Raw genomic sequence first — 144,179 nt, 5'->3', positions numbered from 1 at the left:
GTCCTCGAAAGGGCACCGCCAGTTTTAATTCCCGCCAGTTCCTGGGTGGTAGATGTGGTGGGACATCAGCACACTCCTCGGACAAAGAAAGTCCTACAAAATTTCGAAATTACCCCCAAAATTCAAGATTCCCAACAAAATTCGAAATTCCCACCAATAGGGTAGGTTGTGGGAGGTGTAGGGTTGGGGGTGGGTCGGTGACTGGGGCACACATGCTGGCTGAGACAAGAAACACATGATGTCATCTGGGGATGGGTGTGGGCGTGGACGAGGGTGGGGGTTAGGCTTTGTTGGGGTGGGGGTGGGCGTGTTTGCGGGGCATTAATTTATCAATTTAATTAGTTTGCGTATCAATTTGATATCAAAATTGGAGTCGTAACCTCATTACCCTACTACTGCCTGTCACTATTTCGTCTCTTATGAAAACCTTCTCATATCATAGCAACAATTGCACTCAATGTCATCAAATACGTTCTTTACGTTTTCTCGTTTTTCTCTTCCCCCAAATAGTTTTGACTGCTTACAGCTTCGCAAGTGGTGGGCAAGTGATTCCTAGATGTCTTAGCACATTTCCTATCATCCTGCGAAGGAATTCTGCAGATTTGAAGGCAACATAACACCTGTTGGAAAAAGCAAAGGCTCGCATCTCGTGGTCGTGCGGTAGCGTTCTCGCTTCCCACGCCCGGGTTCCCGGGTTCGATTCCCGGCGGGGTCTGGGATTTTCTCTGCCTCGTGATGGCTGGGTGTTGTGTGATATCCTTAAGTTAGTTAGGATTAAGGAGTTATAAGTTCTAGGGTGATGACCATAGATGTTGAGTCCCATAGTGCTCAGAGCCATTTTATCCATTTTTGAAGAAGCAAGGACGACATTAAGAACTACATAACGACTTACGTTATCAAGGAAGTGTACAGTCTTTTGGCAATCCAGTGCCATTACTTTGTATGCCTATAGTTTTTTACTTCAGAACGGTGTGTAACTGTATCGAACGTGTCTCGAAAATCGAGATCGAGAGCGTCAATCTAGGCTTCGTTATGTACAGCCCTCTGGAATTTCTAAATGATGAGAGGAAACTTGAGTTCCAGGCGAGCTAGTTTGCACAAGCCCCACTGTCCGCAACAGAGATTTTATTGTGTACCAATAAGGATACCAAAACATATTTTGCAAGGCAACTACAGATTTTCTTGCTTCAAATGGGACTGCACATCTTCAAAGCCACCCTTCGACTCTTCTAAAAGACTGGTACGACCTGAGTATTTATCTATCGCCCATGACGCGTGTATCTCTCACCGACCAATAGCAAACGGTAGGTTGCAGAGAGACTAGGTATTCGCAATCAGTACGGCAGTTTTCCTAATTAGGTACTCTGACGATAACCTTATCGATCATTTTTACTTGGTTATCATTCAATTGCCCCTCACTCCTTTTAACATTATTGTCTTTATGCGACGATCTGATTCTAAAACTGTGTTGTGATGTCGTTCAGCGAGCCAATAACTGAAATTAAAATTTAATTTTTGAACCTTAAACATGATTATTTTCAGGGCAATAGCTGTCTCCTCGGAGTGACGCCTAAGTGTATTTTTAAAAAGGATGCAGGTGTGGCTTCTAGAACTACTTTTTGGCTTCGGTTGCCACCACATTCTTCACAGCTAAAACATGTTGCTTTGATCCGGACCTGTAAATAATGTCCACTCCATTCTTGAATTTACGACTGACAAATGCCCAATAGTTATGCAGGTACAGAACACACATACATACACACACACACACACACACACACACACACACACACACACACACACACACACACACGCACAGGCACACATATGCACGAAAAAACAAACCTCGACCTCGCATTGTAAGGCATTTGTTGATGAAGACAGAACCACGTGATACGCGCTGTTCTCGTGGTTATTTTCTGTACGGCCAATGCAGGTCAGAGGTATTTAATCAGCAGCATTACATTCATTCCATAATTGCTAACATTCGTAAGTAATATTGTTTAACTGGCTCTGAAATTAAGCTTATGTATCAGTGACTGCCTTGGCTGGGTATATTTTGTGGCTTTCTGCTTACTGCAAAGTGTTGTGTTATATCGGCTGATTGTGTAAAGGAGACAGGAGAAATACGGCTTTGGAAACAGTTAGGGCAGTTACGTTTCCCGCATCTATGGGCAGCATGTGACATGTAATGTTGTGTGTCACAGATGTGGGCGCGTCTGAGGAATCGTTTGTTCTCCTGTGAACAAACCTGTTGCCTTTGGGCGTTCTGTAGGCGAAGGCGTAGAGACGAGGACGCTGATGAAGAACTGATGTGGGTCCAGGAAAAGAGCGACGGCGAGTCGGAGGTAAGCAGGCCTAGTTACCAGACAAGGATGTCGTAACACTAGTATATTGGGGCACGTACGTAGTAGTCACCATTAGACATTATTCATTGGATCAGGCTGATGTTTTCTGTACGTTACAGGAACTTACACAACAGTCGAAGTGAAATGCACCAATTATAGCCCTTCTTTCACACTCCTCACAGCTAATGAGAAGAGTGTGGCTAAAATACCGACTGTCTCCAGGAAACAAACGTTAGGGCTCTTAATTTAAGAAAGTCTACTTCAGTAACATAATTGTTTCATTTTCTTTTACTTTATTCATTACAAATGGTCAATGAGACCCCACGACTGTTAAAACAACGGGTTTGTTTATAAAATAATTTTTTATGGTGATAGTCACTGCTAGGAGAAGGAGATGCCAATAACGTAGTGGATGTTTTTAATTGCTTCAATAGGCTACATGAGAAAACTACATTTTACAGGGGAGCAAAAACAAAACAAAATACCAGTTATCTGGACGTATATATCACTTGACACAACAATCGTGATCAAGTTTTATGGGAATGCTACAATGACTAATACCACAATCCCTGCAAACGAATGCCACCAAAACGTATTTAAGCAGTCAGCAAGGACGTCAATGATGCACTGGGCACAAAAAATACATTTGAATCATGAAAACAAGGAAGAGCAAATTAACATAGTGAAACAAACTGCAGTTGCCAATGCCTGAATTGATTCCATGTCTGACTCAGTACTGAGTATAATAAAGGAAGATCCAAATACAAGACGCACTAAGAAAAAGATAACAACAAATTTATATCTAGCAGTTTGCACATACCAAAGGCTCCAAATATCTTAATAATAAACAACGCAGGAACTGAATTGTCTATATTTATATCAGACAGTGTAATCATAACATATATTCAGATTCCGAAATATATAAAATAACTTGGCAGGAATGCCCCATTTTCTGTCTAAGATAAACAGGGATAGAATTTCACACTAAGTTTACAGAGAGCATTGTGGCCTACACACACCGCAGACATACAACATCCGTAATAGTCCCACACGTACAAAGTACGGGTCACCCAATTGTTAACGTAGAACAAAATGTCACTGAGCTCCGCCGGCTAAGTAAAAAAGTAAAATAAGAAGACAAAATATTCAACGAAAAACTGGAAAGTGATTCAGTGAATTGCTTCAGTTGCTTAATTAGAATCCTTGAAGAAGTTAATGAGATAGTGCTACGTAACAACTAGTATCTTTGTAAACAATATATATGTAAATAGTGATTCAGATAACAGATGAAAAATACCCTGTGCACGCAAGTGTAATATACACACTCCGTGGACAATCTATAGCGTAATCTCTGCTCACTACACGTAAAAACATCTTTGCCACTGTTTGTTATTGTATGTTTGCTTTTTTGAGCGTGTACTACGCCGTGTAAATTGTGTGACTGCTGTTTAATATGTGTGAGCTTCAGCCTAAATGAACCAGAAGAAAGCAGTGAGAAGAAGCTAGCTTCCTCCAAATTCACCATAACCTTTACGCAAAGATCCAGCATTAATTAGAAAACTTCGCATGTTTATATATTACGGTAAAGCCATTAGGAAAATGCAGCACAACATACATCGTGAACATATAAACAAAACTGGTAACTGTAGACGGTGTTTTATAAAAGGGTGCAGCTCTTTTTTTAAACGTGGTTAGCATTCCAAGTTGACAAACCGTACACAAGAGCTAATCGCTCGCGGGTGACTTCATTAATGTGTTAATTTCTGTTCTTTAGGTTTCTTCTAAGCAATATGGGTCTGGAATATGTCTTGATAAAGTATACAGTTCTATTGACGTCCCACATTGAATCACTCTGGACAGAAATTTATAGATAGTTGATGACTGTGACTCCTTAAACTGCAGTTTAGGCTGCTGAACCTGTGCAACACATCCCGGTCTGTAGCGCCATTCTACATTCACAGTTTACATATTATATTTAACTCTGACACCATAGTTATCGAACCAGAGATTTTCGGCTACGAGTGTTTGATTTTATAATTTAATTTTCTCAGCATCACGTGATTTTCAAAACACGATCGATTCTGTTTAGTTGCTCTTCCAAGTCCTGTGCCATCACTGACAGAATATCATAAGCAAACCTCAAAGTTTTTGTTTTTCAAGACCCCATTCATACTTCTCAAATTATCTTTCAAGCCACTTTCTGTGTACTAGAGGAATTGCAAGGTCACTGCCTTACCTTAAAAGGTTTTGTTTCTTTTTTCTGAACTTAAATTTTTCTCAGGACTGTCATTCGTTTCTTTAACTACCGTCTTGATGTGCTTATTGAATTACATCGATGAAAGGCTACAATCTGCTTCGGCTCATACTTTTTTATAGTTGATAACTATTTCAAATACTGCATTCTAATTAGAATAATCAAAATCTGTAATGTGGGTTATCATCAGTCCATTTTCTAAGATGTGTTGTAGAGTCCGTATTGCGTATTGTGTTCCCAGTTAATTTCTCCAGTTCCACTTCTATCAGTCCTACCATTCTTCAGTAGACAGTGTTTTGCAACCATGTGGAACTATGGAATTAAACCGTGGAACTATGGAACTTCTAATTATATAAAACAGTTTATTTAGGAGATGTACGCCTCAGTATGTAGTAAATGAACGAAGATAACGAAAAGTCTGCTGAGCTAAACTGTGGACTAATTTCATACGTGAAGTGGAAATTGCGACAGATCCATTGTAATTATTGAACTACTAAGTATCTAAACAATTGTTCACAAATATCCTACTACGTGACTGATGTTGTTTCAAAACTCAAATAATAATCAAGCAGTTATTTCTTGTAGAATAACATAAGACAGAAAATGTTGAAAATAACAAGAAAGGAAAATAGAAATTGAGTACAACGACATTCAGAACTCTTTGCAAACATTTTGTAGTTGCTTTCAAAGCAAACACCGTATCTTCGGTGCCACAGTGTGTCGTGTCTTTGCTAAGTGTATCCGAGAGTTTCAGGGTTCTAGAAACATAATGTTCTGTAACCTACATGATTGTTATAATAGCCATTTGCTTTCACATACCGAGATAATTTTTTTTTGAGGTCATAATTGAAGCGTGTTAAAACAATAAGAGTGTTGACATTTTATAGTTTTCCTGTGTTTTTTTTTTTGAAGTCATAATAGTGTGTTGAAATTTTGTAGTATTCCTGTGTTGGTTCCTACATTGGTTCTTTTTCCTCTTCAGACTGCTCTGGAGCACACTCCGACAACAGAGGAATCAGATGTGTGTGACAGAGCGCAGTGCTGGAAGAGGGAGACAACTCCAACAATATTTCGTCAATACTTCGAAGATCGTTTCGTCTCCCTCTTGAGTATATTGTCAGCAGAAGAGTCAATTAAGTCTAGAATTTTAGCACGCACGCTGCTGTGTAAGTGCTATGCAGGACTTTCACAGGCTGGAAAAGGTAATTCGCCCTGTCAGACTAACTGTACTCTTATTGCTTATCGAGAATGCAGTAGGAAATATTTTTCTTTTACTTCTCGAAATTTTTTTATTTCTGTGTAGAAATGCTGTTTCTTTTTCGACATAGGATTAACCAGCGTACGATGGGGTGACAGAGGGAATGTTCGTTTGATGTCGAGTAGGGTTTGAGTGTTTTTTGCAAAAATAGAGACTATGTCCCTACTTCTAACTGTGATAATAAAAATGAGATACTGCTTTCAACTGAGATCAATTGAAGATGCCGGGATTAAATTTTTTTAAAGTTACAGCACACGTATTTCATAAAGAACGTGCTGTAAGGTAAAGGGTTATTTCATATTACATGATACGTTTATGAAACTTTAGTTGTACTCTTCGCAGTAAAGGAAGTGCTTACCAGAATATCTGTAATCCCCCACCAAATTATCTACCACACAAAAGTATATACTTATAAATGGAGCATGTAATACTTGTCGAAAATTCCTCCTCTCCAAAAGTGGCACATACTGTTCGAGCGGTGTTAAGTGGTAAACTCCTTAGGAAGCTAGTTTGCTAATTATTCGTATTTTGCATCGAAGTCAGCAAATCAGGCCATCGAGAGTGAATCAAGCAGCATGTCGGTGACATTATCGCCAAACTTGGTTTCCTCAAACCAACGAAACAAAGCCTTTGCTCACCTACCATAAATTGATTTCTTCCGATAAAGGCACATTTTATGTAACTGGTAATGAGAGTTCGAACAACTGTTACGCCATGGACCCACGGATGCCTATTACCTCATTTTAAAGCGTGCAGGTGCTTTTTATTTGTTCGTGCAATGACATGATTGTTTAACTTCATTCCTCAGTAACTCAGAAGCCGTACAACGTATCTAACTTTTTTTTAACTGTTACTTCCCAGCACAGCATCCCCTGCAACACCAATACAAGTTTTTAAGACTGTTTATGATCACCTTGTATATTATCTTCTGACAAACGTGCTTCCGATTGTGAGTCTGTGAAAAAAAATCTGACTTTCCCGTTTCTTTTCTTTGCAGCCTTCGTGCGCCAAATATATCATCGTCTGTGTATCGATGAAAGTGTTGCCGTGAGGGAAAATGCAGCCAGAAAACTGGACGAGTTTGCGAAAGTGGTGGAGTTAAGCCACTTTGGAGTCGATATTATTCCCCTATTTCATATGCTGCAGAAGGACGAAGAGGTACGTCAATTTAACATGTCTATTATGAATTGATTGTTTTTGTATAGAAACACTCATTATTTATTTTCGCACAATTTAGAGACGTTCTGAAATAACACTTGACGACACATACGCTTCCGATAGGGCTCTGTACCAGGGAGGAATTACCGAAGACTTCAGCTCTATCTTGTTTACCTGTGTGAAGTGAAAGAAGGGATGAGGAAGCCAGACAGAAAGAGAAATGACAAGTTTTTGTTGTTGAATGGATGTAGGCGCGGTTTTTAAATACTGTTAGCATTCCAACAGTATTACGATCAATTGTCGTTATAAGGAAACAATATGAAACAAGATTAATTACGTGTTAACAGACACTATACCTACACTACCGAGTGCCTCTGAAGCATTTGGTACTGATTTCAGTTATATGAAGCTATCCGCTCAGTAACTCTTTCTTAGGGATAAAAAGTTATAAATGTGTTATTTTGATGCATCTAGGAGGCAAGCAAACAGTGACGGAAGATAAAGTATTGTCACAGTTTGAGGTACAACACATTTGCTCATTGATTGTTCGGAGATACTACAATCGCTGCTCACGTCTTGTCGATGAGGCACTTTGGAACTATTACGAACCATTCAGAAGAGCTCTACTTTCATCCAAGCACTACATATATTGTTAGACAGATGAAGGTGTTCTCATTCTCTGATGTTCTAATGAGTCTTGCTGGGTGCAGACATCCTAAATACATAAGATGAGACTCGCTGCGGTGCAAAGCTCTTAGCTGTTGCCAAACGCCCTTTATCACTACAGGAAATGTTATTCGGTTACGCAGTACCATAATTTTAATGTCCATTTCTGCAAAGTGTTTCATGTACGTATAACGGTGAATGTATACTCGGATCACGAAAATATTAGGAATGAAGTATTAAGAATGAAATAGTGTCATTTTTGGAAATCAGTTTTCTCTTCGTGAATACTCAACACGAGGCTTGAGTACACTTGAAGAAGAAAAATAGCAGTACATCAGGTTCGGTATTGGTAACAAAAAACAACAGAATTAGAGCCATTATGATATAAACTATTCCTTTCAACTGTCTTTATGATTGTTGATCATTAACCTCATAACCGGCTGCTATTTAGATCTTCACATCAGAATTTCACTTGATGTTATAACTGTGAAAGTGTCTCTTGATCTGAGGTATTTATCATATCTTACGTTTGCTTCCTCAGGAGATAATACGTCTGGGAGCTGCCGAATCGTTGATGAATATTTTGGTATACCGGCGCCTTTCTGAAGAAGTCTGCAAGGAGCTCCTTTCAGAGTTGGAAAAGTATATTGACGATCCATCACCGAATGTACGTTACCTGGTCGTCAGCAAAATTATCGAGGTATGCATGTCAAGAAATTACATTACAGTGAAGGATATGTCCACACTGTTTCTAAATATTAGATTGTAATGCGAAATTCATTGTAAAATCCTAGGTGGTGTGCTGGAATATTTAATGCAATGTGATTATCGCTGAGAAACTCTGAACAATTTTTTTCTTCTACTAGGAAATATGTTTCTCAGTATATTATTCCTGAGGTCTAATAATTATATGGGAACAAGGAACTGGTAGACAATTTGTTTAGTAGGAGTTCTGTGATAGACGAGGGTGAAAGACACCATCAACTTAAAAAGACTCTCTTTCCGTATATATCATCATTTAGTATACAGTTCGTAGGTTACCATCTTGATGTACATGAAGTATTTCGGTAGGAGATTAATACATAATTTAAGTTACTGAAATTAGTATAACTAATACGATTTTTTCCTCTTTTATAGGTTCTGAGGGGTCCACAGAAAGGCTGGTTGAAGTGAGATCTCCTCCAAATACGTGATGATTTAGTGAAGACTCTGACGTAGATAGATGAACAGCAGCAACACATCAATATCAAGCTTTTCAGTGTGATCATCTCAAAATTACTGAAGATATGTTGAAGGACTCTGGGAATTATGTACGGGTAGCCGCAGTTCATCAGTTAAAGCCTTTTAGGTGCGTTTTTTTCTCAACATTGTTCAAGATTTGTGTAAAGAGGGGAGCCCAAGCACATCATCTACAAGTCTTTTAAGTGTGATATTCCGAAATACTAGTTGAAGGACTGTGAGAATAAGAGACGCGCAACCGCAGCATATCAATTGCCCGGTTTCTGCAGTGATCTTGGCATGGAAGACGTACTCAATCTATATACAATGGTACTTTGATTGACCAAAATTATATTAGTATTATGAAGAATGTGCCTCGTCTTCTAAATCTGAAGCAATAAAGTACAGTGTTGCTGTTTCATTCTGTATTTTTTTTCTTAGTTTTATTTCCATGAAATGGAACATGTTGAACTGATTTCAAACCTGTTTCGTACAGAGCGATAGCTCAACACAAAATATCAGCAGAATAAGCAGAAAATTATTCTGTGATGCAATTAGTTAATGGCAGTTGTAGTATAAGCTGAAGTACTACACATTAATGCATACAGATAATGCATCATAAATTCCACCTACATGAACTGTATGTCCCAAATTCTGTCCTCTCTCCCACACTACCAGTTAATCCCACTTACATTTACATACACTCCCCCCCCCCCTCCACTCTATCTCTCTCTCTCTTCCTCTGTCTACAGCGCAATGCAGATACACAAACACACATACGCACGCACACACACAAACACACACACACACACACACACACACACACACACACACACACACACACACATACACACAACACACACTTTGTGTAATGAGTTTTCATATGGAATCGATGTTTCTTGCCTTAACTGCTGCTGCAGAAAAATAAGAAAATAAAACCAGTTAACTTTCCTCCTTTATATATACAAACATTATAGCATAACGTAATGAAGTCGATGTACGTTTTCCAGGTTTCCTGATTATTTTATAACTTAATTTACCGTGTTGTTATTGGAGAAAGAGATGCAGTAGATGCGTCTTCTTTACAGTCCATTGATTTGTAGCAAATGTCAAACAATATACGCAAATACCATGTCGTAATTCTGAATTCTGCACATAAACGGAATAAACTTCTAAGAGGTCACTGTGGGTCCACAAGCCCCGTAAAGAATTTTAATAACAGCATGAAAGTGTACATGACTAAGAAAAGTTTTGCTTCGTTAGTGTCAATTTTTTATTTTCATTTATTAACATGAAAAAATTAAATGTCTACCTTGAAGATGCCAGGGTATCAAAGAAGGTACCTGACTAACTACACTTTGGTAAAACAAAGATTCAGGAATCCGGTTGAAGAGTAAAACAAAGGTTCGGTAATATAGTTGGAGACTGCAAGAGTTATTAATGAGTTGACATTGCTAATGACAAAGTTGTGATCTTGCAAAAGTTAAGGAGAATGCGAAAGAATTGTCGGCACGTAGAGAATTCGAAGAATTTTTTTAGTATCAGGCAAATTAGAAACAATAGAGCTACCACGACATAAGGGGAACTTTAATTGAGGTAAGATTATTTTACTGAAAATGCACTGTATTGCGCAAAAAAAAATTCCCTGCTTAGCAGGACAATTTACCCTACTAACTCCCGCATCTTCATTTTTATCTGTAGACCTGCATGGTATTAAGCAGACGTCTGTGTTCGGAAACGTGATACTATCAGACCCGCACAGCTTTAATTGAAAAATATTGCAAACAGCCGAGAAATGATCGGAGTGAATATCTCGTTCGCTTAAATGAAAAGCAATTAACGAAAGGACACTAATTATATCCGATGGTTCATGTCGAAATGTCCGCCGCCAGTCTCTACTGTTTCGCAGGTAACATGCGAAGAAACCAGCATAAATGATTAAAAGACAAGTTAATGGCTTGATTTAAGAACGTAGCCTACACAACACAGTATAATATCCTTCATCATACACACATGCTCAGCTCAAGTCCAATGCCAAAAAACTGATTGTTCAAGCAGAAGGTAAAAGAGCATCACCTTTTCCATTTTAGTCAGTGCCTTTACATTGACTATGTTTACAACCTCTGGAAGTCTCGGGACACTAAATATGATCTTTGAACATATAGAAAAGTCATAGTTCTTCTTGTATGTAAATTATGAGACGAAAATGTAGGATAAAAAATAATGATACATTTTATCGCCATCCATGAACGCTTGTCAACATCGGACGCCACAAGCATCCAACAGCAGTTTGGCGTGGACGTTATCTCTCAGCAAATTATTTTCCTGTTACCTTTAGAAAAGAAAGACAGAACGTAGGATAAAAAATAGAAAACAAATTTTCTGATGGATGAATTGTTAAGGAAACTTTACAAATACAGCAATTTCTTACAAAATGCTGAAAATATTTGTTTCATTGGTAAGTATCAGCCCCGGATCTAAGATATTTCATCAGATATGTATGCCGGACGGTGGAAATTAAAATGTTCTGTGGTGCATTCTTAATGCCTCTTAGCTAATAACTTTAACTTTTGTGTGACAAACTAACTATAGTAAACGTAAAATCAGTAAATACAAGAGACAAGCAAGACAGTACATATTTGTTCACTCCTTGGTCTCCAGCAGTTTTTTCTCTCTAATCTTGCTACAGCATTCCGCGGCGTGATTTCTTTTATGCGAAAGAATCTATTACCTCATCGAAGTTCGTCAAAGCTCTTACTACATGAAAAATGAAAATTTCGTCGTCTAACACTGAATAAGCTGTTAGTGCAAATAGTATCCAGGTCTGGTGTGATTTCGCTATTTGATTACGTCAATTTTGTCCTTGTCTGCTGCATAATAGGAAATAGGTCTTTCGAGTATTGTAGTAACTTTAGGACATGCCAAGTAAGCGGGACCGGTTTGGCAAAAATAGTCAGTTTTACGTACCTCATTTGCATAAATAACACAACAGAATATAATCCACGAAATTCCAGAGTCAGTTGCTAATTAGGCCTGCTAAAAGCAAATGGTTTTATGTTAGATAATAGTTTCACATTTGCTTCATATGCACAAGTTTCTCAAGCATGGGATCAAAAATAGTAGTACGAAATTTTGGTATAAATTTGGCATAGTCATATACTTCTATATAATTTGTGTAGTGTCCTCGTTTCTTCTCCTTCCACATTCCAACAATCGTATCATTACTAATTTCGTTAACTATTCCTGCCGTTTTCAAAACATATTCTCTGGTTGACTTCACTAGCCCCACCAGAATCACTGGTTTAGTTACCCCGCGTTTATTGTCCAATTAGGTGTCATTAGATGTTTGTACAAGGCATTTTCCGCGCCATTCCGAGAATAGAACTTAAGCGGCAGCTAACCAGGGATTGTAGAACTGGCCCTTGGGCGTGTAGCGTCTGGCAAAAAATTTCTGCCGAAACTTTATTTTCTCGGATACACAGAGAAGATAATGTGTAATCTTGCGTACCTATTATTCCTGTTAGCCTTTTTTCCTACTCTGCTAGACTGAGTAGCTGGATTTCACTAATAAATATGATATCGCTGATCGTTCGCACATCCAATGAACCACATAAATAAAGAGCTATCGGCATTCACCCTTTCGGGTTTAGTAGGCTCAGCTCGTAAAGCCGCGTCATGCACACACATTCAAAAATCAAACAATGATTCGTTCAGAAATCATCTTGGAATGTGTTCAAAAATGTTCAAAAACAATCTAGGGTGCGTTTCTACGTCATATGAATAATAGATAGACCAACGTGCTCAGAACACTACACACTTTGTGAAACAAGATTTTTTTTTAAGACTTTGATATTGGCGCCTCTGAAGTTGTCTCAGATATTTCGATTTTCCACCCCCACACAGAATTATTTCTTATGTTTCAGTACTTGATGAGAACTCAATAGTTATTCTAATAATCTTGGGTCATTTCGCTTTTTGACTTTCCAGTTCCCAACTGGGAGTAAAGAGCCAAGGAGAAAAAAACCAGCCAAGCGAGGAACATCACCATATGTTCTATACATTCGGTACTCTTACTCAAAACTGTGCATTTAGTAATGTGTTCATGGGTCACTGTCATGCTTAATACATACACGGAATCTCATATAATACACGGTTCTTATTATTTAGACACATGAAAAAGATCTGTGTGTAGAGTTTCAAAATTATTTTGTCGACAGATAATTGCCAAATAAAGTGCTGAAATCTCTCTGTTTGTTTTACGTCCATGTTGTCTGCAGAGTTTAAGTCTCGATAAACATTTTGTGCATAACAAGGAAATGATGTCGAAGTCTCAAGCATGGTTGCTGCATCATTGAGCTGCAGCGAGTGAATAAAGTTGGCATCGAGTTTTGCCTGTCTACATCAGGTCGGTGGCGTCTTGTCAGCTAGGGCGAGGCGGCATAACAAGCACAGCCGCCACGGAAGACAGCTGCCAGCCGCAGCACAGGTCGGATGGCGCGTAATTCTTCAAACCGCTCGCCACGGCATATATGTAACATTGACAAGGACTGTTTTCATTAAGATTTGCCAGGCAGCGCTGCCCTCTGGTAAAATTCACGGTACAAATGAATTATGATTTAGACACACACACACACACACACACACACACGCACACACACACACACATACACACACACACACACATTATAATTGTGTCACCAGAATCCGTAGGGCATATAGTTTTTTACTGGCTGTACGTTAGTAATACTGTCAGCTGAAAGCAACACGTAACATGTTTACAAATAGGATTGTAATGCTGAGATATTTAACACATGAATCATTTTGTTGCTTAGGCTTACTTAGGAGTCACTTACGAGTTCATCACTAGCAACATGCAAATGTCACTGTAGTGCAACTGTCTGTGAGTTGCATTTAATACAGTCAGATGCAATTTAGTTTATAAGATATACGTCGACGGTTGGGTTTTACATTGCGTTATTCATACCCACTGCTTGGGCAGGAAATTAGTTCGAGACCGCGGCTTGCACCGAACCTACGAATTCTTGCTAGTGCGAGTGTTTTATCACCAACTGCAGGATATACAGATGACGCCGAGTGTTATGTGATTCATCATTCAATTCCAAGCATCTCCCAGTTCTTCATAGGTGAATATACCGGCACTGTGCACATTCAAATGCCATTTCCAGACGTCTGCCTACGCGCACCACGTAGCATCTTCGGTTACATTAACATCCCACATACTACTTTGATACAAGTCCGACTCCAGTAACTATACACAGGAACATATCCCAAGTCTCTTTCTTTGGGAGAATCAAAGATTTTTAAACTTTCTTTTCAGTACTTTGGTCAACGAATAAATATAATTGTTGCTCCGTATTACACAGGATGCAGTGTCAGGCGTAATGGTCTTGTGGAACTCAGTGGCCTGATAAAAATAATTTTAGTATTTCTTTACTTTCTCATTGAACAATGCAGATATAAATGCCAATTCCTGGGATACCATAGTTTCAAGCTCACTGGCCATAAATCGTGACAGATTGGAATGAAAAACTAGCCAAAAAAAGCAAAAGGAAAGGAAACCGTGATGGCGAAAGAATAGACATGTTGTCTGGTACGAGTAGGGGGGCTAGGCCGCTCCGAGCACATTCTGTTAGTGTGGGAAGCCTACATCAGGGTTAGGTACGCGCTCAGGGGCAAACCTATTGTTTTTCTTTGATTGACAGGTACTTAACCAATTGTTCTGAAAAGTGCTCTTCCAAGTCACCACCGTTTCCTATTGTCCACCTACCACCTCCTCCTCCCCAAATCCCCTCACCCCTTTTGCTACTACTGGTAGACTTTTAGGTCTGAGTTACTGGAATAGTTCTTCTCACTCTTAGCAATTTAACTGTCTACTTAAATAAATTGATAAATTGGTTAACCTCTCACCCAATGGTAAATACCCCTCCCTCCTCCCCCTGCCACGCCCCACTGGTGGAAAGTTCAGTTTCCTTCAGGAGAATTCAAACACTGCTAACCTAAGAAAATGGCGGGATAAAAGAGCGCTTGAGCTACCTCCACTAACCTAAAAAATGGCGGGAAAAAAGAGCACTTGGGGTACCTCCACTAACCTAAATCATCTGACCGCTGCCTCTTCCTAAGAACTGGCAGGAAGTTTGAATTTTGGAGGGAAAGATAAGTCAATTGGACTATCTCTACTAACCTAAGAAAATGACAGGAAAGAAAGGCCACTTAGGCTACCTCCACTAACCTAAGTCATCCGACCACCACCTCTTCCTAGGAAATGATGGGAAGGGGACTCAACCTGTGCTGAACAGAAGTCTTTTTTGCTTGCACTATTTATTTAAACAATTACAGGCAGTAACTCCATCCAGTGTGTTAACCACAAGGGCCAGGGTCCAACTGACCTAGTACACAATGCTGCCACCAAAGAACGCTGTCGGCCCTTAAGTGACATAATCCAAGGTAGCAGGGAAAGTGGTGGGAAAAGGACTCAGTTGATCGGTGGTTTGGAGGGAATCGATTGCTCTGTATGGATTATTGTTTAAGCAATTTAGACAATGTATGGAATATATGGAAAGGGTATATTGTTTATTTATAAACAAACCAGTTTTGGGGGGTTGGATTTCTCTTGCTCATCACTCTCTGGTGTTTGGAAACATATAGAAGCAATTACATGGAGCAAACATATTGCATAACCAAATGTTCGGCACTCTACTCTGGGTGTCTGAATCTAATGTCTGGGCCTTTTTTCAGCATGTAACTTATTGTTATGCTAAGTGGTTTTCCATGTCACCCACATTTCCTTACACTATTGTACCGCCTTTGACACCAAATTAAGTAATTAGTTATGTCCTCCCACCATTTTCAGAATCACTTTTCGAATTTCACATGCTTTTGAACAATTCTCGCACAGACTTCTCTGTCATCCACAAACTTCCTATTGTACGGCATTTTACATTAACTATTGAACCACTAACACCATGTTGATATAAAAAAAAATATCTAAATTAATCAAATCGACAATTTTCACATGTATAGGGTAGCTTTCTTTTTTAATTTGCGGCACCCTATTGCTATGTGAAACGATGGAATACAGTTTAAACAAAAGATTGCTAATAAAAAACTCATCGCGTCACTCGACACCTGACACCACTGCCGCCCCCACCGCAGCCGTCACCACTGAGGCCGCCGCCGGCTCCGACCCCAGCCTCTTAGCCGCAGCTGCCACAGCATCGCTTTGGCGTCCATGGGCCACCCTCCTTCAGGCAAGCGGGTTAGGGCTGCAGCAACCAGGCTGCTCACAGTGGCCCGATTCCGCAGCGTCTCCTCCTCCACTGTTACGTCCTCGCCGATTACGTGAGGTACAGAGTACAACCCTGTCCATCTCGCCATAGAACTCCAAGGCGCGCTCACACCGATACTATATGGTGCAGCATGTATGTTTACCATTGCTGACGCTATACCTATGGATACTGAAGTCACAGACTGCACTATAGAAATCTGTTCCAGAATAGCACAGGCTGCTTCTTCCATAGCGATCCTAACACAACATATGAGCTGTGTCCAGCAGTGTGTACCTGCCCCAACATGACTGACACCTCGCCACGAAACATCTGTGTGGCAACTCACCACCTAAAGGTAATCAATGTTATTCTGACGTCACATGGCTATGTGAAATAAGAGCCAAGTCGACCTCTCGGAAATTGTATAGTCCCCCAGAAATAGTTAACGCTCCCTTTCTTGATGTATCATCTTGTATGCATGGAAATTCTTGCCCTAACAGAACCTGTTTACGAAAATAGCGTGGAATAACGCTGAATGCATTCTTCCTTGCTGTCCTAACATGGCACTCCACCCTTTAGTTGCTACCCTTCCTGTTTTCAAGATACACAAATGTCCTCACATGTATGTAGAGACTCCTGTATCCCAGCACAAAAGATGTCTTGTGAATGAATGGGGATTATGATTGGCTCTTATCGAATTTACCTACCAAATTCCTGATGCCGCCAGTGTAGAAACACCGTCTGCCTTTTCTTTCTTTCTGCAGACGAGACTTTCAGTGAAAAAAAAAACTATTTTGCACTGATCGCCATATTGCACCGGTAACTAAACCCTGCCAAGATACCCTACATATCGTCAAATAGGGAAAGACTCTTACTCAATTACATTCCTCCCCCCACTGATGACAGGAGCTTGAATATTAGAGTGTGAAACCGATCTCCAACCCAGCAATATATCACCAGGTACTGTGTCCATGTAGAAAACATACAAGTCGTATCCTGCGCCATATAAAATCACCCACTTTTACATCATTTGTACATATATTTTGCAAAGATGGCCAACACTGTATGTACTCCTCACAGCGCTAGTAGATATTTTCTTGCAGGTGATGGTCACAAGTCATCCATTACCAATGCGCGACCACTGCACCCTCAGCAGACTGAAGTCATTCTACGAACTGTTCTACAAATTCGGGCCTGTTACCCCTAAGCACAAACGCGTTATTGTTTCTTGTCTGAATCTGCTTCCTTGCTTGCTCGCTTTTCTACAACCAATTCCAATCTCTGGGATTACAAGAACACATGTATTTTCGCGTGGCTTGCTAGAATATCACACCATTTTCGCAATACTTCTCGACATCAAGCACACTGCAGCATCCCACCGTTCTCTTGCACAACATACTTCCCAAAAAATAGACTGGAAATTACTTCCCTACAAATCTCAACCTTTAGTGAGGTGGTGCATGCTCTAGACTACTGAGTAACGATAGACATGCTCATAAATTAAGGATAATGCTGATACATGGTGAAACAAAGCTCTTGTGGACGGTTTGCGGGTTTAAATCACCTCGAGTTATGACCATGAGGTGCAATTGACCTGCGGTCGTTGCACGATGGCGCTGGCAACAGTTAACATACGCAAAGGTGTGTTGTTGCATGTCAGAGAACGGTGCAGTGAGTTAGTGTGCAGACCTTTTTAGACGTGCTAATGGTGACTGTCCGATGAAAATGGCTCAAAGAACACATGCTGATGACATTATGACGGGTAGAATACTGGGGTGACTGGAGGCTGGACAAACAGGTCGTAGCATGGGCCCTCCGTGTGCCACAAACTGTGATCTCAAGATTATGGCAACAATTCCAACAGACAGGAAACCTGCCCTGGGGCTACAGTATGGGACATCCACAGTGTACAACACCAGACGACTACTGATATCTCACACATCAGTGACCACAGACGATCTTGCTCAGGACCTTACCGCAGCCACTGGAGCAGTTGTCTCCAGACACACAGTGTACAGATGACAGAACTAGCATGGTTTATTGGCCCAGAGACCTGCAAGGTGCATTACACAGTCGCTGGTCACAGTAGAGCCAGTAAAGCCTGGTGTCAAAAACACAGTACATGGTCATTGGAACAGTGGTCCCAGGCTATGTTCACGGACGAGTGAACCAGGAACCAGACTCCAACCACTTTATGTCATTGATGGGGGCCTGTATGGAGGTCGTGGTCTGATGGTGTGGGGTGGAATTATGATTGGTGCACACACACCCATGAATGTCTTTAACAGAGGAACTGTAACAGGTAAGACGTATTGGGACCTAATTTTGCATCACTATGTTTGCCTTTTCAGGGGTGCAGGGGGTCCCACCTTCCTCTTCAAGAATGATAATGCACAACCCCACCGAGCTGCTATCATGGAGTTGTTCCATGAAAGAGAAGATATCAGGCGACTGGAGTGGCCTGCCTGTCCTCCAGACCGAAACCCAATTGAGCATTTCTGGGAAGCTCTCAGTGGACATATCGCTGCATGTCTTCAAACGCCTACGACATTTCAGGAGCTCCCACAGGCACTGGTGCAAGAATGGGAGGCTATACCTCAACAGCTGCTCAACCATCTCATCCAGAGTATGTGATCCCTTTGTGCCACCTGTGTACGTGTGCATGGCGATCGTATCCCATATTGTTGTCGAGGTACATGCGCAGGAAACAGTGGCGTTTTGTAGCATATGTGTTTCGGTACGGTTTTCTCAACTCATCACCAATATCTTGGACATACGGATCTGTGTCCTGTGTGTCCCCTATGTGCCAAGGCTGTTAGCCCTAGTTTTGTGTAGTGCCACGTTGCGTGGCACCATATTCTGCAATTATCCTTAATTTATGAACATGAGTGTAGAAACCTGCAAAGACTTTTATGTGAGAACTCGCAAATACCGATGTCGGTGAAGTAACAGATTCCATATCATCCCTATAATTTTACAAAGTCAACTAAGATGTTTCTCATGTCTAGAGAACCGACAAACGTCTCTTTCACCTGCTAGATGTACACACCACAATCTATGTTCCGTCAACTAAATAAGGGCGTGAAATGTGCAGAAGCAGTCAACAAAACAATCTACATGGAAGGGAATAACGGTCCAGTATAAACACACGAGGTAGAGAAGATCCAACGGAGAGCAACGCGCTCCGTTACAGGATCATTTAGGAATCGCTAAAGCGTTATGGAGATGATAGATAAACTCCAGTGAAAGACTCTGCAAGAGAGACGCTCAATAGCTCGGTACGGGCTTCTGTTGAAGTTTCGAGAACATACCTTCACCGAGGAGTCAAGCAGTATATTGCCCCCTCCTACGTATATCTCGCGAAGAGACCGCGGGGATAAAATCAGAGAGATTAGAGCCCACACAGAGGGATACCGACAATCTTTCTTTCCACAAACAATACGAGACTGGAATAGAAAGGAGAACCGATAGAGGTACTCAAGGTACCCTCCGCCACAAACTGTCAGCTGGTTTGCGGAGTATGGATGTAAATGTAGATATAGATGTACCCTGAAGACAAACATAATGAAATACGAACAAGATGAAATATCAACAAATGTCCGGTAAAATACTACGAATTATGATTAATAGCTACATCTACATGAATACTCTGCAAATTACATTTGAGTGCCTGGCAGAAGGTTTATCGAACCACCTTCATAATTCTCTGTTATTCCAATCTCGTATAGCGCGAGAAAAAAACAAACACCTATATCTTTCCGTACGCGCTCTGATTTTCCTTATTTTATCATGGTGATAGTGCTTACCTATGTAGGTCGGTGTCAACAGGTGTCAACAAAATATTTTCGCATTCGGAGGAGAAAGTTGCAGATTGGAATTTCGTGAGAAGATTTCACCGCAACGAAAAATATATTAGTTTTAATGAAGTCCACCCCAGATTCTGTATCATTTCTGTTACACACTCACACCTACTTCTCGGTAATACAAACCTACTGCCCTTCTTTGAACTTTTGGGTTGTACTCCGTCAGTCCTATCTGGTAACGATACCACTAATGTAAAAAACTTCTAATAATCACTTTGATAGGGTGAGGTCTATAATATTTTTCACACAGTAGCAGACACGCTCCGTAAGCATCGGATTGTAACGGTTTCATCGACTACAGGCCCCTGAAATGTCGTCAGCTGAAGACGCGACGGTTTCGTCCAGAGTGCGTTACTGCTTCTCTTGGGTTACAAACTGTTGCCATTCACTGAATCTGGAATCCTGCTTCCCTCCCTATGTTGTATTTTGCAGAGGCAGCTGTCACCTCACTTCAGGACTCAGTTTCTAAATTAAAATTTCTTGTCCATTACTGAAGTTGAAATCGGGTATCTTCTGTATTACGTGTAATCCGTTTAATAAATGATGTTTTTTTTAAAAAATATTTTACACAAAAATAACAAACATAAAGAACCGCATAGTATCTCATCGCAAGACTATGGTCAGCATGTTGAGCACATCACACGTGCATTTAGGGGTAATGCCAAGACATGATACGAAATGCGATTATAATGTAAATCACTAATATGGAGGACGAATGAAGATCTTAGTTTTATCGGAAGAGTTCTGAGAAAATGCAATACATCTTAAAAGAAATCGCAAACAAGAAGCTACCGATACCATTTCTAAAATATCTGAGTCCTTATCAAGTGGGCTTGGTAACAGACAGTGAACTGGTGGTAGAATTATTACAGGTAGGTGTAACCTGTACGAAATTACACCAGAAATTCCCAGAGAACTTATAAGGGGATCCTTGGAAGGAGGATGAAGCGAAAGCGTATTGGATAAATTTCGAAACCCTTGGGCAGTGCATAAGAAACTCTATACAGCACATAAGATTTAATTCTGTCGTCTTGTTAAAGAGGAGATCCACTTCCTCTCTCCATCCGTACTACACTTAGCACGCACACATCGCCAGTTGTTCAAGTAGGAGATGCTGAAGGCTTTTGGTTCGTTCTCCATCCGGATAAGAACATCTGATCTCAAAGACAGCACTACGTAAGCTACACTAAGGGCTTCTGCTACAGCCGTCGTACAGAGGTTTGAGGCAAATTACCTATTTCACTGCCGCCCTTAACCACAACAGCAGTCATTTATGTGAGACATGCAAGAAAGCTGTCATCTCTTGTAATGGATGCGTCCCGTATCCTCCACTAAGCTTCGGGGCGAGGCGAAGTCTTCAACAATCAGAGATGACGGGAAGCGAGGTGTATGGTTGCCTGGCGACAGTCTGAGGCAAATACTGAACGGATCGTGAGCTTACTGACGAATCCCGTTTGCGTTGCCAGTGAAGGCTCTTGTTATCTGTCGAGGTAAGCACTGAATATCTTTCGTTTCATTGTCTGCATGAGATGTCAATAATTTCTGATACTCTGATTTATGAAATAGTGCATGAAAAGATACAGTCTGCCCCGATATAGGTGGCGCACGTTTGTAATTTTTGCCTGATACAGCTTTATTTCGGATATCGGTAGTCCTAGAGCCGAGTGTAAGTTATTAATGTGAAAACTGGAAAGAAACATACGTGACACGTAGAATAATGAATGATTATAATATCTTTTGACACAGCCACAGAAGGGCAGCTTAGGTTCAGGCCCACGCTGGATTCTAGTCAGCGATATGAAGTAGTACATTTTTAGTTTAGGTGAGTTTAGAATTTATTAACCGGAAAGAAGGGAATTATGGCCACTATCTCGCTGCGTACTGCTAGCGCATCCATGGGAAATCTATGATTTTACACATCTCGTTATGAGACACACTGTATGTGTTATGACGCCGCGTAAAAATGTGATTTATGTAAATGTAGTTGTTACGTTGAGAAATCCTATTTAGCTATTTGCCACCCTCTCTGATGAACATGTTATTTATGTGGAGCGTCTCGTTAGGATGTAGTTAAGATGAAATTCCGTAGATCAGCTTGAGTTACTGCGATCGCCAACTACCATATCTTTCAAATGGCGGATTTATTGAACATGTGGAGTATCTGGAAGTCAGAAAGATGAAACTGTAAATTCACGCGCGTGTTTTAAGTCCTGTTGTTTTATGGTCATCCATCCCCGTATCTTTTGTTCACACCTGACTTTTCATTTCGAATTTTCACATAGTTAGGTGTCAGGGGGAGCGCAGTATCATCGGCATTGCTCTGTATATGACTCCAACTTTTTAAATTAAATGTAGATTCTGTCACTTTTAATATTTTCTCGTACATTTAATTGTCAAACTAGTTACATTAATATAAACCTAAGATTCAAGTTTCGTTTTGCACTACTTTACCGACGCTCTGGAAATTAGGGTATCATGTAACGTGTGTCACACATCTACAGTGAACCTCTTGCTTCTAGAAAACAATAGCTTAATATTTTACGTTTATGCTTTGTTAAAAGTGAATATTTAAGATAAACTGGATTTTAGAACGTTATATATGATTTCTCGCAATGAGGGGGAACTGAGACAAACGATAAAGTAATACGTTATTAACACCGTTCAACAGAGTTCTCAAGTTTGAATGTATAGTTTCGGGAAAATTTCTGGAGCGCTGCTTTGATTCTACAATGTCGTCCAGAAAGCGTCTTTCAGCTGAAGACTTGAAGTGTGCTTGCGGGAAAGTGTAAACGTTTTTTGTGGTCCTGCATCTACTAAAATTACAGTACAATTTTAGTGCCCACTTCAAGTTTCTTCAGTCTTCTGACTTGTTTGATGCATCCTGTAGTGTTAGGGCTATGGTGTTGCACCTACAATTTTGGTATCAAATTGATGTGCAAATTAATTAAATTGATCAATTAAACCCCCAACCAAGCCCACTCTCACCCATATGAAGTCATGTTATTCTCAGCCTGCACGTGGACGCCAGCCACCTCCCACCCAACTCTCCCCCTCCCCAAGTTACTCTATTGGCGGAAATTTTGAATTTTTGGCGGGAATTTTGAATCTTCGGGGAATTTTGAATTTCGGGGGGAATTTCGAATTTTGGTAGGGACCACCAGGGAATTGACGGGAATGACGTGCATGTGTTGCTGATGCCTCTAGTAAACCCACTGGAGGATCCGCAATGCGGAACACCCGGGATAGGGTCTGAAGGTGTATTCACCGGCGGGAGTTCCGGGTTGAGGTTTATGGTCGCAGTTTGCAAAACACATGCGTAGACATAGACATACAGGAAAACAGACCAAATGCACTGTGTCATGTAGAATGTTTGGTTGTGAGTGACAGTGCATAACAGTAATACCCGGGAAGGACTGTCACCCTCCATCAGATGGACATCCAGCACACAAAACAGCGGATTGGGAATGACTGTTTTCCATCATCATGGATCTTTAAGAGTGTGAACGTAGGCGTGATAGGCAAAGCAGGATGTCGTGGTTTGTTGTTATAACTGGCGAATCTCGACATTATTGTTAAGAAATACCGGTAATATAACATTCGTCAAACATGTTATGCTGTTTATCAGGATGTTTAAATATGCTTACATCCCCTACAATATCACTTTGCGAGGAGTTTTTTGCTATTGGCGGGGCTGTAGCATTGTCGAAAATAACGTACAAGCGGTTGACATCGAGACTTCGCGACTGGAAATATGCATGCATAGTCCGTGTATGTATCTGGGTAATGCCGGTTGACGGTTGTGGTTGGAATGCATAATTTGCTAATTGTTCGTCTGCAAATTACGCTGCCGGGGGTGCACACTCTGAAGGTACGGGTAGCGGAAACTCTCACGCTGCAGGATTCTATGTGCAGTCAGCACACTGTCGACTAACAAATAACTTATTACTAGGATAAAAAAGTACCTGAAACGTAGAGTTTGCAGATGTCCTGACATGATTGTGGGGGCGTATCAGAGTTGGGCGATGTAAAGAAAAGTAGCGAAGCTCATTTGGTGAGCAATAAGAGTGTATACTTATAGGGATAAAGAATATCAGAGCAGTGCAGAAATCACCTCTATTCACATGTCAACTTCCTCTTGCAGATTCCAACACGGTAGAGTGAAAGTTAGACGAACGTGTAGAACTGTGTCAGACTTTGAGTTTCCATTAAGTGCGTCACTACATAAGCCTGGAAAAATGCTCTCTGATGTGCCATAACATACACGGATTTGTCTGTAGACGACGAGTTTCCATTTTACACCACACGCTGAGTCTCATCTAGGTATGTGGTGAGTTTTTCATGACCTTTCTATCCAAAATGGGTCCATGTAGATCATCAGGAAGAGGGAAATTTTCGGGTTTTTTTATATGGCAGGTGTATAGAACACGCAAATATACTCGTTTTAAATCAAACGACGCATGGGCGTGCCTGCAATATGACCATATACCAATTGTAAAATATAAAAAAATGTGAAAAAAGATATAAAATCCGTAACACTCGAATAAAAACGTGGTATAATTAGGACTAATCGATGGTAAATAAGTAAAATTGAGGGAAATACGACGAAATATGTAAACGTGCGAAGAAAACTTGCTAAATTACTTCAGTTAAGTGACAATACTAAAAAATCAGAGAAAAGTGCCACGAAATGCGGGGAACCGAGGAGGGTTGGGGGTACCTAGTCACTCAAGACTGGGAAAAGCTAAAAAATTATGCTGTGTCTGCATTCACTTTTAACCCCCCCTCCCTCTGTAAACTACGTGGGTTTTCGTAACACACACTCCAACAAAGGCGACGTATGTGTTACACAGAGGCGCCATATTAATCCAAGCAAAACATATATATCCCGGTCTAGATTGTGTTCTCACACAATATACATATTACCGAATTAGGACTGGTTATGACAAACTGTGTTAAAAGTATTAAAGAGAAAATCACTGCATTTATTAGAGTTACGCCATTCCCTAGAGTGTTCTGTACGAGAGTTGATCAGTGTCACATATATCACTTTTAATAGTGGGAGGGGTGTACTCGAGAGATGTGGTGTTAGGAGGAAACTGCTACATTATCCTACACGTGATGAAAACTATCTAACATGAGAAAAGGACTTCTCTGTGCAAGAAGAATGCTACCAGAGCTTTGGTGATGCTATTGTAAACAGTGATCTCCTTTGTCTACTGATCTTGTGCTTCGTCCCTCATAAGAAGTTGCTGCTTCTTTGTGTGCATTTTCCTGCACCGGAGTGTGTGTTGCACCTCAGTGTACCAGCTATCAAGAATATTCAAGTCGGTTTTTCTTTGCTTTGTTTCCTAGTGATACATAGCTGCATCAATCAATACCGATACTACTACTATTTCTAATTATATACACCACCGACATGGAAAGTGTGATTGAGGGTACGAAAGTTTCCGACCTAAAACGACAGAATAAAACCTGCAGATTTCGTTCTAGTTGGTTTATAAGCAGCTCGAGCGGTGGATACATACTCACGATGCCTTCCTAGGATACTGGAATAGTGCAGAAGGAAGCTGTTTTATCATTTTAAAATTTGTCACCATAGTCATTGGGGTAATATACTTGTGGGGTGGTTGTGTGAAAGATGTTGGACAAATGTATCCTCCATTAGAGTAATAAGAGCGTTCCATTGAGCACGAGTAATACTTCGGAAACCATATGAATTTAACAATATAGCATTTTTGGATGCAGCACCGTGTAATTATCAGAGTGAGTGTTTATGTTGTATGATCACTTCTCTCATGCCGGAACCTTCCTGGTACTGACTCCAGACAGTGGATTAATGCTTCCGAATTGACTGGGCAGTTTATTAACATGAAATGTTTCAAACCTCATACGTCTGGTCCTCCACCACGTATAAACCATACATTTCTTGTTAACCGTCTGTTATACCAACGCAACACTCTCATGTCTACTATATGTTCATAAGAGGTGTGACCCTCCTCAGCACGCATGCACCTGGGGAGATCTTGCGCTTTTGGATAGGAGCCGTGGGTAAGATTGGTGTTGCAGGAAGGATTGGTCAAGGACAATGTGGGAGAGTTCTATTAATCTCCGACTTTATCCTACGAATGCGACGATACTCTGTGACGCCCATCCACACAGCGAAAGATGGTCAGTCGTAATCGTAAATTCTGCACTATGATCGATGCGCTGGCAATATGTAGATAACCTCTTTGCATCTGTATAGGATGCTGTCTGGTATAGTTTGATGTTTATGGTGGAATGGATGTATCGCCTAATCATGTCGCTGCATTCACAATATAGTGTATGGTACTTGCAAAGTAGTGGAGGGGTAATTTAGCGATGACACAGAAATTGGGGAGCAGTCTACTGTGTCACTGACTGTCTTTGAAATTACGGAACAACAGGTAAAATTACTAAGACTGATCTCGCTATGAACAATGCTTTCGAAATGGAATACTGAAACAGCTGCTATCCTGTCTCTGGGGAAGATGAGATTAACTGTAAAGTCCGAATAGCTGTTCGAAGCGTTCTACAACACCGCAAACTTTTCCAGTTTCGATATTTTGAAATGTCTTCCACATTTTCGTCAATGAGAAACATGGCTTCTCTGTTTTGTTTCTACCAGCCAGTGTGTTGTGGTAGCTGTATAGTTTACACCATGTGAGAGCCAAAGGATCGAAACATGTTAATATTGGTTTAATAACAGCTGACACAGACCTCTAAGTCATGGTAGGAAAAACAAAAAGGTACGCTGGTGTACACTGACTGACTGGATGCGTAACAACCGATGAAACAATGTATTATGCTTATGAAGGAACAATACAAGAACCTTCTTGTGTGATTGATAGTCTGATGGAAATGGTCCTCCTACAGTACATGTGACAAAACTTTTCACTAGTCTCTGGAAGCGATTTCGATCATGGGCCACCTGCTCCAATGAACCAATACCTGAATATTTTATGGGATCGAAACTTATTCTAAATGGTGAAAAAGAGACTGTATTTGTTTCAGATGTGTCAGGAGACAGTGACGCAGTAATATAATGGATTATGTCAGCAAAGTTTTTATAGTTCGAAAATTTTCTCTGTTGGATGGTACAAAATACTGAGGTGGGAGAGAAAAAAATGTTCAAATGTTTGTGAAATCTTATGGGACTTAACTGCTAAGGTCATCAGTTCCTAAGCTTACACACTACTTAACCTATATTGTTCTAAGGACAAACACACACACCCATGCCCGAGGGAGGACTTGAACCTCCGCCGAGTGGGAGAGAATTTTTGGGTGATAGAGATGAATGCAGCCTGAGGGCTGCAGATCTCCTTCGGACTGTAGTACCTGTACGTAGTTTGGAGATGTATTGCAATGGAGTAGCAAAATCCTAGTCCTTCTTCCATGCCCTGTATGATGAGGGGTCTTTCTGATTTTCCCAAGAAGAAACACCACCATAAATGCTCGTACTATCTTTTCTTCTACCTCGTGTTGCAAGGGAAAGCTTCGTTTGGCGCTGGCCTTACACACTGTACACAGAGACAACAACATGTTCCTATTTCTACCGAGGGGTCAAAAGGCGGTCCTGTCGCATTAACTTAGCTCGTTCTGTAGCGCTTTCCGACTTCAGTTCAAGTGCGACTTAAATTGGGACGATCACATCTACGAAGCAGGAGGGAGGGCAGGACACAGACTGAGAAACACTTACAAGATGCAGAGAGACTGTCTAAAAAACAGCGCAGAAGTTTTTGCTGTATGGGATCCTTAGCAGACAGGTTCGAAAAAGGTGACTCGTTTCGAGAGATGAGAGTAACACAAATGTGCTTCACCATTGCTGTAATCATTTAAATAAATCTCTACAGGATCCAACGCAAGTACGTAGCTGAATGGATAGCTACTGCAGCTGGACAGTTTCCACATGTTGGTTGGAGTACATGGGCTTTCCATCCAAAAGGAATAGGGTTCGTGTCCTCGAAAGGGCACCGCCAGTTTTAATTCCCTCCAGTTCCTGAGTGGTGGGTGGGGTGGTACATCAGCACAGACCGGGGACAAAGAAAGTCCTACCAAAATTCGAAATTATCCCCAAAATACAAGATTACCAACAAAATTCGAAATTCCTGCCAATAGGGTAGGTTGTGGGAGGTGTAGGGTTAGGGAGGTACGTGACTGGGGCCCACATGCAGGCTGTGAAAAGAAACACATGACGTCATCTGGGGATGGGTGTGGGCGTGGTCGAGGGTGAAGGTGGGCTCTGTTGGGGTGGGGGTGGTCGTGATTGGGGTGCATTAATTGATCAATGTAACTAATTTGCATATCACTTTAATATCAAAATTGTAGTCGTAACCCCATTACCCTACTACTGCCTGTCACTATTTCGTCTCTTATGACAACCTTCTCATATCATAACAGCAACTGCACTCAGTGTCCTTAAATATTTGTTATACGTTTTCTCGTTTGTCTCTTCCCTCAAACAGTTTTGACTGCCTACAGGTACGCAAGTGGCGGGCAAGTAATTCCTAGATGCCTTAGCACATTTCCTATCATCCTGTGAAGGACTTTACATGCTTTGAAGGTAACATAACACCTGTTGGACGCAGCAGAGAGGACATTAAGAACTACATAACGACTTACATTATCAAGGAAGTTTACTGACTTTTGGCAATCCGGGGCCATTACTTTGTATGTCTATAGTTTTTTACTTCAGAATGGTGCGGGAAAAACGAACACCTAAACCTTTCTGGTCGAGCTCTGATTTCTCTTATTTTATTTTTATGGTCATTCCTACCTATGTAGGTTGGGCTGAACAAAATATTTTCGCATTCGGAAGAGAAAGTTGGTGACTGAAATTTCGTAAAAAGATCTCGCCGCGATGAAAAACGTCTTTGCTGTAGTGACTTCCATCACAATTCGCGTAACATATCTGCCACACTCTCTCCCCTATTACGTGATAATACAAAACGAGCTGCCCTTTTTTGCACCCTTTCGATGTCCTCCGTCAATCCCACCTGGTAAGGATCCCACACCGCGCAGCAATATTCTGACAGATATATTTCATTTGTTGAAATGTAGTGCAGACAAAGTCAGATCTACTTTCATGACAATGTTTTTCAAACTCCAGCTCACAAGGCACACATGGCTAGCTTCTGAATTCCCGTCGCGCGCATTATCCTCCGCTGCTGACAATACACTGACCATTGCGCTGTGCGACAGATCAATTGCTTTTTTTTCTGAATAAAAACTATTTTATTCTCGATCACACATAGTCCGTTTAGCAAGCCGTAGGTGAGTAACCAGTATTTGGCATGAGCCTATTATTCCGCCTGAAGGAACGCTCGTCATTATTTTAATACTGCTCAGATCAGGAGAATGAATAAAATCGTTTGTTAAGTACCCATTCCAGTCGCTCAGTGTTAAAAATACGATGGGTTACGGGGATTCCACCAAAACTGCGACAGAATTGGCAATCTACTTTTGTGTGAGTTGTTAATCTTTTCTCATTCGAAGAAGCATCACCGTTTATGAGTAACGGCCACATTTCTCTTGGTGACTGGTTTAATTGTAATTCCTTTATCACAGTGTAATTTGCCAAAGTCATCTCACAACAGCTATTGCGACAGAATTCCGAAACGGAATGCCTCATTAAACAAGTAATTGGCAATCACAGAGGTCTATAGCTTACGAAAAACCTAGTGTCGGTTTGTAGTAACTAAGGCTAGGCTCAAATTGAGACGCGTATAACACGTGTGACCTGATGCGACACTCGGGACCTTTGCCTCTGAGGACGGGGCTTGAGTCGTGCTTGGGTAGCTCAGTTGGTAGAGCACTTGCCTGCTAAATGCAAAGGTCCCGAGTTCGAGTCTCGGTCGGGCACACAGTTTTAATCTGCCAGGAAGTTTCATATCAGCGCACACTCCGCTGCAGAGTGAAAATATCATTCTGTATCGAACGTGTCTCGAAACTCGAGATCGAGAGCGTCAATCTAGGCTTCGTTGTGTAAAGCCCTCTGGAATTTCTAAATGATGAGAGGAAACTTGAGTTCCAGGCGAGCTAGTTTCCACACGCCCTGTTGTTCCCTACAGAGAACATATTTTGCAAGGCAACAACAGATATGACTGCACATCTTCAAAGCCATCCTTCGACTCTTCTAAAAGACTGGTACTACCGGCATATTTATCTGTCGCCACCGACCAATAGCAAACGGTAGGGTGAAGAGAGACTACGTGTTCGTACTCAGTACGGAAGTTTTCCCAATTAGGGCCGGTGACGTTAACCTTATCGAAAATTTCCACTTGGTTATCATTCCACTGCCCCTTACTCTTTTTAAACATTATTGTCTTCATGCGACGATCTGATTGTACAACTGTGTTGAGATGTCCTTCGGCAAGCCAATTACTGAAATTAAAATTTAAATTTTGAACCTTAAACATTATTATTTTCAGGGAATAGCTGTCTCCTCGGAGTGACGCCTAAGTGTATTTTCAAAAAGGATGCTGGTGTGGTTTCTAGAACTACGTTTGGCACCACATTGTTGACAGCTAAAACATGTTGCTTTGATCTGGACCTGTAAATAACGTCCACTCCATTCTTCATGCCCAATAGCTATGCAGGTACAGAACACCTATACATACACACACACACACACACACACACACACACACACACACACGCACACAGGCACACATATGCACGAAAAACCAAACCTCGCATTGTAAGGCATTTGATGGTATGAAGACAGAACCACGTGATACGCGCTGTTCTCGTGGTTATTTTCCGTACGGTCACTGCAGTGTCAGAGGTATTTGATCAGCATCATTTCATTCATTCCATAATTGCTAATATTCATGTGTAATATTGTTTAACTGACTCTGAAATTAGGCTTATGTATCAGTGATTGCCTTGGCTGGGTATATTTTGTGGCTTTCTACTTACTGCAAAGTGTTGTGTTATATCAGCTGATGTGTAGAGAAGACAGGAGGAATCCGGCTTTGGAATCACTTAGGTCAGTTATGTTTCCCGCACCAATGGGCAGCATGTGACATATACTGTTGTGTGTCACAGATGTGGGCGCGTCTGAGGAATCGTTTGTTCTCCTGTGAACAAACCTGTTGCCTTTGGGCGTTCTGTAGGCGAAGGCGTAGAGACGAGGACGCTGATGAAGAACTGATGTGGGTCCAGGAAGTGAGCGACGGCGAGTCGGAGGTAAGCAGGCCTTGCTACCAGACAAGGATGTCGTATCACTAGTATACAAGGGCTCGTACATAGTAGTCACCATCAGGCATTATTCACTGCATGAGGCTGATGTTTTCTGTACGTTACACGAACATACACAACAGTCGAAGTGAAATGCACCGATTCTAGCTCTCCTTTCACACTCCCTCACAGCTATTGAGATGAGTGTGGCTGAAATACCGTCTGTCTGCACAAAACCAAGCGTTAGGGCTCTTAATTTAATAAAGTCCATTTCAGTGACATAACTGTTTCTTCTTCTTTTGTTTTGTTCATTACAAATTGTTGGTGAGATCCCACCACTGTTAAAACAACGGGTTTGTTTATAAAATAATTTTTTATGCTGATAGTCACTGCTAGGGAAATGAGATCCCAAAAACGTAGTTGATGTTTTAAATTGTTTCAATAGCATACATCAGAAAACTACATTTTACAGGGGAGGAAAAACAAAACAAAATATCAATTATCTGGACGTAAACATTGTTGTGGTTGGCGGGAGAGCCAACACCGTGTTACTAGAGGAGGCCGAAAGGCAGCGTTTTAGCTCACGCAGGTTGGCGTGAGGTCTGGAACAGGACAAGGAAATTAGAATTTAGAAAAACGGACGTAGCTGGTGGAATACTTAACTTTAATCCATTAATGGTGAACGTCGCTCTTGACATTACATGATTCACAGTATCAATAGTGACTGATAATGATGCCTTGCTAGGTCGTAGCAAATGACGTATTTTGTGACTGAACCATCGCTAGCAAAGTCGGTTGTACTACTGGGGCGAGTGCTAGGAAGTCTCTCTAGATCTGCCGTGTGGTGGCGCTCTGTCTGCAATCACTGACAGTGGCGACACGCGGGTCCGACGTATACTAACGGACCGCGGCCGATTTAAAGGCTACCACCTAGCAATTGTGGTGTCTGGCGGTGACACCAGAAATATTAACTTGACACAACAATCGTAATCAAGTTTTATAGGAATGGTACAATGACTAATACAACAATCCCTGCAAACGGATGCCACCAAAACGTACATAAGCAAGCAGCAATGAGGTCAATGATACACTGGGCAAATAAAATACATTCGAATCACGAAAACATGAAACAGGAAATTAACATAGTGAAACAGATTGCAGTTGCCAATGCCTGTATTGATTCCATGACTGACTCAGTACTGAGTAGTAAAGGAAGATCCAAATACAAGACACACTAAGAAAAAAAGGTAACAACAAATTTGTATCTAGCAGTTTGCACACACAAAAGACTCTAAATATCTTAATAATAAACAAAGCAGAAACCGGATTGTCTAAACCGTACAGTGTAAACATAACATATATTTAGATTCCAGAATATATGAAACAACTTGCCAGAAATGCCCTATGTTCTGTCTAAGATAAAGAGGGATAGAATTTCACACTAGGTTTACAGAGCGCATTGTGGCCTACACACACCACAGACATACATCAGTAATAGTCCCACACCTACAAAGTAGATGTCATTGAGCTCCGCCAGCTAAGTAAAAGTCGCAAAATGGATCTGCCTGAAGAAGTGGAGATATGTTCACATCATAAAAAATAAGAATAAGATTCCGGAATATATGAAATAACTTGCCAGAAATGCCCCATGTCCTGTCTAAGATAAAGAGGGATCGAATTTCACACTAGGTTTACAGAGCGCATTGTGGCCTACACACACCACAGACATACATCAGTAATAGTCCCACACGTACAAAGTACGTGTCATTGAGCTCCGCCAGCTAAGTAAAAGTCGCAAAATGGACCTGCCTGAAGAACTGAAGATATGTTCACATCATAAAAAATAAGAAGACAAAATATTCAATGAAAAACTGGAAAGTGATTCAGTGAATTCCTTCAGTTGCTTAATTAGGATCCTTGAAGAAGTTAATGAGACAGTGCTACGTAACAACTAGTAGCTTTCTAAACAATGTATATGTAAATAGTGATTCAGATTACAGACGAAAAATACCCTGTGCAAGCAAGAGTAATATACATACTCCGTGAACAATCAATAGCGTAATCTCTGCTCACTACACGTAAAAATATCTTTGTGACTGTTTGTTTTTGTATGTTTCCTTTTTTGAACGTGTACTGTGCTGTTTAAATTGTGTGACTGATGTTTAATATGTGTGAGCTTCAGCCTAAATTAACCAGAAGAAAGCAGTGAGAAAAAGCTTCTTCCAAATTCACCATAACCTATACGCAAAGATCCAGCATTAATTAGAAAACTTCGCTTGTCTGTATATTAGGTAAAGCAATAGGAAAATACAGCACAACGCACATCGTAAACATACAAACAGATAAACAGAACTGGTAACGGAAGACGGTGTTTTATAAAAGCGTGCAGCTCTTTTTCCAAACGTATGAAAGTGTGCAGGTCTTCTTTCAGACGTGGTTAGCATTCCAAACTGACAAACCGTACACAAGAGCTAATCGCTCGCGGGTGACTTCATTAATATGATAATTTCTGTTCTGTAGGTTTCTTGTAAGCAATATGACTCTGGAATATGTCTTGATCAAGTCTACAGTTATATTTTGGTTCCATATTGAATCACACTCGACAGAAATTTCTAGATAGTTGATGGCTGTGACTGCTTAAAGTGCAGTTTAGGCTGCTGAACCTCTGCAAAACATCCCAGTCTGTAGTGCCATACGACTTCCACTGTTTACATATGACAACAAACGCTGGCACCATAGTTATCGAACCAGAAAAGTTTCGAAGACTAGTGATTCATTTTCTAAGCATCACGTGATTTTCTACAAACGATCCAATCTGTTCAGTTGCTCTTCCAAGTCCTTTAACATCGTTGACAGAATATCATCATCAAAGTTTTTGCTTTTCAAGACTCCATTCATTCTTCTCAAATTATCTTTCAAGCCTCTTTCTGTGTACGAGAGGAATTGCTAGGCCACAGCCTTGCCTTAAAAGGTATTGTTTCTTTTTTCTGAACTTAACTTTCTCTCAGGACTGTCATTCGTTAGCTTAACTACTCTAGATGTTCTTGTTGAATTACATCGATGAAAGGCTACAATCTGTTCTCGCTTTCTACTGCTTCTGTTTCGTATCCGCCGATTGTTAAATTGCAATTTTATTGTACACGCTGTAGATAGGCTTCGGCTCATAGTTTTTTTATAGTTGATAACTCTTTCAAATATTGCATTCAAATTAGAATAAACAAAATCTGCAATGTGGGTTATCATCAGTCCATTTTCTAAGATGAGTTGCAGAGTCAGTACTGCGTAGCGTGTTCCCATTTAACTTCTCCAGTTCGACTTCTATCATTTCTACCATTTTTCAGTAGACAGTGTTTTTGCAACCACGTGGAAGTATGGAATTAAACATGGAACTATGAAAACTTTTAATTATATAAAACAGTTTATTTTACGAGGTGTAGGCCTCAGTATGTAGTAAACGAATGAAGATAATGAAAGGTCTGCTGTGCGAAACAGTGGACCAATTTCGTACCTGAAGTGGAAATTCGCAGATCCACTGTAATTGTTGAACTGCTAAGCATCTCAACAATTACTCCCAAACATCCTACGTGACTGAAGCTGTTTCAGGACCCAAATAATAATAAAGCAGTTGTTATTTCTTGTGGAATAATGTAAGAAACAAAATGTTGCAAATTAACAAGAAAGAAAGTAGAAAATGAGTACAACGACATTCAGAACTCTTTACAAACATTTTGTCCCTACTTTTAAAGCAAACACCGTATCTTCGGTGCCACAGTGTGTCGTGTCTTTACTAAGTGTATCGGAGAGTTTCAGAGTTCTTGAAACATAATCTTCTGTAACCTACATGATTGTTATAATAGCCATTTGCTTTCACATACCGAGATATTTTTTTAACGTAATAATTGAAGTGTGTTAAAACAATAAGAGTGTTGACATTTTATAGTTTTCCTGTGTTTTTTTTTTTTGAAGTCATAATAGTGTGTTGAAATTTTGTAGTATTCCTGTGTTGGTTCCTACATTGGTTCTTTTTCCTCTTCAGACTGCTCTGGAGCACACTCCGACAACAGAGGAATCAGATGTGTGTGACAGAGCGCAGTGCTGGAAGAGGGAGACAACTCCAACAATATTTCGTCAATACTTCGAAGATCGTTTCGTCTCCCTCTTGAGTATATTGTCAGCAGAAGAGTCAATTAAGTCTAGAATTTTAGCACGCACGCTGCTGTGTAAGTGCTATGCAGGACTTTCACAGGCTGGAAAAGGTAATTCGACCTGTCAGACTAACTGTACTCTTATTGCTTATCGAGAATGCAGTAGGAAATATTTTTCTTTTACTTCTCGAAATTTTTTTATTTATGTGTAGAAATGCTGTTTCTTTTTCGACAAAGGATTAACCAGCGTACGATGAGGTGACAGAGGGAATGTTCGTTTGATGTCGAGTAGGGTTTGAGTGTTTTTTGCAAAAATAGAGACTATATCCCTACATCTAACTGTGATAATAAATGTGAGATACTGCTTTCAACTGAGATCAATTGACGATGCCGGGATTAAGTTTTTTTAAAGTTACAGCACACGTATTTCATAAAGAACGTGCTGTAAGGTAAAGGGTTATTTCATATTACATGATACGTTTATGAAACTTTAGTTGTACTCTTCGCAGTAAAGGAAGTGCTTACCACAATATCTGTAATGCCCCACGCTATTACCTACCACACAAAAGTATATACTTATAAATGGAGCATGTAATACTTGCCGAAAATTCCTCCTCTCCAAAAGTGGCACATACTGTTCGAGCGGTGTTAAGTGGTAAACTCCTTAGGAAGCTAGTTTGCTAATTATTCGTATTTTGCATCGAAGTCAGCCAATCAGGCCATCGCGAGTGAATCAAGCAGCATGTCGGAGACATTGTCGCCGAACTTGGTTTGCTCAAACTAATGAAACAAGCCTTTGCTCACGTACTATAAATTGATTTCTTCCGATAAAAGCACATTTTATGTAACTGGTAATCAGAGTTCGAACAACTGTTACGTCATGGACCCACGGATGCCTATTACCTCATTTTAAAGCGTGCAGGTGCTTTTTATTTGTTCGTGCAATGACATGATTGTTTAACTTCATTCCTCAGTAACTCAGAAGCCGTACAACGTATCTAACTTTTTTTTAACTGTTACTTCCCAGCACAGCATCCCCTGCAACACCAATACAAGTTTTTAAGACTGTTTATGATCACCTTGTATATTATCTTCTGACAAACGTGCTTCCGATTGTGAGTCTGTGAAAAAAATCTGACTTTCCCGTTTCTTTTCTTTGCAGCCTTCGTGCGCCAAATATATCATCGTCTGTGTATCGATGAAAGTGTTGCCGTGAGAGAAAATGCAGCCAGAAAACTGGACGAGTTTGCGAAAGTGGTGGAGTTAAGCCACTTTGGAGTCGATATTATTCCCATATTTCATATGCTGCAGAAGGACGAAGAGGTACGCCAATTTAACATGTCTATAATGAATTGATTGTTTTTGTTTAGAAACACTGAGTATTTACTTTCGCACAATTATAGACTTTCTGAAATAACACTTGACGACACATAAGCATCTGACAGGACTTATGTACAGGGGAGGAATTACGGTAGACTTCAACTATCTTATTTAACTGTGTGAAGTGAAAGAGGGGAAAGGGAAGCGTGACAGAAACAGAAATTTTTTGTTGTTGAATGGATGTAGGCACGGTTTTTAAATACTGTTAGCACTCTAACAGTATTATCATCTAGTGTCGTTATAAGGAAACAATATGAAACAAGATTAATTACGTGTTAACAGACACTATACCAACACTACCGAGTGCCCCCAAAGCATTTGGTACTGATTTCAGTTATATGAAGGTATCCGTTCAGTAACTCTTGCTTAGGGATAAAAAGTTATAAATGTGTTATTTTGATGCATGTAGGAGGCAAGCAAACAGTGATGGAAGATAATGTATTGTCACAGTCTGAGGTACAACACATTTGCTCATTGATTGTTCGGACATACTACAATCGCCGCTCACGTCTTGTCGGTGAGGCACTTTGGAACAGTTAAGAACCATTCAGAAGAGTTCTGTTCATCCAAGCACTACACAGGTTGTTAGACCGATGATGGTGTTCTCATTCTCTGCTGTTATAATGAGTCTTGCTGGGTGCAGATATCCTAAATATGTAAGATGAGACTCGCTGCAGTGCAAAGATCTTAGCTGTTGCCAAACGCCCTTTATCACTACAGGAAATGGTATTCGGTTACGCATTACCTTAATTCTAATTTACATTTATACAAAGTGTTTCATGTAAATATCACGGTAAATGTCTACTGAGCTCATAAAAATATTAGTAATGAAGTATTGAGAATGAAATAGTGTCATTTTTGGAAATTAGCTTTCTCTCCGTGAATATTCAATACGAGGCTTGAGTACTCTTGGAGAGGAAAAAAGTAGTAAATCATGTTCGGTTTGGTAACAGAATACACAAGAATTAGAGCAATTACGATTAAAACTATTCCTTTCAACTGTCTTTATGATTGTTAATCATTAACCTCATATTAGTCTGCTATTTCAATACTCCTAACAATATTGCACTACATGACGTCATAACTTTAAAAGGGTAACTTGATCTGTGGTATTTATCATATCTTACGTTTGTTCCTTCAGGAAATAATACGTTTGGCAGCTGCTGAATCGTTAGGGAACATTTTGGTGCACCAGCGCCTTTCTGACGAAGTCTGCAAGGAGCTCCTTTCAGAGTTGGAAAAGTATATTGACGATCCATCTCCGAATGTTCGTTACCTGGTAGTCAGCAAAATTATCGAGGTATGTATGTCAAGAAAATACATTTCAGTGAAAGATATGTCCACACTGTTTGTAAATATTATATAGTAATGCGAAATTCATTTAAAATCCTAGATGGTGTGCTGGAATATTTAATGCAATGTGATTATCGATGAGAAACTCTAAACAATTTTTTTCTACTACTAGGAAAATTGTTTCTCAGTATATTATTCCTGAGGTCTAATAATTACACGGGAACACGGAACTGGTAGACCCAGTTTGTTTAGTAGGAATTCTGTAGTAGACGAGGATGAAAGGCACCATCAGTTTAAAAACATTTTCCTTCCGTAGATATCAACATTCATTAAACAGTTCATAGTTTACCATCTTACTGTACATGAAGTTATTGGTTAGGAGATAAATACGTAATTTAAGTTACTGAAATTAGTATAACTAATACGATGTTTTCCTCTTTTATAGGTTCTGAGAGGTCCACAGAAAGGCTCGTTTAAGTGAGATCTCCTCCAAATACGTGATGATTTAGTGAAGACTCTGACATAGATAGATGAACAGCAGCAACACATCAATATCAAGCTTTTCAGTGTGATCATCTCAAAATTTCTGAAGATATGTTGAAGGACTCTGGGAATTATGTACGGGTAGCCGCAGTTAATCAGTTGCAAGCCTTTTAGGTGCGTTTTTTTCTCAAAATTGTTCAAGATTTGTTTTTGGACTCTTTAAGTGTAAAGAGGGGAGCCGAAGCACATCATCTTCAAGTCTTTTAAGTGTGTTATTCCGAAATACTAGTTGAAGGACTGTGAAAATAAGAGACGGGCAGCTGCAGCATTTCAATTGCCCGGTTTCTGCAGTGATCTTGGCATGGAAGACGCACTCAAGTTATATAGAATGGTACTTTGATTGACCAAAATTATATTAGTATTATGAAGAATGTGCCTGGTCTTCTAAATCTGAAGCAATAAAGCACAGTGTTGCTGTTTCATTCTGTATTTTTTTCTTAGTTTTATTTCCATGAAATGGAACATGTTGAATTGATTTCAAACCAGTTTCGTACAGAGCGATAGCTAAACACAAAATATCGGGAGAATAAGCCGAAAATTATTCTGTGATGCAATTAGTTAATGCCAGTTGTAGTATAATCTCAAGTACTACACATTAATGCATACAAATAATGCATAATGAATTCCACCTACATCTACAGTATGTCCCAAATTCTGTCCTCTCTCCCACACTACCAGTAAATCCCACTTACATTTACATACACCCCCACTCTCTCTCTCTTCCTCTGTCTACAGCACAATGCAGACAGACAAACACACATACGCGCGCATGCACGCACACACACACACACACACACACACACACACACACACACACACACACACAAAACACACTTTGTGTAATGAGTTTTCATATGGAAGCGATGTTTCTTGCCTTAACTACTGCTGCAGAAAAATAAGAAAATAAAACCAGTTAACTTTCCTCCTTTATATATCCAAACATTATAGCATAACGTAATGAAGTCGATATACGTTTTCCAGGTTTCCTGACTATTTTATAACTGTTAATATAACGTGTTGTTATTGGAGAAAGAGATGCAGTAGATGCGTCTTCTTTACAGTCCATTGATTTGTAGCAAATGTCAAACAATATACGCAAATACCATATCGTAATTCTGAATTCTCCACATAAACGGAATAAACTTCTAAGAGATCACTGTGGGTTCACAAGGCCCATAAAGAATTTTAATATCAACTTGAAAGTGTACATGACTAACTAAAGTTTTTACTCCGTTATTTTTATTTATTAACATGAAAAAATTAAATATCTACCTTCAAGATGCCAGTGTACCTAAGAAGGTACCTGACTAACTACACTTTGGTAAAACAAAGATTCAGGAATCCGGTTGAAGAGTAAAACAAAGGTTCGGTGATGTACTTGAAGACTGCGAAAGTTATTTAGGAGTTGACATTGCTAATAACAAAGTTGTGATCTTGCAGAAGTTATGGAGAATGCGAAAGAATTGTCGGCACGTAGAGAACCCGAAGGATTTTTTTAGTATCAGTCAAATTAGAAACAATAGAGCTACCACGACATAAGGGGTACTTTAATTGAGGCAAGATTATTTTACTGAAAATGCACACTGTATTGCGCGGAAAAAAATTCCCTGCTTAGCAGGACAATTTACCCTACTAAACTCCCGCATCTTCATTTTTATCTATAGTCCTGCATGGTATTAAGCAGACGTCTGTGTTCGGAAACGTGATTCTATCAGACCCGCGAAGCTTTAATTGAAAAGTGTTGCAAACAGCCGACAAATAATCGGAGTGAATATCTCGTGGGCATAACTGAAAAGCAATTAACGAAAGAACACTAATTATATACGATGGTTCATGTCGAAATGTCCGCCGCCAGTCTCTACTGTTTCAAAGATAACATGCGAAGAAACCAGCATAAATGATTAAAAGACAAGGTAATGGCTTGACTTAAGAACGTAGCCGACACAACACAGTATAATATCCTTCATCATACATACATTGATATACACTTACACATGCTCAGCTCAAGTCCAATGACAAAAAAACTGATTGTACAAGCAGAAGCTAAAAGAGCATCACCTTTTCCATTTTAGTCAGTGCCTTTACATTGACTATGTTTACAACCTCTGGAAGTCTCGGTACATTAAATATGATCTTTGAAAATATAGAAAAGTCATAGTTCTTCTTGTAAGTAAATTATGAGACGAAAATGTAGGATAAAAAATAATGATACATTTTATCGCCCTCCATGAACGCTTGTCAACTTCGTACGCCACAAGCATTCAACAGCAATTTGGCGTGGACGTTATCTCTCAGAAAATTATTTTCCTGTTACATTTAGAAAAGAAAGACAGAACGTAAGATAAAAAAATAGAAAACAAATTTTATGATGGATGAATTGTTAAGGAAACTTTACAAATACAGTAATTTCTTACAAAATACTGAAAATAATTGTTTCATTGATAAATACTAACCAAGGGTCTCATATAATTCCTAACCAGGGCAAAAAATTTTTAGTGGCGCCCCCCCCCCCCCACCCTCACCTCCCTCCACTCCTCATTTATTGTTTGAGACAGGACATCAAAATTAAAAAAATAATCGGTTTGTCAGAATTATGTTCATTTAGTGGCGCACATCTTTCTGTAAACTTTGATATACAAAACGTATACATTCAAGGAAATTTAAAACATGTTATTTGGTCTTAAGTGTGCAAAAGTGCAGTGCCATGCCTACACAGACAGGAAGTTTCTATCATACGAAACCGAACTTTGCTCTGTGGATTTCAGACGTGTGTATTTTGTAATTCAAGCCATCAGATATGTTTGCCGGAGAGTGGAAATTAAAATGGTCTGTGCCTCCTCTCCCGCTCGGAGTCGGCCGGATTGACATACTCCCCCCCCCCCCCACCCCCCCCCCACCCCCTTAAGAAAACTCACAATTAGTTCTGGGTGGGATTATTTGTCACGGGGAGAATAAGAATTCTTCAAAAAATTAGCATTCTTAATGCCTCATAGCTAATAAGTTTATCTTTTGTGTGACAAATTAACTATAGCAAACGTAAAATCAGTAAATACAAGAGACAAGCAAGACAGTACACATTTCTTCAGTCCTTGGGCTCCAGCAGTTTTTTCTCTATAATCTTGCAACAGCGTTACGCGGCATGATTTCCTTTCTGGGAAAGAATCTATTAACTCATCAAAGTTCGTCAAACCTTTGACTACATGAAAAATGAAAATTTCGTCGTTTAACACTGAAAAAGCTGTTAGTAGAAATAGTATCCAGGTCTGGCGTAGTTTCGCTATTTGATTACGTCAATTTGTCAACGTCTTCCAGATAATAGGAAATAGGTCTTTCGAATTCTGCAGGAACTGTAGGACATGCCAAATAAGCGAAACCGTTTTGGCACAAATGCTCAAGTTTACGTACCTCATTTACATAAATAACACAACAGAATATAATCCATGAAATACCAGGGTCAAATGCCTATTAGGCCTGCTGCAAGCAAAGGTTTTATTTTAGGACATAGTTTCACATTTCATTCACATGCAACAGTTTCTCAAGCATGAGATCGAAAAGTAGTAGTACGAAATTTTTTTATAAATTTGGAATAGTAATATTCTTCTATATAAATTGTGTAGAGTCCTCGTTTCTTCTCCTTCCTGATCATAACAATCTTATCATCACTAATTCCGGTAACTATTCGTGCCACTGTCAAAACGTATTCTCTGGTTGACTTCACTAACCTCACTAGAATCACTAGTTTAGTTACCCCACGTTTATTGTCCAACTAGTTGTCATTACATGTTTGTACAAGGCATTTTCCGCGATATTCCGAGAACAGAACTTAAGCGGCTGCTAACCATTAATTGGTAAGAGATTAAACTGATACCCCATGGTAAACAAAATAGGTCCGAAGGCTGTTGCAGACGCAACGGGAAAATCATGCGAGGTTCAGAAGAACGTGAAATCCCGAAGATTATCTAAAATTTACAGACGCGCGAAATTTGGCACGGACTTCAATGCGAGATGCCTTTAGTAGGTTCCACAACGAAATATTGTCTCGAAATTTGGTAGAAAATCCGAAGAAATTCTGGTCCTATGTAAAGTACACAAGCGGCAAGACGCAGTCAATACCTTCGCTGCGCAATGCCGATGGTACTATTACCGACGACTGTGCCGCTAAAGCGGAGTTATTGAACGCCGTTTTCCGAAATTCCTTCACCAGGGAAGACGAATGGAATATTCCAGGATTTGAAACACGAACAGCTGCTAGCATGAGTTTCTTAGAAGTAGATACCTTAGGGGTTTCGAAGCAACTCAAATCGCTTGATACAGGCAAGTCTTCAGGTCCAGATTGTATACCGATTAGGTTCCTTTCAGATTACGCTGATACAATAGCTCCCTACTTAGCAATCATATACAACCGCTGGCTCACCGATAGATCTGTACCTACAGATTGGAAAATAGCGCAGCTCGCACTAGTGTTTAAGAAGGGTAGTAGGAGTAATCCATCGTACTACAGACTATATCATTGACGTCGGTTTGCAGTAGGGTTTTGGAGCATATACTATATTGAAACATTGTGAATCACATCGAAGGGAACGAACTATTCATACGTAATCAGCATGGTTTCAGAAAACATCGTTACTGTGCAACGCAGCTAGCTCTTTATTCGCATGAAGCAATGGCCGCTATCGACAGGGGATCTCAGGTTGATTCCGTGTTTCTGGATTTCCGGAAGGCTTTTGACACCGTTCCTCACAAGCAACTTCTAATCAAGCTGCGGGCCTATGGGGTATCGTCTCAGTTGTGCGACTGGATTCATGATTTCCTGTCAGGAAGGTCGCAGTTCGTAGTAATAGACGGCAAATTATCGAGTAAAACTGAAGTGATATCAGGTGTTCCCCAGATAAGCGTCCTGGGACCTCTGCTGTTTCTGATATATATAAATGACCTGGGTGACAATCTGAGCAGTTCTCTTAGGTTGTTCGCAGATGATGCTGTAATTTACCTTCTAGTAAGGTCATCCGAAGACCAGTATCAGTAGCAAAGCGATTTAGAAAAGATTGGTGTATGGTATGGCAGGTGGCAATCGACGCTAAATAACGAAAAGTGGAAGGTGATCCACATGAGTTCCAAAAGAAATCCGTTGGAATTCGATTACTCGATAAATAGTACAGTTCTCAAGGGTATCAATTCAACGAAGTACCTGGGTGTAAAAATTACGAACAACTTCAGTTGGAAAGACCACACAGATAATATTGTGGGGAAGGCAAGACAAAGGTTGCGTTTCATTGGCAGGACACTTAGAAGATGCAACAAGTCCACTAAAGCAACAGCTTGCACTACACTCATTCGTCCTCTGTTAGAATATTGCTGGGCGGTATGGGATCCTTACCAGGTGGGATTGACGGAGGACATCGAAAGGGTGCAAAAAATGGCAGCTCGTTTTGTATTTCACGAAAGAGGGAAGAGAGTGCAGCAGATATGATACGCGAGTTGGGTGGAAGTCATTAAAGCAAAGACGTTTTTCGTCGGGGCGAGATCTATTTACGAAATTTCAGTCACCAACTTTCTCTTCCGAATGAGGAAATATTTTGTTGGGCCCAACCTACATAGGTAGGAATTATCATCAAAGTAAAATAAAAGAAATCAGAGCTCGAACAGAAAGGTTAAGGGTTCGTTTTTTCCGCGCGCTGTTCGGGAATGGAATGGTTGGGAGATAGTATTATTGTGGTTCGATGAACCCTCTGCCAAGCACTTAAATGTGAATTGCAGAGTAATAATGTAGATGTAGATGTAGAACTGGCCCTTAGGGTGTAGCGTCTGGCAAAAATTTTCTGCCAAATCTTTATTTTCTTGGATACACAGAAAAGATAATATGTAATCTTGCGTACCTGTTATTCCTGTTAGCCGTTTTTCCCACTCTGCTAGACTGAGTAGATGGATTTCACTAATAAATATGATATCGCTGATCGTTCGCACATCCAATGAACCGCATAAACAAATAGCTATCGGCATTCACCCTTTCGGGTTTAATAGGCTCAGCTGGTATAACCGCGTCCCCTTTTGCGTGCGGGATAATGTCTTATTTCGATATGGGATGGGGATACTCCTGGCGGGGACATCACGTGCGTCATGCACACATTCAAAACTCAAACAATGATTCGTTCAGAAATCAACTTAGAATGTGTTCAAAAATGTTCAAAAACAAACTAGGGTGTATTTGAACGTCATACGAATAATCGATAGATCAACGTGCGCTGAACACTACACACTTTGTGAAAGAAGATTTTTTTTCAAGAATTTGAATTTGGCGCCCCTTAAGTTGTCGCCCTGGGCAGATACTCCGATTGTCCACCCCCATACAGAATTATTTCTTACGTTTCAGTACTTGATGAGAACTCAACAGTTACTCTAATAATCTTGGCTCATTTCGCTTTTTGACTTTCCAGTTCCCAACTGGGAGTAAAGAGCCAAGGAGAAAAAAAAACCAGCCAAGCGAGGAACATCACCATCTATTCTATACATTCAGTGCTCTTACTCAAAATTGTGCATTTAGTAATGTGTTCATGGGTCACTGTCATGCTTAATACATACACAGAATCTCATATAATACACAGTTTTTATTATTTAAACACATGAAAAAGACCTGTGTGTAGAGTTTCAAAATAGTTTTGTCGACAGATAATTTCCAAAAAAAAAATGAAATCTCTCTGTTTAACGTCCATGTTGTATGGGGAGTTTAAGTCTCGATAAACATTTTGTTCAAAACAAGGAAATGATGTCAAAGTCTGAAGCATGGTTGCTGCATCATTGAGCTGCAGTGAATGACTAAAGTAGGCATCGAGTTTTGTCTGTCTACATCAGGTCAGCTGGGGCGAGGCGGCATAACAGGTACTGCCGCCACGGAAGACAGCTGCCAGCCTCAGAACAGGTCGGCTGGCGCGTTATTCTTCAAACTGCTCGCCACGGCATATATGTAACATTGACAGGGACAGTAACTGTTTTCTTTAAGACTTGCCAGGCAGCGCTGCTCTGTGATGAAATTCACGTTACAAATGAATTACAATTTAGCCACACACAAACTGTAAAGGAACTGAAAATATTGTGATTTAATCGCAGAGGTGCTGAAAAATTGTTCCAGTGACACACCAGAGAAATATCTGGTAAACTTTTTATCTTTGAGAGACATAGGAACAATTTCGCCCTTCGTTTTTTATTTCTTGTATGAACGACTACTTTTTGTTCTGATGGGCTGGTGGGATGTCGTACTGTCTAATTACTAGTGTGTGTGTGTGTGGTAAATGAATGAGTTAAAAGACGCAAGATGTGTTTTATATTATTTTCATCGCACAACAAGCCTTATTCCTATGCCTATGGAGTATTTATGTTAAGCAGAGAAGGCGAGTTTTAGATGGAACCGAAGATCTTCAAAACGGCGCTGCTCAACAATCGAGGTACGTGATTGTGCTCTCTACTTTCCTTTCGTGGCCGCTAAAATTACTTCCGATTCGTTTTGCCGAGACATTCAGAACCTGCAATCTTCTTTTTCTTATAAAAATACTAGTCCGATGGAAAAGAAATACTCTTAGATTTAAATAATTATCATTCTTTTACCCAGGCCACGGTGAATGATAGTACGTACGTTCCTCTACTCTGAATGTACGTTCGCAATCTCCGAGTGTGTTACGACGAAATTATTTCACAATGAAAATTTCTCATCAGACCGCAACCACTCGCACGCGAATGTACGTACCCTCTGAATATATCTAGTCAGTCACGCGCGTTGTTCAAAAGCTTTACTTTTAATATTCAGTGGATTACATTTCCGAAATTAATTTTTGTTTACGCTGCAAATCGTACTTCAGGCGAAGTATTTATTACGTAACTTTCAGGCTCAATTTAATAAAAAAAAAAGATTCCGAATAATAGAAATAAAGAATAACAATCAAACAAATCAAACCTAAATACACAGAAAGAGGGAACGTTACAAAACATATTATATTTTTGTCACCAGAATCGGTGCGGCATACAGTTTTTCACTGGCTGTAAGTTAGTAATACTGTCAGCTGAAAGCAACATATAACATGTTTACAAATAGGATTTTCATGCCGAGAGATATTTAACACATAAATCATTTTATTGCTTACCATAGCTTGTAAGTCACTTACGAGTTCATCACTAGCAACCTGCAAATGCTACTGTAGTACAACTTACATGAGTCGCGTTTAATACAATCACATGCAATTTAGTTTATAAGATATATGTCGACAGTTGGGTTTTACGTTGCGTTGTTGATACCCACTACTTGGCCAGGAAATTAGTTCGAGTCCGCATCTTGTACCGAACCCACGAATTCTTGCAAGTGCGAGTATTTATCACCAGCAGCAGGATATACAGAAGACGGCGAGTGTCCTGTGATTCATCATTCATTTCAAAGCATCTCCCAGTTCTTCAGACATGAGTATACCGGCACTGTGCACGTTCAAATGTCATTTCCAAACGTCTGCTTACGTGCACCACGTAGCATCTTCTGTTACATTTACATCCCTTATACTACTTTGATACAAGTCCGACTCGCCGGCCGGTGTGACCGAGCGGTTCTAGGCACTACAGTCTGGAACCGCGCGACCACTACGGTCGCAGGTTCGAATCCTGCCTCGGGCATGGATGTGTGTGATCTCCCTAGGTTAGTTAGGTTTAAGTAGTTCTAAGTTCTAGGGGACTGATGACCTCAGAAGTTAAGCCCCATAGTGCTCAGAGCCATTTGAACCATTTCTGAACTACACTCCTGGAAATGGAAAAAAGAACACATTGACACCGGTGTGTCAGACCCGCCATACTTGCTCCGGACACTGCGAGAGGGCTGTACAAGCAATGATCACACGCACGGCACAGCGGACACACCAGGAACCGCGGTGTTGACCGTCGAATGGCGCTAGCTGCGCAGCATTTGTGCACCACCACCGTCAGTGTCAGCCAGTTTGCCGTGGCATACGGAGCTCCATCGCAGTCTTTAACACTGGTAGCACGCCGCGACAGCGTGGACGTGAACCGTATGTGCAGTTGACGGAATTTGAGCGAGGGCGTATAGTGGGCATGCGGGAGTGGGGCGTGAGTTCTCCACAGTACATCGATGTTGTCGCCAGTGGTCGGTGGAAGGCGCACGTGCCCGTCGACCTGGGACCGGACCGCAGCGACGCACGGATGCACGCCAAGACCGTAGGATCCTACGCAGTGCCGTAGGGGACCGCACAGCCACTTCCCAGCAAATTAGGGACACTGTTGCTCCTGGGGTATCGGCGAGGACCATTCGCAACCGTCTCCATGAAGCTGGGCTACGGTCCCGCACACCGTTAGGCCGTCTTCCGCTCACGCCCCAACATCGTGCAGCCCGCCTCCAGTGGTGTCGCGACAGGCGTGAATGGAGGGACGAATGGAGACGTGTCGTCTTCAGCGATGAGAGTCGCTTCTGCCTTGGTGCCAATGATGGTCGTACGCGTGTTTGGCGCCGTGCAGGTGAGCGCCACAATCAGGACTGCATACGACCGAGGCACACAGGGCCAACACCCGGCATCATGGTGTGGGGAGCGATCTCCTAGACTGGCCGTACACCTCTGGTGATCGTCGAGGGGACTCTGAATAGTGCACGGTACATCCAAACCGTCATCGAACCCATCGTTCTACCATTCCTAGACCGGCAAGGGAACTTGCTGTTCCAACAGGACAATGGACGTCCGCATGTACCCCGTGCCACCCAACGTGCTCTAGAAGGTGTAAGTCAACTACCCTGGCCAGCAAGATCTCCGGATCTATCCCCCATTGAGCATGTTTGGGACTGGATGAAGCGTCATCTCACGCGGTCTGCACGTCCAGCACGCACGCTGGTCCAACTGAGGCGCCAGGTGGAAATGGCATGGCAAGCCGTTCCACAGGACTACATCCAACATGCTCTGTTGCCTGTGTCTATGTGCCTGTGGTTCTGTCAGTGTGATCATGTGATGTATCTGTCCCCAGGAATGTGTCAATAAAGTTTCCCCTTCCTGGGACAATGAATTCACGGTGTTCTTATTTCAATTTCCAGGAGTGTAAGTCCGACTCTAGTAACTATACACAGGAGAACATACGAGCTGTGTCCAGCTGTGCGTACCTGCCGCAGCATGACTGACACCACGCTAAGAAACATCCACATGGCGACTCACCCTATAAAAGGTTCTCAATGTTACTCTGTCACAAGGCTATGTAAAATAAGAGCCAAGTCGACCTCTCGGAAATTGTGTAGTGTCCCAGAAATTGGCAACGGTCGTTGTCTTGATGTCTCAGCTTGTATGCATGAAAATTCTTGCCTAACAGAACCTGTTTACGAAAATAGCGTGGAATAACGCCCAATGCATTCTTCCTTGCTGTACTAACATGGCACCCCATCCTTCACTTGTTACCCTTCCAGTTTTCAACGTACACAAATCTTCTCAGCGGCATGTAGAGATTACATGGTGGCATTACATGAACTGTTTCTATGCCCGAGACCTTAATCAATGTACTAGATGTTGCTGCTGGCGTTACCGGGTCAATGAGTCGTCTGTTCTTGAGATCTACTAAAAGATTATAATGGTGAATGAAGTCGGCTCCGATAATCGGCGACTGCACATCTGCAATTACGAAATTCCATGTCAAGTTGCGCCGTAAATCCAAAGTGAGTGATAATAGACGTTCTCCGTAAATATTAAAACCAGTGCCGTTTGCAGCATAATGTTTACGATCTGTTTGCTTTCGGAAATCACTATTCGAAGTCGGAATCACAGAGATGTGAGCTCCGGTGTAAATTAGGTAACGACTTCCGCTACATCTGTCTATGAGAAATAGACGAATTGAATGATGGCTCCAATCACCTTCCGCCGCTAGTGTGGAGCGTTTGAGTTTGAATGTTTGTTGGAATCTTGGATGGGAGGTGGTCGAAACGATCATGGGCACTGACATTTCCTTGCCCTGTGGCGATATTTAAAGTGAAACCAACATTGTGCTCCATTAGGATGGAAACGATGTGCTGACCGCAACCTGTCTCGTGATTTACTTGGTGAGGAGCGTTGTATTTGCGTCGCTGCTGTCGCCGATCATTTTTACACTTCACTAACCACAAATGCGTTCCGTTTCTTATTAATCACGTCGGTGTCACCAATATGGTTTATGGTTGAAGGTCCATAAAAGACAAGAAATGTTGTATTTATACGTTTAATGAACACTCAGAACATTGTACATGTGAACAAGATCAGAGATTATAACAGTTTTGAAGTAATAAGAATGTAAAAAAATTTCAGAGATATTATTTACAAATATTTACACTCTAGTCCGCAACAGGTTATTAGGCTACAGAAAAGTCGGCCAATTTTTACGAGTGAAAAGAGGTAAACAGAGAATTATAGTTCAGGTGACAGAAAAGTTGGTCAGTCATTACGAATAGTGAGGAACAAAAGGCAAAAGGCGATGTGAAAGTCAGCCGTTAAGTTGTATTTATGGGCGAAGTGGAATCCACCAATTATTTTATGAAATGCGCGGGAGTAGGTATATTGTCAACACAGGACACAACACTGACATGGAAATCTCATAGAAGACACAGGATAGCGAGTAAGGATTAAATAGAAGGCCAGATAAAATGAAGGGCAGAGAGTCAAAGACAAACTGGTTTTAAATATGACAGTAATGTGGAATAATGGTCTAGCTAAGAACAAGGTAATTACCCTCTACATATTACAAAATCATACAATGGTCGTATATTAAAGTCAGTAGCAAACAGACAGTAATTACAGGACACAGTTCCACTAGTATGGTTTATAGTAACAATACACTAGAGTAGAAGGAATGATATCTCATTCAGTGGAGTAAAGCAACTTTTTGGTAAATGAGTGTTTCTGCATTATGTTTGAAGCAAGATTCTGAAATGTTCATGTATCTATGTATCGAAGTTGTGAGCCTCCGTGGATAAGATTTAAAGAGCATAGTAGCCGACTGGCTCATTAGCGAAGCAGGTCGGTAGTAACGTATGGTGGGAGCGAGTAGAGAGCCCTTAAGAGTACGAAAGGCAATGACCCGGCTGTCACCGAAACAAAAACATTGATGTAAACATTGGCTTTGTTTAGAAACACCCTAAATCAAAACGAAACATTACACATTATCTATTTATATTGCAATAGTACATGCAAACTTGATTATTTAAAATTTGTTTAAAGTTACCTGTGGATTAATTGAAGGCATTTTTTATTGTTTCATGGAAATGTACTAGAGCTGTATGCTGAGGATGGAGTGCTCAAAATCAACACCACTTTCGCAAGTCTAGAGTTTCACAACGCAAGACCACATCACGGACAACAGTCATCAGTATGGGTTGCTGCCGAGGGTTGCTTGCGTATGTTCTGGTAAATGGTGTCAGTGCAAAGTTCTTCCGTCTCAATTGTATTTGTGAATTGTACAGGTGTTGTGTTTATTTTATTTGTGACCCTATGAGGTGGATGCCTTTGTGACGCATTCATATGAATAAGTGAAGAATGCCACGGTGCCCTCATAATACTGAAGATGTCTAAAGAATGTTTCATCGAACTGAAAGGACGGCAATACAACGATACTAATTCTGTAGCACTGTATTTTGTTGAATTTAATTGACGGCAGTGTGCCGAGAGTAGCCTAACAGCAACATAAAATGTTTTGAATGAAATTTTCCTAGGAAATAGTGGACTGCTATAGAGTATTATAGTAGAAGTGGTAGTTTGTAAGTTAACAAAACACTGTCAACAACATAAAGGTGCTGAGTGACACTACTCTGAAAATGTTCATTATTTAAAGAATGATGTAATTACTATAGAAAGTGTAATTAAAGGTTAATGATTTAGGATACAACACTATACACGAATTTATTGAGGTTAACAATTAGTTTTTTCTAATAACAAAATATTTAAGTCTATGAGTATATAAGTTGATTAGTAAACTGAGAATGAAAAATTGTAAAGTAGGTTCAACTTTTGAAAAACAAAACAAAACAAAAAATTACACTTGTAGCGAAATTGCTAGGTTCTTTAGAGATGATAGCTGAAATCTGTATAGAACTCAAATCAAAATTTGTTTATTTCAAAAATGTTTGTTGTCTGTGAGAACATCCCAACTTTTGGAAACCTCAGAATGAGGAGGATCTGTAATATTTCTGTCTTTGCTGCCATCATATTCGGCTACAAGAAGCTCTTAGAGCAACTGAAAAGGCAGCAGTGGCAACATGATGTAAAGTGGTATGAGGTACCAATGACATATGATTTGTTTAGTACGGTTACCATGAGAAAGACAACCTAAATTGTGGCCTTCTCCACGATGGCTGTTGCGCTCGGCAGTCGCGCGCCAAAATGGTTATCTTCTACTTATATTATTAATGACTGTTAAATTAAACAGCGTATTTTCTTGAATTTCAAAATTGAAGCATCTCTCAATAGCGTCCCATCATTACATCATTTCACAGTTATTAATAACTAGCAGAATAATAAACAACTGCGAAAAGAAAAGGCAAACGAAGCACTTTGGTGATCTTCGGATCGCGCTTAACTTGGATGGCGAGCGAAGTGGTTAGGCTGTAAGATCAGAGCTGGTTTGGCAGTGTCAGAGGACGGACGTTTTGTCCGCATAATCTATGGTTTCGAAATGTGAGAGCTCAATTGGCAGTTTCAAAGGACAGACATGTTGTCTTCTGCGGTCGGTGGTAGTTAATACTTTATTAGCAATGTGTGATTGTATAGATGTGTAGTTGAGAACAGTGTGATGGCAATTGCCAGAAATACGCAGTTCATTAATTTGTAGAAGAATAGTAATTATTAATGACCATAAAGTGGATTGTAATTGTGCACTTTCTCATGTTCTGCTAAAAAAAGCGAGTGGCAACCGGAATAAACAAACTAATTGGAAATTTAATCATTTCTAAGATATCAGTACCTTGCAAAGAGTTTCTTACAGCCTCAAGATTACGGATTCACGACCTACATGCTGTTTTCTGCGCAGGGGACAACAACTGTAGAAGGATGCAAATTGGTGAACTTTTATTACAACTATGTATTCCACTCAGGACTGTGGAAGCAAATAGGCACTTCGCATGTACTGCAGTCTTAGTAGAAATGAGATCAGTGACACGTCATCTGTGGTAATGCAGAGGAGGTATGATGGAGAGAGATTTTTTGAGGGAAGGGGCTTGTCATATGCACCTATATATCACTTCTCCCTAAATCTCTGTTTTTCGACTTGTCATAGAGGTACATGATGAATTAGGATTTTTGCTAGGCAAACATATTCAAACAGCAAACATGATGTGTCGTACTAAATCCACATAGATTATAAGACATACAACCACAATAAATAGAAACAAGTAATAATATTTACAAATAAGACTTCATGCGCTATGTACAAAACCCTTATTGTACATATTTCTTTAAATGTCTCTGGTGACTTTTCTTTTTAGTCATTTGTTTTCTGACCGGTTTGAAGAAGCCTGCAACGAATTCTTCTCCTGCGCCAACCTTTTCATCTCAGAGTAGCACTTGCAACTTGTATCTTCACTTAATTGCTGGATGTTTTCTAATCTTTGTCTTCCTCTATAGTTTTTACACTTTACAGCTCCCTCCAGTACCAAGGACGTCATACTCTGATGTCTTAACAGATGTCCTATTGTAAGGGTACTAGCGACCACCTTAAACATCAATCGATGCTAACGTTATACCTCTGCGAGGAATTTTTGAATGTTGTGAAAGTGAGATAATCTAATGTAAGAGGAACAAAGACACTGGGATTCGTTTCTAAGACACTCCAGCAAATTATAACCGACAAACAACGGTGGGGGTAGGAACAGACGTTGTTCCTGCACAAACGTAAGCTCTAACCAGCCTAATTAGGCGGTCTTGTGTCAAGTAAAATGATAAAGCAGAAAGTAGTGCTAAGGCTAACCTAACCTTCCTTGACATACACAGTAAACTCTTTCCTTACATCAGTTCCTACTACAACACAGTAATCTATCCTTGTAGATAAATATGCTATTAACAGGAAATGGGCAATGAGGTCGTCAACAGTAACATATGCCTCTCATCAACACGTACCTTAAATGAACTAGGCGTTACAGTTTATCAAAACCAATTACCGACACGCATGAAACTTGTAACAATACCGAACAATGAAAAGCTGGAAATTTAAATCGGGGGGGGGGGGGGGTCTCCTAACGATCATTATCTACAACTCCATTGCTTAGTACAGGGTCTGTATGTATATGCATTAACCAACTTGCATTAGAATAGATAACGCAGTAAATTGTTCTTTCTTAAACTCGGTTTGAAGCAACTAAACAGAATGCAAACCTAACAACACTGGCCCTGAAGGAGCCTTTGCATTGCTTCATTAACCAACTAGCTTAGGAAATGAGGACCCTTAAACTTTCATCATTTGAAGAAATATGCTTATTAAGAAATCTACAACCAGTCTGTATGAGAAACGGTAAGTATTCTTATCATTAATTATTAATTAAGTGTAGCACAACATACTGTAACTTTTTAAATAACTCCCATGAATCAGTAAAGGCCACCGGTCTTGCATCTTTCAGATCATCATTCACCCTTGCAGTAAAATCAGCTGGCTGATCCGAAAGTTCGACAACTCATTCCGACAATGCGCTGACTTTCTCGATGTGCCTTCTTGAAACAAGCTTCAGAGCATCTACATGTGACAAAATCGTATCGACTGTGTACCTTACGCCTTCCCCATTTTGCACAAGTTGCGCGACCACATCGGTAGATGCAACTGAGTCAATTACAGCCGGCAAGGTCTCGTGATTTTCGTGCACAGTGATATGCAGTTCTTTCTTGTGGGCTTCATGATTGTGTAATGGCTTCATGTCGGTAAATGATAGGCTGAAAATGTTCACAAATTTGTGTTTTTACATCTTCAAAAACTTTTTGATATTTCTATTCGATTTAGGGTGACTCAGTGGTTAAATCTTCACGAGTCTGTTTAAGTGATTGTTCAATTGCGTTAAATTTTTGAAGCTGATGCAGTGTTTGTTTCTCATTTTGTTCCATTTGTTGCATTAGATGTTGCTGTATTTGTTTCTCGTTTTGAATTAATTGTTTCATTTTTTGAATTAATACAAATAACAATTATTTAGTGTCAGAAACATGTTCCGTTGTGTCTTTCAACTGTGCGTTTGCACCGGCAACATTCATATTTTGAAAAGCAGAGAATGAATCTTGACTTGATTGAGAAAAGGGTGATGACTAGACCACGGATCTTTAGGTCGTAAAAAGTGTGTTTTAGGCACCTAAAATAGGCTCCTTCAGTAGTTCATTTAGGCTATATAAACCTAAAATAGGCTGTAATAAAAATGATGCAGATAAAATAAAAATAAATTAAAATACACAGTGTTGGCAGTATGAACATCTTGTTAGTCATTAAAACAAGGAGAACAAATATTAACACAGTTACGGAGCACAGCAATCTACAACATTAATGTTGAACATAACTTCAAATATTTTTGAGTTCCTGCAAGATAAAGACCTCTGTAAAAAAGATGTGGCAATTGTTTAATTAATACATTCGTAGTTTCAATATTCTGGCCATAGTTGGCTTCACAATAAATAACCAAAATCTTTTCTAGGTTTTCTAGTGAAAAGCTGTGGCGCTTCTAATTCAGAATCAATTTATACGCTGAAAAAAAAAAGTTCTACCTCAACAAATGTGACAGAGGTGTACTTCATCTTCGGCGCATGTTGGACAGGAATGCTGCAGTCAGGTGTGCTGGATTTTCCACTAAGTATGTCGCCAGCTGCACACAACTCCTTCAGGCCAGTGTTCTTCTGCAAAACCGTTGGCACTTTTGCCCGTACTTTTTCCCCTACTTCACCTGGCGCTTCATTAATTTTCATTTTGACTTCTTCAAGCAAAGAAATATTGTCGTAGATAGGTCTCCCTGAGCCTTCTATTTGAAAAATTATTCTTGCCATAAATGTGTAATGGGCCCTAATTTAAGATAAGTCCCGTTTTAAAGAAGAATCTTTGAGTAACTCCATTGCTGCAGTTACGGATGCAGCATCCTCCGGTATATTTTCAACCACCTTCTGGAGAGCTGAGAGATACGTACTATAGTATTCTGGTGCTATCAGCCACGTGCCCCAGCGGGTGACAACAGGTTCTGGCGGCAATGGGACATCTGGGAGCTGTTCTTTGAATTCTTGATGGTGCCTTAACAAAAATTTTCTTCACCCTAGATATTACTTTATTTACTTTAGGAAATGGTTGCCTTACTTACGTGCAACATCAATGGGTAGAGTACTTCTAATAGTTGAAACGCTGCTGTCATATATGCAGCAGCATCAGTGACGGCGAGAAGCACCTTATTCTCATCCACTCCGTTTGGGTATAGTACCTTAAGCCCATTGTTCACAAACTGTGCTATTGTTTGTTGGTTGGTTTTTGAAAGATGTTTTGAGTAAATCAAATGTTCCCTTGATGGAGCATCTGGATACAGCTTGCCAATAATCAGCTTTGCAATGTAACGGCCAAGACTGTCAGTAGTTTCATCCACAGAAATCCATATACAAGATTCTGCAACATCTTCTCGGATTCTGTGCACTGCAGCATTGTAAGCTGAATCCACATAATTCTTGCGTAAAGTTGACTCTGCAGGAATAGACTGATGGCAGTGCTTCTCAAGAAAACCTCTGAAAATAGGGTTTTCTAGTTTCCGAAAGGGGATGTTTGCTGCCACAAGTGCATGACACAAATCACTGCAGAACTTGTTTTTTCGGAGGATTCATCAGATTTATTGGTTAAAAGAGTTTGCTTCAATTTTGACTTTCGTTCAACATTAGCTTTATGTGCGATTCCATCAGCATGCTGCGTTAAGTGAGATTTCTTAACACTCGAAACCTAATACGAGAGGAAACGGAAATGCAGTTTAGAATCGCATATAAAATTTCGTATTACTAAAGGATAGCGATAAAAAAGAATCCTAAGTGACAGGAAAATAAGAAGTCTAAGGAAAACATCAACTAACCTCCTTGTTGCATGCTTGACAGAAAATAATTTTCCCATATGTTGTATAATGCGGAAAATCTTGCGGCCACTGCCTTATATCACTAGACTTTGAACTAACTGTTTGGCGTAACATTCTCACACAGAAATTAGAATTTATTTTGCACTTAGAACGTCACTAACCCTTAACACGTCGGTCGCTACACAATATACTGATTTGTTTTCGCTGGGAAAAAGAGAACAATGACCTGTTCTCTTTTTTTCCTTTATTGCGGTGCATGGGAGCGGTAGGAGAAGTACCGTACTCGTTGCTGGACATATGGCACCTGGCAGATGGCCGCCCCTTATGAACAAGCGAATGGAAATTACCGGTGCTTCAGATGAAAACGTCTCATTACTGGCAAATTATTTTTCGAACTGGAAAATTCACGAATAATACCTTTCACGAAACAGAGTAGTTTGATAGGGCTGCCTGTAGACAGCAGCGAGGAAATGCCCGAAGGGCAGTAATTTAGCTATAGAGGGCGTCTACGATTAACATAGTGTTTTTTCAATCCGTGCTCAGCTTAAGGCTTATGAAACCGTTTCCTTGCGAAAATACACAGCTGGCCAGAATCCTACGAACGAAATATTTTCAAATGTAACATGTAGTACTCCCACGTGCGATTCTAATGTGTAACTCAAATCTTTGAGAGGTTCCCATTCGCTCACCGAAGTGAAGCACTGTCGCGCTCGGCGCGTACTTGAATGGATGACCATTCAAGCGTGCCGAGTGCTGTTGGTAGTAAGGCAAGCAAAGGGATTGTAAACAGTCTCTAACGACCTTCGCCTTCGATGAGACGTAAAGCCCTAAGTTTAATCTTTGAAAACACAAGAACTCTGTCAGATTTACGAAATAAGTACTTTTCAGGATTTTGATGACGAAATAGCCAAAATTAGGCGTCAACGTCGAAATATGCAATTTTAGTTCCTATAGAACTAACGGTATTCAGTTTAGTTACTCATGAAACGCAGAAGTACCAACTTATATGCAAATTGGAGCTTAGATAAAAAATAGGTTTTAACCTAAAGGTCCGTGATGTTTTTTACATATGAATAATAAAACAACTATAAAGAGTATTTGGTATTAATAGGGATAAAGATATAAAAAATAGAAAAAAAGAACGAAGTGTTAGGCAAATACGAAGCATGAGAGCACATCAACTAGCCACCTTGGTGCACGCTGGGCAGAAAATATTTTTTTCCATTTGTCGTATAGCGTGGAAAAACTTGGAGCCACTGTCTTATATGATGAAATAGGCACTTTTTAGGATATTAAAGCCGAAATAGGAAAAAATAGGCACTAACGTCGAAATAGGCTTTCTTAGGTCCTATAGAATTAACGCTATTAAGTGTATCTAGTCATGAAACGCATTAATACAAATTTTTATGCAAGTAGGAACTCAGGAACAAAATAGGTTTTTACCTAAAATTCGCGGTCTAATGATGACAAAAAACCTGAATCTACAGTATCTGCAAGGTTTCGTTCAGTTATTCCTCATTCCTGAGGCGAAGAGTTACTGATCGATCGATCGACAATAGTTCTGAGTTCACTGATTGTTTCCATTTCTACACCGTCATTCATTGCCTGGTCCATGTCCGTATGCAAAATTACCAAATTACTGTCTTGAACATTTACCAGTTCGTTACATGGTGGTACTAACAAGCTATACTCGTCGTCACTGTTATTTCTCAATTTACTTTCAGCCTAGTACCACATTTTTCATGATCATCACGATACTTTACACGATAACACAGAAAAACACAATTTGAAAAGCAAAAAATAAGACACACTAAAATAGCACTAAAAATAATAAATATTTAATTAATTGCCAAAGTTGCTGCAATATATTTAGTGCACATCTGTATCTACATTTACATCCATACTCCGCAAGCCACCTGACGGTGTGTGGCGGAGGGTACCCTGAGTACCTCTATCGGTTCTCCCTTCTATTCCAGTCTCTTATTGTTCGTGGAAAGAAGGATTGTCGGTATGCTTCTGTGTGGACTCTAATCTCTCTGATTTTATCCTCATGGTCTCTTCGCGAGATATACGTAGGAGGGAGCAATATACTGCTTGACTCTTCGGTGTAGGTATGTTCTCGAAACTTTAACAAAAGCCCGTACCGAGCTACTGAGCGTCTCTCTTGCAGAGTCTTCCACTGGAGTTTATCTGTCATCTCCGTAACGCTTTCGCGATTACTAAATGATCCTGTAACGAAGCGCGCTGCTCTCCGTTGGATCTTCTCTATCTCTTCTATCAACCCTATCTGGTACGGATCCCACACTGGTGAGCAGTATTCAAGCAGTGGGCGAACAAGCGTAATGTAACATACTTCCTTTGTTTTCGGATTGCATTTCCTTAGGATTCTTCCAATGAATCTCAGTCTGGCATCTGCTTTACCGACGATCAACTTTATATGATCATTCCATTTTAAATCACTCCTAATGCGTACTCCCAGATAATTTATGGAATTAACTGCTTCCAGTTGCTGACCTATTTTGTAGCTAAATGATAAGCGATCTATCTTTCTATTATTCGCAGCACATTACACTTGTCTACCTTGAGATTCAATTGCCATTCCATGCGCTTTGCGTCAATTCGCTGCAGATCCTCCTGCGTTTCAGTACAATTTTTCCGCGGTGGTCTCGCGGTTCTAAGCGCGCAGTCCGGAACCGTGGGACTGCTACGGTCGCAGGTTCGAATCCTGCCTCGGGCATGGATGTGTGTGATGTCCTTAGGTTAGTTAGGTTTAAGTAGTTCTAAGTTCTAGGGGACTGATGACCACAGCAGTTTAGTCCCATAGTGCTCAGAGCCATTTGAGCCAGTACAATTTTTCGTTGTTGCAACCTCTCGATACACCACAGCATCATCTGCAAAAAGCCTCAGTGAACTTCCGATGTCATCCACCATATCATTTATGTATATTGTGAATAGCAACGGTCCTATGACACTCCCCTGCAGCACACCTGAAATCACTCTTACTTCGGAAGACTTCTCTCCATTGAGAATAACATGCTGCGTTCTGTTATCTAGGAACTCCTCAATCCAGTCACACAATTGGTCTGATAGTCCATATGGTCTTACTTTGTTCATTAAACGACTGTGGGGAGCTGTATCGAACACTGTGCGGAAGTCAAGAAACACGGCATCTACCTGGGAACCCGTGTCAATGGCCCTCTGAGTCTCGTGGACGAATAGCGCGAGCTGGGTTTCACACGACCGTCTTTTTCGAAATGCATGCTGATTGCTACAGACTAGATTTCTAGTCTCCAGAAAAGTCATTATACTCGAACGTAACACCTGTTCCAAAATTCTACAACTGATCGACGTTAGAGATATAGGTCTATAGTTCTGCACATCTGTTCGACGTCCCTTCTCGAAAACGGGAATGACCTGTGCCCTTTTCCAATCCTTTGGAACGCTTCGCTCTTCTATAGACCTACGGTACACCGCTGCAAGGAGGGGGCAAGTTTCTTCGCATACTCTGTGTAAAATCGAACTGGTATCCCATCAGGTCCAGCGGCCTTTCCTCTTTAGAGCGATTTTAATTGTTTCTTTACCCCTCTGTCGTCTATTTCGATATCTACCATTTTGTCATCTGTGCGACAATCTAGAGAAGGAACTACAGTGCAGTCTTCCTCTGTGAAACAGCTTTGGAAGAAGACATTTAGTATTTCGACCTTTAGTCTGTCATCCTCTGTTTCAGTACCATTATGGTCACAGAGTGTCTGGACATTTTGTTTTGTTCCACCTACCGCTTTGACATAAGACCAGAATTTCTTAGGATTTTCTGCGAAGTCAGTACATAGAACTTTACTTTCGAATTCATTGAACGCCTCTCGCATAGCCCTCCTCACACTGCATTTCGCTGCCACAACTGCTTTGCTCCTTAGAATACTGTACAACAATAAAACACTACAACTACAAATACTCTACACACTTATGTGTTAATAAACAATAACTAATTTCTAATCATGCATTAATCATTCAAACTACAAGAAAAATTAGAAGATTCCAGTTAGGTATTCTGGCCAGGTGAAACTTATTAATATATTTAAATTTATTTTTACTTAAACTGCTGAGTAAAATTGAATGCAAGTGTACCTTCGCTAGTCTTTATCATCTCAACACTGACCTACTGAATTTGCTGTGATTAACAGAACTCAAACTTTTCCCATACATTAATTACCCACAATATATAATGGTAATGCGATCTGACTGCTTAAAAAGGGTAACGTAAAATAATGGCCCTGAATGAATAGAAATCCTAACATAACTCATATTATTCCAGAATGAGATTTTCACTCTTCTGCGGTGTGTGCGCTGATATGAAACTTCCTGGCAGATTAAAACTGTGTGCCAGACCGAGACTCGAACTCGGGAACTTTGCCTATCGCGGGCAAGTGCTCTACCAACTGAGCTACCAAAGCACGACTCACGACCCGTCCTTACAGCTGGCAGAAGTAAAGCTAGACTGTCTTTAGAAGCTTACAAAACAGAGTACCTCTTAAAAGATAGCCTACAATAAAACTATACAATATCTCGGTTAAGAACAGGGAAGCAACTAGACATCTAGGAATACATCTGGACAATATATTAAACTTCAATGAACACTCGGGATTAATTACCGAAAAGCCGATGGCAACATTGCATACATTAGCTAGACTTAATACGCCCCAATTTAGAATTCCACTGCAGACTATGCGGGTAACACATGGCAGTCTTTGATTCAACTGTTTGTTTTGCTGTGAGCACCTTGGCAACCCCCTCAGACTGATCATCCATAAAAACATTGTAAGACGTGGACAAACCGAGCGTGCTCATCAGAATATGTACAGCTTTTAGTACAACATCCATAGCGGCACTGTCAGTGGTCACGAGTGGAGGCTCCGTTGTTATCACTACTCGCCACCAACGACATACAGGTTAAAGAAATGTAGACCAGACAAAATACAAGACATAAGTGGACGCAGCGCAACAGACTGGATACACCTTAACTTATGGCGGACTGAGAAATGGCAGGACGAATGGGGCCAGACAGACAAGGGACGACGTGACTACTCGGTTTTTGCCTCTATACGAGAACGCATAAGACTGAAATAGATTGACCCCACAAAAGGAAAGCTCCATTTCCAGACAGGGCAGGGCCCATATGCTGCTCATCTCCATCGTGTAGGTCTAAAAACATTGTGAATGTGCTGAATATCGCACTGCTGCACATGTAGTTCTCCACTGCAACACAGAAACACACCTAGGACTGAATACAGAATTACCAGACCTAGGAAATACAATAAGAGATCAGAACAAATGGCACATCGTGAACAGACTAGCAGATGACATTTATCAAACCCTTCATGAAGCTTAAAGACAAAATAAACCATACTTAAGATCACTACAAAACACAACACAAGCACGACAACAAAATACGTGGCACTAAACAGACGCAGACACTGACATTAAATGGAATGAAACAACAGTTACAGAAGGTGAACGTCACATTCAGACATTAATGTAATTATCCATACAAGATCAGAAGACGGATGTGATAAAACAGAGCCCAACAATACAATTAATAAAATAGTACGAAAAGTGTGTAATTAACATTAGATTACTAGTAATTCATAACACAGTTCAAATGGTTCAAATGGCTCTGAGCACTATGGGACTCAACTGCTGTGGTCATTAGTCCCCTAGAACTTAGAACTACTTAAACCTAACTAACCTAAGGACATCACACACATCCATGCCCGAGGCAGGATTCGAACCTGCGACCATAACACAGTTACTGAAAACTATTATGTATAGAAAATGATATCGGTTGTAACACCAAATACTTCAATGACGACAGGCTCGAAGTTTTCCTGAACCCTCATGAGTGACATATTTTCAGGGACAAATTTTCTTTTTCGCTAACTTCCCTCACAACTTTCTTTACTCTTTCTGTTCTTTTTAATAATTATTTATTTATGTTTTCCAAGCTTTTGTATTTTATTTTATAACCCTTCTTTATATCAAACAAGAACTAAAAATAAATTCCGATTGTTAACACACTGTCACAGTAGTAATGGTATTAGCAGAATTGTATTAGTAATAATACTGCCCACAAACAGTTAAATAGATTTTGGGCTAATTGTAGTGTTGTAGTGTCGTATCTTGAAGAGGTAGCTGTCACTATACTTCAGGACTCATTTCCTTAATTAAAATTTCTTGTGTGTTACTCAAACTGAAATCAGGTATCTTTTGATCTCTACAATCTCTACAATAAATGATTCTATTTTAGAAAAAAAGATCTTACACAAAAACAACAAACATAAAGACAGCATAATATCTCTTTTCAAGATTGCTGACCAACATGTCTAGCACATGATAGCAAATAAGCAGTTGCGGATGATGCCAAATCAAGATATGAAATGCGGTAGTAATCTAAGGTCACTTACATGGAGGGCAGTTAGAAAGCATAGTTTTACTGGGAGGATTCTGAGAAAACACAATACATCCCTAAAGAGTACCATATTCGATGTAAGACGTCATGGTCTCCAGACCTTCATTGCTTACATATTCCGCCCTCATAATTACATTCCGCACATCGAAGCCAAACTCGATAAGATAAAGTCAATGTTGTATGAATTCATGTGAACGATATGGAAATAACAAGTAAATCGCAGGTGCGCAGTGAGGGTGAAATACTCGAGGCTGGCGTACACACACACTTTCAAGATGCGACAGTCACAGGAGCTTTTAGTTCGGGAGAGGCAAACCGCACGCCAGGCGGCCGGTCCCTTCAGACGACGAGTCAGCTTATCTACGTCGGCCGGCGACCGCTCGTAGAGCAGACAGCGTTTGCCTGAGTGAAAGGAACAACGACCCCGTGTTTGGCTTAAAAGCAAATTCCGCTACATTTTGTGAGAGCGTCCAGCCTACTCATTCCTTACAAACAGAGCACGCAGTTTCAGAGGTTTTCACAGGGAGACAGCAAACGCCAAACGCCTATGCTACAGATTTCCGGATTGCTTGCCTTAAGCGAAACGTCATTCTCCCGTTTTAGAAGAGCAATGCTGATTGGCAGAAGATATTCCTGTCGCCTTGAGCTGAAGGAATAATGGAAGAGACCAAAAGATATACCCCTTCACCTCTGGCGTGGAGAGGGGCCCTTCCGTTGTCGCTCTTGGAGCAAGAACACGTAATGAGAGCGTGTGCGCTCGTGTGTGTACTCAAAGAGCGAGGAACAAGTCTCTCCTCAGTACTTCACTGGGAGAGCGCCTCTGTCGAGAGTGAATCGGAGTGCGACTCTATAGTGAGTCCTTGCGATTAAGTGTTGTTCACTGTGTTGGCCACCGCACTTATTGTGTGGTGTGAGTGGACAAGGTTATAGTTAGACGCCTGGGAGCGAATTTTTGAGTAGCATTGCGGTGGACTGTTTATCTGACCAGTGTACCACGCCAATAGTTAGACTAGGGGTGAGTAGGAGTCCTTTTCTTCATCAAGGCGTAGGGAGAGTTTGATTGGCGAAGGTCAATTCAGATAGAACGAGAGTTATCTTATTTGTCAGCAGCGAGAGGCACAGACAGCAGTCATTGCAGCTTACGGTACAGTGCGCTACAGCTCTTGCGAGCCCATATTTCCTCCACAACAGTACACTTTACTGCATTTCACACGCGACGGTCTCGACCATACCCAGCAAAATTCTAACGGATAATTATTCAAGTTGTGTAGGTCGGCTCTCAGCCATTCTGCCAAGTCAATAACAATTTTAATTTTTGTATAGAAATTTCATTAGAGAATCCTATCCTTAAGAGATAAGTTCACATTCCGAAAAGAACCCTGAGTAAACTTGTTCAGTTCATAACTAAAAGTGCCATTATGCAAAAAGTTATAGTTTTCGTTAGTTTCATGTTTTTCTTACATTACCTAGCATTACTCCAGTACCCAAGTATCCCACTAGTTACGTAAGAAATTTTGTGGATTTTTGTGTCATTTCCTTAACAGCGGACGACTCCAGAAGATATTTATTGCTGAAAGTTTTTCAGGAATTTTTCTTTAGAACTTTAGGAGCATCTGTCTGACTTCTATACTAGTGTGGGGGTGGAAATTGCATCTTGCTGGAGCCGCAGGTTAAAGGGTACATCTCAGATTAATCCGTTGCGCAGAATGACAGAATAGAACCCACATGCTCACAACGAGATGGTACCAAGACCATTTCTAGAATAACGTTCAAGTATTTTGCATCCTTATCAAGTAGGCTTGGCAACAGACAGTGACGTGGTGTTAGAATCATTACAGGTAGGTGTAGCCCGTACGAAATTACGCCAGAAATTCCTATGGAACTAAAATGAGTATCCCTTGAAGAAAGACGGCGTAGATCTCGCGAAAGTATGTTCGGTAAATTCGAAGAAGAATGTGCGACCATTACGTTACCAACAAAGGTACTCGGTAAGGAACATGAGAGTAAGGTACGAGAGATTAGGGAGTGTACCGTCGTTTTCCCCAGGCTCAATATGAAAATAACACAGGAAGGAAAGTCGATAATGTTGGTACGATGTACCAGAAAACAGGTTGGAGCAGTGCTTAAGAAATTCTATGTAACACATAAGATATAATTCTATTGTGGCACGAAAGAGCAGACAAGCTTCCTCTCTTATTCCATACCACACTTAGAACGTACACCTTTCCAGTTGGTCAAGCAGGAGAAGCTGAGGGCTTTTGGTTTGATTTCCATCCAGATAAGAACTTCCTTTCTCAAAGACAGAACCACTTTAGCTATACTGCGAATGTCTGCTATGGTCGTCGTACAGAGGTTGGTAGCAAATTAAATATTTCACGGTCGTTCTTAACCACAACAGCAGTCAGTTACGTTAGGCATGCAGGAAAGCTGTCATGTCTTGTGATGGAAGCGTCCTGTATCCTCCACTAAGCTTCAAGGCAGAGCGAATTCTTCAACAATGAGAGATGACGGGAGGCGAGGTGTATCGTTGTCTGGCGACAGTCTGAGGCAAATACTGAACGGATCGTGAGCTTACTGACGAATCCTGTTTGCGTTGCCGGTGAAGGCTCTTATTATCTGTCGAGGTAAGCACTGAACGTCTTTCGTTTCATTGTCTGTATAAACCGTCGGTAATTTTTGATATTCTGATTCACACAATAGTGCTGAAGAGATACAGCCTGCCCCGAGACATGTGGCGTACGATTGAAATTTTGCGTGATACAGCTTGATTTTGCATATCTGTAGTTCTAGGGCCAGTTGTAAGTTATTAATGTTGAAACAGGAAAGAAAGATACGTTACTTGTAAATCTACGTGTAATTATAATACCTTATGACACTCCACTGATGTGTGGAATAGGTTCAGGCTCTCGCTGGAGTCTAGTATCAGTGATTTGAAGAGTACATTTTTAATTTAGGTCCATTTAGTATGTATAAGCCAAAAAGGAGGGAATTGTAACCACTACCTCACTGGTTACTGCTAACGCATTATAGGTAATTTATGAGTGTAACATCTTGTTGTCAGATATACAGCGTGCCTCATGACACTGAAAAAAATCTGATTTATGCAAAGCCGGCCGTGCTGTTCTAGGCGCTAGAATCTGGAGCCGAGCGACCGCTACGGTCGCAGGTTAGAATACTGCCTCGGGCACGTGCGTGTGTTATGTGGAATGAAGGTGGAATTCCATAGTTCAGCTTGAGTTAGTGCGAGTGGCAACTGCCGTATCTTTCATACGGCGGATTTACTGAAAGTGTGGGATATCTGAAAGTTAGAAAGATTAAACTGTAAATTCACCATCAAGTTTTAAGTCGTGCAATTTATGTTCATCCATCCGCATATTTTTTTGATCGTGCCTGACCTTTCTAATTTTCTGACAGTTAGTGTCAGGGTGAATGCAGTATCAGAGACGCTGCTCAGTATGTGAGACCACCATTTTAAATTAAAGATAGTCTCTTTTTTTTTAAATATTTTACTCGTTTATTTCATTGGCAAATGACATACAACAAGATAAAAACTAAGACATAAATTTAGTTTTGTGCTAATGTTAGCGACGCTGCTCCAATTACGATACCATGTAACGTGTGTCACAGGTCCACAGCGAACGCAGTGCTTCTTGATAACAACAGTTGAAAATTTTACTACTAGGAAATCTTCCAGATGAAGTGAATGGTATAACGATGTACGCGATTTCTTGCAAACAGGAGCAGCTGAAGCAAATGATCAAGTGATACCGTATTAACATCATTCAACGCAGTTGTCAAGCTGAATGTGTAGTCTAAGGAAAGTTTTTGGAATATTACTTTGATCTCATAATTTCATCAAGAATATGTGCTTTCACTGAAGATTTCAAGTATGTTCGCGGGAAAGAGCAACATTTTATGAAATAAAGGATGTATTTAAATTGCAGAAATGTTTTAGTGCCCACTTTAAGTGGACGATATGTCTACAGTCTTCTGACCTATTTGATGCAGCTTGGTACTAATTTCTCTCCTATGAAAACCTCCTCATATAGACATATTAGTTGCACACAACGTCTTCAAATATTTGTTATATATTTCCCCATCTCTCTGCTCCTCCCCCACCCCACCCCACAATTTACAGCGCCTACAGCAGCGCCAAGTAGCGTAGAAGTGATCCCTTATAATTTTGCGAGATACAGCTTGATTTCGCATATTTGTAGTTCTGGAGCCAGGTGTAAGTTATTAATGTTAAAACTGGAAAGAAACATACGTTACATGTAAACCAACGTGTAATTCTAATATCTTATGATCCTCCACTAAAGTGTGGAATAGTTCCAGGATCTTGCTGCAGTCTAGTATCAGCGATCTGAATAGTACATTTTTAATTTAGGTCTATTTAGTATGTATAGACCAAAATGGAGGGAATTGTAACCACTACCTCACTGGTTACTGCTAACTCATTATCGGTTATTTATGAATTTAACAGCTTGTTGTCAGATATACTGCGTGCTTCATGACACTGAATCTGATTTATGCAAATGTAGTTGTTAAGTTGGGGAATTCAGTTTAGCTTTTTACCATTCTCTGTGATGACGGTGTTATTTATATGGAACATATCGTTAGGATGTAATTAAGGTGGAATTCCATAGTTCAGCTTGAGTTATTGTGAGTGGCAACTGCCATAGCTTTCATATGATTGATTTATTGAACATGTAGCATATCTGAAAGTTAGAAAGATTACATTGTAAATTCACGCTCGAATTTTAAGTCCTGCAATTTATGTTCATTCATCCGCATTTTTTTTGTTCATGCCTGACCTTTCATTTCTAATTTTTGCACAGTTAGTATCAGGGGGAATGCAGTATCAGAGACGCTGCTCAGTATGTGAGGCCACCATTTGAAATTAAAGACAGTCTCTTTTTTTTCAATAATTTACTCGTTTATTTAATTGGCAAATGACATACAACAAGATAAAACTAAGACATAAATTTGGTTTTGTGCTAACGTTACCGACGCTGCTCCAATTACGATACCATGTAACGTGTGTCACAGGTCCACAGTGAACGCCCTGCTTCTTGATAACAACAGTTGAAAATTTTATGTGTATGCTGTGTTACTTTACAAGTAAATCTTCCAGAGGAAATGAATAGTAGAACGTCGTATGCGATTTCTTGCAAACAGAAAGAACTGAATCAATTGATGAAGTAATTCCATATTAACATCTTTCAACAGAGTTATCAAGTTTGAATGAGTAGTATAAGGAAAGTTTTTGGTATATTACTTTGATCCCATAATTTCATCAAGAATATGTATTTCCGTTGAAGGTTTCAAGTACGTTCACGGGAAAGAGGAAACAATTTACGATATAAGGGATGTATTTAGATAACAGAAATGTTTTAGTGCCTACTTTAAGTGGGTGATATTTCTTCAGTCTTGTGACTTGTTTGATAGTAATTTCTCTCCTATCACAACCCCCTCTTATAAGTGTAGTACCTGCACACATTTCCCATCTCTCGGCCCCCCACAATTTTCAACCCCTTCAGCACTGCCAAGTAGCGTGGAAGTGATTCCTAGATGCGCAACACATTTCCTATCATCCTGCAGACGAATTCTGCTGCTTTGGAATAAACGCAACACCTGTTGGACAAAGCAAGAAGTACATTAAGGACTACGTAACGGCCTTATGTTATCTAGGAAGTCTACAGCCTTTTCGCAATCCAGAGCCACAGTTCTGCACGCCTATAGCTTGTTTACTTCAGAACGGTGTGTAACTGTATTGAAAGTTTCTCGAAAATAGAGATCCCCAGCGTCAGTCTAGGCTTTGTTACGTACAGCCTTTTGGAGTTTCTAAATGATGGGAAGAACCTGGCGATTCGTAAAATCCAGTTTTCAAAAGCCCAGTTGGTCCCTGTTGAGATTCTACTATGAAGAGTTGGATTTGTTTCGGTTGATTTGGTGGAATAGACCAAGCAGCGAGGTCATCGTTCTCATCCGTTTATGGATGGATGAGGAAGGAAGTCGGCCGTGTCCTTTCAAAGGAACCATGCCGGAATTTTAGGGAAATCACGGAAATTTGAAATCAGGATGGCCGGACGACGGATTGAACCTCAGTCCTCTCGAATGCGAGTCCAGTGTGCTAACCACTAACCAGCTCGCTCTGTCTACCAATCCACATATGCATGGCAAAACATCTTTAGCAAAGCAACAACATATTTTTCGTGTTTCAAATGTGTCTGTATATCTTCAAAGCCATCCCTCTTCTCTTATATATATATATATATATATATATATATATATATATATATATATATATATATATATATAACACTCAAATTTAGTTTTCAACTTTAACTATGATTACTTTCAGAGCACTAACTGTCTCCTCGGAGTGAGTCGTAGGTGTATCTGAAGAGAGAAGCTAGTGTGGCTTATAGAACTCCTTTGTACTTTTGTTTGCCAACATATTCCTGACAGCTGAAACATGTTGCTTTTATTCTGACCTGAAAATATTGTCCACTTCATTGTGCACTTCACGATTGACATATGCGCGATAGATTTGCAAGGACAGAATAAAGAGACACACATACACACACACAGGCTCTCTCTCTCTCTCTCTCTCTCTCTCTCTCTCTCTCTCTCTCTCTCTCTCTTTCTGACACACACACACACACACACACACACACACACAGACAAACAAAACCTCCCATTATAAGGAATATGCTGACATGAAGACATACCCACGTGATACATGCCGTGATCGTGGTTATTTTCCGTCCGGCCACTGCAGTGTTAAAGGTATTTAATCAGTAACGTTTTATTATTTCGATAATTGCTAATATTTGCTATAATATTGTATAACCAACTCTGAAATTACGCTTACGTGTCAGTGATTGCCTTCCCTGGGCATATTTTGTGGCTTTGTGCTTACTCCAAAGTGTTGTGTTATATCAGCTGATTGTGTAGAGGAGACAGGAGGAATCGGTCTTTGGAAACAGTTAGGGAAGCTATGTTTCACGTACCAATGGGCAGCATGTGACACAGACTGTTGTGTGTCACAGATGTGGGCGCGTCTCAGGAATCGTTTGTTCTCCTGTGAACAAACCTGTTGCCTTTGGGCGTTCTGCAGGCGTAGGCGTAGAGACGAGGACGCTGATGAAGAACTGATGTGGGTCCAGGAAGTGAGCGACAGCGAATCGGAGGTAAGCAGGCCTTGCTACCAGACGAGGATGTCATATCACTAGTATATTGGTGCACGTACCTAGTAATCACCGACAGACATTATTGGCTGCATCAGTCTGATGTTTTCCGTAAGTTACAGGAACTCACACAATTATCGAAGTGAAATGCACTAATTACAGCTCCCCTTTTACACTACTTCACAGCTAATGAGATGAGTTTGGCTAAAATACCGACAGTCTGCACAACACCAAACGATAGAAGAAACGCCACTGCAGTAACAAAACTGTTTCTTTTTCATTTGTTTTACTACTGACAGGGGAGCAGAAAGAAGACAAAGTATTAGTTACATGGACGTAAATATCACAGCAATCGTAATCAAGATATATAGGAATGGTACAATGACCAACATCACAATACCCTCAAACGCATGTCACCGAAACGTACATAAACAAGTATAAAGGATGTCAATGCTATCTGAATCAAGAAAACATGGAACAGCAAATTGCTTCAGTGGTTGACTCATTACTGAGTATAGTAAAGAAAGATTTAGATGCAACACACACTACAGAAAAAAGATAAAAACAAATTTGTATCCACCACTTTGTAGGTTAAAAAATAAACAATGTAGCAATTGGATTACGTACATCTATACCACAGAGTCAAATCATAATATACATTCAGATTCTTTAATATATAACATGACTTGAAAGGAATGCTCCATGTTCTGCCTAAGATAAACAGGAAAAGAATTTCACACTACGTTTACAGAGCGCATACTAGCCTATACACATAACAGACATACCACATCATCAGTAGGTCAACACATTCACAGTACAGGGCACCAATTCGTTAACGAAGATCAAAATGTCATTGGGTTCCACCGACTAATTGAAATGGATCTGACTGAAGCAGCGGAGATATGTTCACACCATAAAAATTAAGAAGACAAAATGAAAAACTGGAAAGTGCTTCAGTGAATTCCTTCAGCTTCTTAATTAGGATCATTAAAGACACAAATCATATAGTGCTAGGTAAGAACTACTAACTTTTGAAATGTGTAATTAAATAGTTATTCAGATTACAGACGAAAAATACCCTGTCCACGAAAGTTTAATATACATACTCCGTGAACGATCTATAGCTTAATCTATGCTCGCTATATGTAAAAATATCGTTGCTACTGTTTGTTATTGTATGTTTGTTGTTTTCAGCGCGTTCTGTGCCGTGTAAGTTGTGTGACTGATATTTAATATATGTGAGCTTCTGCATAAATGAAACAGATGAAAGCCGTAAGGAAAAGCTTCTTCCAGATTCAACATAACCTATAAGTAAAGATCGAGGTTTAATTAGAAAACTTCTCGTGTATGCGTATTACGGAAAAGGCAACAGAGAAGTGCATTACCACACACTTCGAAAACATCACTTATAAGTACTATAACAAACGATAAAATGCACTTGAGAACGGGTATCATTAGCACAAAAGGGTCGTGCAAGAAATAATTGACAGAGAAACAGAACTGGTAACGAAAGAAGGTGTTTTATAAAATCATGCGGCTCTTCGTTCAAACGTGGTAATCATTCCACACCGAAAAACTGTGCTCAAGATCTAATCGTTCTCTGGTGACTTCAATCGCGCGTTAATTTCTGTTTATTAGGATTGTTTTAAGCAATATGAGTCTAATATATGTCTTGACTAGAATATAGTTATGTTGCCGTCACAAGTTGAATCACTCCGAACAAAAACTTCTAGATAATTGATTGTTGTGACTGCTCCAACTAAGGCTTAGGCTGCTCAACCTATGCAAGACATCCGTCTGTAATGCCATAATACATTGACAGCTTAAAAGTTACAGTAAACGATAGCACCATATTTATCGTACCAGAAATGTTTCGGCGACTAGTGTTTAATTTTCTAATTTAATGTTCTCAACATAACCTGAATTTCAAGACATGGTCCATTCTGTTCAGTTGCTCTTCTAAGTACTTCACTGACAAAATTTCATCAACAAACCTCAAAGTTTTTGTTTTCAAGACTCCATTCATTCTTTTAAAATGGCCTTCTAAGCCACTTTCTGTGTGTTACAGAATTGCAATGCCAGTGGCAAACCTTAAAAAGTTTTCTTTCCGTTTCTGGAACTTAACTTCCTTTCAGAATTGATCCTTGGTTCCCTTAACTACTGTCGCAAAGTAGTTAATGACTAACATCAACGAAAGGTTAAAGCTGTTTTAATTTTTACTGCTTCTGTTTCGTCTTCGCCGATTCTTATAATTGCAGTTTTTTGTACAGGACGTAGATAGGCTTCCACTCACAGTTTTTTTATAGTTGATAACTATTTGAAATTTCAAATACTGTATAGTAATCAGAACAATCAAAGTCTTTTTAGAAATCTGCAATGTGGGTTGTCATCAGTCTTTTTTCTAAGATTAGTCGAATAGACAGTGTTGCGTATCGTGTTGCTAGTTAACTTCTCCAGTTCGACTTCTATCAGTAGCACCATTCTCCAGTAGAAAGAATTTTTTTAACCAGTTCGAACTATGAAATTAAAAAGTGGAACTACGAAACATTTAATTTTATAAAATATTTAATTTACGAGGTTAATGCCTCAGTATGTAGTAAATATCTGATTTTAATGAAAGCTTTGTTGTGCAAAACTGTGGACACTTCGTACCTGAAGTGGAAAGTGCAATAGATCGACTGTAATTACTGAGCTGCTAAGCATCTCAACTATTTATTCCCAGATATGCTGTGTGACTGATACTGTTTGAGTACCGAAATGGTATTCAACAAGTTGCTCCTTCTTTTAGGACAAAAATTTTACAAACTAATGATAAAGAATACAGAAAATAAGTAACGACATTCAGGACTCTTTGCAATCATTTAGTAGGTACTTTCAAAGAAAAAACCATACCCACGGTGACACATTGTGACATGCCTTTGATATGTGTATCAGAGAGTTCCTGGTTTCTAGAAACATGTGTTCTGTAGCCCACATGATGGTTATAATAGGCATTTGCCTTCACATACAGAGATACTTTTATCTGACCTTTTAATCCAATTGTTTTAATAGAATATTGACATTTTATATTTTTTCCGAGTTCGTTCCTGTATTTGTTCTATTTCCTCTTCAGACTGCTCTGGAGTACACCCCAACGACAGAGGAATCAGATGTGTGTGACAGAGCGCAGTGCTGGAAGAGGGAGACTACACCAACAATATTTCGTCAATACTTCGAAGATCGATTCGTCTCCCTCTTGAGTATATTGTCAGCAGAAGAGTCAATTAAGTCTAGAATTTTAGCACGCACGCTGCTGTGTAAGTGCTATGCAGGACTTTCACAGGCTGGAAAAGGTAATTCGCCCTGTCAGACTAACTGTACTCTTATTGCTTATCGAGAATGCAGTAGGAAATATTTGTCTTATACTTCTCGAAATTTTTTTTATTACTGTGTAGAGATGCTGTTGCTTTTTCGAAAAAGGATTAACCAGCGTACGATGAGCTGGAATGTTCGTTTGATGTCGAGTAGGCTTTGAGATTTTTTGCAAAAATAGAGACTATGTCTCTTATTCAAGCTGTGATACAACATTATACATTAGTATCAACATGTGGGATACTACTTTCAACTGAGAGCAATCGACGATGCCATGTTAAATTTTCTGAAATTGCACCACACGTATTTCATAAAGAACTTGCTGTCAGGCCAAGAATTGTTTCATATCACATGCTACTTTTATGAGGCGTTAGTTGTACTCTTCCCGCTAAAGGAAGTGCTTACCAGAATATCTGTAGTGCTCCACCCAAATATGTACTACACAAAAGTATACAGTTATGAATTGAGCAGGTAATATTTGTCGAAAATTGCTTCTCTCCGAAAGTAGCACGTACTGTTCAAGAGATGTTAATGGGCAAACACCTATGTTGCTCAGTGACCAATTACTGAATCCGAGTTTAATTTAATCTGAATTCCCGAAATGGGGAATTGTAAGTGCCCACATTAGAATAAATTCTTTATGTACTCAATGGGCTACCTCTGGGTGCACGATGGTATTTTCTGTGCTCCCTTAATGATGGAAGACGGTTAATCATTACTATCCAGAGACATTAGGCTTCAGGGTAAGGCTGAAATACTTTCCAATAAAGTTCATGAGTGCTGAGAACAAAGAATCAATAGTTGTCTGTCTCTGTGGGTCCTGCGATATCCCAGCTACCTCAAACTTCCCTTACCTGTAGAGCGCGCGCTGATTGGCTAACTTCAATGCTCAATAACTCGGAAAAGGAGCAATCTCTCGTATTTTGTTCGTACCAGATATTTTCTAGCACATATTCCCCTGCTACACCCTTACAAGCTTTTCAGACTCTTTTTGACCACCCTGTGTATTAATGTGTTTCCTATTGTCTGTCTGTTATTAAAAAATCTAACTTACCCGTTTCTTTTTTTTTTTTTTTTTTGCAGCCTTCGTGCGCCAGATATATTATCGTTTGTGCATCGATGTAAGTGTTGCCGTGAGGGAAAATGCAGCCAGAAAACTGGATGAGTTTGCAAAAGTGGTGGATTTAAGTCACTTTGAAGGCGATATTTTACCCCTATTTCATATGCTGCAGAAGGACGAAGAGGTATGACGATTTTTCATGTCTTTTTGTAATTGGTTGGTATTGTTTATAAACTCTGAATATTTAATTTCGCTTAATTTAGAGTAGATCATGGCTGAATTAGACTCATTATGAAAAAGAGCCTTTTCTTTCACCTGTCTTTATGATTGTTAATTACTAACCTCTTAATAGTCTGCTATTTCAATACTCTTATCAAAAATGCACTAGATGTTGTTATAACTCAGAAAGGGTATCTTGATCTGAGGTATTTATCAAATCTTATGTTTGCTTCTTTAGGTAATAATACGTCTGGGAGCTGCTGAATCGTTAGTGAATATTCTGATGTACCAGCGCGTTTCTGACGATCTCTACAAGGAGCTGCTTTCAGAGTTGCAGAAGTATATTAATGATCCGTCTTCAAGTGTTCGTTACCTGATCTTCATCAAAACTGTCGAGGTATGTATCTCAAGAAAATATGTTACAGTGCTGGATTTGTCCATACTGTCTCTAAATATTACATTGTAATCTGAAATTCGTTGTAAAATCCTAGATGATGTGCTAGAATATTTAATGCAGTGTGATTATCGATGAGGAACTCCCAACACTTATATTCTACTACCAGAAAATCTATTTCTCAGTATGTTAATCCTGAGGTCTAATTATTACACGGACACACGGAATTGGTATACACAATTTGTTTAGTAGGAGTTCGTTATAGACGAGGTCCAAAGGCACTATGAGTTTAAAAACATTTTCCTTGTGTATATATCATGATTTAGTATACATTTCGTAGCTTACCATCATACTGTACATGAAGGGTTTGGGGAGGAGATTAATTGAAGTTATTGAAATCGCTATAACTTATACGATTTTTTCCTCTTTTATAGGTTTTACGCGGTCTACAGAAAGGCACGTTGAAGTCGGCTCTTCTCCAAATACATGATGATTTACTGAAGACTCTGACATGGGAAGATGGACAGCATCAGTAAGATTTTTTTGTGTGATGATCTCAAAATTACTGAAGTTTTTTGAAGGATTCTGAAGATTAAAAACGGGTAGCCGCATACCATCAGTTACAAGACTTTTAAGAGTTACTTTCTTTTTTCAAAATTCTTCAAGATTGGTTGTAGGACTCTTGTGTATAAAGAGGGACAGTTGAAGCACATCATCTGCAAGTGTTTTAAGTGTGGTGTTCCCAAATACCGGAGTTGCTGAAGGAGTGTGAGAATAAGAGCTGGACAACTGCAGCATATCAATTGCAAGGCTTCTGCAGTGATCTTGAAACGGAAGACATATTCTTGGTATATAGAATGGTACATTTGGTTGTGTGACGAATGTGTCTGGTCTTCTAAATCTGAAGCAATAAAGTGCGATGTTAATTTTTTTCATTTTGTATTTTTTTCTTACTTTTATTTTCATGAAATGAAACATGTTAAATTGATTTCACACCAGTTTTGTACAGAGCAATAGCTAAACGCAAAATATCAGGAGAATAAGCCGAAGGTTAATCTGTAGTGCAATGAATTAATAAAAGCTGTAGTATGAGCTCATGTACTATACATCAATGCATACAGATAATGCATCATGAATTCCATCTACATGTATTGTATGTCCCAAAATTCTGTCCTCTCTCCCTCAGTACCATTTAATAGCACTTAACAATTATACATACCACCCACTTTCTCTCTCTCTCTTCCTCTGTCTGTCGTGCAGTGCAGACACACACACACACACACACAAACACTCACACACACACACATCACAGCACACACTATGTGTTAAGAGTTTTCATATGGAATCGATGTTACTTGTCCTTCTACTGCTGCAAAAAATAAGAAAATAAGACCAGTGCTTGCATGATGATGTGGTAATTCGGAGGGGGCGGGAGGCAATTTCAGTTGATCCAAGATGATTACAACTACCTATCCAAAGATTACAGTATAGTGTGATGATGTCGATGTATGTTTTCCAGGTTTCCTGACTGTTTTATAACTGCTAATTTCCCGTGTTGTACTGGAGAAAGGGATGCAGTAAGATGCGTCTTCTTTGTAATTCAATGATTTGTAGCATATGGGAATTAATATCAGCAAATACCATATCGTAATTCTGAATTCAGCACATAAACACAATAAACCTCTAGGAGGTGAATGTGGGTTCAAAGGCCCATAAAGAATTATTATAAAGGCATGGAAGTGTACATGACTAACAAAAGATTTTGTTCCGTTAATTTTATTTTATTAAGATGAAAGAACTAAATGTCTACCTTGAAGATGCCAGGGTATCAAAGAAGGAACCTGACCGACTATAGTTTAGTAAAACAAAGATTCTGGAATCTGTTTGAAGAGTAAAACATAGGTTCGGTAATCTGGTTGAACACTGCGAGAGTTATTGAGGTGTTGACGTCGATAAAGACAAACTAGTGATCTTGCAGAAGTTAAGGAAAATGCGTTAGAATCATCGGGACCTAGAAAATTTGAAGGTGCTAAACTATCAGGCAAATTAGAAAACTACCGCGACGTAAGGTGAACTTTAATTGAAGCCGGATGATATTATTGAAAAAGCACACTGTAGTGGGCCACAGAAAAATTCCCTGCTTTAACAGGCCAATTTACCCGATTAAACTCCAGCATCTTTATTTTTATCTATAGATCTGCATGGTATCAAGCAGACATCGGTGTCCGGAAACGTGATTCTATGAGATCCGCGTAGTTTTAATTGAAAAATATTGTAAACACCTGAGAAATGATCGGAATGAATATCTCTGGGGCATTCTGGCGCTGAACTGAATAGTAATTAACGAAACGACGCTAATTACGTCCGATCGTTCATGTTCGAACTGTCCGCAGAAAATCGGGTGTATTTCAGAGGTTTCATGCGAAGAAACCAGCATAAATGATTAAAAGACAAGGTAACAGATTGACTTAACAACGGAGTCGACACAACACAATTTACACTACAGGCCATTAAAATTGCTACACCACGAAGGTGACATGCTACAGAAGCGAAATTTAACCGACAGGAAGAAGATGCTGTGATATGCAAATGATTATCTTTTCAGAGCATTCACACAAGGTTGGCGTCGGTGGTGACACCTACAAAGTGCTGACAAGAGGAAAGTTTCCAAACGATTTCTCATACACAAACAGCAGTTGACCGGCCTTACCTGGTGAAACGTCGTAGTGATGCCTCGTGTTAGGAGGAGAAATGCGTGCCATCACGTTTCCAACTTTGATAAAGGTCGGATTGTAGCCTATCAAGATTGTGGTTTATCGTATCGTGACGTTGCTGCTCGCGTTGGTCGAGATCCAGTGACTGTTAGCAGAATATGGAATCGGTGGGTTCAGGAGGGAAATACGGAACGCCGTGCTGGATCCCAAAGGCCTCGTATCGCTAGCAGTCGAGATGACAGGCATCTCATCCGCATGGCTGTAACGCATCGTGCAGCCAAGTCTCGATCCCTGAGACAACAGATGGGGACGTTTGCAAGACAACAACCATCTGCACGAACAATTCGACGACGTTTGCAGCAGCATGGACTATCAGTTCGGAGACCATGGCTGCGGTTACCCTTGACGCTGCATCACAGACAGGAGCGCCTGCGATGGTCTACTCAGCAAACGAACCTGGGTGCACGAATGACAAAACGTCAGTATTTTGGATGAATCCAGGTTCTGTTGGCGACAACGCAGTGAACGCACATTGGAAGCGTGTATTCGTCATCGCCATACTGGTGTATCACTCGGCGTTATGGTATGGGGTGTCACCCGTTACACGTCTCGGTCACCTCTTGTTCGCATTGACGGACGTTACATTTCATATGTGTTACGACCCGTGGCTCCTTCATTCGATGCCTGCTAAACCCTACATTTCAGGAGGATAATGCAAGACCGCATGTTGCAGGTCCTGTCCGGGCCTCACTGGATACAGATAATGTTCGACTGCTGCCCTGGCCAGCACATTCTCCAGATCTCTCACCAATTGAAAACTTCTGGTCAATGGTGGCCGAGCAACTGGTTCGTCACAATACGCCAGTCACCATTACTCTTGATGATGTGTGATATCGTGTTGAAGCTGCATGGTCTGGTACGATTTTTTTTTTACGTAACTTAGTTGAAAGCTTTGTTGATTTGCTAAAAGTAAAATTGGTTCTTTTTGTCATGACAGAATAAATTACTATTAATCACACCAGATTTGTCGGAGAACAGGAGCAACATGTGTAATTGATCCAGCTTTAAGAAATTCTATATCCTTTTAGCGGAAAATTCGTGCGGTACTCTCCGACGTTAGAAAAGTCGTGGTGTTCCGTTCGGAGCAGGAGGCGGCTGTCTTTTCTCATTCGCGATATCGAAAATTACTAAAAAATGAACAGAAAATTTTTTCGGAGGAAGATCGCGCGGAGAAAACAGACGGAAGTTACATGAAAGAAACCTAAGGGACCAACTAATTGGATTTGTACGAGCATATAAACGGAACTGAAAGAACTTGGAATAAATACTATAACGATGTCGTCACGACAGCCTCCTGTTCCGACAGAACGCACGCTGGATCATAAGCTGCATAAATCTTTTAAACAGAAAAGATTATCACAAGTATAGTTAATGAAAATAAGGTTGAGAGATTTTCTTTGAAATTAAATAAACTTCAAGGCTTCAAGTATTATATTATGAAACGGAAACTTACATTAACATGGCCACCCATTGTGTCGGTGGAGAGAAATTTCATGATACACATTCTCGCTTGTTTGTGGCTACATATATTTTTAATCACTTAAACTCTTAAAGTTACAATAAAATGATTATATCAGTATGGAGCACAATACTTTTGCGTCCGACTCGCAACACATTCACAGAACAGCTAGAGAGCGGCGCGGCTCCCTGCAGAAGTAAAAATTGGCAATTGTTATTATTTGAAACATAGGTGCGTCGTTTTTTTACTGATCGATAGCAGCGTATAATAGTTTATAGCTATCGTGATATTGTGCGCTTTTCAGGAGCGCGGCAAAGATATCTGGTTACAACATTCATTGGTATATGTTAAAAGTTCGCACATACTGACGCGAATACAAAAAAAAAAAAAACTTTTACATGTTAAAAATCGCAGTGATAAAGTCTGTAATGTCCTAATGCCTCCCATGTGAGGCATGATGATTCCGGAAGGATCATCAGGACTCATATGTAGTTTCAAGACATTACTGCGTTTTATCATCTATTTACTTTCGTTCTAACATAAAATTGGAGTGAGTTTGTCATCTAGTTATATTATGCTTCCAGTTCAGTTATGAAAACAAAGAAAGTCTTTCAGTGTCTTTTGTGCACTTTGGCACTTCTCTCAGTTCATTGTAAGGTGTCCTTGCACTGTTATCTTAATTGCTGTTACTGAGAAACAAAATGCGACAAAAATAATCTTAAGTCCAACACAAACAAAGGTAAATAAATAATACTCTATATAGAAAACAAAACATGTCAGTAGACAAACATACACAGATACATTGAAATAATTACTTAAACAGTCCTCTAAAATTGTCTGTGACCTGTTTGGTGTCGTAGTGTGTTTTATCCGTTTCATTAGATTCTTTTAGAATGTCGTTGTTAATCAGGATGTTGCACTTGACCCTACACTGTACACTTTTATTTGCCACGCGCTCACTTAACCGGAGTCTGGAACGTCTATTCTCGTTCGGTGAGCGGCGTCGTCCGAGAGGTCACAACCCTGGGTAGCGTCTTTTTTGTATTCGCTCGTGTTGCCTCTCTAGTGTCTGGCATCAAGTGTCATGTCGTTTACATGCAAATAAACAGAAAGAAACCTGTGTGAGGTTCGTGCTATAATCTAGACTTACAGGTAAAGGTTTTATAGGATTCTGGACAGGATTGATAACGTTCCCCTCCAGTTAACGTTTCAGTGCTCAGTTAATGCCTTGACTTTATTTAATTATCTATCGCAAAATATCCGACGTGACTGATTAAATGAAAATTAATTTGAAGCTAAGACTTCTCTTTTTACAGAATAAATAAAGTTCATAATTAAGTTTCAACGTGATAGCTTTAGCAATGTCTCTTGCGTAGTTGTGAGACGGAAAACATTCTAAGGTCAATGACACGCCTCCACAGCGCGCGCGTCGGTTGTGTTTCAAATGTTAATTGTTGAGTCCAACTGCAAGCAGCTCCGCGCTGTTGCCGGCTACTAGTCCAGTGCAACACGCGCTCGTGTATGCTCGTATGAAGTTTAACGTGTGTCACTCGCGCTGTGCTAAGATGAGAACACGTGGAAAACACACGTCTAGTGTTCTTTCTCCATCGTCGATCAGTGTATCGAAAACTTGGGTAGAAAATACCACCGTCTGTTTCGAGGATTTCACACGACAGTCCCTGCGACCTGCCATGCTGCTTACACACAGGTAAGTGAAGCCAACGTTTTACATATAGTCTGCAAAATGTTTTGCTGTGATCGCTGTCACTACCTGCACTTGCGTGTACACACGTGACTGCACACGTATTTTGTACACTTTATCACTCGCATTTTGTTTAGAACGTCTTAGGGTGTCTGCAAATTCACATCTCCCATCTCACATTGCGATTTCAAAGTTCACAGTTCAAGTTACTCACAGGTAAATACATTACAAGATTAAACAATGTCCATAAATTACATACATACATACATACATTTCTTAAGTTTGCTTACAGTCACAAAATTCTGTTAACATTTTCAGTCACGCCACGCCGGATTAGCGTATTGAATACCACTACTTGTGCATCAGGGCACGATTATTTCGGTTATTCTCTCTCCCTTTTACAAAGGTAAAATTTTTCTTAAAACAAATCATTTAAGCAGCTTGTTATTTCGTTTCTCTTCAAAATTTAGTGTCACTGTTTATGTAGAGCACAGATTGAACAAATTCTGTCTCTACTGGCCGCGCATACTCATGCATTTCTCTCCGGAAGATTCATGATTCATAAAGTTACTGGCTGCAAGTACTACTCGCGGAATGTATTATAATCTCTCAACATTGCTACTCGCGATACGCGATTAGAACAAAACTTTCGCTAACGAGATCCTCCCACAAATTTCGTTTCCACTTCAACCGTCTAAAGAGCACTCAGATGAGCCTGTCAAATTCTAATCCTCACTTTTTTTTAATGGGATAAGATGGGGAAGTGGAAGAGGAGAGGATCAAATATGAACATAAATACACTATATACATATACAAATTCTAGCACAACTACACTAGGATATTTTTGTGACCTTAGATGCATGACATGCGTCACGTGTGCCTTCAAGTGGCTATTCTTTAATCTAATATCAGATCTTAGTTTTATTATAATGTGAGTCATATCTGGTGACAGCTTTCTAGTTTCTCACGCTTCCTTCTGGGCGATTGTCGGGCCTGGCTGTGATATAGCTAATTACTTTAGTGCATCTTACATGTTTAAAGAAGAAACGTTTACCATCAGGAATACTTCAGACTTGTCAGTATGACGTATATGTTTCCATGTAGTGGCACTCTCGACTACATGACCTAACAGCTGTTGTAAAACAGAATAAAGTAAATGCTTTGTTGCTTAACTATTAAATCTTTATGAGGCTCACTGTTCGTAGATGATACTTTGAAACTGAGATTGAATCTCCTGAAAACTATCAAATACTACGTGATTCTGTCTGTTATTTACTGCTTTTGACAGTTCAAACACTTGGCTACACAAATCTGTTTAATTCTGAAGATCGAGCTAACAAAAGGTATAGTTCATGGCGGTGTTACAATAACGCACAGTTTACACGCAATAGGCTGTACTCTGTACACTTAAAGACTAACATTCCACCTTGAGGGCTGAAAAAGAAATTGCTTAACCTAATATTTCACATATATATATATATATATATATATATATATATATATATATATATATATATATATTCATTGGAGTTGGAAGCTGGCAATCTGCTACTTCCTTCCGTATCTCCTTTCACCAATAACGGCATTCCTCAATGCCAACAGCCTACTTGGACTGCTTACACCTATGACTAACTTAAAACTAACTGAGAATCTGTCCTCTCAAATGGAATGTGCTTTCTTTTTCGTACGCCATAATAAATCAAATCTTCAATTACCTCCATAGTTTTTCGCCACAGTGAAAGTACTTGTATTGGTGTGTTTGAATACCGAAGTGTTTCACAGGTTAAACCTTAGGCTAATGTTCCTTTGCTTGTTACTTTGCCTCGTTATACTTCTTGAGATCCTGGTGGTGATACAATCCTTTAATTCTGCCAGATGCTGGATCCGCTATTAGATAACATCCTGTATGTGGTTTTCTAATTACTACAAATGGTCCGTCGTACAATAGCCTCCATTTCCAATTTCCTTTCAACAACTTCGATGGCTTAAAATGTGTCCGTAAAAGTACCTTTTCATTAATATCATATGTAAGAGCCTTAGATACCTTCTTGTCATGACTTCCTTCGTAGATTCGCCTGTACAGCTAAGGATACCAATGCTTGCCTAAGTTTTGCATCTAAATCTAATTCTGGTTCTACAATTTTAGGTATGGGATCTAACCATTCATTTCTTTCCCGATGACTCGTCATTAATTCTGCAGGTGTAAATCCAGTTGAGAAGTGTGGAAGATTGTTGACAATCTGCTCGAATGAAGATACAAAGTCAATCCAACGGGTTTGTCGATTAGGTATGTAGGTTCGAACGAATCTATTGAACTCTTTGAAGATACGTTCGGTGGGATTAGATTGCGGTCTGAAACGAGATATAAGTATTTGTTTGATGCCATGTCTGGCAAGAAAATTGCGCCATTGTCTGCCAGTGAAATTCGATGCATTATCTGATAGAATGGCCTCCGGCTTGCCAAATCGAGGAAAATAGTCTTGTTCGATTCGACGGATGATCGGAAGTGCACTGGATGATCTCACTGCATAAAGTCTCACATGTTTTGTGAAAAGATCCATCAATGCGACTAGGTATTTCACCCCTCCCCTCCCGTGCGGCAGGGGGCCGGCGAGATCAAGGGCCAGAACTTGATTCGGTCTCTCAGTAATAATTGGATTCAGAGGAATTAGGTTCGAATGGTTGAAGGGTTTTGCCTTCTGGCAGATAAGACATGTACTTAACAACTTGTGGATTCGATGGTGCAAGTTTGGTACATAGCAATACGCAGAAATCTTTCGTTTGCATTTTTCAGGTCCATAATGACCCCAGGAAAGATGTGTGTACCAGATAAGGTGTTCAACGTATGCGTGTGGTATACACACACACCGCCTACCAGAGAGGAGAGAAGTTTGATGGAATAAAACATCGTGGCGTAGTTTATAAAATTTGGACAAGTGGTCATCGGGTTTTGTTAGAAGAAGTTGTTTGACCTTACGCCATTTGGGATCTGTTTCTTGGAGTATACGCATCTGCTTGCAGAGCTGAAGGAAATACTTTCTATGTAGTGGGTCTTTCATTAGAAGAATTCGGTAGTTAGACATCTGCTCGATAAGTTCACTGGGCTCGGGAAGTCCTTGAGGAATGCGTGATAAAGCATCCGCGATAATGTTGTTTTTACCGTTGATGTATACTATGTCGAAATCATACTCTTGCAAGAAGAGACTCCATCGTGTAAGACGAGGACGAAGAAGTTTACACGAGAGCAAGAAACTAAGAGCTTGGTGATCAGAAAAGACCTTAATTTTCCGACCATGGATGTAGTAATTGAACCTTTTAAAGGACCATACAACGGCCAGAGCCTCCAACTCTGTCACCGAGTATGACCTCTCACATTCTGTGAGAACCCTACTTGCAAAGCTGATAACTCTTATCTCTTCTTTTCCATCAATTACTTCTATTTGAAACAAACAAGAACCAAGCCCCTGAAATGAAGCATCTGACGAAATAAAGAATTCTTTATCCATGTCTGGATGGAACAAAATATTGCTGTTAATAAGTGCTTGTTTAATGCGATCAAAATCTGCCTGACACTCTGGCGTCCAATGCCAGTGAGTATTTTTCTTTAGAAGATCATGCAATGCCTGACTGTTCATCGACTGGTTCGAAATAAACTTTCTGAAAAAGGAAGTCATTCCGAGGAAGCCTTTCAACTGGCGTTTGGAAGAGGGCACGGAAAAGTTTTTAATAGCTGTTAGTTTGTCTGGATCTGGGGTAATTCCCTGTGATGATACAAGATGTCCTAAAACTTTAATCTCGCTTTTACCAAATTTAGACTTATGTAGATTAGCTGTGACTCCATAGTCAACAAACCTCTGGAAAACTTTGCTTATTATGTCTAAATGTTCTTCCCAAGATTTCGTAGCAATCAGTAAGTCATAAACATACACTGTTACTCGATCCAACAGTTGAGGTCCTAATACATGATCAAGTGCAGCTATGAATACGCCTGAACTCACATTCAAACCAAATCGAACTACTTTAAATTGGTATGATCTACCTGCAAATATAAACGCTGTATATTTTCGAGACTGTGATGTCATCTTGACCTGCCAGTAGCTCGATCTCAAGTTTACCGATGTGAGGAATTGTACTCCATGAAACCTTTGTAATTGTTCATCCATAGCCTCAGGTCGAGTTCTTACTGGAATAATTATTTTATTTATGTTTATTGCATCCAAAACTATACGTACACTACCATCCTGCTTCAAAACTGGCAATAACGCACTACTGTAAGGTGAGTCTGACGGTTCAATGATCTCCTACTTAAGCATTTTACTTATTTCATTTTTCAGAGCCTCTCGCCTTGCATACGGGACAGGTACGATGTCTTGCAAAAAGTAGAATGGGTAGCGACCTTCGTGTCATATTTGTAGTCACGTATTAGTCCAGGTTTCGAAGAAAAGACATGAAGATACCTCATAAGTAAGTGCAGTAAATCTTGCCTTTGTATGTAATCAAGTTCACTTGATTCACTTACTTAATTCAAAATCTCTTCTCTAGTCGGAAGTCCGTCATCAGTATCAAAATCCGTCCAACTGTTACCGTGTCTTGTCGTATGTGCTTGGTTCAAAAACATTCGCTGTACCAGTCTGCGTAACTTAACTTTGTGCTCAGTGTTGACTCTTTTGACCTTGCCGCGCAACAATTGCAGCGTTACCCCCTGTTCACCTACTCGGATTGTACAGATACCCTTTTCTATATCAATCACTGCCTTATTCTTCCTCAGGAACTCCATTCCTAATAAGCATGACACTGACAAATTCTTAACTACTAGAAATGCACACATGAAAGAAGTAGAATTAATCCTTATCGGTACCTGAGCTTGCAAATTTACTCGCTGTGATAAAGATCCTACCGCTCCTGTTACTGAACAACCTTATACTGGTAACGTTAAAATTTTCATCCCTGTAAAAACTTTCTTAAACATACTTAGTGATAAAGCATTTACGTTTGCACCAGTATCAATAATAGCATCTATTGGTGTATTATCTATGTAAATTTTAGTCATTGCTTGTACTTCGTTTTCCCATACGTCATTCAAGTCTGTCTCAATATTTTCCTGCAACAAATCGTCTCTCAAGTCAGTGTCGCGATCATAACGTATTACGTAAAGTCGTTCAAGGTCGAGTTGGCCCCCATTATGTGCCGCAGCATCCCAAAGGAGGCGAAAAGGTGCTGCCTTTAGTTTTCCGCTTTCTTGTGATGCGACTGATTTGATTCTTCTGTCACATCACTTGACCATTCTCGCTGGTTTTTTACCCATTGTGTGTGTTGATTTGTATCAAACCCTTGTTGGTACTGCACTTGGTTACCAGGCTGAAAAATCGGTACATTACTTGCCTGCGAAAAATATACCGGTGGATTGTATTGTTTTCTTGGTTTATTGTTATTGTATCTAAAGTCCTGTTGTGGTGGTGTGTACTGTTGTTGTTGCATGAATGGTTGTTGCTGAGGCGTGTATTGCTGTTGTTGCTGGTGTTGTGGCTGCCCATAGGGTTGTGGTGGAGGTAGCTGACCTCCGCGATTTTGATCGTTGCAACGTTTACCCTTGTATTTGTTCCCATTCTGGTAAAAGTTACTACCGTTGTTGTCTGATTGGTATGGGGCATTCCCGTAATACTGTTGTTGCGTGTTGTATATTGGATTGCACCATTGGTTGCCGTAATGCTTGTTTTTGTGTTTATCATTACGGTACCATTGTTTCGGCCTCTATTGCGGTTATTGTAGTGTTTGTTTGCGTATTGTGTTTCGTGTGAACCATTTCCATTACTACCGTTTCCATTCGAATACGTGCCTGCGTTGTTGTTCTTACGGTTAGCATTCGCACGCGCGTCTTCGTGTATAAATAAGATCGAGCTAATCAAGGACGGATAAAAATGCGTCCTGATCTTCCTCTGACACGTTCACTAATTTTTCGCGTATGGAAATGGGTAGTTTTGACTTAAGAATCATAATAACATTTTTTGTTTTTATGGGAGTGTCCCAATATTGTATCTTTCTCAAGTACTTTTCAAAGTACCGGCGAAGTCCGCCACTGTTCGAATGGAAAGGTTCGGCGTTGTAGACCTCGTTGCGTAGGCGTTGCTGAACACCTGCGCTCCAAAATTTGCTTAAAAAGTTCTTCTCAAACTCGCTAAATGTTTTGCACTTATCAACCATCTCGGTTCCCCATATAGCACTTTCTCCTTGTATGTATCCGGTAATGAATTGTATTCTCTGTTTGTCATTCCAGGCACCTAGAAAGACTCCTGAACAGTTCTTTAGGAAAACGACTGGATCAATATTTCGCTTTTCCGGTTGGAATGGTTGAAAAACTCTGTGTTTCAATACACTCTCCTCTTTCATGAGGGTTGTGAGTGTCAATTGTTCAGTGTTGTTGTGTGAATCGTTAAATTCATTTTTCGGTCGCGGAATGTTCTGTGGTGTGTTGTGTTGTTGTGCTGTCTGGTACTGATGTTTATCTGGCTCAGAAGGTAGTGAGTGTTTCCCGTCACTCTGGTTATCATACTGTAGTGTTTGAATTTGCTGTTTCAGGTCGGATATCTGATCTGTTACTTGCTTCCGCCATTCCGGCAAATCCTGGGTAAACACTCGTCTAATTTGGCCTAGTTCAGAACAAACAGTGTCTCCTGAACTGCCGGGTGCAGATAATATGTCTGAGGTTGCGGATTTAACATCTTTCAAGTCACGTGTAACCTTCTCCTCAACAAGCTTCTCTTGTACATCAATCCATTCTTTGTAATGTTCGGTAAGTCCTTTAGTGTGCGAAGCAACACTACTGTTAACTCTTTCCTCAATAGTTCGGTCCGAAATGTCATTCGCCATTGCACTTACTTTTGATTCTACAGTGGCTACCGCTGTCGCTAACTCGTCTACCTGTCGTGCAACTGTTTTATACGCAAGTTTTACCGAATCGGTTTCTTTGCGACACGCTTCGAATTGAGTTGTGAGATTCTGATCAATGTTATCAATTTTGTTATTCAGAGTGCTTATCTGTGTTGTCAAAGTGGTTACTTGCGCCGTGACGTCACCCTTAACCGAATCTATCTGTGCTGTGAGAGAGCCTACTTTCGCATCAATGGTGGTATTTACGTCATTCCTAACTGAGTCAATCTGTGTTGTCATATCCGTTTTCAACTCTGATACAAACTTGTCTCTGTCTTTCTCACGTTGTTCGTGATCACGTTCGCGCTGTTCCCTCTCCTGTCTGTCTAGTATCAATTCCTGTAACATTTTGACAATGTCAACTGATACCGTTACCGGGGAGGTGGGTGTTTCCTGCTGAGTGTCGTCCACGTTAGCTACCTCAGACTGTCGTCTGTCCTGGCCGTCGTTCCGCGTGAGCGGACTCGGTAATGTTTGTTAACAGTGCCGTCGCTTTCGTCTGCAGAGTTCGAGCTCGATTGTCCGTCCGCCATAATGAAATTCAACTATTGCCAACTTAAAATGGGTACTGCCAACTGAAATTCTGATTGTCAATTATTCTTACCGCGCAAGTTAAAGTCGCGGCGCGCGTTCGTCAAATGTCTAATGTTACGTGGGTAATAACTGACACACGTCTGTAGCAAAAAGACAAGATGGAGTCAACGCCGTTGTAACAATTGATTGCCAACGCTGTTACACAGAAAAGACTGAAATGGCATCCATCTGAAACTTCCACGAGAATACTAACTACAGTATAAAACAAATAGTCCAAGCAAAAGGTTACAGAAAATGTTCAAATATTTACGTAGAAAAAAAAGTGTTTTTTTTTACGTTAAGCTACAGAAAGGATAGAGTGAGGTCGAATTTGAAGGTCAAATGAGCTACTCTTTACACAGAACTATGGCAAACGAAAATTTGGTACTCACTCGGCGTTGTCTTCAAAACTGCAAATCTGCGTCTTATTAAATCCCAAGATATTTGTGTAAATACCGCGTCCTTCAATATTGCGTATATTTATTGCTCATCCGTAATTTTATGCAGCACTGGGTTCCAAAGAGCGGTACATGAAATAAGACAACCATATATTAGTACCGTGACACTTTCAATATTTTAGTCAAGTCCCTGTTCGGGCGCCAGATCTGGTATGATTTTTTTTACGTTATTTAATTGAAAGCTTTGTTGCTTTGGTAAAAGTAAAATTGGTTCTTTTTGTTGTGACAGAATAAATTACTATTAATCGCACCAGATTTGTCGGAGAACAGCAGCAACATGTGTAATTGATCCAGCTTTAAGAAATTCAATTACCTTTTAGCGGAAAATTCGTGCGGTACTCTCCGACGCTAGAAAAGTCGTGGTGTTCCGTTCGGAGCAGGAGGAGGCTGTCTTTTCTCATTTGCGATTTGGAAATTACTAGAAAATGAACAGAAATTTTTTTCGGAGGAAGATCGCGCGGAGAAAGCAGACGGAAGTTACATGATAGAAACCTAAGGGACCAAATAATTGGATTTGTACGAACATATAAACGGAACTGAAAGAACTTGGAATAAATACTATAACGATGTCGTCACGACAGCCTCCTGTTCCGACAGAACACACGCTGGATCATAAGCTGCATAAATCTTTTAAACAGAAAAGATTATCACAAGTATAATTAATGAAAATAAGGTTGAGAGATTTTCTTTGAAATTAAATAAACTTCAAGGCTTCAAGTATTATATTATGAAACGGAATCTTTTAACATGGCCACCCATTGTGGCGGCGGAGCGAATTTTCATGATACACATTCTCGCTTGTTTGTGGCTACATATATTTTTAATCACTTAAACTCTTAAAGTTACAATAAAATGATTATATCAGTATGGAGCACAATACTTTTGCGTCCGACTCGCAACACATTCACAGAACAGCTAGAGAGCGGCGCGGCTCCCTGCAGAAGTAAAAATTGGCAATTGTTATTATTTGAAACATAGGTGCGTCGTTTTTTTACTGATCGATAGCAGCGTACAATAGTTTATAGCTATCGTGATATTGTGCGCTTTTCAGGAGCGCGGCAAAGATATCTGGCTACAACATTCATTGGTATATGTTAAAAGTTCGCACATACTGACGCGATTACAAAAAAAAAACTTTTACATGTTAAAAATCGCAGTGATAAAGGCTGTAATGTCACAATGGGCAGCTGTACATGTACATGCTACCCAAGCTCTGTTTGACTCAATGCCCAGGCGTATCAAGGCCGATATTACGGCCAGAGGTTGTTGTTCTGGGTACTGATTTCTCAGGATCTATGCACCCAAACTGCGTGAGAATGTAATCACTTGACAGTTCTAGTATAATATATTTGTCCAGTGAATACCCGTGTATCATCTGCGTTTCTTCTTGGTGTAGCAATTTTAATGGCCAATAGTGTAAATATCCTTCATACCCATAGATTGATATACACTTACATTTATTCAGCTCGAACTTCAATGACAAATAAAGAGATACTACTAGCAAAAGATAAAATAACATAACTTTTTACATTTTAGTCAGTGCCTTTACGTTCACCATAATTACAACTTCTGGAAATGTCGGTACGTAAAATGTAATCTTTGAACATATAGAAAAGTCATAGCTCCTCTTGTAAGTAAATTATCACAACAAAAATTTGGGATAAAACATAATGAAACATTTCATCGCCAATCATGCATGCTTGTCACCTTCGTACGCCAGAAGCATTCAACAGCAATTGGGGGTGGACGTTATCTCTCAGCAAATTATTTTCATGTTACCTTTAAGAAAGAAAGACAGAACGTAAGATAGGAAATAGAAAACATATTATTTAATGGATGAATTGTTAATAAAATTTTGCAAATACAGTAACATCTTGCAAAATGCTCAGGGTAATTGTTTCATTGATAAGTATCGGCCCCGGATATACGGTAATTCCGAACCAGGGCAAAAACTTGACAATGGCGCCCCCCCTCCCCCCACCTCAGGTTGTTTCAGATATGACGTCAAAACCTGAAACAAAAAATTGACTTATGAAACATATGTTCATTCTGTAGCGCACATCTTTCTGAAGAGTTCAATGCACAAGACATACATGTTTGAAGAAATGTAAGACTTGTTATTTGGTCTTAAGTGTGTCAAAGTGCAGTTCCACACCTCTACACACAGCATTCTTGTATAGCAGGTCACTACTTCGCCCTGTGGGATTCAAACGTGTATATTTAGTAATAGACGTCACCAAATCTATATTCAGGACAGTGGAAATTAAAATGTCCAGTAGTGACTCTTTCTCTCAGTCGTCCGGTTTGACTCCTACCTTCCCCCTAATAAAAAAGCTCACAGTTAATAATTGGGGTGGGGGGGTGGGGTTGTTTGTGACAGGGAGAAAAGAACTGTTCAGAAATTTGCACTTTTTATTGCCTTTTAGCTAATAACTTTTCTTTTGCGTGACATAAAAGTAGCTATTGGAAACGTAACACCAATAAAGCCAAGAGACAAGCAAGACAGTACACATTTCTACAAACCTTCTGTCCCAGCAGTTTATTCTCTCTAGTCTTGCTACAGCGTTACATGGCGCAATTTCTTTCAGCGAAACAGTCTAGTACCTCATGAAAGTTCGTTTGACTACATGAAAAATAAAAATTTCGTTGTCTAATACTGAAAAAGCTGGCAGTACAAATAGTATCCAAGATTTGATTACGTCAATTTTGTCACTGTCTCTCATATAAAAGGAAACACATATTTCCAATAATTCAGCAACTGTAGGACATGCCAAATAAGCGAGACCGTTTTAGCACAAATGGTCAGTTTTACGTACCTCATTGACATAAACAAGACGACAGAATATAATCCACGAAATACCAAATTCAAATGCCTATTGGGCTTACTGCAAGTAAAATGTTTTGTTAGGAAATAGTTCCACTTTTCATTCATACCCTCCGGTTTCTCAAACAGGAGATCGAAAAGTAGTAGCACCAAATTTTTATATAAATTTGCAGTAGTCATATTCTTCTATATAATTTCGTGTACTGCTCTGTTTCTTTTCCTTCCTCTTTCTTACAAACAATCTTGTCATCACTAATTGCGTAAATATTCCTGTCTCTGTCAAAACGTTTTATCCGGTGAACTTCACTAAACCTGCCAGAATAGCCGGTTTAGTTACGACACGTTTATTGTCCGGTTAGGCGTTATTACATGTTTGTACAACGCGTTTTCCTCGCTGTTCCGAGAATAGAACTTAAGCGGCTGCTATCCAGGGACTGTACAACTGGCTCTTAGTAATTAGCGTTCTGGCTAACATTTCTTGACAAAATTTAATCTTCTTGCATACACAGAGAGGTTAAAAAGTAATCTTGCTTACCTGTTATTCCTATTACTTTTTTTCCCTCCTGGTAGTGATAATCTATGGATTTCGCTAATAATTATAACAACGTTGGTCATTCGCACACCAAATCAACCACATAAACAAACAGCGATTGGCACGCACCATTCCGGATTTATTTGCCTCAGCTCGTATGGAACCGTCACCTTCTATCAGCTTGAAAGTTTTTTTATTTCTAGATGCGACGGGGATTCCCCTGGAAGGGACGTCACGTACTTTATGCACGCAATAAAAAAACAAATAATGATTCGTTCAGAAATCAAATAGAAATGTGTTCAAAAGTATTCAAAAACAAACAGGGCTGCTTTTTAAAATGTAATGAATAATCGATAGATAAACATGCGCTGCACATTATGAACTTTGTGAAACAAGTTTTCTTCAGTGATTAGGCTTTGGCGCCCCTGAAACGGCCGCCCTGGATAGACACCCCGATTTTTCACCCCATAGATCTGTGTCCGATAAGTATACGAATAAAAGAGAATTATGTTTTATGTTTCAGTACTTGATGAGGACTCAACAGTTATTCTAATATTCTTGGCTCATTTCTCGTTTTGATGTTCCTGTCCCAAACTGGGAAAAAGAAGGAAAGGAGAAAAAGACCAACGAAGCGAGGAACTTGAACATGTATTCTATACATTTAGTTCAATTTCGAAATTGGGTATTAAGTAATGTGTTCATGAATCACTCTCATGCTTGTTACATGCACAGAGTGTCATAAATTATACAGCTTACACTATTTACACACATGTAAAAGTCCGTGCATAGAGTGTACAGAATTGTTTCATCACAGATAATTTCCAGAGGAAGAGAAATCTCTTTTTTTGTTTAACGTCCATGTTGTTTTTGCGGGAGTTTAATTCTCGATAAACATTTTGTACATAATAAGGAAATGAAATCCTCGAGGACTGAACCATGGTTGTTGCGTCGTTGTGCCATAAAGAGTGGCTAATACGGGCGTCGAGATTTTCCAGGCTACAACAGGTCGGTGGCGTCTCGACAGCTGGGGCGCTGCGTCGTAACAAGCACAGCCGCCACGGAAGACAGCTGCCAGCCGAAGCACAGGTCGGCTGGCGTGTTATTCTTCTATCAGCTCGACACGGCGAACATGGGACATTTACAGGGGCAGTAACTGCTTTTCATTAAGACGTGGCACGCAGTGCTGCCAGTGATAAATTTCCCTGTACAAATATATAATAATTTATACACTCACTCACTCACTCACTCACTCACACAGACACACACACACACACACACACACACACACACACACACACACATACGCACTATACATGTGGGACCCGAATCCATTCGGCATACAGTTTTTCACTGGCTGTAAGTTGCTAATACTGTCAGTTGAACAGTTGAACACGTAACCTGTTTAAAAATAGGATTGTCTTGTTCAGATATTCTCTTGGGGAATGCCTTTCCGAGATTTATGTGTGAAATACTCCTCTGTGATACATACAAGGGGAGACTGAGTAGATAATTAAATCACTGAATACTAAGGACTCTCATGGACACGATGGAGTGCCTTGCACAGTATTTAAGTACTGTGCTGCACAGTTAGCCTGGGTAACTCTAAGATGTTCCTGTTTCCTGATGATAATAGCTTGTTATTAAGGGATGTTGGGCCACACTGCCTCAGTTTCAAATATTGTAGGTCATGACTTGAGATCACGACTTGTAGAAAATACTAGTAAAATAACGCTAAATCACACTAAGACTCACTTTTTGCAGTTTATAACACACAATTCAACAAAGCTCGACGTTTTAATTTCACAGAATGGCATATGATTAGTGTAACTGAACAGTTCAAATTTCAAGGTGTTCAGGTGCGTAATAAACTGTCGTGGAAAGCCCACATTCAGGATCTTGTTCAAAGACTTAATACTGCCACTTTTACTATTCCAACGGTATTTAAAGTAAGTGATGGATCGACACGAAAATTAGCCTACTTTGCTTATTATTATTCCCTTATGTCGTATGACGTTATACACTCCTGGAAATTGAAATAAGAACACCGTGAATTCATTGTCCCACGAAGGGGAAACTTTATTGACACATTCCTGGGGTCAGATATATCACATGATCACACTGACAGAACCACAGGATCATAGACACAGGCAACAGAGCATGCACAATGTCGGCACTAGTACAGTGTATATCCACCTTTCGCAGCAATGCAGGCTGCTATTCTCCCTTTGAGACGATCGTAGAGATGCTGGATGTAGTCCTGTGGAACGGCTTGCCATGCCATTTCCACCTGGCGCCTCAGTTGGACCAGCGTTCGTGCTGGACGTGCAGACCGCGTGAGACGACGCTTCATCCAGTCCCAAACATGCTCAATGGGGGACAGATCCGGAGATCTTGCTGGCCAGGGTAGTTGACTTACACCTTCTAGAGCACGTTGGGTGGCACGGGATACATGCGGACGTCCATTGTCCTGGTGGAACAGCAAGTTCCCTTGCCGGTCTAGGAATGGTAGAACGATGGGTTCGATGACGGTTTGGATGTACCGTGCACTATTCAGTGTCCCCTCGACGATCACCAGAGGTGTACGGCCAGTGTAGGAGATCGCTCCCCACACCATGATGCCGGGTGTTGGCCCTGTGTGCCTCGGGCGTATGCAGTCCTGATTGTGGCGCTCACCTGCACGGCGCCAAACACGCATACGACCATCATTGGCACCAAGGCAGAAGCGACTCTCATCGCTGAAGACGAGACGTCTCCATTCGTCCCTCCATTCACGCCTGTCGCGACACCACTGGAGGCGGGCTGCACGATGTTGGGGCGTGAGCGGAAGACGGCCTAACGGTGTGCGGGACCGTAGCCCAGCTTCATGGAGACGGTTGCGAATGGTACTCGCCGATACCCCAGGAGCAACAGTGTCCCTAATTTGCTGGGAAGTGGCGGTGCGGTCCCCTACGGCACTGCGTAGGATCCTACGGTCTTGGCGTGCATCCGTGAGTCGCTGCGGTCCGGTCCCAGGTCGACGGGCACGTGCACCTTCCGCCGATCACTGGCAACAACATCGATGTACTGTGGAGACCTCACGCCCCACGTGTTGAGCAATTCGGCGGTACGTCCACCCGGCCTCCCGCATGCCCACTTACGCCCTCGCTCAAAGTCCGTCCACTGCACATACGGTTCACGTTCACGCTGTCGCGGCATGCTACCAGTGTTAAAGACTGCGATGGAGCTCCGTATGCCACGGCAAACTGGCTGACACTGACGGTGGCGGAGCACAAATGCTGCGCAGCTAGCGCCATTCGACGGCCAACACCTTGGTTCCTGGTGTGTCCGCTGTGCCGTGCGTGTGATCATTGCTTGTACAGCCCTCTCGCAGTGTCCGGCGCAAGTATGGTGGGTCTGACACACCGTTGTCAATGTGTTCTTTTTTCCATTTCCAGGAGTGTATTTTGGGATAACTCTTCCCATTCTAAAAGGATATTTCTGGCTCAGCAAAGGCCGGTCCAGGCAATAACTGGTGTAAGTTCGCAAACTTCTTGTCGACCCTTGTTCTCTAGTCTGAGTATTTTGACCTTGTTCTTATCAGACGTGTCTTGTCAACAATATCAGCTTATTTCCGAGAATAAGCAGCTTTCGCTCAGTTAAAAGCTGTTCAAATGTGTGATAATTCCTGTGGGACCAAATTGCTGAGGTCACTGATCCCTAGATATACACACTACTTAAACTAACTTACGCCAAGGACAGCACACACACCAATGCCCGAGGGAGGACTCGAATCTCCATTGGGAGGGGTATCGCAATTCGTGACATGCACAGCACACTCATTTAATACTCGGCAGAGATCCAACCAGCATTTGGATGGGACTTCCTTAACCCTTGTGCAGAAAGGTATGCAGTGTACTACTGTATCCATTTTTAATAAGCTACCAGAAGAATTCAAATATTTTCGCAGTAATTCATTTGCTTTCAAGTCGAAACTGAAGAGTTTCCTCATGTGTTACTCCTTCTATTCTGTTGAATAGTTCCTTGAAAAATTAAGCTGATACATATGTTGTATTATTGATTGCGTTTACTTAAACTTATGGCCTGAGGATTTTTGGGTTCATAAACAGTTTATTTTCATGTGTCGTAACCTTTATGTTGTAATTTCATGTACTGACACGTTTCATGACCTTGGAGATTTTCTTCTCAATTTGGTCCTACGGAACTGGGCGTGTAAATAAATAAATAAATAATATGTAACACATGAAACATTTCGTTGCTTAACATTGCTTTGAAGTCACGAGTTCATCACTTGCAACATGTAAATGTCAGTGTAGTGCAACTGTGTGTGATTCGCATTTAATGCAATTACATGCAGTTTAGTTTATAAGATATACGTCGACAGTTGGTTTCTACGTTGCATTATTGACACCCACTATTTGGCCAGGAAATTTGGTGTAGTCTGTACCTTGCACCGAACCAACGAATTCTGGCAATTGCAGGTGTTTATTACCAACTGCAGGATATACAAAAGGTGGCTAATCTCCTGTGATTCATCATTCATTATCTTCCAGTTTTTCAGAGATGAGTACACCGGCACTGTGCACTTTTGAATGTATTTTCTAATCATCTGCTTACGTGCTCCACATAGAATCTTCGCTCGTATGAGTACCCCACATACTGCTTTGTTACAAGTCGGACACTAGTAACTATACACAGGAACATATCCAAAGTCTTTTTCTTTGGCAGTCCCACAGATTGTAAAACTTTATTTTCAGTACTTTTGCAGACGAATATTTACAATAGTTGTTTCGTATTACACAGAATGCAGTGTTGGGCTTAATTGTCTTGTGGAACTGAATGGCCTGATATATAGGGCAATGCAGATATAAATGCCAATACTTGGGTACCATTGTTTAATACCCACACGCCACAAATCGTCACTTAGGTGAGCACAGATCGTAATGACAAACAACCAAAATAAAGCCAAAAAAAAAACCACGGTAACTAAAATACAGGAAACAGAGTGAAACACTCATTGTCAAAATCCATATCCCACATTTCTTTGAGTGCTATGTGACTGTGTTACTAACATACTATGAATTGAAAACTTAGTTATGTGAGTGATGGTAAAATCTTTTGCTTCTCTTATCCTTAATGCGAAAGATTATATGGGATTCGTTACTTCATGTTTAACAATATATTAAAATAATTCTTTTCAGTAGAGGAATCAGGCATTAAACTACTATCATTGGTTTCTCATTTTTCCAGTATTACACGTCGCAAGGATAAAGAGATTTCCATGTATTGCATAAGTCCCACTTTCAAGAGAGAAGATACATAATTTGTGATATATATACTATTTACAAATAATTTCTTCATGCTGGACAGGCTGTCTACCTTTTAAACAAATGATCGCAACTTAAAAGGTACAAGATCAATTAGGGATTTAACTAATCTAACATATTTAAACAGTAAACATGCTTGGGGTACTAAATCCACATAGACTGTAAAACATGCAACTACAATAAATAAACACAACTAATAATATTTACAAATAAGACATCATGCACTTCATTGCACACATTTACTTAAAACTCTCTGGTGAGATAATGCTTTAATAGTGTTAGAATCTACAGTAGTTAGTTTATGACATACGATTCTTCACATGGTACTCTTACAATCTTATAAGGGCCAGTATTTAGCAACTGCAAATTATAAATTTTCTTTTGTGGAAGTGCGGGCTTGAGGTGAATTCTCGACAGTATTTTTTCACTAACCTTGACGTTCTTAATATTTCGCATTTTTTCTCTCCATACTTTGACTTCGTAAAACGTGTGTTAGCTGTTGAGATAGTGAGGGCATCGAGTAACTTTCCTACCCTTCATATGTGACATCCTTGATGCTGCACTAGTGGGTTTATCCATTCATTCTTCTATTTGACTTCTAACATGAATTCAGCTGCAGCGTGAAGCGTGGATGACTGGGGCAAATTAATCACTGTTTGTTCAAAAGGGGCTACGCATCCCACCCTTCCAATCTATTGCTGGGGAGTGTACGCCATAACGAGTCAGTTGAACCCCATAAAAACTCTTTTAATTGGATTTGATTCAAAAGAAATTGCAAAATCTGTTGTTCTTGAATAAAGGATTTCGAAGCTTTAAATATAAAATTCGGGGCTGGACAGCAGAGCATGTGGTTTGCCAAAGCTCAGGAAGTAGACTTCCCTCATTCTTTTGATAGTTAGGCTGCAGTAGCAATATTGTGACATAGAGTATAAGATATTTAGAAAGCAAATCATACATCGCTGCAATGTATTTAGGATCTCCACGACCCTAAGGCAGTGGTCACACTATGTCAAGGGAAACGATTTCTCTAGGATTAGAAGTAAAAATCAGATGCAATGATACCTTATTGAATGTGTTCCTGGGTTTGCCTTCTAACAGACAATGCAAGTACATAAGAGCTGGTTTATCGAACAATGCAGATTATGAGCGTAACAGTGGAGTGTAATCTTCTTCTGACACTTTTCTACACCAAAGTGCCTCATACAAGATGCATGTGAAATATGAGGTGTCGTGGTACACAAAAGGAATGCATACACACTGGTCATTTGAATTGGGTCTTTCTCTGTGGAATAGACCATTGTCATGTATCTTGTAATATTGAGTGCTATTAATCATTTAACTTTGGTCCAATGAGGTTCAGCATCTTGTGAAACTCTCCTATCTGATAGTGAGCGTAACAGTGGAGTGTAATCTTCTGACACTTTTCTATACCAAAGTGTCTCATACAAGATGCATGTGAAATATGAGGTGTCGTGGTACACAAAAGGAATGCATACACACTGGTCATTTGAATTGGGTCTTTTTCTATGGAATAGACCATTGTCATGTATCTTGTAATATTGAGTGCTATTAATTATTTAACTTTGGTCCAATGAGGTTCAGCATCTTGTGAAACTCTCCTATCTGAGCACATCTCTAGGTAATACTATCAATATAACGGATCCAACATTAACAATATTTTAAATTCTGATATTTGTTCAACCAGAATGGAAAGCTCAGGTATCCTTTCAGAGCATCCGCAATTATACTGTCTTTGCCTTCGACAAGAACAATTTCGTAATTATATTCCTGTAAAAATAGTTACTATCGAACATGTGTTTTGTGCAGCACTTTACATGTGAGAAACAAACTCAGTGCTTGATGGTTCGAATAAAATTGGAAGTGTTGACCATAAATGTAGAAATTGTATTTCTTAAAAGAGCAAGCCACAGCCAAGATATCTAATCCAGTTGCAGAATCTGATCTTTTGCACTTAGTGAGAATTCGAATAGCAAGCTGATTATTCTTACTTGTTACTTACCATGCTTCTCTATTATCTGGAGTAGACTTGTTCCCAATCAAGATGAGCCAGAGGGTATGCAGAAAATGTTTTTGCATGTCAAGACTTTTGAACTAGCTAAAGCTTATTTTATTTTGTTAAAATCTTCCTGGCACTTATTAGAGCAGAAACAATTTACATTCTTCTCTAAGTGATTCAGCAATTGAGAACAATTCAGAAACTGATTAGGAACGAAATCTCTGAAAAAGGAAGCAATTAACAGAAATGCTTCAGTTTTTTTCTCATCAGTGGGGGGGATAATTAGAATAGCTTTTAACTTTTGGGATCTGGTACTATTCCTTGGGGCTACACAATATGATCTAAAAATTTGACCTTGTCCCTTGTAAGCTTTTACTTTCCTAAGTTAGCTGTGACTTCTCTGTTCGAGAACTTCTTTAGCACTTCTTCGAGCAGTTTAAGATGTTACACCAAAGGTACAGTTGCTGCCAGCAGGTCATCCACATAGAGTGTAACTTAAACTAATAGTTTCAGTCCTAGTACAGTGTCTATGGCTGTTAAGAAAACCCCAGCGTTCACATTCAGCCTTAAAGGCAATAAAGATGATATACTTTCGTAATATCTCCGTTAAGGTTACCTCCTGGTAGTAGTTGTGGAGATCTATCACTGATAGATATCGTACAACGTAGAGTTCTTGGATGTGTTCCTTTGGTATTTCTGGTCGGGCTCTTACAGGAACTACGATTTTATTGATAGATCTTGCATCTGAAATGAGGTGGTTGCCTGCACCAGACTTTAATATGGCTACCAATGGACAACTGTAAGTGTACAAAAATGTTTCTAGTGTGACCCACGGCAAGATCTTTTGAATTTCATGTTTTATAGCCTCCTCTCTATCCCACGGGACAGAATAGGATTTGTGGCAGTATTTCTTATGGTGGACCACATTCGTATGATGCTGATATCCATTAATCACTACAGATTTACTGGAGAAAACTTCAACATAGGACACCATCAGGTTTACTAATTCCAGCTTCCAATCCTCAGACAAACATTCTCATTCTTGGGCTTCCTTATGCATGCGTTGCAGTGTGCCAGATATCCTTTACCCAGTTTGACAAAACAGGGGCGGTATTGACATGATCATAGTAATGACTTGTGTACGACATCAAAACATACTTTCTATCATCTTTATACATTGTGGTAAACTTTTCTGCAGTATGATTCTTAGTATTTATTCTTGACAAAATTTGCCATTACAAGCCTTATTTTAATTATGTTTAATGCACACTCTTTACCACTGACTATCAAATGGTACTGGCCACTTGGTAGGTTTACCCTAGCTTTCCTTGCAAAAATTGCATACCCAATAGGCAACTGACTCTTAACCCATTCATCACAAGCAACATGCAATTAATGGCTCCATCCGCAAAACTAGCTTCAAACTGCTATAGCTTATCTACCCTCTGGCACCTGGCACCAATAGCGCCTGACATGAAACAATTCTGTCCTGGTGCAGTAGGTCTTGTTCTTTAGTATCCATGGATCATTTCTTATACCAATTAATGTGTAATTGTATTTATAATCTGACTGTTACACATATCTGCTAGTTACATAATGATAATGCATATATATATATATATATATATATATATATATATATATATATATATATATATATATATATATATATATATATATGTATTAAAAGCACATTACAAATGGCACCTTTGACAATATATATATCGTTTTTCTGCAATTCCTTGGTCTTTATTGAGCATTGACAGGAAAGCAGATAAAAAGTAGAGCACAGCAGCATTATCGTTTTTACATGAAATATTATTTTGTACATGTTGTCTGTTGGAAGTGATTCGGTATATAGTTTTAAATTCGTCCCAGTTTCCCTTTGAAATATGTACTGAAACACTATTTTATTTTTATATTTCAAGATATTCTTTAACATGTTCAGGACAAATACTGATAACATTGCTTTTTATTTTTCTTTTGAAAAGAGACATACTTTCTATCATCTTTATACACTGTAGTAAACTGTTTTACAGTATATGTCTAGCATTGATATGTCTTTTGTCTGTTAATTTTAGCCTACTTCCTTCTATATGATATTCATTTTTTTTCTTGTATTACATTCACTATATTCTCCATTTTGCAATGCAGTGCTGTTAGTTTTTGACGCTAATGTTAAAATCTTTAGCTCCCTGATTTTATTTTAGCTGGATTCATTAGGTATTACTTTGGTGATGCATCGTATAGATCTTTTTTGTAATCTTAATATGCTTTGTGTGTGCACAATCACAGCATTTCCCCAAACGAGGGTGCTATATGAGAGGTACGAATGGACTAGTCCATAGTACATTGTTTGTAGAGTGTGTCAGTTTACTGAAATTTGATATTATTATCATCAGCAATATGCTTCAACCTAATTTGCTGCAAATGTTATTTTTGTAACTCTCCCATGTCACATAACTATCCGCTGTCACACATAGAAATTTGTTGATGTCTTTCTCCTTAGTTCTAGGTCTCCAAGCCTGAGAGTAACGTTGTCCAAAGCTTGTTTTTTGTTTGCATGAGTCTGCATATATGTTATTTCGTTTCATTTATGAAGAGATTGTTACCTCTGGAACACTTGTTTCCACTTTTCATATTTAGCGAAGAGTTCTCTTACAGGTCATCTGTTGTAGAACTTCAAACAACAAATGAAGTGTCGCCTGCATACATAACTACACTATCAGATACTTCTTCGGCCTTATCATTGACATGTAGATTGAAGAGTAGTGGAACATGGATCGATCCTTGAGGAATAGCAAGTTTAACAGTTTCAAAATTTGAAAATACACTTTTTTAATATCAGTTTTCACTTTTTGTTGTTTTGTATCTACACACTGATTTCCATTTTCTAAAAACGATTTAATGGTGTCTACTGCTTCCTCCCTTATATCATAACAATGTAGCTTTTCTAATAGAATGTCGTGATGTACACAATCAGATGCTTCAGGTAGGTCCAGGAATATACCACAGGCTTTCGTCTGTTAATAAAGTGCTTTAGTTACAAGTGTAATGTAATATTCTGTCTTTTATCATTGTTTCTATTATTTTAGAGAGTACAGATATAAGAGTTATGGACCTGGATCTTTTCTACAGTTTTTTATGTGCAGGAGATACTTTATTCTTTTTCACGCACTTTGGAAATATTCCTTTTGCTACAGTTAAGTGTATCATAGATAATAATGTCTTTCCTCCCAATTGTAAATAGCATTTTATTAGTTTAGTGGATATACCACACAGTACATCCATGTTTTTTTAGACTATGTATTATTTTTACAATTTATGATTCATTACTTGGGGTCATAAGCATTTTGTTTTATATGGAATGTTTATTGTGTTTATGTTGGAAGTATAATTTTTGATTTATTTAGTTGTGCACAACTTCAATGTAAAATTTGTTTAAAGTATTGCTGACATTTTGTGCATCCGTATGTTCCCTTCCATTTACCTCAAGTGTTATATCATCAGTGTTTTTACATTTACATATTTCCCCTCTTCATTTATGAGAGACCATATGGCCTTAGCGATATTTGTTGAGGTTGCTATGTCATTTTTGGAATATGTCGATTTAGTTCGTTTATCAGTTTTCCCTATATGCAACTCTATTTTCTTGTGTTGGTTATAGCCAACAGTTTCCATACATACTTTTCATCTTTTCCTTCTTCTTTTTCACATCCACTGTGATCCAGTTTTTATTATACTTCTCAATCATTTTCCTACATACTAATGGACATGCAGTGGCCTAATGTATTATAAAATGATTCACGTTCTGTTTCTACGTTTTCTGTTGCATATACTTCACTAAAGTCTTTTTGCAATACCCTTTGTAGCCGTTCTATGTTTGTTTCCTTAGTTTAACTAAACTCTTTAATTAATTTTTCTGGCTTTCCTACGCTGGCTGCTACTTCAACTTATACCGCATATTGGTCTGCAATGGTTGTGTATAAGACCTCTACTGGTTGCCTGCTCTACCATATATTAGCCATTACTTGATCTATTAATGTTTCTGTATTTTTACAGCATCTTTTAGGACTCTCTACCGCAAAATTAAGTCCTTAAATTTTAATCAGATCTCAAAACTCCTTCTGCAACAATTGTCTTTTAGTGTGATGATATTTAGACCGCCAGCTACAATTATGTAAGAGAATTCCCTGCTAGCCTTATCTAACATGACTTCTGACTCTTTCTGAAATCCAGTTATCTGGCTGTTTGGTGATCTGTAGAGCCCTATTATCACACACTTTTCCCCATTGTATGGTGTCTATACTGCTGCAGCTTCAAACAGCATTTCTGTAGGGTGTCTACTGACCAATGAATGATACCCTTTATTTTTCTGTGTACTTAGACGTCCACTCCTCCGCCCTTATGTTCAGATCTGCAAAAATTAGCAACTTTTTTATATTCCTGTATACTGTAAACATTAATTTAATTTCACTTTAGCCCATGTTCTAACACAATAAATACATGTGGTAACTCTGGAGCTGTTAGTACCTATATCTGCTCTGATTTACTGGATGCATACTATACATTCTGCTGCAAGGTCCTTATGTTAGAAATATGTGTGTTAATGTTTTGATTTTCTGTGGCACCTTTCTTTTTACCTGTTGGTACAAAAAACTCCTGCTCCTTGAGATGTTTGCAATTGTCTGTACTTTCTTATCTCCTGTATCTTGCCTGCAGCATCTCTGCCACAGCTTCTTCTTCTGCAGGTGATTCTTCTTCTGCTAGTCATTAGACTACTTTACTTTCACTTATTGGTAATTGAATGGAATGGACACTGTCTTGAAAGGAGGGTATAAGATGAACATCAACAAAAGCAAAACGAGGATAATGGAATGTAGTCGAATTAAGTCGGATGATGCTGAGGGAATTAGATTAGGAAATGAGACACAAAGTAGTAAAGGAGTTTTGCTATTTGGGGAGCAAAATAACTGATGATGGTCGAAGTAGAGGGGATATAAAATGTAGACTGGCAAATTGAAAGGAAAGCGTTTCTGAAGAAGAGAAATTTGTTAACATCGAGTATAGATTTAAGTGTCAGGAAGTCATTTCTGAAAGCATTTGTATGGAGTGTAGCCATGTATGGAAGTGAAACATGGACGATAAATAGTTTGGACAAGAAGAGAATAGAAGCTTTCGAAATGTGGTGCTACAGAAGAATGCTTAAGATTAGATGGGTAGATCACACAACTAATGAGGAAGTATTGAATAGGACTGGGGAGAAGAGAAGATTGTGGCACAACTTGACCAGAAGAAGGGATCGGTTGGTAGGACATGTTCTGAGGCATCAAGGGATCACCAATTTAGTATTGGAGGGCAGCGTGGAGGGTAAAAATAGTAGAGGGACACCAAGAGATGAATACACTAAGCAGATTCAGAAGAATGTAGTTTGCAGTAGGTTCTGGGAGGTGAATAAGCTTGCGCAGGATAGAGTAGCATGAAGAGCTGCATCAAACCAGTCTCAGGACTGAAGACAACAACAACAACATTGGTAATTCTTGAAGAAAACTCTAAGTAAGATCGTTCATGTTTGTATTTGGGTCAGGTATGACAATGATTGGAATTCCTCCCCAAATTAAATTGACTGTTGCCTGAAAAAGTTCTTGTACCGGGCTCAGAGCCATCACAGGGCTCTTTCCTAATGTCTATTCCACCATAATATCATAACATATGTAGTTGCTCGGTGGAAGTGGAGGCCCTTTTCTGTCCCACGACTATCATCAGGGAGAATGGAGTACATCTACATCTACGTGATTACTCTGCTTTCCACAACTGTGAGGTAACGGGTGAGTTGTGGTGCCCCGAAAATATTCTAAGTTCAGAGTTAGCGATGCCGCGAGGGGGCCGCTAGGAGGGCTACAGCTCGTCAGAGGCCGCATGATCCCACAGCAGGGCTCGAATACGTGGTCGAGACTACAGTGTGGCTGCGAATTCCATGGTGATGCTGTGTCGATGAAGGAGACATGCCGGGAGTGCCAAAGATGGCGGACTTTGTGGAAACTTAATGGCAGACATTTCACAGTTCATATAGAAATTAATAGTAGCCAGATGAATAATGATACCTCAAAAAAGAAACACGTGCATTGCATTTATTTGCACAATGATTCTGATGGTGTAATTAGATTATCAGTATCTTTATTATATTAAAGTTTAGTATCTGACAATAAATTATACAAGTAACACTCAGCAGTGAGTTTCCAAAATCTAAACGGTTCATCTGATATTGGAAAACATCATGTCTTTAGGAAGCTATTAGTGTAAACCTAAATTGGTATAAATTACAGGCATGTAACTTGAATAGTATATGAGTTATTGGAGGTTAAAGTGACCAGTTACTATCTATCGCGTGAGGCCACAAGTACTGCACAGTTACACGAAAAAACGGTAGCAGCATACTTATAAATATATTTATTCATCTATGACTTTGTTTATATCCGATATACACTATTCATGAAGAACCTGCTAAATTATGTACTGTGTTTTAGAAAGCGCAAAGACATTAGGCTACTGGCTTAATTCTGTTCTATTCGTTTGATACATGTTGATTTAATTTGTTTATGTATTTAACAATGTGTGTTCGAGTGTGTTTATGGTCGAGCCATAGGAATATTTATTTAATTTCAAGTTATTTAGATGCAAATCCAGTGTTTCGTACGTGTTTCAACATGTTTGTGAGTGGGCGTTGGCTTGAAGACATGGCGGGAGTGCTCTACCCAATCACAGGGCTCATTACTACAGGAGGAGACTAGCGAAGTGGGGGAGGAGCGTCGTTTCCGAGAGAGGACGCCAGTAGTTCTGAACAGGGCGGTGCGAGGGATAGTCGCACAGGACTCTGGAAGTGCTGGACACGACGGCGTGATGGACGCACGGTCGCGACAGAGACTAGTAGAGTGTGGAGTTCCGCGCGTGGTCGCGGAGGATAGAAATATTTCGGAATGCCGACCTGTGCTCTTGTGAGATATCCGTGGCTTCAGCAGTGAAGACGTAGTATGTGTTCAGAAGTGACTATCTCGCGAGCTATGTTGTTGTTCATAACTAATTACATGAAGTCGGAAGCTATTGTTTCCCTGTTATTCAACTTATATTTTATTTAATTTACTGGACCATAGGCACCAATAATTGTTTTGCAGAAATATAGTGCATTCTCAAAAGTACTTCTACTATCGTACTCATCATTTAAAGTCGTTAAGGTAGTACCTGTAGATTTTATTTAATTCCAATCTTTCATTTATAAATTTATATGTGTTAAATTCATAATTCACAATTGCCGAGTGATAGAAATCTTCGGCCATTTTGTTCACGTATGTATTCCTATCGTATAATGTAGACTCAGCAGTATTTGGCCTGTAATGCGGCAACTACGTATCCCAGCACCTAGACAACGAAACCAGCGAAAACTTTTAATATTGCAACTCTGAGTCGGAGGGTACGTAGTTGAGGGCCACACCACACCTCATTTTCGTTTTGATTTTTGAAAGCCAATGAATGTACTATATATGCTGGCTAGTGTGGCAGAGGGTTCAATGGACCACCTTCATGCAGTCTCTCTACCGATTGGTCCGCCGGGGAAACGAGCACTTAAATTTGTCTATGCGAGCCCTGATTTCTCATATTTTATCGTCATAAACGTTTCTCCCTATGTAGGTAGGTGCCAACAGAATGTTTTCGCAATCGGAGGAGAAATTTCATGAGAAGACCCCGGCTCAACGAAAACCGCCTTTGTTTTAATGATTGCCACTCCAATTCACGTATCATGTCAGTGTCACTATCTCCCCTATTTCGCGGTTATAAAAAACGAGCTGCTCTTCTTTGTTCTTTTTCAACGTCATCCGTCAGTCTCACCTGATGCAGATTCCACATCGCACAAGCGCATTCTGGAATAGGGCCTACAAGCGTGGTGTAAGCAGTCTCTTTAGTAGACCTGCTGCACCGTCTCGTGTTCTGTCAATGAATCGCAGTCTTTGGTTTGCTCTACCTACAATATTATCTATGTGAACGTTCAGATTTATGTTATTTGTAATTTTAATCCCTACGTACTTACTTGAATTTACCGTCTTCCGATCTGTGTGACTTATCGCGCAATCTTAATGTAGCGGATTCCTTTTAGTACTCACATGAATTTCACACTTTTCTTTATTCAGGGTCAATTGCCACTTTTAGCACCGTACACATATTTTATCTCAATAATTTTGCAATTCGTTTTGGTCATCTGATGACTTTACAAGACGGTAAATGACAGCATCATCTGCAAACAATCTAAGACGGCTACTCATATTCTCTGCTACGTCGTTAATATAATCAGGAACAACAGAGGGCTTATAACACTTCCTTGTGGAACGCCGGATATTAGTTCCGTTTTACTCGATGACATTCCTTCTAACACTACGAACTGTGACCTTTCTAATAGGAAATCACAAATCCAGTCACACAACTGAGTCACGCAGTTTGGTTAGAGGACGCTTGTACATCTAGTATCGTCCAGACAACAAAACGAAAGGCGTGATTGTCAGGTCGCCGCCAATTCGGAAGAGGTTCGAAGGTTCATTTTCGTGCCTGTTGTCATAATTACTTTTTTGCAATTTGGCGTAGATCTCGCATTTTTTATCTGTCTGTTATCATGATTAGAATTTCGTGGCGGTGGCCGATTTTTATGATTTTTGTGCCACTGGTTGCAAAAATTTGCGTGGCACTGGTTCTTTGTGGCCCCATTGCGGTTTGTATGGTATCCAAGGTTCGACCGGACGCCGGTAAAACGGCGCCAAGTTCTACGTGTTTACATGACTGTTTTGATTCGCCAGAGATGTCTGCGGCGCTGCGCTGTTGCTACAGCGTCTGTTACAGCGCCCGTGATTGGTGGCATAAGAGCCGGTGATTACAAGCTGCACTTCGCCGTTCCCTTTAGCATATCTGAAATCTAGACGTATGAAATCGATTGAATCTGGGATCGGGACGAAGTACTCCAAACAAACGTCCGATATCGTGATTAGCGTCTCACGTACATTAATCGCCAATATTGCTTTTAAAATCCAAAGCACACCTTTGTGGGCTACAAGACTGTCCCAGTATCTTCTCTTACTGATATAGTGCTCAAAGTATTTTCTCAAGCTACCCTGTTTGAGGTCTTGAGCTACTGGGCCAGACACCTCCTTTCTAGAACACTCATGGGCAGCCGCTGATCAAACCTTAGTCAGGAAAGCCTTCTCAACGTCTTCATATATATAGTAAATTCATAACAGCAGCTACCCACAGGGCCTCTTCGCCTGGAATACACACTGTGACAAACTGAATTTTCTACTTTTCATCCCACAGTCTAGGCAAGACACCTATAAAAGCGTTTATAAAGACAATGGGATACGGGGATTACGTTTCAGGTCATTATACCTGAAACTGGCGATGATTTTGTAAGCTTTCTTAAAGAAGTATCACTGCTAAAGTGGGTGCTGCCCCTACCGACTCATTCATATACTGTGAGTGGGTACTAACCGGTTCTGCATCGTTGGAATAATTTCGGCGGTAAAGAACAGCCGACTGATACATTTCAGGAATGCGATTCGGCGGTGCCGCATTCGCCATAACCTCGCGGTGAAACTCACTAGCTTGAATGGACACTTAGGAATGTCATGATGTAGTACACGCTTTGTATCTGATAATGAATGGTTCCCTCAGAGAATCCGGTTGGAGAGTTTCCTCTGCCTTAAATCGATGTACAGTATCTTTCCACTCGGTATTTATCTTTACGTTAACCTCATTGTCTTTTTCTTCCAACCATGTAGTGAATTCATTGGAAAATGTTTGACCCTGACCTTCTAAGTGCCAGGTTCAAGTACCAAACTCTCAATTCTCTGAGACAGCTTGTGTACACTGGTTTCGATGGTTGACTGTGCTGTCTGCAGTGACTGTGCATCTCTTGTTAACTTCTTAACTGCCTTCGGTATGCCTTCGTAAGTTTTCTTAGGTTCCGATATTTCGATAGAAATAGTTGACAAACGAGTGGTCTGTGCCTTATCTCACCCATTAAGAGTACTACTCATTTTGGAGGAAAACTGTTTGTCACGCTCAACTATACAGGCTCTCTGTCACGTTCGGCAAGATTAGTATTGCTTTGTGCTGAAAACTGCGTGGTCATCTCTTCGTCACCCTTAAAAATCATTATTGCGATTTTCTTGAATAACATTGTGAATGGATCTGCATTTTCACACACTTCAGGAATTTCCTCACTAGATACTGCTTGTAGGTTTGACTGAAACAAATGGCAGGGTTCACATCCTTTGTTGCTAGACTGGCATTATTACCAACAGAGGCGTCAGATTCAGTACAGTATTCATTTAATTTTCTGAAGCCATTGACACTTCTTTCTTCATTTCGGTCATTATACTGATATATCAATTTATTTAAAACTGTGTTATGTCCTAATACAAACTCTAAACGTTACGATGAAGTGCAGAGAAAATTATTTCTTATTTCTGTTGAACACGGTGGACGCTCGCTTTCAAAACTGCAGAGAGTCACCTACAGTCCATGTCATCCACGCGATGCCGTAATGCTGCCATATTGATCACGAACTTTTACAACAATTCAATTAACAGAACTGAATGTCTCTCAGACTAGAACTTATGATCACTTAATATGAGTTATGAATTGCCCAGTGGGATATCGTAGAAACGAAAAGACCATTAAGCGCGGAATGCAAGCAGTTCATAAGCTTATCCTTTAACTTTAATTTTTCTCTTTTTTTCCTTGATGTTTTGCCACTTTCACACATCACGCAATAAAATTTCTTCATTATACGTTTTTCTTAAAAGTTGTTTCATTCCACTGTTCTTCTCTTGGTTCAAATGGCTCTGAGCACTATGGGACTTAACATCTATGGTCACCAGCCCCCTAGAACTTAGAACTACTTAAACCTAACTACCCTAAGGACATCACACAACACCCAGTCATCACGAGAGAGAGAAAATCCCTGACCACGTCGGGAATTGACCCCGGGAACCCGGGCGCGGGAAGCGAGAACGCTACCGCACAACCACAAGCTGCTGTCCTTCTCTCAGCGCATTTTTCCAACATGTAACAGAAAAAGCAAAAATAATAATTACAAGCAATAACAGAAATTTTCATACAGTCTTCGTGCCCCACGCTTTGGGAGAGAGATGAAACGTAACTCATAACCCTTCCTCCTCCGTCCCCCCCCCCCCCCCCCCCTCCCATACCAGGTCACTAAGTGAGAGCCAGATGAGATATTACTCAAAGGAGAGGAATTTAACAGTTTAAAAATGGGGCCTGATACAAACAATACGTCAACCACAACATGGACAGAACGTTCATTTAAGATAGATGCTTAAAATTCCTTGCTTTAAGTAATTATGTCCGACTTTTGGTGTCGGAACAACTGCTGCCATCCTCGCCTGTTTTGCCTGTAACTTGTGAAGAAAACAGGATAAATGATTAAAAGATAATGTAATTGCGTGAATTAATAACGAAGCCACACGTGAACGAGAAAAAATGCGTAATAAAAATGGAATGGGCAAAGAAAAAGGTGGTGTTGAGAATATTACGAAATGGCTCGCTGCTGAGTGCTGTAGTCGAAGCGATGGAAGAGAGAAAGAATGGCAGAGGTAGGCAATGGTGAGCGATGGCAGCCTATGGCTTAGCATGCTCATAGGGCTCTTAGAGTTGGAGATTAACAGAGTTTTAGAGATCAAATAAGGCAAAAAGCGTAGATAACATGCCTTTCTAACTTCTACAATCATTGGAGGAACTGGCAATGAAACGACTATTGAAGTTGATTTGCAGAATCTATTATTGAGGAGACATACCATAATATCTCCGGAAAAATTTCATCTACCTTATCTAGAAGACACAAGGTCAGAGGAGTCCCAGAGGAATTGGACACATTTGCCTGAAGACCCTCCATGTCGTACGAATGTTACGTAGCATTCCTAATGTTTTTCTTTCGAAAAATATATTCGCCCACAGTGGAAACAAACGATTCATGTCTAAAGTTTTATTGTCAATGGCGTCTAAGTGAATAAAACATGGAAAGTATATCAAGTCTCAAATAACCATAGGTGATGGACAGGTGCTATAACGGTCGCAACTGCTTCTAACTTCCCATGACTGGTTCCTATAGCTGTTGCTATTCTGTCAATACTGTCCTATGAAAAGTTAATATTGCTGTAGCCCAGCTATGCGTCCTATTCTGCAGTGGCCTACAAGCAAGTAATCATCTGTCAATTCTCTACAATTTGTCAACTCATTTTAACAAAAGTTGTGGACAAAAATTACACATAAATGAATGAATCTATGTTCTTCACACAAGTAGACAAACTTTCTAATAATATTTGATAGTAAATATTGATGTGATAGGAATTTGTCGTTGCGAACGTAGGTAGGCAGTGTTCCAAAGTATCAATAAAGCCAGGAAGCAGTCTTCTTCTAACAATTTTGTAAAAACCGTTCTACACACTACAATACTGTAATGTCTGCAGAGTAATAAAGTTGTACAACCAGTGTCTTCCTTGTAAATCACTAAGTCAAGACATTGGCCATTCACACCACATACGTGAATTTAATCTGGTGAGTTATTGAGAGATTTGTGAGAGAGATAAATCGAAATCCGATTTGGACCCATGTGGCACACTTTAAATGTTTATACTGGAAAATTTTGTGTCGAAAAATGGCAGTTAACACCTTGTGCTGTGATTGCGTAGATATGTTTTTAACTGCTTCATACCTGGGATGATTGCTGCTATATCTTTGGTGCCGACGCTTCGGGGACCGGTTGATCGCTGGTCTTGAGCAAAATAGAGCGATGCTATTTTCCGTAAATCATATGGAACGACACCAGAACCTAATAATATTGCGATGTCTGCTGCGAAGAGTCTCACTGTCAAAGCACACTAAGAAAAGAAAAAAAATTTTTACTGCTCCACCGTAAAACATGACAAGACACAATCGACCGCTGATCATAGAAAACACCAATCAGTATTATCCATGGACAGCTGAGTAAGATACACTTTATTATACTGCACACCCATTTATTCGTTTTTCTGAAAGTCAAACAGTATTTGGCGGTCAGCCCGTAGAGACAATATCAATCATGACTTCATGTAAACATGCAGTAAAGTTTATTACACCAATGACAATAGTCCGATGTACTCGTCTCGCCAGCATAACACAACTCAAACTCAATTTTAGAATGTAATTTACATTCATATATCTGTTCATATACACTCCGGGATGATTTTTGGCATAGCTGCTTTATTCCAGTTTACCACCAGCTGTTTCTGACACGTTCTATGGTTACAGTATGTTCGCAGTATATTGTGTCATCATCTACAATCAATCATCCTCAGTCCCTTCTCCCTTCAAAATCTTCTTTTTTCTACCTCTTCCTTGTCTTGCGATCTTCTCCTCTTGAGAATTCGGCTTCCTATCTAAATTATTGGTTATTAATAGCTACAGAATAAACACACAGATCTTCCAAAACATTATGACCAGCTACCTACTACACATAGAAACCCTTCCAGGCGATAGAACTGAGCATCACCTGGTGAGGAAAGATACATGCATGGTACATGTAGTATCAGTGAGCGTGACGTCCATTCGTAGAATGAGGAAGGCCCGCGATCTATCTGAGTTTGACTGAGGCAGATTGTGATGGCCCAATGGGTCTTCATGAGTATTTCGCAAACTGCGCTACTTGTCCAATTTTCGAGGAGTGTTTTGGTGCCTCTCTTCAACAAGTGGCGAGACCAAGGGGAAACCATTTCCAGATCTACATCTACATCTACATCCATACTCCGCAAGCCGCCTGACGGTGTGTGGCGGAGGGTACCCTGAGTACCTCTATCGGTTTTCCCTTCTATTCCAGTCTCTTATTGTTCGTGGAAAGAAGGATTGTCGGTATGATTCTGTGTGGGCTCTAATCTCTCTGATTTTATCCTCGTGGTCTCTTCACGAGATATACGTAGGAGGGAGCAATATACTGCTTGACTCTTGGGTGAAGGTAGGTTCTCGAAACTTTAACAAAAGCCAGTACCGAGCTACTGAGCGTCTCTCCTGCAGAGTCTTCCACTGGAGTTTATCTGTCATCTCCGTAACGCTTTCGCGATTTCTAAATGATCCTGTAACGAAGCGCTCTGCTCTCCGTTGGATCTTCTCTATCTCTTCTATCTACCCTATCTGGTACCAATCCCACACTGTTGAGCAGTATTCAAGCAGTGGGTGAACAAGCGTACTGTAACCTACTTTCTTTGCTTTTCCGATTGCATTTCCTTAGGATTCTTCCAATGAATCTCAGTCTGGTATGTGCTTTACCGACGATCAAGTTTATATGATCATTCCATTTTAAATCACTCCTAATGCGTACTCCCAGATAATTTATGGAATTAACTGCTTCCAGTTGCTGACCTATTTTGTAGCTAAATGATAATGGATCAGTCTTTCTATGTATTCGCAGCACATTACACTTGTCTACCTTGAGATTCAATTGCCATTCCCTGCACCATGCGTCAATTCGCTGCTGATCCTTCTGCATTTCAGAACAATTTTCCATTGTTACAACCACTCGATACACCACAACATCATCTGCAAAAAGCCTCAGTGAACTTCCGATGTCATCCACCAGGTCATTTATGTATATTGTGAATAGCAACGGTCCTATGACACTTCCCTGCGGCACACCTGAAATCACTCTGACTTCGGAAGACTTCTCTCCATTGAAAATGACATGCTGCGTTCTGTTATCTAGGAACTCCTCAATCCAATCACACAATTGGTCTGGTAGTCCATATACTCTTACTTTGTTCATTAAACGTCTGTGGGGAACTGTGTCAAACTCCTTGCGGAAGTCGAGAAACACGGTATCTACCTGTGAACCCGTGTCTATGGCCCTGTGAGTCTCGTGGACGAGCAGCGTGAGCTGAGTTTCACACGACCGTTTTTTTCGAAACCCATGCTGATTCCTACAGACTAGATTTCTAGTCTCCAGAAAAGTCATTATACTCGAACGTAAAACCTGTTCCAAACTTCTACAACTGATCGACGTTAGAGATATAGGTCTATAGTTCTGCACATCTGTTCGATGTCCCTTCTTGAAAACGGGGATGAGCTGTGCCATTTTCCAATCCTTTGGAACGCTAAGCTCTTCTAGAGACCTACGGTACACCGCTGCAAGAGGAGGGGCAAGTTCCTTCGCGTACTCTGTGTGAAATCGAACTGATATCCCATCAGTTCCAGCGGCCTATCCTCTTTTGAGCGATTTTAATTGTTTCTCTATCCCTCTGTCGTCTATTTCGATATCTACCATTTTGTCACCTGTGCGACAATCTATAGAAGGAACTACAGTGCAGTCTTCCACTGTGAAACAGCTTCGGAAGAAGACATTTAGTATTTCAGCTTTTAGTCTGCCAACCTCTGTTTCAGTACCATTTTGGTCACAGAGTGTCTGGACATTTTGTGGGGTTCGGTGGCCACTTCTCATTACAAATGTTGGACCTCATAGGATAGGCAGACTGGTAAAACAGGACGGCGGTGAACTGTGGTGGAACTAACGTCAGACTTTAATGCTGGACAGTGTGTCTGAACATGCAGAGCACTAATAACTCCTAACGATGGACCTCAGCAGCCGACGATCCACGCATGTTCCTGTGTTAACAACATGGCATCGGCAACTACGACTGAAATAGCTACGTGTCCATTGGCAATGGATACTGATGGAGTGGCAGATCCGACGATACCCTATATCTTCTTCATTATGTCGATGGGCGGGTGTGAAACTGTCGTCGTCCAGAGGAGCAGCTCCTTGACTCCTGTACTGCGCGATGGAGACAAGCTGTCAGCGGACCCATGATGGTCGGGGAGACATTCATGTGGGCGTTCGTGGTTCCAGTTGATCTCATGCAAGACACCATGGCGACCAAGGAGTATCAGACCACATACACTCCTTCATGACGATCATGCTTCCCGATGAGAGGCGCATCTTCCAGCAAGATAATGCGCCATATCACAAGGCCAGGACGAACACAGTGGCGAGTTCCAGTTGATGTGCTGGCCCCCCAACTCGCCAAATCCGAACCCCATTTGAATATATCTGAGATGTGAATGCACGTGGTGTCAGGGCTCATCGCCCCCTTCGGTGAAAACTTAGTCCAGTGGCCTACCAAGGCAATATCGCTTCCATGCCACGACACGTCACCGCTATTATCGATGCCATAGCATAAGCCAGGTGATCACAATGTTCTGTCCTCATCTTGTGCCTTCAACAAACCAAACTGATCAAACCCCTTCCTTCTTCTCTTATCGATAAACAGTTTTCTTCTCGATAAAATTGGCGAGATTTTTCCACTGTTTACAAATATCAGCTTTCGTGGCACCTTTGTTTTATTCAACACGATTCTCATTTTTCTCTTCTATAGTATCACATTAAAGCAGTGATATTCCTGTTACCATATCTTTCATCTGAATTACATTTTGTTACTTCATGTGCACTTGGCATTAGTTGCCTCATGATCACAAATGGCCCCTCGGACAAATAAAATAAGTTATATACTTCTCCAGCATCTTCATTTGTTTTCTAGTGACCACGCACCAACACCAACTCCACTGTCTCGTTTCAAATTTTCAACGTGTTGCCTTTTCCTCCTTAACGCTTCCTTCTCGCTTTTGCGAATCACGACAATTTTTAGCTCATCAAAATTGACCTTTCTTTGTTCAGATTATTTTTTCCGTTCAGGATATTAGGGTGTCCTCCTATCATCACAATGTATGACGTCTGGTCGGTGCTTTCACGCGTGGTGCAATTCATAATGTTCTCATATAGTTCGACGTAACTTCTCCAGGTGGTTTGTCTCTGAGACCAGTACCTTCTGGCCAACTGTGCCAGCTTTCTCAATTAATAGTCCACAGGGTTACTGGAAAGAGGGTATGGTATAATGTGTAACAACTTAATATTACGTGATACTAACTTGTTTCTCAACTGTCTTAGTATAAGTTTCGGACCATTGTCGGTTAAAATGGCCTTGTTGTGTTGTTGTTGTTGTCTTCAGTCCTGAGACTGGTTTGATGCAGCTCTCCATGCTACTCTATCCTGTGCAAGCTGCTTCATCTCCCAGTACCTACTGCAACCTACATCCTTCTGAATCTGCTTAGTGTACTCATCTCTCGGTCTCCCTCTACGATTTTTACCCTCCACGCTGCCCTCCAATGCTAAATTTGTGATCCCTTGATGCCTCAAAACATGTCCTACCAACCGATCCCTTCTTCTAGTCAAGTTGTGCCACAGACTTCTCTTCTCCCCAATCCTATTCAGTACCTCCTCATTAGTTACGTGCTCTATCCACCTTATCTTCAGTATTCTTCTGTAGCACCACATTTCCAAAGCTTCTATTCTCTTCTTGTCCAAACTAGTTATCGTCCATGTTTCACTTCCATACATGGCTACACTCCAAACAAATACTTTCAGAAACGACTTCCTGATACATAAATCTATATTCGATGTTAACAAATTTCTCTTCTTCAGAAACGCTTTCCTTGCCATTGCCAGTCTACATTTTATATCCTCTCTACTTCGACCATCATCAGTTATTTTACTTCCTAAATAGCAAAATTCCTTTACTACTTTAAGTGTCTCATTTCCTAATCTAATTCCCTCAGCATCAGCCGATTTAATTTGACTACATTCCATTATCCTCGTTTTGCTTTTGTTAATGTTCATCTTATATCCTCCTTTCAAGACACTGTCCATTCCGTTCAACTGCTCTTCCAAGTCCTTTGCCGTCTCTGACAGAATTACAATGTCATCGGCGAACCTCAAAGTTTTTACTTCGTCTCCATGAATTTTAATACCTACTCCAAATTTTTCTTTTGTTTCCTTTACTGCTTGCTCAATATACAGATTGAATAACATCGGGGAGAGGCTACAACCCTGTCTCACTCCCTTCCCAACCACTGCTTCCCTTTCATGCCCCTCGACTCTTATGACTGCCATCTGGTTTCTGTACAAATTATAAATAGCCTTTCGCTCCCTGTATTTTACCCCTGCCACCTTTAGAATTTGAAAAAGAGTATTCCAGTCAACATTGTCAAAAGCTTTCTCTAAGTCTACAAATGCTAGAAACGTAGGTTTGCCTTTTCTTAATCTTTCTTCTAAGATAAGTCGTAAGGTCAGTATTGCCTCACGTGTTCCAACATTTCGACGGAATCCAAACTGATCCTCCCCGAGGTCTGCATCTACCAGTTTTTCCATTCGTCTGTAAAGAATTCGCGTTAGTATTTTGCAGCCGTGGCTTATTAAACTGATAGTTCGGTAATTTTCACATCTGTCAGCACCTGCTTTCTTTGGGATTGGAATTATTATATTCTTCTTGAAGTCTGAGGGTATTTCGCCTGTCTCATACATCTTGCTCACCAGCTGGTAGAGTTTTGTCAGGACTGGTTGTCCCAAGACCGTCAGTAGTTCTAATGGAATGTTGTCTACTCCGGGGGCCTTGTTTCGACTCAGGTCTTTCAGTGCTCTGTCAAACTCTTCACGCAGTATCGTATCTCCCATTTCGTCTTCATCTACATCCTCTTCCATTTCCATAATATTGTCCTCAAGTACATCGCCCTTGTATAAACCTTCTATATACTCCTTCCACCTTTCTGCCTTCCCTTCTTTACTTAGAACTGGGCTGCCATCTGAGCTCTTGATATTCATACACGTGGTTCTCTTCTCTCCAAAGGTCTCTTTAATTTTCCTGTAGGCAGTATCTATCTTACCCCTAGTGAGATAAGCTTCTACATCCTTACATTTGTCCTCTAGCCATCCCTGTTTAGCCATTTTGCATTTCCTGTCGATCTCATTTTTGAGACGTTTGTATTCGTTTTTGCCTGCTTCATTTACTGCATTTTTATATTTTCTCCTTTCATCAATTAAATTCAATATTTCTTCTGTTACCCAAGGATTTCTAGCAGCCCTTGTCTTTGTACCTACTTTATCCTCTGCTGCCTTCACTACTACATCCCTCAGAGCTACCCATTCTTCTTCTACTGTATTTCTTTCCCCTACTCCTGTCAATTGTTCCCTTATGCTCTCCCTGAAACTCTGTACAACCTCTGGTTCTTTCAGTTTATCCAGGTCCCATCTCCTTAATTTCCCACATTTTTGCAGTTTCTTCAGTTTTAATCTACAGGTCATAACCAATAGATTGTGGTCAGAGTCCACATCTGCCCCTGGAAATGTCTTACAACTTAAAACCTGGTTCCTAAATCTCTGTCTTACCATTATATAATCTATCTGATACCTTTTAGTATCTCCAGGGTTCTTCCACGTATACAACCTTCTTTCATGATTCTTAAACCAAGTGTTAGCTATGATTAAGTTGTGCTCTGTGCAAAATTCTACTAGGCGGCTTCCTCTTTCATTTCTTGGCTCCAATCCATATTCATCTACTATGTTCCCTTCTCTCCCTTTTCCTACACTCGAATTCCAGTCACCCATTACTATTAAATTTTCGTCTCCCTTCACTATCTGAATAATTTCTTTTATTTCATCGTACATTTCTTCAATTTCTTCATCATCTGCAGAGCTAGTTGGCATATAAACTTGTACTACTGTGGTAGGTGTGGGCTTCGTATCTATCTTGGCCACAATAATGCGTTCACTATGCTGTTTGTAGTAGCTTACCCGTATTCCTATTTTCCTATTCATTATTAAACCTACTCCTGCATTACCCCTATTTGATTTTGTGTTTATAACCCTGTAGTCACCTGACCAGAAGTCTTGTTCCTCCTGCCACCGAACTTCACTAATTCCCACTATATCTAACTTTAACCTATCCATTTCCCTTTTTAAATTTTCTAACCTACCTGCCCGATTAAGGGATCTGACATTCCACGCTCCGATCCGTAGAACGCCAGTTTTCTTTCTCCTGATAACGACATCCTCCTGAGTAGTCCCCGCCCGGAGATCCGAATGGGGGACTATTTTACCTCCGGAATATTTTACCCAAGAGGATGCCATCAGGTGTGCCTAATTCCCCTATGTATTCTTCAGGTTTCGCAGCCGCTGTCTTACCATTAGCTCGGGTAATCCGGTACAGTCATCCGAATTTGGAAGATATGTCGTTTATTGTCAGAATACACTGATCACCAACTACGGTTCTAGGTAGACGGCATAATAAATCTGCAAAACCCAGTTCTAGAACATTCTGAGCTAGAATATTCTGCTTGGTACATGGTACTAATTTAATCTGAGCTTTAGTTTTCTGACATAGATCACACGTTTTAATTCTCTTATTAACACTTCTTGTCACATCCTTGAAGCTAATAGTCTATCTTACTTTTCTAGGCGCTTTCTGTTGTGTACGACTTCGTTCAGAGTGGTAAGAAGAGGTAGGCTGCAGAGTGGCACGGGAACACAATGAACGTAAGAGCTACTTAGTTTATATTTCTCCAAACGTACAAAGACTGATGCAACAAGAATAATGATCGAGATCGATATCACCAGGAAGAAGCATAAACGAAGGTGGAAGCAGTGTAGTAGTTTCCGGCCGCTATCGGCATCGAACAAAAACTTGCACTTCTGTTACCAATGCTACGACGCCTTTGGTGTGGTATCAACACGAAACACATTTTCGAGGTCCATAGTGAATGTGGCTAAGGAGTTCATAGCCTGCAAGTCTTCCAAACAAGAAACACAAAAAATAAAAAGTGGCAAAGAAAGCAGCAGCATATTTAAATAAGCAAAGCAAATGCAATATTACAATTAATATAAGGCAATATGCAGCAAACAAGAAAAATAAATTAATGGTAAAAATGGCTTATTAGAGTAATACAACGTAAAACTCAGTAGGGCAGCGCCTAACAAATAGCAGCAGCATTTGCAGTAACTTATACCTAAATATAATAAAGCACAAACAAAAAAAATATTACAGTAAAGTCAGCAATGCATATATGGGAATGTCTTTCACATCTTAATGTCTACGTCACATCTTAACACTACGAGTGGAGCACCACAACAACTTATACTACCAAAAAATTACCAAGTCCTATAAAAGAAAAATTACATATGCCATTCCTCTTAACAGTCCTTTCTCCTGCTTGTACTTCTTTCCTTTCCTAGTGCTCCTCTTTTAAGAATGTAGATCATAAAATTATTATTTAACGGATCTGTTGACAGAAAGTGTCTACATTAGCATATGTATTAAGTATCATTTTACAAAATTAATGCGACCGCGCAGCTATATACTACATATCAAATGAAATAAGCAAATATGTACTAAGCAAAGCGTGGAAACATCATTCAATAGCCATGTGGCATTTCATAAGTTAGTAAAAATTCTCTCAACCCTCGTAGGAAGATACTAGTCACTATCAGGTGTGTAGACGTAAGAGTATCTCTCATCACTTCATAAGCATTTCATTAAATAGTATAGGGTACAAGCTCCAAAGTGTGGTAACATGTTTCCAAGTAATAGTGTGTCGTGTTTGTGATACATTCTGCAAAGAAATATCAATAGTGAGGTCAACAGGCTCTCTTTTCTACAGCTATGCGAGCGCTTTGCGGGATTACAGCAAGCTTCAAAGTCGCTGAAATGGCAAGAGGAAAGTTTAAAGTCTACACAACAATATGTACACTCCTGGAAATTGAAATAAGAACACCGTGAATTCATTGTCCCAGGAAGGGGAAACTTTATTGACACATTCCTGGGATCAGATACATCACATGATCACACTTACAGAACCACAGGCACATAGACACAGGCAACAGAGCATGCACAATGTCGGCACTAGTACAGTGTATATCCACCTTTCGCAGCAATGCAGGCTGCTATTCTCCCATGGAGACGATCGTAGAGATGCTGGATGTAGTCCTGTGAAACGGCTTGCCATGCCGTTTCCACCTGGCGCCTCAGTTGGACCAGCGTTCGTGCTGGACGTGCAGACCGCGTGAGACGACGCTTCATCCAGTCCCAAACTTGCTCAATGGGGGACAGATCCGGAGATCTTGATGGCCAGGGTAGTTGACTTACACCTTCTAGAGCACGTTGGGTGGCACGAGATACATGCGGACGTGCATTGTCCTGTTGGAACAGCAAGTTCCCTTGCCGGTCTAGGAATGGTAGAACGATGGGTTCGATGACGGTTTGGATGTACCGTGCACTATTCAGTGTCCCCTCGACGATCACCAGAGGTGTACGGCCAGTGTAGGAGATCGCTCCCCACACCATGATGCCGGGTGTTGGCCCTGTGTGCCTCGGTCGTATGCAGTCCTGATTGTGGCGCTCATCTGCACGGCACCAAACACGCATACGACCATCATTGGCACCAAGGCAGAAGCGACTCTCGTCGCTGAAGACGACACGTCTCCATTCGTCCCTCCATTCACGCCTGTCGCGACACCACTGGAGGCGGGCTGCACGATGTTGGGGCGTGAGCGGAAGACGGCCTAACGGTGTGCGGGACCGTAGCCCAGCTTGATGGAGACGGTTGCGAATGGTCCTCGCCGATACCCCAGGAGCAATAGTGTCCCTAATTTGCTGGGAAGTGGCGGTGCGGTCCCCTACGGCACTGCGTAGGATCCTACGGTCTTGGCGTGCATCCGTGCGTCGCTGCGGTCCGGTCACAGGTCGACGGGCACGTGCACCTTCCGCCGACCACTGGCGACAACATCGATGTACTGTGGAGACCTCATGCCCCACGTGTTGAGCAATTCGGCGGTACGTCCACCCGGCCTCCCGCATGCCCACTATACGCCCTCGCTCAAAGTCCGTCAACTGCACATACGGTTCACGTCCATGCTGTCGCGGCATGCTACCAGTGTTAAAGACTGCGATGGAGCTCCGTATGCCACGGCAAACTGGCTGACACTGACGGCGGCGGTCCACAAATGCTGCGCAGCTAGCGCCATTCGACGGCCAACACTGCGGTTCCTGGTGTGTCCGCTGTGCCGTGCGTGTGATCATTGCTTGTATAGCCCTCTCGCAGTGTTCGGAGCAAGTATGGTGGGTCTGACACACCGGTGTCAATGTGTTCTTTTTTCCATTTCCAGGAGTGTATATTTGAAAGCGGCTAGCGCCCAGCTGGGCGCAGTGTTATGCCAAGGTCACATGTACTGCTTACCAAAATATTTACAACAGTTTCCGCTACAGTGACAGTTTCATACAAATAAAAAATTTCACAGGCTAAAAATTTACGTTGGAAGAGTATAGAAACGAAATCTCATAAATAGCAGTGTCCAAAAATTTCGGTCGGCACTGTGGTACTCACTTTCACATATATACTTACCTTTCATAACTCTTAAAGTACAATTCTTGGTTTCCATAATTTTTTTTACAAACCAGAGTCCCTAATCACAAGTCATTATTCATAGCCTCATTACACATACATGTATTCGTCGTTCCTCAACACTTCATCATAATAAACACGCAACATAATCATATTCCTCGTATGGCATCATCTTACTGATCATAAACATACCTCAACATCATAATACAAATCATCGTCGTAATAACATCATCATAACAGATCAGTCAAATCGCAAAATCGTTGTAGCTTCCATCAATAATCTCAAAACCTTAAAAAAAAAAAATTCTCTCTGCTCGTTTCAATAGTGTCGTCTACCTTAAACGTACCTCAAAAATCATGATCCCATACAAAATACATCTCTCAAAGCTCTCATAATACTGGTTCCGAAAATATATCAACAGTTACCAAAACGCAAGAGTGAAGTAATCAGACTGTGTAATTACCTAGTCAGCGATGTAGTGAAAACAAATTTGACTCTTTCAGTTAGATGATCAGATAGCTGTGTAGTTCTGTTAGAGAAATATGGTACCGATTTGTAAAACTGCATAAGCAAATACCATATTAGCTTCTCTATATCATAGTAGGTCAGAAATATTTCTTAAAATGTTCGAAGTACTAAAATTCGTCACTCAATTACGTGTCCTGTAGCGCTAAGCTATGATTCTTACTGTAAGATAATTTCTGTCATAGCTTAACGGTAAAACTGTGGCAAGTGTCGTAGTTATCGTCGTTCATGAAGGACGTTCTCCAAAAATCAATGTATTTACCTTTGTCATAATCAAAACTTAAGTGCCACGTGAATAGATGTTCTAATTATTACGTACATTGCCGTGACCTTGAAAGTACTGCACTGTAACGAATTGTTGTGTTACGAAAATAACTGCCTCACTGTAGCTATGCCACAACAATCATTACCCAAAAATGTTTTGCTTTCCAGAAAAACGTAGAAAAACTCTCCAGACATAAAACATATAAAGCGCAAATACAATAATGAAAATTGTGTCACTCATAAGTAGCGTCATAGTATAGTCGTAAAGCTTAGAAGCAATACTATAACACCTGTGACATCTCAGAAAGTACTTTAATTAAAAAATGTCTTTACAAGAAAAACAAAATGTTGCAGTAAAACCTCATTAGCAGTGTTTGTTCCAAGAATGTAGACTTTATGGTCGTGACGTAATCGTGCACCTAACAAGCAAAAATGTACACACCACGAGACCGTGTCTTCTGTTCCCTATAAAAGTGAACTCGTAAAAATTATTTTCTTAGTAAATTCCATAAGTTGGTGACTGCATAGTTGACTTCAAAACATCTCTCCATGCGAAATGAAAGCGTAATAGTAACTTCAAGTGAATAGTTTAATGGCAGAGTCTAAGTCAGAAAGCAAATTGTTTTTCAATAATCGCTTTCAGACTAGAAATGTGGTTCAATATTCTTTCTACTTTAATGATCAATTATGAGGAAAGCAGTAAGAATTTGAGAAAGCCAGCATATGACTGTATATCATTACTAGAAATCTTGAATGTTATGAATTTACACGTAGTGATGAAGAGCTTTTAGTGAAATTCGTTGTGTCGCCGATTTGCAAATCTGTCATTCTTATATCGTGTCAGCGGTCCCACCTCAAAGTTCGGTGCACCCCGTCGCCTCCTTTCAAGATCGCCGAACCACCAAGTATTATTGCTTTCTAACCTTTTCATTTTTCTAAATACCTCTTCCCGTGACAGAACGCGAGTATCCTCTGAAATATGTAATTCTTGTATTTTGTGTGCCAACTGATCTTCTACTTCGATCATTTTTCTTTTGTGTTACGTGTTGATTTGTTTCTGACTTTGTTTGAATTTCCTGACTTTTCCGTACTCCCCTGCAAGCTGATGCGAAAGTTCGACTACTCTTTTCAACAATGCGCTGACCTGCTCCGTGTGACTTTATGAAACAAGCTTTAGAGCATCTACCTGTATCGAAATCGTATCCACTGTGTCTCTTAAGCCTTCCTGATATTGCACAAGTTGCGCGACCGCATAGGTAGATGCACCTGAGTCAATTCCAGCCCGAAAGGCGTCGTGATTTTCGTGCACAATGAACTGCATTCCTTTCTTCATGATTCTGTACCGTGTCTTCATGTCGCGAAAAGATAGGCTGAAAATGTTCAGAAATTTGTGTTTTTACATCTTCAGAAGCTTTTTGCTATTTATAATCGATTTCGGGTGTCTCGGCAGTTAAAACTTCACGTGTTTGTTCAAGTGGTTGGTCAGTTGTGTTATTTTTGAAACTGTTGCAGTGCTTGTTTCTGATTTTGTCCATTTCTTGCATTAGCTGTTGTTGTGTTTGTTTATCATTTTGAATTAATTGTTTCATTTTTTTGAATCAATAGCAATAACAATGCTTTACTGTCTGAAACATGTTCCATTGTGTCTTTCGACAGTGCGTTTGCACCGGCAACATTTGTATTTTGAAAAGCAGAGAATGAATGTTGAGCTGATTGAGAAAATGGTGATGACGCAAAACCCGAATCTATGGTGTTTGCAAGGTTTCGTTCTGTTATTCAGCATTCCTGAGATGAAGAGTTACTTATCGATCGATCGACAATAGTGCGAAATTCACTGATTGTTTCCATTTCTACACCATTATTTATTGTCTGGTCCATCTCCCTATGCAAAATTACCTAATTACTGTCTTGAACATTTATCAATTCGGTACAAGGCGGTACTGACAACCTACACCCGTCATCACTGTCATTTCTCAATTTACTTACAGCCTAGTATCAAATTTTTCACACACGATGATTGTCACAATACTTCACACAATAACAAAGAAAAAACACAATTTGAAAAGCAGAAAATCAACAGACACACTAAAATACACTGAAAATAATAAATATCTAATTAACTGCAAAAGTGATTGAACAATATTTAGTTCACATCCACATGCATACCACAACTGCTTTGTTCGCTACAATATGGTACAACAATAAAAAACTATAACTACAAAGGAAATTCTCTGTACAATTAGACCCTAGCAATAAACATTAACTTATTTCTGATCAAGCACTAATCATTCAAACTGTAAGAAAAATCAGAAGATTCCAGTAATGTATCCTGGCAGGGCCCCAGGTGAAACTTCTTAATATATTTAAATGTATTTTTACTTTAACTGCTGAGTGAAACTGAATGCAAGTATAGTTTCATCAGTCGTTATCGTCACAGCATTGACATACTGACTTTTCCCTCACTAACAGAACTCAAACTTTTCCCATACATTAATTACCCACAACATTCAATGGTATTGCGATCTGACAGCGTAAAAATGATAACTTAAAACAATGACCCTGAACAAGTAGAAATCATAACAAGAACCCATATGTTATATCATAAGTCACTTACCTCACAAAAATCTTTATTACACGAACTATTGCAATACAGCAAGCGCCAATACAACCAGCTAATCAAAAGATTCTAACTACTGTAGGCTCTAACTACTAATAGGCATGTGGTTGGCAAAGGAAAGATTATGTTGCAAAGCAAACAATGTATTTTTACCTTAATAATGTGACATATAGTTAAAAAAATATAATCGTCCATGATATTAAGTTCCAAAATTATAAATCATGAACAATGTTACATTCCCATGACAGATACACATCCAGATCCTCAGCTTGCGCTAGTACTTCAGACCTCTAACCTCCATCAGTGTTAACCACTGACTTCCAACCTCCTTCAGTGTTGGCTGTTCACCTCCAACTGCTAGTCCGACCAGCCACAGAGAGCTTTATACTGACTGCCACAGCGAAGTCAGAGAATTAATACAGAGCGCTACATAGCGCTACCAACATACAAACACATAAACAGCCTACTTACAACATATTTTCTTGACGTCTAAATTATATTTAAAGGGCCAAAAACCCTACCATGGTAATGGTATCACGAAATTCAGCATCCGAGGCCAATAAATATTGCTCTTAAACTCCTCTGGCATCAAAAATCAAAGAGTAGGAGCTACAATTATCCGCTACTGCTAGCCAGGTGTTAACTACAGAGCTGCTCAGACCAGACTCCTTACCCGTCACAAAGGATGAGTTGCCACTTGCGCGCCAACACAAATTTTCCACTTCGCCAAGCTAGTTAGGTAGCTGTGGGTTTTCCCTACAACTTTTCATTCAACACTATGTTCCCTAACTATGGACCAAGTTATTTACTGTACATTATATTACAAGTATTCCAGTAGCTTTTGTAATTTGCAAGAATATTTTAAACAACATCCTACAACAGTTCATCTAACTGAAATATGTGTACATAGTCAAAGACTTTCCACAACAGAGACAATATTCTATGTAAGGAACACTACAGATTGACATAGAATTATCGATACAGATATAAAAGAGGTCAAAAACAGGCGTTACACTATTATCCTGTCACTTCTCCTTGTCAGTCTTTTCCACATACTCGTTATCTCTCCGATTCTGCACACAAATTCCTCATTTCTTACCTTATCAGTCCGCTTATTTTCAACATTCATCTGTTGCACCACAGCTCAAATGCATTGATTCTCTCCTGTTCTGGTTTTACCACAGTCCGTGTTCCACTGCCGTACAATGCTATGCTAGAAACGTATATTCTCAGATGTTTCTTCGTCAAATCAAGGTCTATGTTTGATCCCTGCAGACTTCTCTTGACCAGAAATGCCCTTTTTCGTTGCTAGTCTGCATTTGACGTCCTTCTTGGTGCACCCGTAATTGGTTATTGGTTGTATAGAAAAAGAAATCAGTAGTAAAACCAAATACTTGAAAAGCTGTTTCAATGACGATAGCTTCGAAGTTTTCCTGCACCTTCAACAACGACACAGTTACGATTTCAGGAACAAATTTTCTGTTTCACTAACTTGTCTCACAACTTTCTTTACTGTTTGTATTTTTTAATGATTATTTATTTATGTTTTCCATTATTTGTATTTTTTTATAACCCTCATTTCTATTAAACAAGAACTAAAAAGGAATTTCGATTGTTAACTCACTGTCGCGGTAGTAATTGTTTTAGTAGAACTGTATCAGTAATAATACTGCCCACAAACACATATGTAGATTGTGAGCTAATTTTAGTGTTGTGTCTTGAAGAGGCAGCTGTCACTACACTTCAGGACTCACTTTCTTAATTAAAATTTCTTGTGTGTTACTCAAACTTAAATCAGGTAGCTTTCTTGTTACGTGTAATCTCTACAATAAATGATTTTTTTTTAGAAAAAAGATCTTACATAAAACAACAAACACAAAGACTGAATAATATCACATTTCAAGATTGCTGATCAACATGTCGAGCACATGACAGCAGTTAAGGTGTTTCGGATAACGCCAAGTCGTGATATGAAATGCGGTAATAATGTAAGATCACTGATACGCAGGGCGAATGAAAAGCTTAGTTTTATTGGAAGGATTCTGAGAAAACACAATTCATCTCAATAGAATACCGCACACGAGCAGCTACCAAGATCATTTCTAGAATATCGTTCAAGTATTTTGAATTCTTATCAAGTAGGCTTGGCAACAAACAGTGAAGTGGTGTTAGAATCATTACAGGTAGGCGTAGCCCGTAAGAAAGTACAACAGAAATTCCAAGGGAACTTAAACGGGGATCCCTTGAAGAAAGACGCCGTAGATCTCACGAAAGCATGTTGGGTAAATTTCGAAAACCTGTATTCGAAGAAGAACGTGCGTCCATTACGTTACTAAAAAAAGCGCTCACGTAAGACTCACGAGAGTAAGGAACGAAATATTACGGGGCGTGCCGTCGTTTTCCCCCGGGTCAATATGAAAATAACATAGGAAAGAAAGTCGATAATGTTGGTACTATCTACCACAAAACAGGTTGGGGCGGTGCTTAAGAAATTCTATACAACACATAAGATATAATTCCATTGCGGTACAAAAGATCAGCGTTGTGTGAAAGAGGAGATATGCTTCTCCTCTCCATCCGTACCACATTTAGCACGTACACCTTGCCAGTTGTTCAAGTAGGAGATGCTGAAGGCTTTTGGTTTGATCTACATCCATATAAGAACATCTGTTTTCACAGACAGCCCACGTAAGCTATACTACGAGTGTTGGCTATGGACGAAGTACAGAGAATGGTGGCAAATTATATATTTCACTGTCGTTCTTAACCACAGCAGCAGTCAGTTATGTTAGATTTGCAGCAAAGCTGTCATCTCTTTCGATGGAAGGTTCCCTATCCTCCACTTAGATTCGCGGCAGAGCGAAGTCTTCAACAATGAGAGATGATGGCAGGCGAGGTGTATCGTTGCCTGGCGACAGTCTGAGGCAAATACTGAACGGATCGTGAGCTTACTGACGAATCCTGTTTGCGTTGCCAGTGAAGGCTCTTATTATCTGTCGAGGTAAGCACTGAATGTCTTTCATTTCTTTGCCTGGATCTGCCGTCGGTAATTTTTGAGACTCTGATTTACGAAATAGTGCTGAAGAGTTACAGCCTGCGCCGAGATACGTGGCATACGATTGTAATTTTGCGAGATACAGCTTGATTTCGCATATTTGTAGTTCTAGAGCCAGGAGTAAGTTATTAAAATTAAAACTGGAAAGAAACATACGTTACATTTAAAACAACGTGTAATTCTAATATCTTATGACCCTCCACTAAAGTGTGGAATAGTTTCAGGGTCTCGCTGGAGTCTAGTATCAGCGATCTGAATATTACATTTTCAGGTTAGGTCTATTTAGTATGTATAAGCCAAGAGGGAGGCAATTGTAACCACTACCTCACTAGTTACTGCTAACCCATTATCGGTAATTTATGAATTTAACATCTTGTTGTCAGATATACTGCGTTCTTCATGACACTGAAAAAAATCTGATTTACCCAAATGTAGTTGTTACGTGGGGAATTCAGTTTAGTGTTTTCCATGTTCTCTGATGATTGTGTTATCTACATTGAACATCTCGTTAGGATGAAGTTAAGATGGAATTCCGTAGCTCAGCATGAGTTAGTGGGAGTGGCAACTGTCATAACTTTCATATGGCGGATTTATTGAACACGGAGCATATCTGAAAGTTAGAAAGATTACATTGCAAATTCACGCTCGAATTTTATGTCCTCCAATTCATGTTCATCCATCCGCCTCTTTTTGTTCATGCCTGACCTTTAATTTCTAATTTTCTCACAGTTTGTATTAGGGGGATTGCAGTATCAGAGACACTGCTCAGTATTAATTTAAATTTAAATAATTAATTTTAAATTACAGACAGTCTCTGTCCTGTTAATATTTTACTCTTTTATTTCATTGTAAAATGACACACAACAAGATAAAAGTAAGACACAAGTTCTGTTTTGTGATAATGTTACCGACGCTGCGGCAGTTACGATACCATGTAACGTGTGTCACAGGACCACAGCGAACGCCCTGCTTCTTGATAATAACAGTTAAAAATTTTATGTGAATGCTGTGTTACTTTACAGGTAAATCTTGCAGAGGAAATGATTGGTGGAACGTTGTATGCGATTTCTTACAAACAGAGAGAACTGAATCAATTGATGAAGTAATACCATATTAACATCGTTCAACAGAGTTCTCAAGTTTGAATGTGTAGTTTAAGGAAACTTTTGGTACATTACTTTGATCCCATAATATCATCAAGAATATGTGCTTTCGCTGAAGATTTCAGGTATGCTCGCTGGAATAAGGGATGTATTTAAATTGCAGAAATGTTTTAGTGCCTACTTTAAGTGGATGATATTTCTTCTGGCTTGTTTGAAGCAGCTCAGTACTAATTTCTCTCCTATAACAACCCCCTGATGTAGGCGTAGCAGTTGCATACAACGTCCTCAAATATTTAATATATATTTTCCCATATCTCTGCCCCCCACGGATTTCAGCGCCTACAGCACCGCCAAGTAGCATGGAAGTGATTCTTAGATGCGCAGCACATTTCCTATCATCGTGCAGATGAATTCTGCTGCTTTGGAATAAACGTAACACCTGTTGGATAAAGCAAAAATGGCATTAGGGACTACGTAACGACTTACGTTGTCTAGTATGTCTACAGCCTTTTCGCAATCCAGAGCCACTATTCTGCATGCCTATTGCTTGTTTACTTCAGAACGGCGTGTAACTGTATCGAACGTTTCTCGAAAATAGAGATTCGCAGCGACAATCTAGGCCTTGTTAGCTACAGCCTTCTGGAGTTTCTAAATGATGGGAACAACATGGTGTTTCGTACAAGCCAGTTTTCAAAAGGCCAATTGTTCCCTGTAGAGATTCTACTATAAAGGGTTGGATTTGGTTGGGCTGATTTGGTGGAAGAGACCAAGCAGCGAGATAATCGGTCTCATCGGGTTAGGGAAGGATGAGGACGGAAGTCGGCCGCGTCCTTTCATAGGAACCATGCCGGCATTTTAGGGAAATCACGGATAATTTACATCAGGATGGCCGGACGCGGGATTGAACCGCCGTCCACCCGAAAGCGAGTGTTGTGTGCTAACCACTATCCACCTCTCTCGGTCTGCCAGTCCACATACGCATGATAAAACATGTTTTGCAAAGCAACAACAATTTTCGTGTTTCAAATGTGTATGTATACCTTCAAAGCCATCCCTTTTCTCTTATTTAAAAAAAAAAAAAAAAAAAAAAAAAAAAAAAAAAAAAAAAAAAAAAAAAAAACAGGTACGATCTGCGTCGCTATCAATCGTGCTCGATGCTTTCATAATTCACCGACCAATAGTAAACAGTTTCTTGAAGAAAGACTAGGCGTTCATAATCAGTACAGCAATTTTCCCAGTCAGGTGTGATAACCTTAAACTTTTCGATCATTTTCACTTGGTTGTCATTCCATTACCACTCACTCCTATTAAACTTTTTTGTCTCTATGAGACGATCTGATTGTACAGATGTTTTGTGACGTTCTTTTGTGAGCCTGTAACTGAAATTAAAACTTAGCTTTCAACTTTAACTATGATTACTTTCAGAGCACTAACTGTCTCCTCGGAGTGAGTCCTAAGTGTATCTGAAGAGACGATGCTAGTGTGGCTTATAGAACTCCTTTGTACTTTTGTTTGCCACAGATAAAACATGTTGCTTTTATCCTGACCTGTACATATTGTCCACTTATTCTTCACTTCACGATTGACAAATACGCTATTGATACGCAAGGACGGAAGAAACAGACACACGTACACACACAGGCTCTCTGCCCCCCCCCCTCTCTCTCTCACACACACACAAACACACACACACACCCACACCCACAGATATGTGCATGAAAACAAAACCTCGCATTATAAGGAATATGCTAACACGAGGACAGACCCACGGGACACATTCTGTGCTCGTGGTTATTTTCCGTACAACCACTGCAGTGTTTACGGTATTTAACAGTAACATTTTATTCTTTCGATAATTGCTAATATTTATTATAATATTGTTTAAACAACTCTGAAATTACGCTTACGTGTCAGTGATTGCCGTGCCTGGGCATATTTTGTGGCTTTCTGGTTACTCCGAAGTGTTGTGTTATATCAACTGATTGTGTAGAGCAGACAGGAGGAATCGGGCTTTGGAAACTGTTAGGGAATTATGTTTCACACAGCAATGGGCAGCATGTGACACAGACTCTTCTGTGTCACAGATGTGGGCGCGTCTGAGGAATCGTTTGTTCTCCTGTGAACAAACCTGTTGCCTTTGGGCGTTCTGTAGGCGAAGGCGTAGAGACGAGGACGCTGATGAAGAACTGATGTGGGTCCAGGAAGTGAGCGACGGCGAATCGGAGGTAAGCTAGTATTGTTACCAGACAATGATCTCCTATCACTAGCATATAAGGGCACGTACTAAGTAGTCACCGACAGACATTATTCTCTGCATCAGGCTGATGTTTTCTGAACGTTACAGGAACTCTCACAATTATCGAAGTGAAATTCACTGATTCTAGCTCTCCTTTTAACCTGTTTCACACCTAATGAGATGAGTTTAGGTAAAATACCGACTGTCTGCACAACCCTAAACGCTAGAACCCTTAATTTAAGGAAGGTCACTGCAGTAACAAAACTGTTTCTTTTTCATTTGTTTAATATTGACAGGGGAGCAGAAAGAAGACAAAGTATTAGTTACCTGGACGTAAATATCACAACAATCGTAATCAAGATTTATAGGAATGGTACAATGACCAACATCACAATACCATCAAACGCATGCCACCTAAACGTACATAAACAAGTATAAAGGATGTCAGTGCTATCTGAATCAAGAAAACATGGAACAGCAAATTGCTTCAGTGGTTGACTAATTACTGAGTATAATAAAGAAAGATCTAGAAACAAGAAACACTACAGAAAAAAGATAACATCAAATTTGTATCAAACAGACTCTAGATTAAAAAGACTCCAAAATCTTTAAAATAAAAAATTCAGAAATTAGATTGCGTACATCTATACCACAGAGTCCATTCATAACACATATTTAGATTATTGAAAATATAACGTAACTTGAAAGGAATGCTACATGTTCTGCCGAAGATAAACAGGCTAAGAATTTCCCACCACGTTTACAGAGCGCATAGTAGCCTATACACACAACAGACAAACCACATCATCAATAGGTCAACACATACACAGTACAGGTCACCAATTCGTCAACGAAGATCAAAAGGACATTTGGCTCCACCGACTAATTGAAAGTCGTAAAATGGATCTGACTGAAGAAGCGGAGATATGTTCACATCATAAAAATTAAGAACACAAAACATTCAATAAAAAACTGGAAAGTGATTCAGTGAATTCCTTCAGGTGCTTAATTAGGATCCTTAAAGACGCAAGTCATATAGTGCTACGTAAGAACTACTAACGTTGTAAACAATGTATAATCAAATAGTTATTGAGATTACAGACGAAAAATACCCTGTCCACGAAAGAGTAATATACATACCCCGTGAACGATCTATAGCGTAATCTCTGCTCGCTACATGTAAAAATATCTTTGCTACTGTTTGTTATTGTATGTTTGCTGTGCCGTGTAAGTTGTGTGACTGATATTTAATATGTGTGAGCTTCTGCATAGACGAAACAGAAGAAAGCCGTAAGGAAAAGCTTCTTCCAGATTCAACATAACCTATATGTAAACATCGAGCGTTAATTAGAAAACTTCTCGTGTCTGCCTATTACGGTAAAGGCAACAGAGAAGTGTAGCACCACACACTTCAAAAATATCACTTACAAGTACTATAACACACGATAAAATGCGCTTGAGAACGGGAGTCATTACCAGAAAAGGATTGTGCAAGAAATAATTGATAGAGAAACACAAATGGTAACAAAACAAGGCATTTTATAAAATCATCCAGCTCTTCTTTCAAACGTGGTAAGCATTCCACACCAACAAACCGTGCTCAAGATCTAATTGTTCGCAGGTGACTTCATTCGTGCGTTAATTTCTGTTTATTAGGAGTCCTTTAAGCAATACGAGTCTAGCATATGTCTTCACCAAGAATATAGTTATGTTGCCGTCTCATGTTGATTCACTCTGGACAGAAACTTCTAGATAATTGATTGTTGTGACTGCTCCAACTGCAGCTTAGGCTGCTGAACCTATGCAAGACATTCGTTTGTAATGCCATAATACGTTCACAGTTTACAAGTTACAGTAATCGCTGGTACCATATTTATCGAACCAGAAAAGTGTTTGATTTTCTAATTTAATTTTCTCAACCACACCTGAATATCAAGTCACAGTCCATTCTGTTCAGTTGCTCTTCTAAGTACTTTGAGATCACTGAAATAATATCATCAAGAAATCTCAAAGTTTTTGTTTTCTAGACTCCATTCATTCTTTTCAAATTACCTTCTAAGCCACTTTCCGTGTGTTGCAATGGCAGTGGCAAACATTAAACAGTTTTTCTTTCCGTTTCTGGAACTTAACTTCCTGTCAGAATTGATCCTTCGTTTCCTTAACTACTGTCTCAAAGTAGTTATTGAATAACATCAAGGAAAGGCTAAAAGCTGTTTTATTTTTTACTACTTCTGTTTTGTATTCGCCAATATAATTGCAGTTTTTTGTACACGACGCAGATAGGCTTCCACATACAGTTTTTAATAGTTCAGAACTATTTGAAATTTCAAATACTGTACAGTAATCACAACAATCGAAGTCTTTTTAGAAATCTGCAGTGTGGGTTGTCATCAGTCTATTTTCTAACATTAGTAGTAGAGACAGTATTGTTTATCGTGTTCCTAGTTAACATCTCCAGTTCGACTTCTATCAGAAGTACCATTCTCCAGTAGACAATTTTACGAGGTGTATGCCTCACTATGTATTAAATTGCTGAGGCTAATGAAAGATTTGTTGTGCAAAACTGTGGACTTATTTTGTACCTGAATTGGAAATTGCGATAGATTGACTGTAATTACTGAGTTGCTAAGGATCTCAACTATTTATTCCCAAATATGCTGTATGACTGATGCTGTTTGCGTACATAAATTGTATTCAAGTAGTTGTTACTTCTTTTAGGACAAAAATTTACAAACTAACGATAAAGAAATCAGAAAATGAGTAACGACATTCAGAACTCTTTGCAAACATTTAGTAGCTACATTCAAATAAGTTACCATGCCTTCGGTGACAAAGTGCGTCGTGCCAGTGATAACTGTATCAGAGAGTTCCTGGTTTCAAGAAACATGTGTTCTGTAACCCACATGATAGTTTTAATAGCCATTTACCTTCACATGCAGTGATACTTTTTTCTGAGCTTTTAATTGAAATGTTTTAATAGAGTATTCACATTTTATAGTTTTTCTGAGTTCGTTCCTATATTTGTTGTATTTCCTCTTCAGACTGCTCTGGAGTACACCCCAACAACTGAGGAAACAGGTGTGAGTGACACAGCGCAGTGCTGGAAGAGGGAGACAACGCCAACAATATTTCGTCAATACTTCGAAGATCGATTCGTCTCTCTCTTGAGTATATTGACAGCAGAAGAGTCCATTAAGTCTAGAATTTTAGCACGCACGCTCCTGTGTAAGTGCTATTCGGGACTTTCGCAGGCTGGAAAAGGTAATTCGTCCAGTCCAACTAACTGTACTCTTCTGGCTTATCGAGAATGCAGTAGGAAATGTTTGTCTTATACATCTCGAAATTTTTTTTATTACTGTATAGAAATGTTGTTTGTTTTTCCAAAAAGGCCTCACCAGCTTGTGATGATTTGACTCAGGGAATGTACGTTTGATGTCGAGTAGGGTTAGAGGCTTTTTGCAAAAATATAGAATATGTCTCTTCTTCTAGTTGTGATACTACTTTATACATTAGTATCAACATGTGGGGTACTACATTCAACTGAGAGCAATCGACGATGCCGGGTTACATTTTCTCAAATTACAGCACAAGCATTTAATAAAGAACGTGCTGTCAGGTCAAGGATTATTTCACATCACATGATACTTTTATGAGTCGTTAGTTGTACTCTTCGCATACCAATGTCAGACTTGCCAGACCTGTAGAGTGCGCCCATACAACGAGCTGATTGGCTAACTTCAACACTCAATAACTCGGAAAAGTCGTTATGTATCGAATTTTTTTCTTAGAAGTTATTTTCTAGCACATATGGCCCTGCAACACACTTACAAGCTTTTCAGACTGTTTTTGACCTCCCTGTATATTAACTTATTACAAATGTGATTCGTATTGTCGGTATGTGATTAAACAATTTAATTTACTCGTTTCTTTTCTTTGCAGCCTTCATGCGCCAAATATATTATCGTCTGTGTATTGATAAAAGTATTGCTGTGAGGGAAAATGCAGCCAGAAAACTGGATGAGTTTGCAAAAGTGGTGGATTTAAGCCACTTTGAAGTCGATATTATACCCCTATTTCATATGCTACAGAAGGACGAAGAGGTATGCCGACTTTTTATGTCTATTTAGAATAGACTGCTTTTGTTTAGAAACACTGAGTATTTATTTTAGCTCAGTTAAGATTAAATCATGTTCAGTATTGATTAGAGATAATAGAATTTGACCCATTGTGATAAAACTATTTCTTTCGCCTGTCTTTATGATTCTTAATTATTAACCTCGTAATACTCTGCTATTTCAATATTCTTATCAATAATGCACTAGATGTTGTTACAACTTAGAGATGGTATCTTGATCTGAGGTGTTTATCAACCCTTATGTTTGCATCATTAGGTAATAATACGTCTGGGAGCTGCTGAATCGTTAGTGAATATTTTGATGTACCAGCGCGTTTCTGACGAGCTCTACAAGGGACTGTTTTCAGAGTTGCAGCAGTATATTAATGATCCGTCTTCGAGTGTACGTTACCTGATCGTCATCAAAATTGTCGAGGTATGTATGTCAAGAAAATATGTTACAGTGTTGGATTTATCCATACTGTCTCTAAATATTAGATTGTAATTCGAAATTCGTTGTAAAATCATAGGTGATGTGCTGAAATATTTAATGCAGTATGCTTATTGACTAGAAACTCCCAACACTTCTATTCTACTACAAGAAACCTGTTTCTCAGTATTTTATACCGGAAGTCTAATAATTACACAGAAACTAGGAATTGGTAGACACAATTTGTTTAGTAGGCGTTCTCTAATAGATGAGGGTGAAAGACACTATGAGTTTAAAAACATTTTCCTTATGTATATATCATAATTTAGCATACATTTCGTAACTTACCATCTTACTGTACATGAATGTTTTGGGATGGAGATTAATATGTAATTGAAGTACTGAAATTGATATAACTTATATGATTTTTTCCTCTTTTATAGGTTTTAAGAGGTCTACAGGAAAGCACGTTGAAATCAGATCTTCTCCAAATACTTGATGGTTTACTCAAGACTCTGACATAGGAAGATGAACAGGAGCAACACATCAGTCTCAGTTTTTTTAAGTGTGATCGTCTCAAAATTACTGAAGATTATATGAAGGGCTCTGAAAATTAAGAACGGGTATCTGCAGGCCATCAGTTACACGCCTTTTAAGTGTTATTATTCTCAAAATTCTTCAAGATTTCTTGTAGAACTCTTGCGTTATAAGGAGGGACAGTTGAAAAACATCATATGCAAGTGTTTTAAGTGTGGTGTACCCAAATACTAGAGTTGCTGAAGGACTGTGGGCATAACAGCTGGGCAGGTGCAGCATATCAACTGCAAGGCTCCTGCAGTGATCATGAAACGGAAGACATACTCATGCTATATGTAGTGGTACTTTTGGTTGACTCAGACTAAAATATTAGTGTGACGAATGTGCCTGGTCTTCTAAATCTGAAGCAATAAAGTACAGTGTTTTGTTTGTTTCATTTTGTATTATTTTCTTAGTTTTATTTTCATGATAAATTGATTTCACACCAGTTTTGTACAGAGCTGGAGGTAAACACAAAATATCAGGAAAATAAGCTAAAAGTACAAGCTGATGTACTATACATCAATGCATACAGATAATGCATCATGAATTCCATCTACATGTTTGTATGTCTCAATACTCTGTCCTCTCTCCCTCAGTACCAGTTAATCGCACTTACAATCATATATAGCCATTACAGCCCCCTCAATCACACACACACACACACACACACACACACACACACACACACACACACACACACACACACACACACACACACACACACACACACATATATATATATATATATATATATATATATATATATATATATATATATATATATATATATATATCACATACTATGTGTGAAGAGTTTTCTTATGGAATCGATGTTTCTTGCGCTACTAGTACTGCAAAAAATAAGAAAATAAAACCAGTGCGTGCATTGGGATGGGTGAATGGGGGGGAGGGGGGGAGCAATTTCAGTTGATCCAAAATGATTACAACTACCTCTTTCCGTGTAAAGATATGTGTTACAACTCATGTTTTCTGGTTTACTTTCCTGTATCATATATCCAAACATTATTGTATAGCGTAATGAAGTCGATGCATGTTTTTCACGATTCCTGTCTTTTATAACTGCTAATTTCCCGTGTTGTAATGGAGAAAGGGGTGCAGCTAGATGCGTCTTCTTTGTAATTCAATGATTTGTAGCAAATGGGAAACAATATAAGCAAATACCTTATGGTAATTCTGAATTCTGCACATAGACACACTAAACCTCTAAGAGGTGAATGTGGATTCACAAGGCCCGTAAAGAATTATAAAAACGGCATGGAAGTGTGCATGACTAACAAAAGCTTTTGTTCCGTTAGTGTCAAGTTTTTATTATATTTTATTAGAATGAAAGAACTAAATGTCTACCTTGAAGATGCCAGGGTATCAAAGAAGGAACCTGACCGACTATAGTTTGGTAAAACAAAGATTCTGGAATGTTTGAAGAGTAAAATAAAGGTTCGGTAATCCGGTTGAACACTGCGAGAGTTAATGAGGTGTTGACGTTGATAATCACAAACTAGTGATCTTGCAGAGGTAAAGGAGAATGCGATAGAATCGACAGGACTTTAAAAATTTGAAGGTGCTAAAATAACAGGCAAATTACACACCTACCGCGACATAAGGTGAACTTTAATTGAGGCTGGAATAATTTTACTCAAAATTCTCACTGTAGTGGGCCACAGAAAAATTCCCTGCTTTAACAGGACGATTTACCCGATTAAACTCCAGCATCTTTATTTTTATCTGTAGATCTGCATGTTATCAAGCAGACATCAGTGTCTAGAAACGTGATTTCCATCAGACCCAGACAGTATTAATTGAAAAATATTGCAAACAGCCGAGAAATTATCGGAGTGAATATCTCTGTGGCGTTCTGACGCTTAACTGAAAAGTAATTAACGAAAGGACACTAATTACGTCCAATCGTTCATGTCCGAACTGCCCGCCGGCAATCTCGTGTATTTCTCAGGTAACATTCGAAGAAACCAGCATAAATGATTAAAAGACAAGGTAATTGCTTGACTTAACAACGGAGCCGATACAACACAGTTTAAATATCCTTCACAACGCATAGGTTGATATACACTTACATTTGTTAAGCTCGAACTCCAATGACAAAAAAAGTGATAGTACAAGAAGAAGATGAAAGAGCATCACATTTTCCGTTTTAGTCAGTGTCTTTACATTCACCATGTTTACAACTTCTGGAAGTATCGGTACGTTAAATGTAATCTTTGAACATACAGAAAAATCATAGCTTCCCTTGTAAGTACATTATCAGAACAAAAATTTTGGATAAAAAATAATGAAACATTTTATCCCCTCCCATGAATGCTTGTCAGCTTCGTACGCCAGAAACATTTAACAGTGATTGTAGGTGGACGTTATCTCTCAGAAAATTGTTTTCATGTTACCTTTAGGAAAGAAAGACAGAAAGTAAGATAAAAAATACAAAAAACATTTTATGGATGAATTGTTAAGAAAACTTTACAAATACAGTAATTTCTTGCAAAATGCTCAGGGTAATTGTTTCATCGATAAGTATCAGCTCCAGATATACGATAATTCCGAACCAGGGCGAAAACTTGACTGTGCCCTCCCCCCCCCCCCCCCCCCCCCAGATTATTTGAGATGTGACGCCAAAATCTAAACAAAAAATCGACTTGTAAAAAATATGTTCATTTTGTAGCATACTTCTTTCTGAATATACGAAACGTAAATGTTTCAAGAAATGTAAGACATGTTATTTATTCTTAAGTGTGTCAAAGTGCAATTCCACGCCTCTACACACAGCATTCTTCGATCGCACGTCTCTACTTCGCCCTGTGGAATTCAAATGTGTGTATTTAGTGATGGAAGTCACCAAATCTGTATTCAGGACAGTGGAAATTAAAATGTCCTGTAGTGTCTCTCTTGCTCTCAGTCATCAGGTTTGACATCCTATCCTCCCCCGTAAACAAAGAAGCTCACAGTTAATAATGGTTGGGTTTGTTTGTGACAGAGAGAAAAGAACTGTTTAGAAAATTTGCACTCTTTATTGCCTATTAGCTAATAACTTTTCTTTCAATTGACATAAAATTAACTTTTGGGAACGTAAAACAAATAAAGCCAAGAGAAAAGTAAGACAGTACACATTTCTTCAAACCTTCTGTCCCAGCAATTTATTCTCTCTAGTCTTGCTACAGCCTTACATGGCGTAATTTCTTTCTGCGAAACAATCTAGCACCTCATCAAAGTTCGTCTATCATTTGACTAAATGTAAAATCAAATTGTTGTTGTCTAATACTGAAAAAGCTCTTAGTACAAATAGTATCCAAGATTTGATTACGTCACTTTTGTCACTGTCTGCTAGATGAAAGGAAATACATCTTTCCAATATTGCAGCAACTGTAGGACATGCCAAATAAGCGAGATCGTTTTAGCACAAATGGTCAATTTTACGTACCTCATTTGCATAAATAACGCTACAGAATATAATCCACGTAATACCAATATCAAATGCCTTTTGGGCCTAATGGAAACAAAATGTTTTGTTTTCATTCATACGCTCCAGTTTCTCAAACACGAGATCGAAAGTAGCAGCACCAAATTTTTATATAAAATTGTAATAGTCATATTCTTCTATATAATTCCGTTTGTGTCTCCGTTTCTTTTCCTTCCTGTTTCTTACAAACAATATTGTCATCGCTTATTTCCTAACTATTCCTGTCATTGTCAAAACTTATTCTCCGGTTAAATTCACTAACCCTGCTTGAATAACCGGTTTAGTTACCTCACGTTTATTGTCCGGTGAGGCGTTATTACATGGTTATACAACGCGTTTTACACGCTATTTAGAGAAAAGAACTTAAGCAGCAGGTAACCATGGACTAAGTAATTAGCGTTCTGCAAACATTTTTTGTCAAAATCTTGCTCACCTGTTATTCCTATTACTCTTTTTCCTCCTCTGGTATTCTGAATCCATCTATTTCGCTAATGATTATAACAACGTTGATCATTAGCACATCCAATCAACCACATAAGCAAACAATGATTGGCACTCGCCCCCTTCGTATTTATTCGGCTCAGCTCATGTAGAACCGTCCCCTTCTGTCTGTGGAAAAGGTTTCTTATTTCTAGAAGAGACGGGGATTCCCCTGGAAGGGATGTCATGTACGCTATGCACGCATTCAAAAAACAATAGATCAGTCGTTCAGACATCACCTTGAATGTGTTCAAAAATATTCAAAAACAAACACGGATGCGTTTCAAAACCTAGTGAATACTCATTAGACAACCATTCGCTGAACACTAGGAACTTAGAGAAACATGTTTTTTTTCAATAATTTGAAATTTCTCGCCCCTGAAACTGCTGCCCTGGGTTGATACTCCGACTTTCCACCCCCTAGACCCGTGCCCAGTAAGTATACAAGTGAAAACAGAATTATTTTTTATGTTTGAGAACTTGATGAGATAGTTATTCTAAGATTCTTGGCACATTTCCCGTTTTGATGTTCCTGTCCTCAACTGGAAAAAAAGAGCAAAGGGGAAAAAAACCAGCATCACCATGTATTCTATACACTCAGTTATCTAACTCCAAAATTTGTATTAAGTAACGTGTTCATGAGTCCCCATCATGCTTATTATATACACGGAATGTCATATATTACACAGTTCTGATTATTTAAACACATAAAAAAGGTATGTGAATAGAGTATAGAGAATTGCTCTATCGACAGATAATTGCCAAAGAAAGTGAAGAAATCTCTCTTTTTGTTTAACGTCCATATTTTTTGCAGAAGTTTAATTCTCGATAAACATTTTGCATATAACAAGGAAATGATATCATCGAGGACTGAACCATGGCTGCTGCATCATTGTGCTGCAGCGAGTGTCTAATGCGGGCGTCGAGATTTGCCAGGCTACAACAGGTCGTTGGCGTCTCGTCAGCTGGGACACGGCGTCGTAACAAGCACAGCCGCCACGGAAGACAGCTGCCAACCACAGCAGCGGTCGGCTGGCACGTTATTCTTCAAACCGCTCGCCACGGCGTACATTGGACATTTACAGGGGCAGTCACTGCTTTCAATAAGACTTGACATGCAGTGCTGCCCTGTGATAAATTACCCTTTACAAATAAATAACAATTTACACAGGCAGTCACACATACACTCACAAACACACACGCACACATACACACTATACTTGTGTGACTCGAATCTGTGCTGCATACGGTTTTTCACTGGCTGTAAGTTGCAAATACTGTCAGCTGAATGCAACACCTACCCTGTTTACAAAAATAATTGTCTTCTTCAGATATTCTGTTGGGAAATGCCTTTCCTAGATTGATGTGTGAAATACTCCTCGGTGATACAGACAAGGGAGAGAGATTTCGTTAATAATTAAATCACGGAATACTAAGGACCCTCATGGATAAGATAGAGTGATTTGCAGAATATTAAAGTACTGCGCTGCACTGTACTTAACCATATTTTTTTATTATTCCCTCAGGAATGGTTAGTTTCCTGAACGATTAAAGTACTAAGTAGTAGACCGCTTTATAAAAAGAGAGAAAGGGACAATGAAGACAATTTTAGACCTATTTCTATGCCATCAGTGTTTGTTAAAATTGTTGAAAGACTATGTACGTACAGATAATTGATCAGTTTCTATTTTAAATTTGCTATCATATGTGTAGTTCGGCTTTAGAAGTCGACAGTACTGAAAATGCTATAACCTCTTTTAACTGTGATGTACTGGATGAGTTAAACAATAGGTTTCGAACGCTAGGCATATGTTTTGGTCTAACTAAGGTGTTCTATTGTGTTGTTCATAAAATATTGCTCCAGATGTTGGACCATTACTGAATACAGGGAGTAGCTCAAAAATGGTTTACTTCTTACTTTAACAACATAGTGTTGACAATGGCTGTGATGTGGGGTCTGAGTGGGGTAAGGTCAAATGGGGGGGGGGGGGGGCGCCCCAGGGATCAGTGTTAGGGCCACTCCTGTTCCTTATTTATATGAATGATAAACCCTGTAGTATTAC

At 39.9% G+C, this 144,179-nt stretch overlaps 1 protein-coding gene and 1 long non-coding RNA gene across 2 annotated transcripts; both read left to right on the top strand.

Moving 5' to 3' along the window:
• The first annotated feature begins 33,318 nt into the window (after positions 1-33,318).
• Positions 33,319-39,040, top strand: LOC126278620 (uncharacterized). The gene is made up of 5 exons (XR_007550733.1): positions 33,319-33,541; positions 35,287-35,506; positions 36,558-36,718; positions 37,917-38,075; positions 38,514-39,040. It is a non-coding gene; the product is annotated as an uncharacterized LOC126278620 (long non-coding RNA).
• A 41,975-nt stretch (positions 39,041-81,015) lies between these two features.
• Positions 81,016-138,546, top strand: LOC126278619 (serine/threonine-protein phosphatase 2A 65 kDa regulatory subunit A alpha isoform-like). Its single transcript, XM_049978858.1, has 6 exons — positions 81,016-81,272; positions 132,878-133,018; positions 136,071-136,290; positions 136,969-137,129; positions 137,421-137,579; positions 138,017-138,546. Exons 2-6 carry the CDS (start codon positions 132,878-132,880, stop codon positions 138,095-138,097), a joined length of 762 nt encoding a protein of 253 aa, XP_049834815.1. The 5' UTR covers positions 81,016-81,272; the 3' UTR covers positions 138,098-138,546.
• Positions 138,547-144,179: the final 5,633 nt, after the last annotated feature.

The sequence above is a fragment of the Schistocerca gregaria genome, chromosome 6, assembly GCF_023897955.1.
Source record: "Schistocerca gregaria isolate iqSchGreg1 chromosome 6, iqSchGreg1.2, whole genome shotgun sequence".
NCBI lineage: Eukaryota > Metazoa > Arthropoda > Insecta > Orthoptera > Acrididae > Schistocerca > Schistocerca gregaria.
Note: the sequence above shows the minus strand (reverse complement) of the source record. Positions and strands in the feature narration are given on the sequence as shown.

Excerpts from the sequence above, each read along its gene's own strand:
- LOC126278619 (XM_049978858.1), top strand. The coding sequence starts at position 132,878 with ATGTGGGCGCGTCTGAGGAATCGTTTGTTCTCCTGTGAACAAACCTGT. Across the intron at positions 133,019-136,070 it reads TGAGCGACGGCGAATCGGAG|ACTGCTCTGGAGTACACCCC; the intron begins GTAAGCTAGTAT and ends TTTCCTCTTCAG. Across the intron at positions 137,580-138,016 it reads TCGTCATCAAAATTGTCGAG|GTTTTAAGAGGTCTACAGGA; the intron begins GTATGTATGTCA and ends CCTCTTTTATAG.